General features: G+C 40.1%; 4 protein-coding genes across 9 annotated transcripts; 3 read left to right on the top strand and 1 right to left on the bottom strand.

The window, feature by feature from the left end:
* The first annotated feature begins 24,955 nt into the window (after positions 1-24,955).
* Positions 24,956-36,753, top strand: LRRC3C (leucine rich repeat containing 3C). Of its 2 annotated transcripts, XM_063300657.1 has the most exons (4): positions 24,956-25,007; positions 28,627-28,750; positions 33,666-34,598; positions 34,700-36,753. In XM_063300657.1, exons 3-4 carry the CDS (start codon positions 34,571-34,573, stop codon positions 35,389-35,391), a joined length of 720 nt encoding a protein of 239 aa, XP_063156727.1. In that variant the 5' UTR covers positions 24,956-25,007; positions 28,627-28,750; positions 33,666-34,570; the 3' UTR covers positions 35,392-36,753. The 2 variants fall into 2 exon arrangements, with proteins under 2 accessions (XP_063156727.1, XP_063156726.1); XM_063300656.1 differs by having other exon boundaries at positions 33,666-36,753.
* Positions 36,754-48,300: 11,547 nt separating this feature from the next.
* On the top strand, positions 48,301-59,309 carry GSDMD (gasdermin D). Its single transcript, XM_063301993.1, has 11 exons — positions 48,301-49,179; positions 49,806-49,980; positions 51,199-51,361; positions 52,632-52,731; positions 52,788-52,795; positions 52,863-52,899; positions 54,059-54,091; positions 54,322-54,458; positions 56,167-56,344; positions 57,484-57,557; positions 58,850-59,309. Exons 1-11 carry the CDS (start codon positions 48,963-48,965, stop codon positions 59,081-59,083), a joined length of 1,356 nt encoding a protein of 451 aa, XP_063158063.1. The 5' UTR covers positions 48,301-48,962; the 3' UTR covers positions 59,084-59,309.
* A 4,763-nt stretch (positions 59,310-64,072) lies between these two features.
* On the bottom strand, positions 64,073-106,798 carry ZPBP2 (zona pellucida binding protein 2). 5 transcript variants are annotated; one of them, XM_063300651.1, is made up of 10 exons: positions 106,463-106,798; positions 104,387-104,483; positions 78,105-78,185; positions 76,756-76,915; positions 73,037-73,198; positions 70,764-70,982; positions 69,665-69,750; positions 68,130-68,307; positions 65,304-65,419; positions 64,073-64,197 (listed from the first exon to the last, which is right to left on the bottom strand). In XM_063300651.1, the coding sequence occupies exons 3-10, from the start codon at positions 78,123-78,125 to the stop codon at positions 64,156-64,158; spliced, it is 984 nt and encodes a 327-aa protein (XP_063156721.1). In that variant the 5' UTR covers positions 78,126-78,185; positions 104,387-104,483; positions 106,463-106,798; the 3' UTR covers positions 64,073-64,155. The 5 variants fall into 5 exon arrangements, with proteins under 5 accessions (XP_063156721.1, XP_063156722.1, XP_063156725.1 ...); XM_063300652.1 differs by having other exon boundaries at positions 69,665-69,747; XM_063300655.1 differs by having other exon boundaries at positions 76,756-76,881.
* Positions 83,166-128,053, top strand: IKZF3 (IKAROS family zinc finger 3). The gene is made up of 8 exons (XM_063300650.1): positions 83,166-83,292; positions 88,935-88,988; positions 89,308-89,421; positions 101,118-101,381; positions 101,857-102,024; positions 104,298-104,414; positions 115,650-115,766; positions 126,646-128,053. Exons 1-8 carry the CDS (start codon positions 83,286-83,288, stop codon positions 127,356-127,358), a joined length of 1,554 nt encoding a protein of 517 aa, XP_063156720.1. The 5' UTR covers positions 83,166-83,285; the 3' UTR covers positions 127,359-128,053.
* The last annotated feature ends 16,126 nt before the right edge of the window (positions 128,054-144,179 follow it).

The following is a 144,179-nucleotide window of genomic DNA, read 5'->3' as shown; positions in this document are numbered from 1 at the left end:
CTACCAGATATGATGGGACCACAACTCTCAGTGTCCTTGCTGGCCGAGGATTCCTTAGAATTGTGCTTCTAATATATCTCCATGGTGGCAAAGCTGCGATGAAAAGAGATGGCACTGGAAGATATTGCCTATTCCTTAGTCTAGCCCAGTGTTTCCCAACCTTGGCAACTTCAAGCTGTGTGGACTTCAGCTCCCATGCTGGCTGGGGAATTCTGGGAGCTGAAGTCCACACTGCTTGAAGTTCCCAAGGTTGGGAAGCACTGGTCTAACCTCATCTAGAACCGTACTTTCAGTCTGCAGCTACACTTAAAAAATTGCTCATATCAAGCTAAGGTAAAGCCAAAGAGTAGTCATGGGAATAGTAGCTTAGCAGTGGAAAGCTCTGTGAAAGTAAGGCAGCCAAAGCATTCTCTGCTGTACCAATGAGACAAATGCAAAATGCTTTGGATGCTCTACACATGACGCTGTCCAGAGCTGATGCTGGCTGGGAATTCTGGAAGCCAAAAATCAATGCATACAGAAGACACCAGCTTAGAGAAGGTTGCTTGGCCTTAGCTTAAACATGGGGAAAATGGAGGCTTTTGCATCAAATGTACATTCTCCCCAATGTCAGGTTGGAGAGTGAAGTTAGCACAAAAAGGGGGGGGGGGTTCAATTGTGATAATACTGTTTTGTTTTGTTTATTTGTTTGTTTATTTATTTATTTTCTATCCCTTTATTATTTTGAAAAATAATTCAAGGTGGCTAACATACCTAATACTCCTTACTCCTCCTATTTTCCCCACAACAGCGACGATGTGAGGTGGGTTTGGCTGGGAGAGAGTGACTGGCCCAAGGTCACCCTGCCAGCTTTCATGCCTAAGGCAGGACTAGAACTCTCGGTCTCCTGGTTTCTAGCCCATTGCCTTAACCCCTAGACCAAACTGGCTCTTAATATTCTATAATTTTGTTATCATCTATTGGGATGGTTTTATACAACTATTACATGTCATCAGTGTGACAATTACCTCACTTATAGAATATACAATGCATACCCCTCTACCCATCTCCCTATTGCTATTTTAGGGGTTTTTAGGACAGTGATGGTTTCCATGTGTTACTAGAAGAAGGAGAAAACTACTTATATAAACAGGGAAAATTAAGTGTGGGAGTTTTCTCTTCCGATGTGAAACTAAGGGATTATAAAATTGATTCTATTGTGTTTCCAGATAAGATCCAGTGATCAACACAGAAAGAAAATCACCATCAGGAGGGGGCAGGGATTTGTTCCCCTCAAAATCTGCTTTAGATGCACGGCAGTGGAGGAATTATGATTCAAACCTGCACATTTGTAGGTAGAAAAGTGGATTTAAAAGTCCCCAAATATAGACAGTCAGAACAACAATGCTTTTGGTGACAAAGACACATAACCAGCATCTCCTAGTTTTGCCACAGTTATAAAGTGTGGGCCTTGTGATAACATTTTAAACACAATGACTATTGTATGCCATTACAGTATTTGTCATGTGCCTATGTTCAATTCCATTTGGGGAACATACTGCTGTTGCAGTATCTCATACAGCACATCCAGTGTTGATCCTGTTGTTGTTTATTCGTTTAGTCGCTTCCGACTCTTCGTGACTTCATGGACCAGCCCACGCCTGAGCTTCCTGTCGGTCGTCAACACCCCCAGCTCCCCCAGGGACGAGTCCGTCACCTCTAGAATATCAGTGTTGATCCTACCCTACCATTATAGTTTGACTGTAATATAGGAGTTCCTCTTTACTTTCTTTGGACAATTTGGTACTATCACTGTAAAAGACAGGATCTGGGTGGATGGAAATATCAGGCACACACTTCCTTGGTGGAGACTGTCCATTACAAAGCATATAAAATAGCAGGAAGGCAAGTCAGCTTGTTAGCTGCAGTATGTGGCCTAGCTTGCTTACAAGAGTCTGCAACATCATTTTGCATTCTGGATGGTATTGGCAGATGTGGTGGGAAACTGGGAGATGGATGGTGCTGAATCTTGGCCAAGGGACAGGCAACATGTTTTATCTATACCACAAACTTATACAAGTTTAATAATAATAGACCTGTCACCAGTGCAGCACACAGGGCCCAGATTGTATCAAATGGAGAAGTTCCCAGGCAAAAGCTGAAAGTAATTTGTATAGATCAGTGTTTCTCAACCTTGGAAGCTTTAAGATATGTGGTCTTCAACTCCCAGAATTCCCCAGCTAGCATGGCTGGCTAGGGAATTCTGGGGGTTGAAGTCCACACATCTTAAGGTTGCCAAGGTTGAGAAACACTGGTATAGACTATCAGGATCCATTATGCAGATCAGCAAACAATCCTTACCTGGGAACTTTTAGAAACAAAAACCCATGCCATGTAGGGCTTTATAGGTGATAATCAACACCTTGAATTGGACCCAGAAGCAAGCTGGCACCCAATGCAGCTTGTGCAGCAACGGTGTTACAGAATATGTGCCCTTCTAGGGGCTCCTAAGACTGCTCATGTGGCCACATTTTGCACCAGCTGTAGCTTCCTGATACTCTTCAAGGTTAGCCCCATATAGAGCACATTGCAGTAGTCTATATGGGAGATGACCAGGGCATGAGTGACCATTCGGAGGGACTCCCGATCCAGGAAAGGGCATAGCTGGCACACAACATGAAGTTGTGCAAAGGCTCTCCTGGCCACAACTGCCACCTGCTGTCATGAGTAAGGATGGCGAGCAGGGGGCTCCCATCCAGACTGTCAAGCGCATGCGTAGCACTGAGGAACTGTTCAGCCATTTAAAGAGACACAGATCGGGACCGCCTTAACCCTTGGGGGTTATATGTCTGGGTTTTTCCCACGCTTCTTCAGTTTGTTAGGATTCCTGTTAAGTACTAGCAATAAATATTAGAGACCAGTTCATTGTCTCAGTGTGTTTCCTGGTTGTTAGGACACCTGCTCTTCAAGCAAGAGTCGTGAGTCCAGGAGAACCCCCAGGTTCTGCACCAGATCGGTCTGGGGCAGTGCAACCCCATCTAGAGCCAAAGATGGCAAATTCCTGGATACTTGGGAGCCCCCAACCCACAGCCACTCTGTCTTACTAGGGTTCAGCTGAAGCCTGTTGTTCCCCATCCAGGCTCCCACAGCCCCCAGACACCTGGAGAGGGTGGTCACAGCCTCACTTATGTCACCTGGGATGGAGATGTATAGTTGAGTATAATCAGCATACTGATGATACCTCACCCATGGTGATGGATGATCTCACCCAGGGGTTTCATGCAGATGCTAAAAAGGAGCAGAGAGAGCACTGAACCCTGTGGCACCCCACAAAGGAGGGGCTGTGGGCCGGATCTCTTGCTCCCTGTCAACACTGATTGGGATTGGCCCTGGAGGAAGGAGGTGAACCAGCGCAAAACCACGCCATCCACCCCCAACTCCCTGAGCCACCCCAAAAAGGATACCATGGTCGATGGTATTGAAAACAACGGAGAGGTCAAAAAGGCCAGGATGGATGCACTGCCTCCATCCATTATCTTGCTCAGTCTAAGCTTACAATTTTCTAGTTCAACGAGACAACAAAAAATGGTAGAGAGCGAGCCTTGAACTCTCCATGATGACCTCTTTAAAGCTCCTTAAGGCCTGGTATAATATTACTCTGCACTTTTGCTCTTGTGGATAATCACAACTGCTATTCTAAATATTTTTGGAAACAGCATTCACATTATTACTTTAGAAGGAGAGGTGACTGTCATCCAAATCATCATTCAACCTTTTAAATAGGATTTTCCTTGTACTTTCCTTTCTCTATAACCAATGGCCCCCATTAATTTTTTTGCATCCTAGGAGTTGCTTAAAGCTATTTTTTTAAAAATGTTGAGCATCAATATTCTTAGAGGAAGTTTAAGCTGGTATCAGCTTAAGAGAATAATGGGATTTTCTCCTCCTCTTTCTTGGCATTCTACTTTTGGATCATAAATGTTTAGGAGAGACCTTTTCTCATGATTTCCAGATCCAGCTTGCTCTTTTCTTTTCCTCAGTTTCACAGCTGTGCCCAACATAGAAAGATCATTGTATTTTCATGAGAGTGGCAGACATATTTATAATCCTCTTGGAGAACTATTTCATGAGAGCAGGCTGACTCCTTACAAAAGGCAAATACTGAGAACATTCCAAGAGAGTATCAAGGGAGAGGTTGCTTCTTCCTCATCTTCATGAGAATAGGAAGTTTCCAGACCTGACTTATACAACCTATGACTCACCAGGCCAAGTTAGCCACATATAACCACAATGTCCACAAGGTCTTGCCATTGGCCTTGTTGCCTATGGTTGATTAGAGTTGAAGTCCAACCACGAGTTGCTTACTCTTTTATAGGCCCTAGTAGTGCCTTTGCCTGGCATAGCAGAAACTATGGCTGAGTTTCAGTATCATGCTAAGTCATGATTAGGTGAAGAGGCATAGAGCCTGTTTTCACAACAAGCTAAATCAAGTCTAGTGTTAAACATGGGTAAGCTCCTTGCCTATCTGTTGCATGGTAGATGACATAGCAAATGTGGCCAGCCTTGCATGTATCCCATCTCTCACTGTAGTGGCTGCCCAGGTGATAACTTAAAAAAAACCCTCTTAATAATTAAAAACAAACAAACATGACAGCCTCATCAGGAGCCAAGCTATTTGTTTTTAGATTTATATCCCACCTTTATTTTATACATCTCATGTTACCTCCTATTTTTCCACAGCAACTACTCTATGAGGTGGGCTGGACTGAGGGAGAATAACTGGCCCAAAGTCACCCAGCCAACTTTCATGCCTAAAGGAGGATTAGAAATCATGGTCTCTTGGTTTCTAGTCTAGCACACTGAACACCACACCAAACTGGCTCTCATGGATATGAGAGAAGTCACATGAAGCAATAATCTGAATAAGTAACAATAGAATACACCATGAGGACACATTGCACTGAAGGTTCTCTGCCTTAACCTCAATTTAACACGTGGCCTGGATTTGATTATTACATTAGACCTAACCACATTAGGGAGTAATGTGTTGTGCAAATCAGATCACAGTTGCTGGCACAAAGACATAAGGAATGGCCTACAACCACAATTCTCCAAATTCATATAACCACACTGAGATGAAACCAAACAAAGCACATTATGGTTGGCACAGTGTATGAATCTAGGACGTGTGGGGTGACTTCAGCTAGCAAACTTTTTGTAAGGGGTGGCTCTCCTTTTTTTCAGAAATTAACATTTTAAAATTAAAAATAAAACTGCTGAAAATCAGAACCTGAGGCTATCTCAGAGGCCTTTGTGGCCTCAGAAATGGGCCAGGGGCTGAATGCAAACCATGGTGCAACCATGCTCACCGCTGATGTAATGCTTTGGAAGCCATAAAGCAAAGGAAGAATAAGCAAGCACCAGCCAGCCCTGCCCACAAAGCCACTTGGGCCACCTGCTGCAGATGGAGCTGTTCAGTCAGTGTCACTGCAGGTCTTGCTGAAGCTTTGGTTTCACAGCTCTCAGTATTTTCTTCAACAAATGCCTCTTGATTTTAGCTCTGTCCTTAGAAACGTCTTCTTGGGATGTCCTGGAGGATGGTTTTCATGAAGGGAGGCCAGAACGTACTACACCACAGTTTAAAACCAGCATTAGTGTGGACCCTGCCATCGTGGCAAGTGCAGTCATCAATTCAAATGGATAATATTCTGCTTGCTTCATCATTAGATAGGGTGTATTTAATTGGTTTTAACAGGCCAGAGGCTGCTCACTTTATAAAGCTGCTGAACATAAAGTTACGCCATGATGAGAGAGCTATGACTTTTCTGTTCAAAAGCTGAAGAACTGGAATGCTCCAGGAATCTCTCAAGCTTCTTCCCATGTTGATATTGCACAAACACAACCGAAAAAACCCGAAACTCTCCCCATGACCTGAGTTCGATCCCAGCAGAAGCTGGATTCTCGGGTAGCCGGCTCAGGTCAACTCAGCCTTCTTCCATCCTTCCGAGGTCGGTAAAATGAGTACCCAGCTGGCTGGGGAAGGCGACGACTGGGGAAGGCAATGGCAAACCACCCCGCTATAGTCTGCCAAGAAAACATCACGACAGCAGCATCCCCCCAAAGGGTCAGACGTGACTCGGTGCTTGCACAGGGGACCTTTCACCTTTCACACCAATACAAAGTGAGGATTGTGCCTCCTCAATGACACATCAAGCAAAACTGGCCCCATCATTGCATAAGGAAGGCTTGGTGGGCTTTGTACTGAGGGGGTTACTGGTGGAGTGGGGATGTCTCCATCTGTCCTGCATCTTCCATTCCTTTCAATTGGACTTCCCATTACTCTATGTTCTCTCGTGGTTGCTGGAGAGTGGGAGCTGGGAGGGGACATTTGAAAGTTTGCCCTTCAAGCACAGAATTATCAGAGACTGGACCAGACTATGACAATGGTCTGATATCATTTCTTGTTTGAATTGAGCTGGCCACCTTCCCAGCTCCCTTTTCAAGCAAGCAACCTTTCTTTACCACCATGCCTCTTTCATGCCGCACCAACTCCATCTTCCGAGCCTTGGCTCTGCACAGAAACGTTTGAGCATCTCGGGAACCCCATGTGTTTCCCTGTTGCTTGGAAACCAGGGGTTTTTCAAGAGAGATGAAATGAGCTTTTCATCCTGCCCTCTCATAGTTTTGCTCCCTCCTTTGCCTCCACAAGCACAAGCACTCCCCTCCCTATGGATACTTGTATACACGCAAGCATGATGTCCTAACAGTCAGGAACCACGCTGAGACAAGGAATAGGTCTCTAGTGTTTTATTGCTGCTACATTAGACAGAAAATCCTAACAAACTGAAGAAGCGTGGGAAAAACCCAGACAGATAAACCCCGAAAGTTAAGGCGGGTCTGATCTGTGTCTCTTTGAAAGGCTGCTGAACTCCGCAGTACTACGCATGCGTTTTCCCCCCTGGATAGAGGCCCCCTCCTGCTCGCCATCAGTACTCATGACACATGCGCCTGCGCACACATGCACACACACGCACATACACACACCAGCAGCACCAGAAAGGGCAGCATGTTCTAAAAATAGCTCCTGGTGGGAAAGTGCTGAGTGCCTGAATGGAGGGAAATCCTAATGAGGTTCTGGAAAGGAAACACCTGGGGCTGCCATTGCTTCAAATGTAGTAGAAGCTAAAAATACATTGGCAATATATAATCTGTGCCCTCTGAGGCAGAGATGGTGCTGTTGGTGGGCAAAGAATAATGTGCCATAATTCTAGATGAGCCAGTTTCACTGCCTTTCCAAGGTTTAGAGCTATAAAATCCTGGGATTGCTGATCTCTGAACAAACCATCTGCTTGCATGTGAAGTTGCTCATTTTAGACGTTTGTTCAAGAGTCCCCATCTTCAAGGATAGGGGCAAGGTGACTAAGATCTACCTAGTGGACTGCATGCAACCCTGAACCCCACTTTAGGGCACCAGAGAGCCCCAGATCACATGGCTAAAATTCAGTGGGAGAACTACTGATTTGGAGGGGATGTCACTTTTCATGTTTTTAAACCTGGAAGGATAACATACTACCTATTTTGCACCTTAACCTGCCCTCAGAAACAAAAAAGGCCCCCATTGCTTCATCCCTACCTCCAGTGGTGTTACAAATCCACTGCCTTTGGAGGCAGAAAGAGAGGGAGAGAGTGGAAAGTGTCACTCCTGACCACAAAAACATTGGCCACGCTTGTCACAGGTGTCCTCACACTGGCTATTAACACTCACACTGCTACTACCTATTTATTTTTAGGGTACAGGAGACTATTCTGTTCCTCCAAGCTTTCATTCAATGACACAGTGATGCTGTTTTTAATCATGCTACTGGTAGTTTTGTTTCCAGATGGCTTTATAAACGAGTGTTATCTTTCTGGCATTTTGGCTGTTTTTACTGCTGCCTTCATTCAGAATTGCTGATTTTCCTCCATAAGCCAATGGATGTTTATTCAGAATTAAACCTTATTATGCCTGAAAGAGCTTACACCATATTTCATGCATTTAGAATGGAGACTGTAATTTCTATTTTGCACAAACCTCAGAAGATGTTTCTGGAAACACAGGATTGAGGCTGTTGCTTTAAAAAAGGTAAAATTATAGGCTTAGAAGGACAGCCCTCGCCCCCTAGTCTTCATCAATGTGATGCCCTCCAGATGTGTTAAATAACGATTTCCATTGTGAGAAAAGTAAGTTTTCAGATGCATGGTCCCGTTTAAACCAAACTGCCACATAATGTGGCAACAACCTTGGAAGCTATCTCACATCACCTTCTCCAGCTTTTGCTAACTTTTATCAGGACATAGCAAGAAGTTTGCTCTCTCCCTCCCTATTCAAGAAGTTTGCTCTCTCCCTTCTTCCCACTAAGACAACGGCTTTCTTCAGAGTAGATACGTAGGGCAGAAATTAATTTGAGATCCCTGCCTGCATCTTCATATGAATATATATGCTTACATCATTTCCTTTTCCTGTAATGTATAAATATCAGTTTGTAGGGGAGGCACCCACCATCTTGGTAAGAACCCCTCCAGTGTGCATCGTTTAATAAATACTGCAGTTCAAGCTTGATTATTTGCTTTGGGTCCTGCATTTGATTCCACACCATCACATCTAGAAGGCCACATCGTGGAAGATTACAGTCTGTCATCATGTCTCTGAGATTACTAACAATCTCCATCAATTTTGACAGGCATGGCAATAGTGGATTTACCATTGCACAAGTCTCCAGCAGCCCAGCAAAATCCCCCCAAAATCCACAGAAACAGACTTGTAACCATTCATAGGAAATTGGAAATCTCAATTTAACCCCTTCATATAACCATTTCCCTAGCATGCCCCCAGCCTATGCTTTATATGGTCTTATCCCTCGAACCACAAAACATCTGGATTTCCTTCCTTAAGACACCACAGTTCCATAGAGTGAACAGAAAGCTTCATTGTGATCCCATGCTTTTTTTTAAAGAACTGTCCTCCTAGGACCAGACCATCTTTGATCATCACTGGTAAATTCCTGCATCCACATAATGTTGACAGGGGAGAGGTGTCTATCTTTTAAGAGGAAAGGTGGGAAATAAATGCCATTGGTTATTCATCAGCCAATCATATTTACCACCCATGAAGACAACAGAGGTGAATAAGGCATTCTATTGTTCTGACAAAGAACAAGTAATAACAAGTGTACCTCAAAGTCTGGATTCCACTAAGGATCACAGGGGTAGAAAAGCTCACAACCACAACATTTTCTAGATTTGGAGCCATGCTCTCAACTGAAAGATAAACTCTCAGTGGCCTTTTAAAACTGTAAGCTTGAACGAGGATTCTGTAAGATAGCAACTAGAGGCTTTGGAAAACAGGTGCCAACCACAGCCTTTCTGCAGAGCTGACCTTCTCTTTTAATTCCCATTATTTATTTATTTAGGTGTCAAGTTCGGTTCTTCTTAATTGAGGCATGATCCCAGCCAGCTGCCCAGTAAATAGGTTAGTGTCTCAGTGCAGCCAAAGGGCAGACAAACATGCCAGGCTTGCCTTGCACTTTCAGAAACCCAGAGAAGAAATTGAATTGGCATGTTGCAGTGTGCTATGGTTGTGTAGCATTAGTTCCCAGTGTAAGGTTCAAGGAGGCCAAGATAGCTTCTTGCTGTGAAGCTTACCTTTCCCTCAGAATTTGAGGATCAGGGCTACCTAATGAATCGGGAATTATCTCTCAATTCTTTACACTGCATATGGTGAAACAGTGGCATTTGCTACTACAAGGAGTGGGAACAGCCACTAAGTCAGATGGTTTTTAAAAGGGATTAGAGAATTAATGGAAGATCAAACTTGCCATGGTAATCCCCCCTCTCTTCAAGGCATTCCTGTAAACATCATTGGCTCAAGAACAAGAGTGAACAGAGGCTACAGTCCTGGTGGACTGAATGTGGATTCCCCAGGAAACTTTCTGCATGTGCTCAGAGGCAGGCCATCTTTGTAATCAATTTATATTTTCTAGGACTGATTTCCTAGTCCCCAAAGGCTGAAGGGAAGACCATTGCCAGTGTTCTCTATTCTAATCAGGATACTCTAATTCTCTCAGTGATCTTGGATTTGTTGTTCTTGTTTCGTGAACATCTTACCGAACCTGCCTTGATTCATCAGTGGTTCCATAGCATGTCACTAAGTAGGGAGAAAGGTACAATTGGCCTTTCATGGCAGGATAATGGGAGGAAATAGTTTTTTGGGGTTAGCAAGCAACTGCTGCTTGAAGCATGCTGACCCCTGGAGGTCTTTCACAGACCCTACACTCTCCCTTCCCACTTTCTATAGCTCAAGTAAATAAGTGGACACTGAACTTGGAATGAAGGTTGGTTGATTGCCTTCCTTCCTCTCTTTAAAAAAATTACACTGGGAGGTACAATACATATCTGTTCCCCCAATGGCTAACTGTTATTTGGCTGAACTCTACAAAGAGTCTCTTTTCCTTACTCAGTGGTGGAACTGCTCAGCTGTATTGTCTGCTGCAATCTGTTTTGGCTCTTTCATCCAAACGTATTGCAAGTTGGGAAACAGCAAAGCCTTTTCCCCTTGCTTGCCACCTGTCCTAACAACCTTTAAGTTGCCTCTGACACCTGCCTATGTAAATGATTGTAACAATACCCACTTGACAGCACCTGGCAAGGTTTATTGTAGAAGGTCTTTGTTCAGCAAAGAATGAGCATTCCAGACTTGGTAAAATGATACTTGTCTATTGGAGTGGTTTATATTGATGAAATAGCATGTGAAATGCTGAGAACAGTGCTAGATAGTCAGTTCAGGGTCAGCTTCAGGTTCATAAAAGGTTATCTAATTAACTCCCTCAATGTTGATAGACTTCCATGTTGAAGGTGTGAGTCCAATGGCACCGACTCTTCTGCACTCATGACCTACTGATCAAAAGAGGACACTGGGGTGTATCTAGTTAAGGATTGACTCTGTGTCCCCTCTTTATCTATCCCTTTGCCTGCTTGTTGTCTAAGAATTGCTAATTTGAGGTCACTTCCTTCTGCCTTTCTTCCCTGGTCATGATCATAGTGATCTGTCACTCCCAGGTAACTGCACATTGATAAGCCCATGGCAAAATCTTCCCAGGCATACATGCAGAGAACATGTGCTCTTGAATGTTCTTCTTGGTAGAATGTAGGTACTAGGCTTTGCTTTTCCCTATAATGTATTTACTGAAAATGCATCTCCTTTCCATTATAATTATAAAACCTGTTTCACTAAACATTGCCAAGCTTACATTCCAGCTCTCAGGAATGCTCACACAAATTCTCTCATCTTCCAGTATCCCAGCTGTGAGCTTAAGATGGAAGTAGACATGCCTGGCTGCCATTTTAATTTCTTTAATTTGCTGGGCTACCTGACAGCATCATTCAGGTGCACTGTGGGCTCTTCTGGAAGGAAGCACAATATAAAAGTCATGATCATCACGATCATCATCACCTGTCATTCCCGCATTGATAAGCCCAGGGTAAAATCTATACTGATGGGCTTATCCTGAGCCCAGGGAGCTACCCATATATGTCAGTTTTTGATGCCAAGTCTGATGCAGTATAGAACTAAACTAGGGTTGATGTTAGATATGTCACTTCCTAAGGCAGAACAGTAAAAGATCCACATCAAGATGCACAGTATGCAAGGCGGGTCAAGCTGTTTTGGCACCCAAGGAGATAATATATACTGTAAGCACTTCTCTCTTTCTCTGGCACTAAAAACACATGATAATTATAAATGAAACAGCTAACAATTTGCTGCCCTTTCATGATATTCAAACTGGCTGAGGTCTGAGAAGACCTTCCTTAACAAGCTTTTTCAAATTATATGCTGACCCCTTCCAAAGCCATGGAAAGATGTTAATTCTTTCCCTTTCCCTGCCCTCTTGGCCTAGGGAGAACAATCAGCTCCTCCGGCCTGTCTTGCTGTGTTTCTTACTGCATGCATGGATGTTTTTCCTAATGGGAAAAATAGCTTGAGAGGAAGTAATTTCCATTTGTGAAATGGTGAAGGAGAGTGAGAAGGTTTAACTCAATTTGAATGGTCTCAATTTCATGGCCTCTGCAGCTTTGCACATGTTTAAGGAGGCCACATTTAGTTTGACATGTTCACACATTTACTCTTATTTTTTAAGCACCCTATTCAAAGATAAAAGGGACGCGGTGGCGCTGCGGGTTAAACCGCTGAGCTGTCGATCGGAAGGTCGGCGGTTCGAAACCGCGCGGCGGGGTGAGCTCCCGTTGCTAGTCCCAGCTCCTGCTCACCTAGCAGTTCGAAAACATGCAAATGTGAGTAGATCAATAGGTACCGCTTCGGCGGGAAGGTAACGGCGTTCCGAGTCGTCATGCTGGCCACATGACCCGGAAGTGTCTATGACAACGCCGGCTCCAAGGCTTAGAAACGGAGATGAGCACCGCCCCCTAGAGTCGAACACGACTGGACTTTACGTCAAGGGAAACCTTTACCTTTACCTATTCAAAGATGTTTTATTTTAAGTAACTTTTGTAAGCTTCTCTGGAAACTTATTGAAGGGTAAGGAGGAGACCAAGTAAATAAAATCAGACCAAGCCATGGTAAGAGAAGCTTAACTGATGACAGAATGAACAAACCATGATTTGCCAATTCACAGCCAACAGACTGGAATGAAAAGCCACAAAACACTCATTCACTTCCTACTTGTGTGGGAGGGGCTACACACTGGCTAGGTTTGTACAACATTCTAAGCAAGTTCAAAATGGATTGACTAGTTGATGGTTCTGCATACAATGGGAAACCCAGCCATTGTCTTTGTATGTTGTGTGAGTCATGCTATCATGTTAAGCTCTAATATGGTTTATTTATTTGAGCATAACTTGTTATGTGAATGCAGCATTTTTGTTTTATTGACTTAGTTTCAGAACTGAGGATGTCCTGCAATATTCTATTGCAGATCTCAGTAGTATGTAACTTACATGCCATTGTATGCTGTGGGCTGAAGTTATGTGATGAAGGATTTGTAGGAAATATTAAGTGTATGTGCCTTAGAGTGCTCTGTGCCTCAATATAAGGAAAAAGGGAACATGGCTTTATCATATAAACTGTACAGGTATCAGTTACTGATATAGCATTATTATATCCTGCTTTTTTGTGGCCTATTCAGCCGACTTGGGAATCATACCCAGTAGTCCCTGATTCAGGTTTATCATTAATGATGGCCAGCTTGCTGAAGAACTGTTGGCCTATATCTATAGTCTGTATGCTAATGAGACTAGTTCAGCAGAGAACTTTGATCTTGTTGTCTATGCAAATATAGCAGTGCAATTTAAGAAGACATGCTTTGCATTATAATAGAAGCTGCAGCTAGTAAGAGCCCTCATCTGTCTTTGTAATGCATCCACAGGAACATTAATCAAAAACCAGGTCCCCTTAGCAGGTGAATGCAAGCGAGTTTCATTTCATCTCTAGGGACCAGGTTATCAATGGTCTAGGTCAGCCTTTCTCAACCTTTTGACCCTGGAGGAACCCTTGAAATATTTTTCAGGCCTTGGGGAACCCCTGAACATTCAGGCTCAAATCTAGGCCACAAGTTACAAAATTATTATATTCATTTCACATGTAGGCCAGTATATATGCATTGACAGTGTTCTTAAACTAAAAATAAAGAATGAAACTTACCTCTTTAATGTGAAGTTGCCCGAATTTGAAATAATTTTTTAAATAGATCATGATCTCCCAGGGAACCCCTAGTGACCTCTTGCAGAACCCTAGGGGTCCATGGCGCCCTGGTTGAGAAACCTTGGTCTAGGTATTGTCCCCAAATAGCATAAGCCTGATGCTAAAGGTAAATCTGGGCTGTAGCTCATGTCTGGGATCACACAGGATTAATTCACATATTGCATTAAAATCAGGGGTGCGCATATGCATCAGTGTGTCCCCAAACTTCTCTCTTGGTATCTGAAGCCATTATTGGACAGCTAGGACCACTGAATGGAGCAGAGCTTAACATAGCAGAGAAGCTGCACACAGAAAAAGAATATTATCTTAAATAGCTTTAATGAGCACATTAGAGAAACATAGGTTATTGATCTTACACACTTAGCCCTTCCAAGCATAAAGAATTACATGCTTAGACAAAGCAGGTTTAAGATAAGTAAAAAGAGTCTTATTTTTGGTTCAATTACATCCATCTTTGGTGGAAAAATGAAGATTCTCCATTTCTTCTGTTCCCTAAACTTAATGAACTCTTAGCCCTATAGCTGCTAAGAGCTGCATGAAAGAAAGGGGCAAGCACATGGCTTTAGGCCCAAGATGGAGAGAGAAGCAAAGCATGCTTCTTCTCAGATGGTGAAGAAGGAGGAAGAGAGAGAGAGGAAGTGGGAGTGGCAACAAACAGCTTCCTCTAACAAGCATGGAGAGCTGCATCATGGGACAAACTCATTTACATGCTAATTGAGGCATGCTGATTTGTTAACATCTCCAACAGTATCCATGAGGCTCCTCACCTCTCCTGACTTTTAAATAAGAAAGGACTGAAAAAAAGGAAATAGCAGGATAGCCTCCAGCATCTTATTTATTCACAGGAATGCCTTTGGGCCCATGGCAATTGTTTTGGAGAAACAAGTCTCACCTGGCAGACATGTGCATGCACCCTGCCTGACATTTCCTGAGTGCATCACCTATTCCCAACATTCAAAATTACCCCGATGGAAAAATGGTTACGGTTTGCTGAATAACTCAAAATGACTAGGTTCTTCTATAACTCTAAGCCACAACAACTGGGTTCACCTGGGTAAAACTTGGTTTACAAACCACAAATGCAGCATTCATACATTGCACTAAGCCAGAATGAAACAAACCACATTATGGTTTAGTGCACTGTGGAACCCAGCCCATGCCTCTGAAATTTTTCATAGACAGCCTGGGAAACATAGGTTGAAATCTACAGGAAACCTCCTAGCTCTTCTGCTTCTTAGGGTGGCTATAAGTCCCACTTGACAACATTTTAAGGTGTTCTCCATTGGAAGGTGTTCTACTATCTTGTTTAACTTATGTCCATCAGGTGATGGCCTGGAGGATGCTGACCAACAGAAACCATCTAATCAGCAAGAACACAGGACATCTTATTAGCTTTCCCCACTATTCTAAATATGATACCTCTATTTACATTATAAATAAAATGGCATACGTACATATCCATTAGCATTTGTGCGTTGATGCAATCTGTGTCTTCTTCTCTATGATGCATTTTCTTTTGGGGAGGTGATGCGATTGATACCTATTTTCTACTTGCTCCTCAGCTGAGGTCCATGTTTATTTACCTCCTCATTTCCATGTGTCTCCCTTCATTAGGGAATGTGTCCCTATGAGCTAGCAGCAGAATGGGAATTCTTCTTCTTATTACAGACGATGGGACAGATGGTGCTAGATGTGTACTGTCATGGCAAGAGAGCAAGTAGCTCTTATTGCATTGGGTTTTGTTCCTAGCTGGGATGATGGGATCTATAATTCACCATATGTGGAAGACACATGCTTGAGGAAGGTTGATCTGGAATTACCTTCGAGTTCTGAAAATGGAATTTGAGAATTTTGCTCTTGTGGCCAATAGCTGCCAGTGAGCATATCATCTGTTTATTTAATCATTTTTAAAAAGCCATTTATGGGCTCCATAAATGGATTTGGTTTTCTTTGTGATGTTCTTAGAACCATCTGCTTATGAATTCCTACAAACCACAACAGGTTCTTTGAGGTGAATATCATGCTTGCTCTTTGTTCTCTCCAATTCAGTGGGGCATCTGAGAAAAAATGTAGAGTCTTTCCTAACCTGGTGCCCTCTATAAGCATTGGGACTACAGTGCCCAGAATTGCCTGTTAATGGGTTTGGTTTTTACTCATATTCAGCTTTTAGTTTTCCTTTCCCTGTTGTAAACATGTAACGTACATGGATTAATAGTCAAACTGTATTCATGTGAAAGGTGGAGCCTATATCTCTTTTCATAGGTAGGCAACAAACTTATCTTTTCCTTTTCCTTCTCTGTCTCTCTGCAATTATAACTTCTGTTGAGATCCTTAATGCTTTATTTTTACATATTCTTGCACCATTTTCTTTTATCATGTAAACTTTGTACTTAACATTTCAGACAGTTTATGTCTCTCCACGGTATTAAAGTAATGCAGTGCAACACATATATTGTATACTGTACAACCTAATAGGTCAACTGACTTGTTTATTTAAGGAAGTGATGATGGTCACCAGCCAAACTACTTCCTTATTTTATTTCTTTATTAGATTTATATCCTGCCTTCATTAAAGACCTCAAGATGGTATAAATAGCACTCCCTCCTTCCTACAATAATGATCCTGTGACATAAATGGGCTAAGAGAGAATGGCCTGCTCAAAGTCACCCAGAGAGATTCTGTGGCTGAGGTAGACTTGAACCAGGCTCTTCTGGTGCCTGTCCAACACCTTGATCACTCCACCATTCTGACTGGTTCCTACTATTTTGCTAACATGTAAACAGTTCTTCCCAAGGGATTCAGCCTCTGTGTAGGGCCATGGGTATCACATACAAGCAAACACTGCCTTTCTTGGGAGAGGCATTGACATGAAATTTTGAGCCATGCAGTGCAATTAAAAAACATATTACCAGATCATTATGGGAGCCAACCAAGGTGATGCAGGTTGGGCAGCAGGCAAACTGCAAATCATTTTGGTTTACTGGTGGGCCAAATCATTGTAGCTGAGGATTTTAATTTAGGTTTGGATCCTGCATGGATTGAAGAAACCCTAGTCCCCTGAGTTGAAAAGTTCTCTATGCACACATTCATGAATTAAATTTAGTGGACATATGCAGAACATTAAATTCAATTAAATAGAAAATTAAATTCAATTAAACAGAAAATTAAATTCAATTAAACAGGAGTATACTTTTTAATCAACTCTACATGGCCACATGTTCAGGATTTGACTATTTTTGGATCAATGGTTCAGTAGTTGAGAAATGTTATATTGGATCAATAAACAATTTCTGATCATGCATCTACTTGTAATGCTATTGGTGTTCTAGTTGGAGGCAGGTGGCATTTGAATTTGCGATTGTTAGGTGATCTTCAGTTTGTTGATCAACAAAAAACAGGTATGTTTTTTCAAAGAAATAAAGAATTGATTAATGTGAGAATAGTTTGGGATGCATTTAGGCGTGTGTGTGTTTAATAGCCTTTGCTGCTTGGAGGAAAAATGAGAGACTCACGATACAGATAGTGAGAAAAAGAAATAAAGGAAACTTTGAATGTAAAGTATATTCAAGAAACCAAACTTTGGAAGCATATTATGTCTTTAGATCAGTTAAATTGTCACTGGATGAAGTATATGCTGTGAAAACAAAGCAGCTGTTTTGTGAACAGGAAAAAAACTGATAAAACAATTGGCTTATTTAAAACGATTAAAACAAAGTTACATGATATCTACAATAAAATATACTTTTATTCATACTGATTATAATTGATTCCAAGTTAATGGAATTTTATATATAGGCCTAAATTCTACAGTTGTTGAGATACCCATTAAGCAGATGGATGTGATTTTTAAAAAATAAAATCAATCTTCCAAAAATTTAGATGTCCATTTAAGAGAGTTAGTCAAGGGTTTAACATTACAGGAAAAAAATGATGCTATTAAAACAATGAAATCTGGAAATTTCATTGGACTTTTATATTGGACTTTCATTGTAGTTTTATATAACCCATAAGGTAAAGGTAAAGGTTTCCCTTGACATTAAGTCCAGTCGTGTCCGACTCTAGGGGGCGGTGCTCATCTCTGTTTCAAAGCCAAAGAGCCGGTGTTTGTCCGTAGACACTTCCGTGGCCATCACCCCGTCACACAGTTTCGAACCGCCAACCTTCCGATCGGCAAGCTCAGCAGCTCAGTGGTTTAACCTGCAGCACCACTGCGTCCCTTTTATATAACCCATAGAGTGATATAAAATTAATTAAGGAAAGCTTGGCTCCTATTTTGTTATATGAGGAATCTTTTGATAAAGGGGCCCTACCAGAATCATACTATAAGGCTTACATCATGGTTACTTTGAAACTAGGAAAGGATCCTATGAATTCTGTGAACAATTGCCCAATATCTTTGTTAAAAGTTGATGCCAAGTTTTTAACAGCCACTTTGGCATGAAGATTACAGAAGGAATTAGCTTCAATAATTCATCCAGTACAATCTGATTTTATGAAAGGATGCCAAACCTCTGATAATATTAGATTACTGATAGATATATTACTATTGTATGCTTAAAAAAAAAGGAAGAAACAGCCATTTTGGCTTCATCAGAAGCAGAAAAAGGCTTTGATTTGCTGCAAATTACATTTTTGGAGCAAGTTATAAATAGATTTCCAGCAGAATTTATTTCTTGGTTTAAAAAATTACTAATCTCTTTGCTTGAATCATATCTAATTGATTATTTCCTTTGCAACTTGTTCTCTATTTAGTGTAAAATTTTTGTTGAGTTTAATAAGCTTGTACATTGTACTTTGTAAACCGCCCAGAGTCCCCCCTTTGGGGGGAGATGGGCAGTGGCAAAATATGATAAATAAATAAATAAATAATAAGACAATCTGATTTAGAGAGCTATTTGGCTCCTTTGACATCCTGGCAAGAGCTTGGTCCAGTATGGTAGGAATTCCATGACGTTTCCAAGTGGTTAGACATATGTGTTATTGGGTAAGAAATCAGTGTTTAAAAAGCTTGAAGAATATTAAGTAAGTCTTGTATGATTTTAAAGTGAGATTAATTCAAAGGTAATCTTCTATGTCTACTGGACTCCCCAGAAAATGTTTTAAAGGAGTTGGGTGTCAACTTCAGTTTGCTGAAATGTAGATTATTTTCCCCATGATTTTTCTAATGTCTATAGGCTTGTTAGAACAGTCTGTGGAAAGGTTTAAGATGTGAATGTGATTTTGAATTAAATTTTGGAATTTATGATTATATTAAGAATTATGGATGTACCAAGCATGGATTCTAGCAAAAAGTGGATCATATGATGGAAAGGTAGTGCTATCCCACATTTATGGTTGTGGATTGATGATATGCATTTGTTCTCTGCTTATGAACTGGCACTTTATGAATGCAATGGAAAGATTAGCTAATGTAATCAAGCTTCAGCAAAGGATCGTTACCTTGTCGTGGTGCTGGAGCTTGAGCACCTCAATGACACCATGAGCTAAACCGTGAAGGGCCACCCAAGATGGGACGGTCAAGACAGAGAGGTCAGACTAAATGTGATCCCTGGGGAAGGTAATGGCAACTCACCCCAGTATTCTTGCCATGTGTCATGAGTAAGGATGGTGAGCAGGGGGCTCCCATCCAGACTGTCAAGCGCATGCGTAGCACTGAGGAATTGGTCAGCCATTCAAAGAGACACAGATCGGGACCGCCTTAACCTTTGGGGTTTATATGTCTGGGTTTTCCCACGCTTCTTCAGTTTGTTAGGATTCCTGTTAAGTACTAGCAATAAATATTAGAGACCAGTTCCTTGTCTCAGCATGTTTCCTGGCTGTTAGGACATCATGAAAACTAAGGAGGAAAGTTCTGAGAGTGCCTTGGACTGCAAGAAGATCAAACCAGTCCATCCTCCAGGAAATAAAGCCAGACTGCTCACTTGAGGGAATGATATTAAAGGCAAAACTGAAATACTTTGGCCACATAATGAGAAGACAGGACAGCCTGGAGAAGATGCTGATGCTAGGGAGAGTGGAGGGTAAAAGGAAGAGGGGCTGGCCAAGGGCAAGGTGGATGGATGATATTCTAGAGGTGACGGACTCGTCCCTGGGGGAGCTGGGGGTGTTGACGACCGACAGGAAGCTCTGGTGTGGGCTGGTCCATGAAGTCACAAAGAGTCAGAAGCGACTGAACGAATAAACAACAATCAAGTTTCAATGCTATGTTTATGTGATTTGGTTCTTTTTTGCATCTTTTCTTTCTCTCTTTTTGGAAATAAATTGTGGAAATAAATGATAAAACTAATTAAAAAAACTTTCAGGTCTATCTTGTATTTTTCCATCAAGTAAATCTGCACAGGAACTCAGAATCTGACTTTTCTTTCTCTCATTCAGCCTCCATTGGGGACAGCTAAAGATAAAAAAGTGTTTGAAAACTCATTTCTGCCTGAGGCAAAGGACAAGATGGTGCCATTTTTCTATTCCACATATAGAAGCTAACCAGACAGGAAGCTGAATCTTCCTTCAAAACTGGTGATGTGGGACACCTCCTTGGCCACACTTGAAAGAAATAAGCAGACCATAAGGAATACACCTAATACCATTTTTTCAAGCTTCATTGTTACTCTCCAATCCCCACTATTTACTGCATGAGGCAGCTGCCTTGCTCTGCTAATGATACAGCCAAACCCAAGAAATGCTGGCGCTCTCTTGGCTCTGCTCCCCTTCTAATTTTTCTCTCTTAGGTGCCTTGTTGTGACACCCAGAATCATTTGCCTGGGATGATGGCTTCTTTTTGCCAAACAGCTTGCCCTATAATCCTGGTTGACATATGAGCACTATATAACAATGCTATACCTAAGTCATGTTTGGGACATTTTAAAAAAATTCTCTTCGTTTTAAAACTAACGTAACCCTGAGACACAGGGCAAAAACTGGTACAGCAAATGATATCTGAGAAATGACTTTTCTGGCCTGTAAACCTGTCTCCCATGATCAATGTATTTCAGTTTCTGAGGTTGCTGCCAAGACAGACTCCCCTCCATCACAAGTCACCGGAAGATGAGCTCAAGATGGCTCCCAGAGGTACAGTTAGCTAAGCTTCAAGTAGCTTCAAGGAAACAGGAGATGTGATCTGAATCTAGGACCTCTCAAAATGCAAATGGCCACAACCAGCTATTTTGAAATACTTTGAAGCTCTAAGTACCTATTTTGCTTTGGATCTACCTATCAAGTTGTCTCCTGGCTGATGCTAATGGCTGAACGAGGGACTAGCACTTTCTGCCATTGACTACTCATACTGAATGGGCGTGTATCAGGAACTGGCAACTTTGTCCTGCCAGGTGTTTTGTACCATGGGCCCCACATCCTGATTATTTATTTATTTAGAAGATTTTTAGCCACCCATCTTGCATAGTTGCAGCTGCAAGCAGTGTACATTGAATAACCCTCCCTAAAAATAATATGGTAAATAAAAAATCATGCAACATCAACAAAAAATTGAAATCCACAAACCAGCACATCAAACAACATACATCTGGGGCTCCCCAATTGTACACTCCACCACTCAGAAGACAGTACTGACTATTGGTCAGTGTAGCTGGGGATGACGGGGGATGTAGTTTTAACACATCTGGAAAGTACCAGTTTATGGAGGGCTTTCATAGAAAGCATTTCAAAACTTTCTAACTATTAAGTTGATAATTTCATTAATTAAGGAGAAAGTGGTTGCTTAACCGTACAACATATGCATTCCAAGCAGAAGAGACCAGGAACAATTTTTGACATCTGGAAAAAGTTACCTTGGGAACATAGATGTCCACAGGGGGGCAAGAGATGAAATGTGCATTGTGATATTGCAACACAAACTGCATGACTTATGTACTTGCATCAGATGTTGGGACAAAAGTACAAAAGGCTGGGGTTTGGTGTTGTGACATCATGACACAACACAAACCCCAGATTATATTAGACTCCTGTATCTGGAGAGCCACGGTCTATCACTGTACATTCTCTTTCCTAAGAACATAATTTCCAGAAATATTGGTTATATTGGTGATGATGGGAATTGTAGAACCAAACATCTAAATGGCACCAGGTTAGGGAAGGATGATGTAGGCAGTGTTGAACTAAATGGATCAACTATCTGACTCCATAAAAGGCATCCTTCTATATTCCTATTACATTTTCTTCACAATAAGACTAATTACATTTTCTTCACAATAAGTCTGCCGTGTTTACTCTGAAGAAGTCTCATTGAATGGAATGAGATTTCCACAAAGCTTATTGGAACCCAAAGCTCTATGATCTTGGGCTTTTGCAAAGGTTGAGCAGCAAGGAGGACATAAAGAATTTGCTTGATTTCCAAACTCTTGCCTCTTTCCCAAGATTAAGTTAAGGTTATATTTCCATATTGTGGTTTTGTCCCAGTCTTGTAAAACTCCCAGAGCTCATTCACAACATTTTCATCCACAGAGCGGTCCTGCAATGTAGAATGAATAGGTGATTAAAGGTCACCTTGAGTCCAGGTCTCCATCAACATACCATAACTAGCCCAGGGAGGAATATCAGGAGGTATGTTCTTCTGACAGCTAAAATGAAAGGGTATCTACACATAAGTTGCTTTGGGTTGGAAAGAAGATCTTTGAATAAGATTTTAGAAGTTTTTGCAGCCCAAACAGGTTTCAGTGGCCGGGTTCATACTTCACATGGTTAATTTAACCATAGCTAATTGAATAATCATGAGCTACATTCATAAAAGTCATGGTTTATAAATGACAATGGCTGGATTTATACATCATGCTAACTCATAACTAAACCAATCACCCTGTGGCTTTGCAGAATGTGAACCCAGAGAATTTCATGCCTATCCCTCAGAAAAGTAAAGTGGGCTCATTTGGAGCTTACAGATTAAGGGTATGTTTCTGGTGGCAAGAGAACAAGGATAAAGGAGAGACTGTACTCATTTCTTAATGCACTCTTCTAACTCAGTTCCTTTTGAACTTAGTGCAGTGCCATGCATATTTATGTCTGTTTGCCCACTGATCCTTCATTGTGAAATTTAGTGCAACTATCAGGCAAAATAGTGATGACTGTACTAATGTGGGCATTCATTACATTTTCTGTACAAGGAGTTGGCAACCGTGTGGTTTTGTATTAAAATGGATTTTACCAGTTGCTATGAAGTCTCCATCCCAGCAGTTATAACCATTTTAGGCTGAGAGAGGAGGGGGAGAATCCAAAATCTATTGCTGGGTGATTATCTAGGTCAATGTTTCTCAACATTAGCTACTTTAAGATGTGTGGACTTCAACTCCCAGAATTCCCCAGCCAGCATTGCTGGCTGTGAAATTCTGGGAGTTGAAGTCCACACATCTTAAAGTGGCCAAGGTTGGGAAACACTGATCTAGGAAAATGCATTAATTTCAAAACCACAATTTTTGGATTGTCCTTGAACTGCAGATGGCTCAAACATCAGGCCTAGTGTCTCAAATTGCTTGTTTCCTTCATATCCCCTGGGTTGTTTTGTTTTTTATTTCATCTGCTGAAGAATTTTGCAGAACTGGAAAACTCGCATATTATTTTGTGTCCTTTTGGGTGGTCCTTAAAAATACATAACCTAGCTATGGATTTTAATGCCTTTTGCTGGGCAATAATCTCACTCCAAGGGGTGGCAAGTAGAGACATGGTGTGATTGGGTATCAAGCTACAGTATACTGAAACTCTATGTGATTCTCTTGTGTTTCATACTGTTTCTTGTTAGATGTGTGTTTATTAAAACAAAAAAAGCAAGAAATTATGTCGGTCATCCATTTCAGCCCTTCCACTTGCTTTTAACTGATTTCATATTTTCTCACATTTTCAAATGTACCTCTGAGGACCAGAAACTTATAACTGGGAAGACAGGCCCAGTGGAATTCTTAAGGAGCTGGACTCAGCATCCCCTGCCATGTTTCATACTGCTCTCTTATATGTACACACACCCTTGAACATCAGAAGAGTCTAGTGGGGCTGGTGGGGCTCAAATTCTCCCCCTCTATTCTGTTTAAATGTTTGACGAATTGCAAGCATGGTTCAATTAGGCAAACAACCACAAACATGAAAGTTCCTCCTTATACAACCAAGATTGGTGTGGAATAGTCTGCTTTCTCTCTTTCAAACTGCCATCCCTGCCTCTCCCCCTCCCCCAAATCATTTGACCTGTATCTCTCTTGGGCCTGCCTTTCAAGAAAGGGGGAGAGTTTTTACACAGCCCCTTTTCTCTACTTCATTACCCATTGTGCAAAATGCATGTCAGGGATATGTCTTCTTCCTGGCCAGCTTGGGGTTGCCAGGTTCACATTCAGCCTGAATAATGCTGCTGAGCTCCAAAGCTTGCTGACTTGATGCTTTTATTTGGTGATGACTGTGTGTGTGTGTGTGGGGGGGGGCACTAGTCCCAAGAAGGCTAGGATTCCATTTGTCCCGCGGAGTGTTAGCTCTTACCCAACCGAGGAAATTCTAGGTTCGGGTGCTTGCTTGTTTCCGGGCGTGCGCGCGTTGAGGACTATGCCTTCCGGATGCCTTGGGTTGCCCTCTCTGCTCCTACCCCCCTCCCTACCTAAGCGGGAGGTTTCGCCGAGCTAAGGATAAAACTGTAGTTGCGCGGCGGTGTGTGTGTGTGTGTGTGTGAGTGTGAGTATAGGAGCGCGCGCTCTCTCTCTCGCTCTAGTGCCAGGCGGGGTTTTCAATCCCCAAAGGAGAGCGTCGCTCTCAGCGAAGGGGAAAACCCACCCTCGCTCAAACGCCCAGTGGCGGGAGGACGGGCACACACACACGCCGGTTCCACTGAGCAGCACACGTCTACCTTCCACCCCTCGGGAACCGCGACTTTCTCTCACTCCCTCCGACTGCGATTTCTCCTAAGCTGGCCAAATGCGGACAGAGGGGACCCGGTAGTGTCCGCCGCCCGCAGACATTCGCACAACGAGCCCATCCTTGACACGCGTGGCGGTGATCACCTGGCAAACTTCCCGCGGCTTGCCCGGGCGTGATGGGGGTCCTTGCGGAGGGCTGGGGTCGCCGGTTTCGGGTTCCGGGAGGCTCCAAAGCCTGCGGATTCAAGGGATAACAGAAAGAGAGGGGCGGGAGGGGGGAAGAAAGGGAGAAAAGCCGCAATGCCTGTTGCTTGGAAGGGGAGCGTGGCGGATTCTGAAGACGCCCCTTCCACCCATTCGACTTGTTTCTTCGCCCCTTGGGCTGCAGGTCTCCGGAGGACCGAGGAAGCCGGTGGCTGGAGGCAAGAGGCGACAGCAGGTGAGTCCCATCTACACACACCCCCGCCCCGCGCGTGTGGAGCAGACGAATGAGGCGGGCAAACAGGGCTCTCCGCCGTTGCTTTGCTGCCGGGCGGCCGAGGACGACCGAGGCCCCGTGCTTCCGAAAGCCCGAGACAGTTGCAGAAGGGCGGCGGAGGCGCTCGGCTGCAGCGAGAACGAGCTGGTGCAACTTTCCCGCATCGGTGAAAGTTGCATCTGAGGATGAACTCCTTTTTCTCCACTCCCCCAGCCCCCACCCAGGCAGACATGCACCTGATCTGGCATTTACTCAGGAGCAAGCAAGCAAGGACTCTGTTCCCTGGGAGCCGCTTGCTTCCGAGGAAATGCGTGGAAAATCGCAGTGACCTGGGCTGCACATCTTTGCTGGCTGGGAATCCTGCAGAGGAGCAATCGCGGGGCAATGGAGTCGCGCCGCAATCGGAGGCAGCTCTGGCTACTCAGACGGAACCCCCCGTGGGGCTTATGGCTCGATCGGCCGGCCCAGGATCGCAGCCTCGGCGATCATTAGAAGGGAGTGGGAAGCTCCGAGGGGGAAGACTTTTGAAGGGCCACGGTGGCTGGATTTTCCGGAGGGAGCGGGAAAGGGGTGTGTGATTTTTCGACTCTCCTTCAGAGACCCAGGTAAGACAGCCAGCTCCGGAATGGGATCCGAGGCCCGATCCAAGCAGGCTTCGTGTTTCCGCCTTTCTCTCGTCTGCTCCCTGGGCTTTCCTTATCGGAACTTCTAGGAACGACGTAGCGTATTGTGCTATTGTCAACTGAGGCTGGGGAATCTCCCACACTGAGCGAGCAGCGAGTGTGTGCGTGTGTGTCCGTACGCTCTCTGTTAGGAATGGAACTGCTCGGGTGCCCCCTGATGGCTTCCCTTCGTATAAAACATTTTATTTTCTTTTATAAATAAAAGATTATGGTTTTTTAACCTTAACTTGACGAAGGGCGGGCAGGGAAGAAATCAAGATTTTGGTCGTGAGCAAGCAGACTTGCACCTTCATAAGCACTTGGACTGATGGAAATCAGTGCTGCAACATAATTTAAGTCAGTGATTTTTCGTGGTAGGTTAAGACTTTTCAACCACTCTCCCTATTTTTGAGAACCTGGCTTTTCCATGTTCTGGCAAGCTTTGCTTATATTAAAAAGAAAAAAAAATATTACCTTGTGATCTATTTCATAGTAGCAAGTTAGAGGATAGACAGTTGTAGCCATTTCTTCTAGCTCTACATCAAAGTGTCAGGAGTGTGCGCGCACACAGACACACACACACATACCCCTTCTAAAATAATGAGACTGAATGGAATAGCAAGAATGAAATACAGTAACCTGAAATGCTACAGCAAGTTTTTTTAAAATGAAACATAGCATGCTTTTCTTCACTTCAGATTTGATTCTCCTCAGTGTAGCCTTCTCTAACCTGACTCTTCCCTCCCCAGATGTGTGGAGTCACATCCCCCAATATCCACTTCCTGCAAACCATAATGCTGGAGATAGGGGATATAGTCCAACATGTGGTGCGAGGTTGAAGAGGGATAGATTAGAATGATAGATTTGTAAATCATACGGCACAAACCTGATCCACATTTTTGCCATGCAGGTCTGCCAGACTTTCTCTATACATATACACGTACAGCATTAGTGTGCTGCTTCAGAAGATGGGCCGCTCTAATTTTTATACAGCCATCCTGGAGCAATATCCCTCTAGATTTTTTAGAAAAAGACCTCTTTATTTTATTGCATAGGACTTCGTTTCTGCTGATTAGGTCCACCCAGAAAGATGACATCAGAATAGCAGCAGCAGCAGCAGCAGGAAACTGAAAAGGGGGTGTGTAAAGATATGGTTCTGCTCTGCTACACCAAAATCTGCAGTTAGGTGTCTTCTGAAGTTAGGCTTAAAAAACAAACAAATCAGCAGAGGTGTGCATGCTGCAGTCTTAAGAAGTCTGGAATATCACACGACAAACATGCCAGGAAACATGGATGCTTTCCACTCTAGCTTCTCTGAGAGCTGTGAACAATGGCTACTTTGCGTGAAAAGTGCATACCTGTGCTGGGTCAGCTTCTTGATGACACTTGCAGAAATAAGGTTGTGCATGTTGTGTATATTAAGCAAAGAACCCCCCAAGCTCATGTTGCTGCTCAGGGCTTATTAAAGAGCTGGTTCGGACAGTAAGAATTTAGGGAAATTCTAAATGTTCAGTGCAGGTTATCGAAAACCTTTTTAAATGCCTCCCTTTTGTTTAAAAGGCTCCTGGGGTGATTTGCAACACTCATAAGGATACCAGGGCTAGCATTGGGTAGGACAAATGAAGTAATTTAGGCTGCAATGCTTTGCATTAACCTTTTCCTCCTTGGCTCCGGTCAGATCTGTTGGGACTGCAGCTCCCAGAATCCCAAACTAGCACAGCCCTGATGGCTCAGGAATTCTACAATTATAGTCCTATCACATCTAGAAGGCACCTGGTTGGGAAACAGTGGGATTTATTTTTGAATGGACTCACAGGGGCTTCTTTTCACTGTCATCACTTTAGTTAAATCATCAGTTCAGATGTATCTTACGTGAAATCCTGGAAAAAGCTTGGAAAAAAACAAAGGTCTTGACAGTGAAAGGACATTAATGTAGCAGCAGGCAAGGCCTTCCTGGGAAAGAATTACATGTATATTGCACCTTGAAAGGACCTTGTCTTGTCAGACCCACTTCACTTTGGGGGAGGGTGCTTAAAGACTGGCCTCATATTATTTGAGCAGGATCATGTGAGAAAAGATGGTCCTTTAAACATCAGGATCCTTGTCATCTCATGGGATTTAGAATACTGAGCAGCTGAAATTATTTGACACTCCTGTGATCACTCTACCTTGTGCCCATAATTTTCAGACTTTTGATTTTGTGTCCTCAAAAGGTTATGGTGCACACATAAGTCCCAGAGGCCCAGACTGAGGGGGAGAGTCTCTGTGTGTATAATCCAGAGCATACTTCAGAACGCTTCCATCTATTCCAGAGTGGGTAATCTCTGTGGTCCCAACAGTTGGGTTACGGCCATACATGGACATGCATGTAGTCCTTGAAACTCAGCATATAGACATTCATCTCCCCCCCTTCTTTTTCCCTCTTCCTCTCAGTAATTTTAGGCAAAATTCTGAGAGAAAGGAATGGAGCAGTAAGGTTACTTCTTCTGTAAACATTGCTTGCAGATTGAGGGGTTCCCATGATGAGAAGCCAAGAACTATTGCTTATCTACTGGTAGGAAGTGCCTACTGCCTTTAGCAGGTACAAGGTACTAATATCTTCCCTTGTGTCCCCAAGGAGAGATAGTAGGGTGAGGCACAGCATCACTGACATTATCATCTATGATGGATGGCAGTGTTACTGAGGACGCTCCACACGATCAGGTAGGATATCAATAGCTGTTGGAACAATTCTGCCACTCTCCTTCCTCTGTAAAAATGGGATATAGCTGGCGGGTCTGTACATCTGTCAAAAGTGAGTACCTACTGCTCTTCCCTTTTCATACATGGTGCTCTGTCTTAGCAGTTTTGTACTGTTCAGTTAGGATGCTTGTCTAGATTTGTATATGCTGTTCTGACTCTGCTGCTGCTATCTTCAGGGAACCTGGGCTCGAGCCTTCTCAGTGATGACCCTCCTCATTTGGAACAGCTCACCCCTGCATATCTGGACCACCCCCTCCTGCCCGTAAAAACATGGCTCTTCAGAAAGGCATTTGGAGATGAGTAAGATCATGCTACCCCCTATGGTGGCACATGGAATAGACTGATTATAATTGCACTACTTGCATTTTGCTTTTAATCTTATTCTATTAATATGGAAAGCCACTCAGTATGTCTGGAAATGCAGTGGCATACAAGCTGTTATAATAAATGTAGTAAATAAATATAGTTAAATGTTTAGAACTAAATTACTAGAGGATGTATACATTTAATATAATAGTATCAGCTGCTGAGGGGCCTAATACCCGAGTCACTGATGTTTGTCCTGAACCCCAGAAAATAAATCTACAGAGCTCTGTGTTAGAGAGTATTTTCCCTGAATGTCTGTTCACCTGACTCTACACAATGTAAATTAAATCCCAAATCCAATATTTTCAGGCAGCTATACAGGTACTTGCTTTCGGCTCACCCCTTTGAATATGTACACAAAAGCAATTAGTTAATTTTCTGTCTTCCCACAGTTTGTGGCACACTAAGGGTCTGAAATTTTTTTTAAAAAATGACCCAAATCCAGATCTGTCCCCCTCTTCACTAAAGAATATTACCTGATCACTTGAAAGCCATTCTGATTCATCACTGCTTATCAGATGAAGGCTACCAGATATGAGCTGCAAAAATGCAGATGATCCCTAGAGGGCAGCCAAGGGTTTGTTTTTATCTCCTGGTCCTCAGGGGTTTTGCAGCTCAGATCTGGTAGGCTTAGTCCAGCCTTTTTCAATCTTTTGACCCTGGAGGAGCCCTTGAAATATTTTTCAGGCCTCGGGGAACCCCTGCACATTCAGGCTCAAATATAGGCCACAGGTTACAAAATTATATTCCTTTCATGTGTAGGCCTATATATACAGTATTCATTAACAGTGTTCTTAAACTAAAAAAAAAAAATGAAACTTACCTCTTTAATGTGAAGTTGCCCGAATTTGACATAATTTTTTGAATAAATTGTGATCTCCCAGGGAACCCCTATTGACCTCTCACGGAACTCTAGGGTTCCACAGAACCCTGGTTGAAAAACCCTGGCCTAGTCATTAGAGGTTTTTCCACCGTTCCTATTTATGTATTCAGCTAAAAGTAAAGGGCCAGGCTAATACATTCTCTTTCTATTGTAGTTTAATTGTTGCTTTTAAATATAGAGGAAAAATGATTCTATTTTAATGAAGAGTTCTCATTTGGCCAATAGTCTTCTTCCATCAAAATGAGTAGAATCCATAGAATACTCTCAGTTTCTCCTTCGACGCTGGGAGCCACTCAGCTCCCACCTCAAGTCCAGCTCCTGTGCTCTTTTCTCCATGCAAGGTCCTGCTCACCCAGCTAGGCCCCAACTCTCCCCCTGACTCTATCAGTAGTTTCAGTTCCTTAGACCGAATCATATAAATGCTCTGCTGCAAATGGTTGTCCTGACTGGCTAAGGTCTCTTTAAACAAATATCTTGAAAAACAAGGAAGTACAATGGACAATATACTTTATGTGTGAAAACTGTAATTTCCTAGACCTGAAGCCCCCTAATGTATGACACTTGAATAATTTCAAAAGGGCTTGCTTTAAAGCAACCCTTGGTAATCAGACTCCCTAATTGGCCAGTCTACCATAGGCAGGAATCTCTCATCATTCTGGATGCTCTTAGGCACAACAACCCATCATTTATAAAGGCTGAAACACTCATTGAATCTCTTTCATCGTTTAATGGGATGGCCTTTTTGACAAAAGTTCCATTTTCATGAAAGGGAGGAAAGACCCAAACAACTTTGCTTGGTTCTTTTGATGGAATTCTAGACTCAAGACCTTTTATAGCTCTGCCATAAGATAATTCTTTGAAAGCCCACAGGACCTCTCCCTCTCTGGCCCATTGAGTAGATCTGGAAAGCCTGCTAGGCTGTTCCACTGATTGCATAGTTCTCATTAAGAAAGTATGGAGTATTATATATGCTGCAACATTTTGCTTCCTAACCATGTTGTACACATATTCTTTCCTTCCTTTTCTTAAAGAAAAGTTACTAATATTCTCAGCATCCTTAGAGGTAAAAAGATGAAGAAATATAAGCAGTGTCTGATGAAATTTTGGAAGCTGGTATTCAGTGAGGTGCATTGGGGGTGATCTTTAACCACTGATTCCTGATTACAAACTCTAATACATAGCACTAACTCTTAAGTCTGATTTATTTGGTTTTGGTGTAGTGTATTATATGGACCCAGACGTTGTGGTTGATAAATCATGCTTTCAGGCTTTGTATGTTATAAAAATACAACAGAAAAATGTGGCATATTTAACTATAATACTAAGGTCTGGCTTAGCACGGTATATGCACCAAGTATTAGAGAATTCAATGAAACAGACAAGGATTTCCCCCTTTTATATCTTCTCTGTCTAAGGCTAGAACTTATGGCAATCTTGGGGTGAGGTTGGATCAGTAGATATGACTTCGCACATTTTTTTTCAAATTAGGGGGAGGGAACAAATTCTGAAATGGGTATGTTAATTCCTCTGTTTATTATATATACTATTTTTATTTAAAAATAGTAAATATTTTTATTTAAAAGAGCCTTGTGTGGCACAGGGGGGTAGGTGGCAGTATTACAACCGAAACTCTCCCCACGACCTGAGTTCGATCCCAGTGGAAGCTGGATTCTTGGGTAGCCAGCTCAGGTCAACTCAGCCTTCTTCTATTCCTTCCAAGGTTGGTAAAATGAGTACCCAGTTTGCTGGGGATGGTGACGACTGGGGAAGGCAATGGCAAACCGCCCTGCTATAGTCTGCCAAGAAAACATCACAAAAGCGGCATCCCCCCAAAGGGTCAGACATGACTCGGTGCTTGCACAGGGGACCTTTCACCCTCTTTTTCCCCCACATTTTTATTTACTTGCTTATTGTAAAAGGTTTCTGGATGATGCACATGTGATAGATGTTTCAATCTGATTTACAGCTGTGTATCTGAGATTGTTCTGGACATAGTAGTGAGTGGTTTATGCTCAGAACTGGACAGCGAACATGTATCTCTGCTGGTTCTGCTGTTCTGTCTTATCTCCATGCAATTTAACATAGAGGTGAAACCACTTGGAGAGTTTGCAGCCACCCATATGGTGAGGATACCCAGTTATGCTTCCCTTTTCCACTGAAATCCAATAAAGTTGTTCCAAGTTCTGAACTGGTATCTGGTGTTTATAGTAGCTCAAATGAGGGCAAACACATTAAAGCTTAATTCAGACAAGAGAGATGCTCTTGGTTACTTGATAGGCAGTGACATTTCTGTGCAGGACAAAGGTTGAAACAGGCACGTGGGTATATTTCACAAACAGCTTATTTGATGCCAGTGGAGCTGGATCTTCCTCCTAGCAGGTTTCCTTTTTCTGCTAATGGTTGCCCTCCCCAACTCATCCACAAAACCAACTGATTGCTTTTTTCCCCTTAAGAATTTATTTTGGAATTTACAAAATATAGTGTGGATGATCTAAACTTTCTGATTCTACCTGTGTCTCTCTTAGAATTATTCAAAATACAGTCTCTCTTCATACAGAGATACTTGGATTATGTCATCCTTAGCTAGGAGGGAGGGGGCCTTGCCCCTATTTCTTTATTTAAAATATGTCAGAATGGCCCTGTATTCAGAAGCAATGGTCTAATCGTTTCTTCTTGTGTAAGCGTATCATCTGTAGGTTCCCCAAATAAATTATGCATCTTGCCCACAGATCTGGCAATTTTAGACAGAAGGCCTACTCAAGGGATGGTGCTTATGGACATCTTCCCCACCCATCAGGCTCCCTGTGCAGCTGATTTTTTAAAAGATTCTTTTACTTAAATAGAAGTTAAATGGGAATCTGACCTGTTGCAAAGCAAAGCGGCAGCCTCCAGCCTAATTTTATTTCCAAGAATGCCTCTTGGCCCCCTTGGCATTTTTAGAAAATAAAATTGATAGGTGACTGCCACCTGCCCAGAAAAAAAAGATGGAGGTAAGTTATGGTGGTAAACATTCTGTAGGGCAAGAGGAGTTGGCGGAAAATATAACCCTCTGTTGTGTAACTGATGTGGTCCATCATGGCAACCAGTTTGTGAAGAGTACCCATGACAGCCATTTGAAAAGAGTGCCCACAAAATGCTCTTGGGATTCCAAGTTTGTTTCTTTCTAACCCAATGTTTCTCAACCTTGGCAACTTTAAGATATGTGGACTTCAACCCCCAGAATTCCCCAGCCAGAATTCCAGAATTCCATGCAGAATTCCATGCTGGCTGGGGAATTCTGGGAGTTGAAGTCCACATATCTTAAAGTTGCCAAGGTTGAGAAACACTGTTCTAACCTGTTAAATGTCTCCTGCTTCATCTCAGAATGACACTTACGAGTATGCCCAGTCCCCTGTGCTCAACTGGAGAGTGGAATGGGTAACTGCAACTTCTCAACAAAACATGTTTTGGGTAGCATGGGGAGAATCTTCATACCACAGTGGATGTGCAGTGCTTTACATCCTGGTCATTATCACAATGGATTTATGTTACGGTTACATTCTGCTAACCTACAACATATCCTTTGGCTGTTCTAACAGGCTGCCTGTGCTATGCTTTCTTCAAGCCAGCTAATTCTTCTGTCAAAAAGAATAGAGGCCTCTGCTCTAGAGCCTCAATGACAGTTAAAGGCTGATTTGGGTCACGTTCTCAGTTCCCGGTTTAGTCATCTGAGCTGATGTAGATTTCATCTGCAACCAGGACAGGGTTTGTCATCTGCTAGGTGGTGGAATTCAATACCCTGGTGTGGAATTTAGTAGTCAGTGATCTCGCCAGAAGCTTGCATTTTAAAACATGGCATTGTTAATAGAATTACACTGTCCTTTATTTATTTATTTATTAATTTAGTTGATTTATATCCCACCTTTTGTAACAGGAGTTGAAGGCGGCATATGTAGTGTTATCTCCTTCTGTTTTTCCCCACAACAGGAACCCTGTGAAGTAGGTTGGGCTGGGAGAAAATGACTGGCCCAAAATCACCCGGTGAACTTCCATGGGCTGAAGGTGGATGAGAACAAGGAGGTCTTATTAAGATGTATTTGGGAACTTCACAGGTTCTCAAGCTAAGTTGGAAAATGTGGCATTAGGCATATTAAAAACAAAAGTGGTGTTCCATATCTGCATCTATAGTCACTCTGGGGTTTTTTTGCTGGAAAAATGTAACAGACGGATAACTGTCAATAAATTAATAGAGTACATGGAGGTGCATGCCATGCACCTGCACATATATTTTATTCATCTTACTTATTGAGTGCACATTACACTAAGTCATCCTACTCAGTGAATGGGGCTGTGCTCTTTACTATCTTAGACCTGTCCCACAAGGCCAATCAAGGTCCCAAGCTTGCCTAAAATTTCATGTGTCATACAAACTCTTCCTGGTTAGCAGAACTTAGAATTTGAACCAAAGTTTCAAATTCCAGTTCCTCTTAATAGAAAGTGACAGTCTGGGTTCACAGGACAGGCTCAAACTTAAGTAAGCCTTGGGGCTTGATTAAAGGGCCATATGGGATGGGATGAGCTCCAACTACCCAATTAATTATACAAGGTGACTTAACATTTGTGTAAATGCACAATCAAGTAATGAGAGGCACTCCATTTGGTGGTGGATACTTTCCACTTTTGCACTTCACTTTTGTCCAGTGTGAGTCAAGTGTTCATTAATATAGAAATATTCTCAAAACACATACCTTTGTTTGGATGGTGGAAGTTCTGATGATTAAGTGTTGGTTCATACCTAGCTTTCCCCCGCCTGTTCTGTCTTCCACAGATAGCACTCCTTAAGTCATATTCTCCAAGACTTCCTAAGAAACAGAAACTACCAGAAGGAACAGATGACAGAGTGGATACACAGTTACCCAGGTGCCCCAATATGCCTTTTCTGGACTGGTTCCTCTACCACTCAGTTGCCATGTGGTTGCTCCTCCAGAGTTTTGTTCTGATGGCCTTTTGTTTTCACTCAGCCACCACTTTTCCCAAGGGGTGCTACCCCTCCACTGAAGATGGCTTCAAAACTTTCCGCTGCAGTAAAGCTCAACTTACAGTTATCCCAAAAGATATACCCAATGATACCAACAAGTTATATTTGGATTATAACCAGATTTCTTTCCTGCCTAATGACGCCTTCCAACATTTGCCACTTCTGGTAGAACTAGACTTGTCCCACAATGTCATAAGTCGCATGGAAGTTGGAGTCTTTAGGGGCTTGTCAGAGAACCTGCATTCACTGGACTTGTCTTCTAACAAGTTAGTATCAGTCAATAAAGATGTCTTCAGTGCATTAAAAGCCAAAGCCAACTTATCCAACAATCCTTGGCTCTGTGACTGCACGCTCCAGCAGCTCATTGAGAGAGTAGAGCTGGTTGCTGGTACCTCTGATGGGATTGTGTGTGATGCCTCTGAGCGGAAGGAGCACATTGGCAAGCCTTTTCTACAGTTGATTGGAGACATAGATTTCTGCAACATCTATAAAAGGACCACAGACATCGCCATGCTAGTCACCATGTTCGGCTGGTTCGCCATGGTGATCTCATATTTAATCTACTATGTCCGGCAGAATCAAGAGGATGCCCGACGACACTTAGAGTATCTCAAGTCCTTGCCCAGCAAGCAGAAGAAGTCAGAAGAGTCATCTACCATTAGCACTGTAGTGTGACCAAAATTAAAAACCAAAACCGTCTCACTCTTCCACATCCCCAGTAAACTATTGTCCATTGGAGTAGATAGGTTTTACATCTACTTCAGGTGGATCATGTCTGCTAGATGCTTGAATGCACAATGGCTGAAGAGACTGTTATTTAAAAAGAATGAAATTTTTAAAAGACTTAAGGAGGTAAGGCCTTGCTTATATAAAAGGCCTCTCTTACTTTCATTCCTGAGCAATGAAAAACACAAATAATCATAAAGGCATAGCCATGGTTGAATTCATTGGCACAATTCAGTGTATGGAATAGTGCCATATTATGTATCAGTTATTTCTCAGTCCTGCGATGGAGGCACCATCACACCCAGACTTTGCAAAACCTGGCTCTCAACTTGTACTATTCCGTGCCAGGAAATCCTGGAGGAAGTTCCCATCATTCTAGGGATGCCAAGAATTGGGAGTGAGATGATTCTGTTGCTTTCTCTTGTTCTCACAAGGGTTTTACTGTAGCCCCAACTAGCTGGAGTCAAGAGCAAGCTTCCCCAACCTGGCACCCACTAATTGTGTTGGACTTTTAGGAGTTGGCCTACACAGTGGTAGGGCTCTAGGTTTGGCGAGGGCAGAAGAAGAGAAATTACTAACTGCTAGAAGACATGTGAGCCTGTTATTCAGGTGCAAATTCCCCCCTCATCTAAATGCTGAACCTTTTCTTTGAACACACGTTAATAGCCATTGCTGGTTCCCCTCTTCAGTGTTTCATATCAGAAATGTTTTTTTAAATAAATCTTTCTTATTTGCAGGAATCCATTAGGGAATCCATTAGCACCTTAAATACAGAATGGGAGGGACAGAAAGAAGGGTCAGTGCTCTGAAGTTTCAAGCCGTTCTCGCAATTTTTGCTGCTCTGTTAAGGTTCCTTATGGGGCCTGCTGAGAGATGGAAGATCTCAACTGAAATGATGTAGCAGAAATTCAGAAAAGGACACAGAAGTCCCCATACTGACTTTCAAGGAATACAAGGAAACATCCATAACCACCTTGATTCAGAGAACAGCAGGAATAGCAAAAGCTGCACACAAGATATCGGCTTCTGTAGCCAGGTCAGGCTGGTTCCGCAGGTGTGTACACAGCTACTTAGTGCTTAGGGGGAGAGGTCCTGACAGGTAGCACGTGATTTCACATGCATTGATCGCATGGCTTGGTGAAGTCTTATCCCAGGTAAGCAGCCTTGTTTGTAGCAATGAATTCTAAGAAAATGGTTTCTACTGTGCTGTGGCTTCACTGGATCAGTGTGACTGTGTTTTTTACTCCTTTTCTTTCTTGTTACAAATGGCTGCATCATGACACTAGTAATAGAGGACTTCAAAAAACCTCACAGTTGAGAGCTTTGATCATTCTGATGAAATAACTTATTAGAAAAATAACAATTATTACACAGAAATTATCAACCAATAGCCAACATTATTTATCTGGGCACCTATAAGCAAAATATGTCACATGACCAAGAAATGTATAACATATATCGTTTTTTTTTCTTCTCCCAAGGGGAACACTACACATTTTCTTTGGCTAAGTTTTTTTGGACTTAAGAAAACAAAACATTTGGAAATTCAAAGACATGTCAGTTTTTAAAATGGATCAGTTTTTAAAATATAATCTGTAGCAATAGCTGGATATCCATTTTGCTGGAATGCTTCACTTCTGCTCATGAATATGGACTTGTGGATCACTCATATAAATATTTGGATAAGTAGTCAAATATGAGCTGGAAGTTACATCTATATGTAAGGTATAGAATAGAATAGAATAATGAGGGTTATGTTCTTTGATACATTTTTTAAAAATGAAAACAGTTCCAGAACCAAATTTGAAAATAACTTAACTGGATTCCAAAAGGGCATTGTTTTCTTTCCATTGGTCAGAACCAGAAATATGAACCTGTGAAACAGGAAAGGAGGGGAAGCAATTCCCACCTTGAATTTTGTTACTTCTTCCCACCTGGAAATGGTCTGCTTGTGTGAATAAGAATCCAATGCTTGATCAGTGATTTTAAAAAAAAGTTTGTTTTTACAACAGCTTTCCTCAAACCAGCATCTTCCAGATGTGTCAGGCTACAACCCCCACCAGTCTCAACATGTAGCAGGGCTGGGGATATTAAGAAATGCAGTCTTACATACTTGGTGCCTGCCAGGACTCTGGATCACACTGGAACTCCAATACTGTTATGATGGAATTCATCCTCTGTGGTCAGCATTGTTGAAATGAGGCCACTAGCTGTATTGCTGGTCCTTGATGCCCATCTATTCTTCCTGCCTGTTTTCATGAATATAAGCCAGATATTCTTAGATCTCAGCTGTGATGCCCTCCATATCTCCAGTTATCTGAAATGTAGGAATTGACATGGGTGAGATCCCCACATTGTGCTACTCACATGAGTAGATTCTCCTTTTGAGGGAAACAAAATTACCCAGAGCTGATGCTTGCAGTGGGCCCAGCTAAGACATAATGTCCGTAGAAAGTGTAATCTGATGTCTCCTGCTACCCAACTTCGCACCACCTTTATATACACCAATGTGCCATTTTGAAGGGTTGTTTTGTCAAGACTTCCCCAAATACTGGAAGAAGCAAATGTGGAGGACTTCAGGGAAGTATGCCAGGCTTGGGAGACTGTTTCTACTTACTCCGGATCTTGAGGATCTTAATATTGGAGATGGAGCCGTAGGCAAAGGAACCATCTGTGTGGCATATCATTCAAGACTGCCGTTATGACCTGGAGGTCCACCTGTATTCCTCATGTGCCTACCTGGTTTGTACTTGAGGGAATTCTACCCTGCCAGATTACTAGACCATGTTACACTCTGCTCTGGCCCATGAGGGTAAGAGGTAGAGGTTGCATCCACCTGCCATACTCTCAAGTGCCCTTCATTGAGAGCTTGCCTCCTCAAGAGCTTTATGGTCTGGTTTTTCAGGGCAGAGCTTTCTGTGGGTGGGCATTTTTTATTTGCAAGTCCTACCTACTTTGTAACAAAATTCTTCCCTTGATCTTCAAGAGGCTCCGTCTTCTGTTTCTTTACCAATAAAAGCCGAAACGCCTTCGTTGGAAGAAAGAGATTGTGCTGCTGTTGTGTACCATCAAACAGAAGGGGCATTGGTCACCAAATGTTTTATGTGAGGATCCAGATAAGAGCTGACCTGCCACCATGACCAAGTATTGAGGAAACACAGGATGAGAAGAACGTACGCGCTCTCTTTCTCCGTTGATAAGCAGCCTTATGCCTTGAGCTTTTCAAACTTAGTACCTCTTCTCTACATTCCCAGTATACAGTTGGACTCCTCTAACAGGATGCTGGTAGTTTACAAAGAGCTGCGCACAAAGAAAATCTTGAGAAATCAGAATGCTCACTGAAACCTTTACACATGCACAAAAGGGGGAAAACAAAGAGTTATGTAATAATCAAAATATTTCCTGTTCTCCCTCCACCAACAATGTTACTTACTTAACTTTCTTTTCCCATGAAAAAAGATAAATAAACAACAATTAAGCAGGATGTATTGGATGGTGCCATGATGTTCTTGTGTCTCTGGAAGAGGTCCTTGTTTTCACACAGCTGATCTGATCAGGGATGAGCCCAGATATTTGGGTTCCTGCAGTGGGTAAGATAGATAGATGATAGATAGATGATATTTGATATAGATAGATGATGATAGAGAAAGAGAGATTTTGTAGTGCCCTTAGTTATAAGCACATACCAAATTCAAAATACTACTAAATATTGATATAAATGTCTCTTGTTTGTGCTCCTTAGCATGGGCTTCAATCTTAAGCAGAAATCTGTGGTCTGGGGGAACTCTTCCATTCATGGATAAGACTGAACTATTGGAGGACCTATTGGTGTCAGGGACACCTTTGTTCTCAAATTTTTTTTTTTTAAGATCCTATTTGTGGCACCTCATTCTGCGGAGTTGTGGCTATTCCATTTCATTCCCCACTTGTAGACCAGATTTATTAGAAAGGCAGGATAAAAGTGCCTTAAGAAAGCAAAGAAAATAATTTTAAGATTTATTCTGAATCTGAGTATGTAACTTTCCTGCTGGAAAGGCATGGATCTTCTGACTGCTCCAAAAAAGTCTACAAAGAGAAGAACATGTCAATTTCATAAATAGGAAAATCAAGTCAAGTACATTTGTATTGGCATTGTGAAACTGATTAAGTTAATACGAATTGTGCAGATTAGTTTTTCTCAAAAAATCAGGTTAAGAAATTGGATAAAGCACATGGTGGGTGGAGTGGGGGAGATGAGAAGAAAAAGGTAACCTGATCTTTGTTTCTACCAAGGAGCTGGTAGACAAGAAAGGCTTCCTATCTTAAAAAAAAAAATTGTTGAGTGATGGAAGAAAGATGGTGTGAAGCCGCATAGTTTCCAGACAGAAAATGAAAGAACGCTTTATAACATAGATGGCAGCAACAACTGGATCTTAAAATGCATAGCCCTCATTTACTAGATATATTAATCATCATACTGTCATGTGTATGCTAAACAATCGCATTTTGGAAAACTACTGCCATTGCTAGCATCCCACACACAATAGTGTAGACCTTGCCAGAGGCTCAAATCCCACTTGATATTACCCCAGTACCAATCAGGTGAGGGAACTACTTTGCTACAAAAAACAAAGACCTTCAACAGCCTCTTTCCTGGAGTTGTTGCCTTAGCACTGCGACTGGAAGTTTTTATAGAGGACCTGCTAACTCTACTTCTTCCTGGAGATGTTCAGGACCAGGATCTGATTCATTCATGGAGCTTGTTTAGTGAATAGTGCTGGTAGATGGGTGGCTTCAGTCAGCTAGTTGTAAGGGCATCGTAAGATCATAATTTTGGCCCTGACCCCTCATAGCCACAGCTCCTGGGGCCTCATGACTGTCTAGTGCTGGAATGAGTGTCCAGTCAGGGCAGAGGAATCCCTAAGACATCCCTTGTGTTTAGCTGGGCCTTAGCAGAGGCATGAGTGGTTAGGTCCTCATTTTTAGAAGTGGTCAGGCAAGATTAACTACTTCACTCAGCTCTTTCTTGGATAAAAATGCACTATGGCTGAGTTCCAACTCTTGGTGGGTCTGGAAAGATGTAGTCATATTCTGAGTTACTAAATGCCTCCCCAGCTTCCTTTTAAAAAAATAGAGTTCAAGGTTTAGAAACAAGATAATACTACCCTGCTTTCAGTCAAGAATGTGTAATACTACCTTATCCTTGAATGAATAAAACAGTAACAGCCATTGGGGGGTTGTGAATGGGAGAACAAGGTCATAATCAGAGCCCCTGTGATAAGGTTACCACTTTCTTCCTCATTGCTTGGGTCTGAGCCTGCAGAATTCCCAGTTAACATGGCATAAGTCATGCTGTCTTGAAAATCTAGGAACTGTAATTTCAACTCATTTGGAGACCAACAGGCCCAGGAAGGCTGTATTATGGCTTTGCTATCAGATTAATATGGTGCAATAAACTGAGTTGAATGTAGGGATATTAGGATCTACAAAAATGTGCTTCATTCTAATTATTACTTTGTCAGGAACTAGTTGTACAGTCTAGCTTTGTTTTTTAAGGATTTAAAAAATATTTTTTTTCCCAGACCAAATAGAGGTGGAAAGGGATGGAATTTGTATTTTACATTTTTGAGACAACCAAGGGGTGTCTTCCAGGATTAATTAGCCTTTAAAAATCTCACTCTAACACATCTTGAAATGTCATTCCAGGGAGTAATGTGAAGGCAGTTATCCTCTGGGCCAAGAGGCTGGTACCAAGCTGAGATTTTGAAAGCTGGAGGAGAACTCCCTGGCTGTTTTATTGATTGATTCTGTGCTATCAAGTTGGTGTTGATTCTTAGTGACTACATAGATAGGTTTTCTCCATGATGATATGTCCCTAACCTGGTCCTTCAGATCTTCCAAGGGTGCATCCATTGCCACTGTAACTGATCTAACCTTCTGCTGGTCATCCTCTGCTTCTCTTTCCTTCTACCTTTCCCAACATTAAAGCCTTTTCTAGACAGTGAGATCTTCACATAATGTGTCTGAAGTAGGATAATTTGGTTATTTGTGTCATGAGATCCTGAGTAAGAGCTCTGGGTTGATTTGTTTGATGATCCATTTGTTTGTTTTCTTGGTTGTTCATGGTATTCTCAGGAGTCTTCTCCAACACCAAATTCAAAAACATCAATACTCTTTTTATCTTGCTTATTATACTGTACACTTTAAAAAACTCAGTCCTTCTTTGAAGAATGAGTGACTAATATAGGATGGGAAAGATCAGCTGATGCTGTACAAGAATTGGGCTGTTGCAACAAGAGAAATTTGTACACCAAATTGTTGCACAAATATCATTTGAACTGTGCAACATCAGAGCAAGTTCAACTGTAGTTTAACACACTGTTTTAAGTATTATTTAAGGACAACTATGGATACTTGCAGCCACAAGTATCTATCTATCTATTAAACTATTAGGCTGCTCTGAAAAATAATGGGTGTAGGTTTGGAGCCTTCGGCATTGAATTTTTGGGGAATATGCTTATTACAGCTGGAATGGAAACAGCTATTACCATAATTTCCCCACAAATGAAGAATAGTTGGGTAAGTTAAGGGAAGTCAAGGAAACAATTACTTCAACTTTTTCTTCAAGAATATAAATATTTATTAGAAAAGATACAATTTCTGAACTGCCATGAGTGTAAATGTATTTGGTGAATTAATTGCCAGTACTTTTTTTAATGTTATAATTCTTAAGAGAGGAAGAGATGGAAATTATGATCTGTGCTTCTAAAGGAGTAACTACGGAAGTGAAACAAGGTTCTCTATAAATCCAGTCTAAGTAAAGAACAATACTTCCCAAATTATCTCTGCCTGGGATTCTCTTCTCCCAGTCAGACTTGTGTTCAGTGTTTTGGCATTAAATAGCCCTTCCCGGCTTGGCCCCTTCCAGATGTTGACTGCAGGTAAAAGGATTTTAGCCCAAATATTTGGAGGCCACTAAGATGGGGATGTATGTTATGTCATGAGCCAGATTCACAGACAATCATAATCATTCCACCAATCAAGTAATTAATGTGTGTATACTACTAAACAATCCTGAAACAGTCATTATACAATAATGATAAAATAGGATAAAACCAGGATAAATAAAAAGAAGGAAAAATATCCCATAAAAATACAGATGTTAGGAAGAGCTAATAGCAGATGGAAGGCCAACGTAAAATATTGGGCTGTACAGATCTTGTACATAAAATGTATCAGCATTGGAGTCTGCTTTATCACAAAGGGTGATATGATGAACCAAATGTATAACATGCTTTGTGGTTCCCACAATGCACAAAACTAATAATTATGGCTTAGGGTTATGTTATGTGTTAAGCAGGCCACTAAATTGTTCTGTATATCTTGGTTTAAAAGAATCCTAGCTTTACATTATAAGTGAATACTGGTATAGATTTAAATCCTATTTTATAGTTATCGTACAATGACTGTTTCAGGATTGTTTAATACACTGACTGTAGTGTGGCTGATTTAGAGAATCTGCTTTACAGAATGGTGACATCAGATGCCTTCAGAGAAATGATTTTTTCCAGGAACTGGCAGCATTGTTCCGAAGAGAGGTGAATTGAACTTCTATTCTGTTTATTGCAATAAATAAAAGATCAACAAAGGGTGTTTTCTTTTTCAATTAGAAAATTATAACAACACTGCATTTGACAAATGGCTCTCTGATGGAGAACTAATCATAACATTTCCTACCTCAGACCATTCTGTATCTCAGCTTTCCTCAACCTGGGGACCTGTCAGATATCTGTATTTCAACTCCCAGAATCCCCCAGCCACTATGGCCACTTCTGAGAATTCTGGGGGTTTAGTCCACACATCTGGAGAGCATTCAGACAGAAGAAGTCACTTCTTCCTCAGTCATGACATTCTTTTAACAATATCAGGGTTGCCATTCCATCAGCATTCCCTATTCCTTAAAGGATGGAATACTGATCCTGATGACTGTCATTATAAAACAACTCTGCAACTTTAATTAATATCTGAGCTTTCTGATTTTCCTCCTCTTACCTCTTCTCTTTTATCTTTTTGTGTTATTGTTTAGACTGTACTCCTGGGAACAGGAACTGTCTTACTTTTCTTATCTGTAGTTCAGCTGGTTTTAGGAGCCTTTTCAGCTGAAAAATAAAGTGTCAACTTTATTTGGATTTAAAATATTTATAGCCTATCTACTATCCAGTGGATCTTGTAATGGATGAAAATGCTCTAAAGAAATAATACACATTAATCAATTATAAACATGCACTCCACATTAACTAGGTACTCTAGGAGTTTCCGAAATAATGGATCCTGGGGCTTGACAAGTGTGATTAGTAACCGAGGAAGCCAACTGTGGAAGTTTCAAAACAAGCAGCCTTGCATCATGGAAGGATAAGCCTGCTTTCTAATTGCATGATTCCTTCCTGTAGGAAGGGTGACCAGTCAAATCATCACTGCAGACTTCAATTTTTGCACGATTTCTCTGACAGTTTGGAAGAGCCTTTTGCAAAGCTGGCTGGGGTTATTGGGGGTACACTGTACACACACAGAAAACAACAGCAACAACCAAAAACAAAGAAGCATAAAAGAGTGCCAGAGGGAGTTATTTTAAGATGGAGATGGAGGGGAAAATTTTCACATTAAATTGAGGGGTTCATAGATGGGAGGCAGTGAAGGGCCAAATTCTTGTCTGGGATTGTGCTCAGCCCCTTGTTTCGCTCTCTAGAGCTACACCTGGTTGCAGTTGTCATTTTATTTTATTTTATTTTTATTTTATTTTATTTTTATTTTATATTTTATATTTTATTTATCATATTTATATGGCCGCCCATCTCACAAAACATGACTCTGGGCAGTGTATGATAAAAAACTTTTATAAACAGTAATATAAAAACAGTCAACAATTTAAAATATTAATATTATGAGTAAAAGGCAAGGAGAGAGCAACGGATATTAACAACAATGGAGCCACCGCAGCAACTCACCATTCTCTTGGGACCCCCAGCCCTGTTAACATAACCAAGTTCTGAGGGACTTAAGGAAAGTTAACAAGGATGGATTCTGGCGTGTAAAATGACCCATTCGAGGGGAGGATGTGGTGTGTCTGTTTTATGTAAATAACGAGGCCCTCGCTTTGTGGTTGTCATAGCTATCCTGCTGTTGTGCTGCTGTGAGATTTGACTTACTGGTCTGTACATTCTAGTGATTAGTGTGCACAATCAACAGATGGAGCATTTCTAACTGGGTCTTCTTTAACACCTCTTCCTTACACTAGTTCACAATTGAATCTTTTTGCCAGCATTCACACATAATGATAAGCCTGCTATACGTGGGTGGAGACAGATAATTTGCTCCTGCTTCTCCTTTCTGTTTACAAGAACACGTAAGACCAGCCAGAAATGGAAAGCTGCCACACTCAGAAAAGGTAGGGTTTATAAGAACAAAACCCTTTTTCATTTCCGGCTTGCAATCCTGGATTATTTGAAAGCATCACCCCACATTTCAGCATCATTTGGGACTTTGGGAGGAAGGATTAGAAAATCCCTAAATGGGGAAGGGAAGGGAAGGGAATATCCTGGACATGGGCATGTCTGGCAGCCTATAATAATGAACAGGCCTCCAGCCTCTTCAGCCCTGTAGCCTTTTAAGAATCTGCCACCAAGCTCTGGCAGCCAACCACTGATTTACACAAGGGTGCAATTTTCACCCCCCACTTTAATATACAATAAAATGGAAATGTTAGATCTCTTAGTTTTAATACATCTATTTTATTTAATCCCCCGAACTAATATTCCCCCAAAGGACCAAGAATTCTGGGCTCTGCTCCCTTCATTGATATCACCATCATACTTATTCTCTCAATCCCCAGACAGAGGCTAAACAAACAAACAAACAAAAAAATCAATCTTTGATCATATAAAGTTGCAGTCCCAGCCCTTCAGGTACCCAGTGGGAATGGAAACCATGACAAAAAATTTCATTTTTTGAGTGCATGCAATTTTTTAATGTCCTCACTGAACCGTCTTCCTCTGCCCATTTGGTTGGCATGATTGTCAGGGAAAATCATTTTTAGGTCAAAGACTGTGATTTCAAGGTCAGTTTGGACCTTGGCATGCTTGAACTCCCTCACCTGAAGATAAGCAAACCACATTCAACCTCTCTTTAGCCTCCTGCATAGGCTAATACTAGTTTTTTGTGTGAGTCACAGGGGAAGGGGAAGAAACTGAATATGATTGCCGGAAGCTTTAACTTCCCTTTCTTACTAGACAATAAGAGGCCAGCATTTCATTTCATAATTCATTTCAACTTGTGGTTGCACCTGAAAGATTGATCCTGCACAGAGGCTGCTAAATTCAGCATCAGATTTATTTTTGTTAAACAAAGGACACTGATAATTTTTAGAAGAAACCTGAAGACATCAGAGTTTGGGTAAGTCAATAATTATTCTTAAAAGGCCATAAAGGGAGCCTCTTTCTATGCTCTCCACTATCTACAGTAAGACTGGAAAGAATGACTGAGATCACACATTGCTCTAAGCCATGGTTAGGTTAACCATGACTTCTTCCATAAACTACAACTGGTTTGATTTGCACAAACTGCCAAACTGTAAACTTTAACCTATATGCCTTTGACGTAGTTTGCCCAAAGGCAGAGCAGGGAGCATTTCTGGGAGCAGTTTTGACAACAATAAAAATGTGACCCTTTTTGGTGAAAATATCTAAATAAGGAAAATGTTTGAATTTATTAATGAGAGTGGAGCAGCACAGAACATATTGCCCATTTCTGGAATTGGCTTTACTGCCTTTCTTAGTTGCCTTTGGTGATCTTATAGCCAGATCAGAGCCACAATACAGTGGTATGATATTACTGCATTTACTATGTGTTCTTTGGGGAGAATTCTATGAAACCCTTTTAAAATAGCACCAAAGCAGGAGTAGAAACAGAGACTACAGTTACATCCATGAAAGGAGTAAATTTAAAGAGGCACACTTTGATCCCCTCCTATTACCACTTCTTTTACTCCAGAAAACGTAAGTGGTGATCACTTGGTGCAGTTGTTCAAATGCTACTTTCACCAGCATAAACTTTTGTTTTCACCACCTGGTGAAAATTCTTCACAAATGGTGCTTGAAACAGTTTCAATATTTCATACCGATGAAGTGAATGAAAAACTTGTTTTGAACTTGACTAGGATACTAGGAGAGGCTACAGTCTTGTGCACACCTATCAAGGACTAAGGTCTGTTGAATACAGTGAGGATTCCTTTTGTTTAAAAATAATATGCAAAGGATTATACAACAGGAATTAACTGTGACATCCCCAATTCAAGCTAGCACAAGTAGTTCACACTGTGTCTTTGGCTATTTCCCCACTTGTCACTTATACAGTAAGCATCTTCATAGCATCACTCAGCAATAGCTGAGGTAAGACAAAAAACTGTCTTCATTACAATGGCTGGATGACTTTAGATGCCACTAAGTCATTAGTAGGGAAATAACCTTTAGCTAAGAGATACACATCAAAACACTAAGTGTCTTGAGAAGCCTAGTGCCAAACAGGTTGGATCCAGATTTGAGATAGACTCATTGACATCATGACCATTTTCAGTAACATTAATCTCAAGGATCTATTCTAAATATGTTAAATCCAGATCCAATCCATATGAGTGGTAATGATAGTTATTAATTGGAGTCGACATTTGATTAATTGGTAAATGATGCTCCTTTGCTTTTCATCTTGCCTTAACAACAATGACAAGATATGCACACTTGACTAAGGAGTATCTTTGAAGTCAGTTCCTCAGATATCCTGCCTATCTCTCAAAGATAGGGAATACAGCCATTTTGGGAGAGTTAATGGGATGAACTGTGGTTTGGGGAAACTTTCAAAAGCCAGGAAACCCTTCTTTTTGTAAGGAACAAAGACCAGCCCAATAGCAGCCAACATCAGTTGAGGAGGAGGCTAACAACAAAACTGAATCTAGAACTAAGACATATTTATCTAGATCCAAAGATGCTGTGAAATGGGCAAGTCATCCTCCTTCATAGCTCTGGAACAAGGTAGCTTTTAAATATAGCTTGACAGATAGTGCTATACTTTATTCTTCCCCAGCCAGTAGGAAAATACTTTTCTCTAAAGTATGGTAAGACTCAGCATGGGCCTGTTGCAGGAGCTATCTCAAAGGCAGTGATCTAAGGGTGCTACTGAGGTTCATTCCCTCCACATTTCAAGAGCTGTGCAAAATCACAATGACCTCTGTAATGCTGCATGGAGATTTTGAAAGCCCAGCTTCCAAGTATATGCAAAATAACACATCTTACTTTCATAGTATACATTTCGCTTTCATATCTTACTCCAAAGGATCTAAAGGAGTATATTTGGAGACACCTATCAAAACTCAAAATTTCCTGTAGAACCATAATTTCAACAACCTTCCAAATATGTTGCGACTACAACATATTGGCCTCCTCCCAGCCATTGTGAATAACGGTTTATGAGTTTAATTCTATAGCATAGGCTCTTTGCTCTCGAAGTGTGTCATTTAGGACAGCTCTATATTTGAAACAAGGTCCTATCTGATGGGCCTCCAGATTACTAGCACAGATCAGCAGGTTTTACCACTGGCAGCAGGAGTTTGGGGAGCAACACTAGAGCCAACTGCTGTAAGATGCTTGTCATTTAAAATTTCCCATAATACCCTGAAGTAGCTTCAGTCAGGAAAACTTTAAATTTTAATTTTATTTAATTTGAGGATAAAGATCTGCAGTTTTGTGATACCTTTAGGTCACTGGATTGCATAACAAGGCATACAATGGGTTTGTTTCTGTTTTAGTAAGTGGATGTTACAGATATATAACAATAGTTAGTGCCATTAATTTTCTGAGCAGCGGCACAAATAGCTACTTGTCTACTTCTGCCAGAAAAGTCTGAAACCAAAGAAATAGGTAACAGTGAATGCGATGGTTAGGGCAAACCATGGCATGAGAGACCATGTCAGAGGCAGTTTTTTGAAGATGTCAGGTGCTTGCAGCTGTAGGGGAAAATGAAATGCCTTGTGTTTATCCTGATAAAACTAGAGTTTTCACTATCCCACCATGGCTAAGTTAATCTTTTGGGGAGATTTTTTTTTTTTAGAATTGGGGATAGGCTTGTTCACAACTGTATTGGAATTTATCTGTGTTTTCTTTTAACTGTCAAGCAGTCCTCTCCTCCTGAACTCTACTAATGTGATGGATTTGAAAACTTCTGTGTATGTGTATGTATCAGAAACTAGTTGGGTGACTTTGGGCCAGTCCTTCTTACTCAGCCCTAGAATGGGAAGTAAAATAAAATCTATCAACCAACTTGCACTGGGCCATGGATTACGGTCCATAACCTTCAACGAGGATGCTTCATCCTGCTGTGGATTGATTCAAGATGATGATGATGATGATGATTTATTTTGTTCCTTCTTTTAGGCTGTTCAAGGTCTTCTTGTCAATACCATTTCTATTCTGTTTTGTCCATTGGTGGAAACAAAAATGTTTAAGAAGCTGGCCAAACAGCTTATCCAAGAACTGGACTCAGATGGGAAACTGATTCCTGTGAGCAGCCTGGCCCAGAGTGATGGCTTTCAGCTTCTCTCTTTGGTGACTAAAAAACAGTATAAGTATAGGTGGCCTTGGAATAGTAGAAAGTATTCCCCGACCTCTTTCAGACTGGCAGACATACTCCAAGAAGAAGCAACAATGGAAATAGGTAGGCTTGTTCACATTAATTCATAGACATCTTTCTGGATAAGCTCTGTTTGGACAGTTTCTGGGAGGCGTAGGAACCAAGAAGAAACTGAGTGGTCTCTCGGGAACCATGCCCAGATTGTGCATCAGTCTCACAGATTTGGCAGAGACTGGGTGGCTTCCTCTTTTGATTTGAAGGCCAACCTTCTGCAGCAATTGCCCTGATTCAGATATAATCCCAATTGTCCTAAGCCATGGTGTACAAACCACAGTGGCAGGTTTCATACAACTTGCTAAGCCAAAACCAAACCAACCACTTTATACTTTAGCACAGTGTTTCTCAACCTTGGCAACTTTAAGATAGGTAGACTTTAACTTCCAGAATTCCCCAGACAGCTGTGCTGGCTGGAGAATTCTGGAAGTTGAAATACACCTATCTTAAAATTGCCAAGGTTGAGAAATGCTGCTTTAGCTTGATGTATGAATTCAGTGAGCTGTGGGTATTTCTTACTGGGAAGGAATCCAACCATACAAAAGAGAAGAAAAATGTGTAAGCCCATCTTAGGCTAGCTCCACTGGGTTTGGCCATGGTATAACAATTAGGCCGCTGTATTTTGAGCATGGATTTTGCTTGCTTTTAATTTTTAGAGCTGAAACATTCTGAGCCGCTTTTATTCTCTGCTAACACATGCTACAAATCTGGAGGACGGCTGAACTTTAAGATACGGTCTGCAGAAGTGGATGTTGGTGGGTTGGCCTTGGCTTGCTTGAATGCCTCTCCGGTACATCTCAGAAAAACCTACGTGGACCCAGGAGAGCTGTGGTGAGCATGGCCTCGCCTATGGTTACCCAAGGGTGGGACAAGAATGGAAGAATAGGAGCTAGCTAAGTAGCTTTCCTGAGAATTGCATGTGTGTGTGTGTGTGTGTGTGTATGTATATGTATATGTATAGTCTTAGACACATTCATAATCCACAAGGGGACAATCAGATTTTTGGTATTATCAAAAGCTGCAGAGAGGGATAACTAAATGGCTTTGACCTACCTGCTGCAATCTGTTTGGAGACTTTCTTTATGAGTTGCAATGAAATGAGAGGTAGTTATGGTGCTCTGGCAGAGCACCTATAAATCTCCTGAGACTTGTTCAGGGGAAAGTCCTAGTATATAGCATTCATGCTAATTTGTGAGAGGGCTTTCTCACCTGGATTTTCGTTTGAATAGCCTGTCTAGAACACATTAAACTCACCACTGTCTAGAGGAAACTCGGTAAAGATGAGTCAAGGCAGTTTACCACAGTCTCCCTTTGGACTTAGGTGATGGGAAGAATCAGAGAAGAAAATGGGGAATTTTGCCAACTCTCTGAGGTTTAAGCTACTAGCTCCCAGGACTTAATAATGCAGCTAGTTGAAAACAAACAAAATTGGGGATTCTGTTGTCTAGAACAATAAGCCTTTTAAAGCCTTTATACCTGGGGATGGGAATGGTAGAGAAGTGGCTTTGATTCTAACTTAGAGCCCTGCCATATCCATTGCTTTATGTTCTGCCTTTGCTAAGGAGGGCTGTACTCACCTCTCATCCTTCCCAGTCTCCTTCTTTCTGGGGGTGCCAGCATTTCTGTATTGATCTAAATCTGCTGAAAACTGTTTCTGCTGGCCAACAGGCTGTCCTCACCTGGTCTTGGTTACAGGAATTAGGAAATGGAGAGAAGCTGAGGAAAGGGTAGTTAAACACAGGGTAGTTTATGCTTCAGCCTGTTGCTTTTAGGGCCATCACCTAGTTTGTAACAGTTTGTTGGTAAAAAGGATGTCTTTCTTATCCTTCACTGTAAACAGAAGGCCACCATATCTGTTACTGCAGACAGTAAAAAGCTTGAGGCCAATCCTAGCCCAGAATGTGATCTCTCTGGGAAGATCTCATTCTGAAGCCTTGGATGGTCCCTCACCAGATAATAAAGAAGTTCTCAGCAATACCACAAGAAGCTCCAGGACTCTAACCTCATTATAGGAACTGCAGCTGTGACATTCTTGGATTTTGTTTTTAGGAATATGAATATCTCCCTCAGTGCTATCCAGCAAATCTACCCTAAACTCAATTTCTACATTGTGACAGAACTTTTGGAGATAACAGAGCCCTTTCTGATTGAAGAGACTGTCCAGACAGGTGGCAAGGGAGAGGTCTCTGCAATGGACATACTTAAGATCCAGGTGTGGTTATCATTTGACTTCATCTTTCTTCTGTTTCTTGCTTTTCAAATGAGCAGTTAATACCAAACTAAAACCACTGCAGAATTAGTCCTAAAGGAGGAGTTGATTAACAGTAGTGGGTTTCTTGATAGGGTTATCTGTCTGTTTCTTAGGAACAAGATGCACAAACTAAACTCCTCTGGCCAAAACATGAATTCAGCCCCTAGAGTGTCTCCAACAACTGTAATCAAATTTTAGTTTTAAAATGTGAGATTAAGGGGAAAAAATAGCTCAGTTAAGCAGTAACACTCAGTATAACTAGGCTGACCTTGAAAAGTTAAGCAAGGTTGGGCCTAGATTAGTAGTTGGATGAGAGTTCAGCAGGAAGTTCCAGGGCTGTAAGAAAGTAAAAAAGAAAAAAATCCAGACAAAGGCTATAGAAAACTACTTCCACGTGTGGCAAAAACCCACCCCACTCCACCCCTATATGGATGAATATCAAGCTTCATTTGAACAAAACTTTTTAAGGAAAAAGTGTTTAAATGCATTGGGAGTAAGCGTATGACCTGTTTCTTTTGGTCTTGGCCCTGCCTACTTTGTTGTGGAGGCCCCATCTACTTTTTGGAGCATGGCCCTGGTGTGCTACTGAAAGACCAAAAGTGGCCCCTGATACTAAATGTATTATACACGTCTGCCTTTGATTAACAGCTCTTGGGAGGGCACAGTGGTGTTGTGCCACTAAAGCACAATCGATAATGTGGCAGATTGAAGTGTGAGGAATAGGCAACTGGGAAGCATACAAACTCGCTGCAGAAAGATTAGTACATTTGTGCAAAAGTATAGCTTTATTTTTTTTATCGTGTGGCATAGAGTAGACTTGCAGGAAAGAGAGATTTTGGAAAAGTATATCTCATCATAAGCAGGTGCACTGAACAAAGAAAATGGAATGAACATGGAGTTTGTTTGCTCCAAAGTGAACATAATGAGGGATGCTGGAAGTGGAGTAGTATTCACTACTTACGTTTAGGTAAAGGGGCTCCTGACTGGCCATTGCTAGAAACAAGATGGGTGGGATGCATTCTGTAGAATCCTTTTGTCTCCATCTGGTAATCTTAGGGCCATGAGTTTCCAGTCAGGCAAACAGTGACTGGTCACTAGACTGTGGGCTCACCACTGCCTATGCTTTCTGTGAGATGACAAGGATGACTGTGGATTGCTAGCTTGCCTTCTTCACAATTAGTGACTTGGTCTACTGTAAGACATCCTTAACATCCTGTGCTCAAATCCCCAGGGCCAGCACAAGACAATGAAAAACAAGTCCATGCTAATTCCTCTGGGTACAGTGATGGCATATGGGGTTGAGAAACTCCAAACCTGTGAAGAAGACCTAGGTGAGTGAAAACAGTGAAAAATGTTGTGCTGATTTGTCTGCCATGCTAAGGTTCAGGCAACTCTGTTGTGTTTCTGTTCCTTCTAATTTCTTTGCATTTTTGTTTTCCCTGTAGTTTATCTCAATCAGAAGTTTCAAACAATGTTGGTTCCCTCACTCACTTACGATGGTATGTTTAATATTTCTGCTTTCAAAAATTTGTCTGTATGAATACTAGAAAAAAACATGACTGTTTGTGTAGCAATCTAAGCAAATAAAATAAATTAACAAGATAGATCTGTGAACCAAAGTTCACACAAGGTGAGTTTTAACAGTGGGTAAGACAAGGTGGTTAAGTTTGCAAAGGTGCTAGACTAAAATGTGGTTGGTGAGTTTGTGACTCAGTATATTGTATGAAGTCAACCAACACTGTTTCCTTATAGTTCAGTGAATTGTGTGTACCTAGAAAACTAGGTTAACTCTACAAACCATCGCTAAATAAAAAAGTTAATTTGCATGTTGCATGCTAAGAAGATGGAGGAAAGAGATGGGAAGATATCTGGGCTTCCATGTCAAGAAAAGGCCTCCTCTAATCTAGATACCAGAAGGAAATGTGGCACTGCAACTTCATAGTTGCCCATCAGTCCCCAGTTAGAGAGGGATAATGTGCAAGAGTCTATTTTAAGACTGAGAAAACTCTGGCCCTCCACATTGGTATCTGCAGCTAACCTAATGATGAAGGAAACTGTGTTGTGATGTCACGAGGCATGCTCCACCAATCTGTATTTGTGTCATGACTTCTCATACAAGAATGTAAGAGGTAGACTTTGTCTGGAATATTGCACTTTTTATCCCTTTCCCCTCTGGGACACTGATGGCTCTCCAACAGTTGCTGAACTATAATTCCCAGCATCTCTTGTTATTGTCCATGCTGGCTGGAATTGCTGGGGGTTGTAGTTCACCAACATTTGGAGAATCACAGGTTCTTCACCCTAATTTGAATCTCTTTATACAGGATAATTACTAGTATTATATCTGTCTCTGTTGAATTTCAAAATGTTGTGTGATAGTAGATTAATGAACCTTCTCCATACATGGGTTCAAGCTTGGAGAACCCTCCATTTTTTAATCTTTTTGGCTCTGGGTCAATAAAAAGGCAATGCAGGGTAAACAATATGTCCTAATATTCCTGTTCTTTCACCTCTTCCAAAGAGGGAATATTTCAGTTTCTTCTTCTGCTTGTTGTTGTTTATTCGTTCAGTCATTTCCGACTCTTTGTGACTTCATGGATTAGCCAAATTCTTCTGCTTAATTTCAAGCTAATATTTATCTTCTTCTTTTCATTTTAGTATTCCAGAATGAACTGGGCTCTTCACTCACAGGCAAGTAATCATTGACTTTTGATTCACCCTTGGGTTTGGTCTTCCCAGTAATGCAGATCTATAAGATCAGTATTGTCTCTCCAGTAGAAGTGCCATTCAGGTGGTAGACAGAGACCCAACAATATGGGCCACAGCAAATGTACAAAGTGTTCTTTAAAAACAACAACAACAACTAAAAGTACTATTGAAATGATGCTGCTAATAATCTTAACCAAGTCAATAATCTTTAGATGTTCAGCAAGTGAAAGACGCAGTTAAGGAAGCATATGAGCCACTGATACGCCAGACCCAGCCTTTGAAGAAGCCTCTTCTGGAATCCTTTGAGATTTTCCTGCAGAATAGAGACGTTTCCACTGTACGGTCCATGGTATGTTCCTTTTTTGGCTGCTTAAAGCTCTTCAATTGTGCTGTAGCCTCCTGTGCAAATTTCCTTGGTTTTATTGCTTTGTTTCTCCATCCCTTTGCCTGGCCTTGTCCTTATATAAATAATCCCCTCCACCCCCTTCCTAATTTCTCAAGCAGACTGCCCCAACCACATGCCTTCCAGATGTGTTGGGAGAAGAGGTCTCAGTATTCCCAGCTAGTATGTTGACTGGGAATTCTGGGAGTTGTAGATTCAGCACATTTGGAAGACTGTTTAGGTCATTTTTCCACTAGCATCTTCTATTCATCCAATCATTGGGTCAAAGTAACAATAGTAACAAAGTAACAATAACAACAACAACAACAAAAATGCTGCCCAGAGTCACTTGTTGAGATGGGTGGCTATAGAAATCAAATCAGATCAGATCAGATCAATCAAACAATCATGAGAAGGAGCTTTATATCAATTAATGATGGCTGGATGATGCTGTGAAAATACTTTAAGTCAGTAGTGGGGTAACATCCCTAGAGCTACACATGCAGCAGAATGAGGTGGTCATGTCTTGAAGTAACTATATGGCCTGTACTGCTTTAGGCACTGAGTAGGAGACATGTTTTTTGAAAATACAACCTTCTGTAGATGCAAATCAAGCCTTTAAAGGCTGGACACAGCTCTCCACAAGCGGGTTTTTTTTTCTTCTGAATATCTACTGCCAGCTTTAGTTGCTAATGTCAAGTAACTTGAATGTAGGCCGGAAAGTAGTGCATTTCCCAACAGTGTGGACCATTCTGCCCTGAGTGATAGGGCTGGCCCCTTTGCTCTTGGGGTTCTGGAATGCCCTAAAAACTCCTTTTTAAGTGAATTGATGGTGACTGGGAAACAGTTTTTTAAATTATATTATTCTGTTTTGAAGGGGTTGAGTTTTCATTTCATGGATCGTTTATGTATATTTTTATTGTTCACTACCCAGAGTTGATTGATTAGGGCGGTATTAAAATCAGGTACATAAACAAATAAATCCTGCATGCCAATACAAATTGTGAACTGGGGAGAAAGGATCTAGATAAAAAACTCTCCCTGCTAAGTTTACTTTTTTTTTTTAATTTGCAGGACCATTTTTACACAGGGAAGGACAGGATCCCTCCTCCTGCTGTTTGAAGTGTCACAGGTTAATTTCTGCTTGAATGTTTAGTTTCAGAATCTACCACCAGCTGAAGTAGCAGAACTCTGCTCTGACTTCCTGTTTAACTGCTTATCTTTTGCCTGTTTACTCCAGTCCTACTCCTATCCAAATGTATTTCCTCAGCTCCTCAATCTAGGCATACTGTCTATGTTCCAAGAGCCCCTTGACTGCTACACAGCAGGAAATAATTATTCTCAGATTTTGTGAACATTTTTTTTATTAGATTTACATCCCATTTTTTCTCTTGGAGCTCAAGGTGGCATACATAGCATACTTTCCTCCCTCTAATTCTTTTCCTGCAACAACCCTGTGAACAGGATTGAACTAAGACATGGTAACTGGCCCCAAATCATTCACTGAACATTTATGGCTGAGGTCAGGTCTGAACCTGGGTATCCCCTGGTCTTAGTCTAGTACTGTAACCACTGTACCATGTGGGCTTATATAACCATACTGTGTTTATTATGTGGCAACTCTCTATTTCACCCCTACTTGACTGACTCATTGATATAAATTTCCTCTAACCAGCTGGAGCTTTCCGTGGCAGATGACAATGCTGATCGTTCTATGTTGGATTTGTTGAATGGGGAACTCCGAGTTCCAGTGGAAATGCTGCTATCCTATTTAGGGATTTTCCAAGACACTAAAAGAGGAGAAAACCAAGATCTCTGGGGACCAATGCACTTCCTCTGCTCTTCTTTAGATGGTACAGTACAAGAAATTATCAGTTGGATGTTGTTGTAATTATATGGTCCTCTTTGCTGTTCCAAGCTTGGAAGGTATGCCTGTGCCTGGGTCAGAACTTAGTAGGTAATTCCCCACCTTCCACAAGGAGCAGGTAGAAAGAGATTGTGACTGAAGTGGAAGAAAATTGAGACCTGGAACCCTGGGAAAAGTGGCAGAAATCCAGATGAAGAGGAAGTGAAGCCAGGCCAAGACAAGAAGTATGGGCATAGTTGACCCAAACACAGGCAGTCCAGGCAACCATCTAGTTGCCAAAATTCTGAAGCAATGGTTTCTAAAAAATAAATCCTGGTTTGGTGAGACATCTGAGCGTTGTTGTTACTTCTGTAGCATTTGTACAATATGCTTTATAGTAATTTCTTTCAACATCTTTACATGTAGTGCAGTAGAATTCCTGTCTTTCAAATGGGAAGTCTGAAGCTGGAAGAAAGGCATTTTCAACAATAAAATAAAATACGGAAGAAATATGATTAGCCACACTCTCTTCTGCATATACTCTCCCATAAGACCAAGTCTGGCTAATGCAGTTTCTCCCCTTAAACTGCCCCCTCCCCACCAAATTTCACCAGAATCTTTTCTGCGTGGTGGAAGGAGTTGTGTTGTTTCTTTGCCACAACACTTCTTTAACTATTGCCGTTAGCTAAATATATATAAACTGGAGCAACAGTTCTTATAGATGATCTGGGCACTTACTTGCAGCACAGTGTTCTATTTGTATTGGCTCTCAGTACAAAGAAGAGGAAAGGAGGACATCCATAAATTCCTCACCTACAAATGCTTTCCCTTGTCCCAAGTCAAAAGTGAAGAGAAAGGAATGTTGCAAAGTTGGTTCTGCAACTTTGAAGACACCCCCAGTAGTAAGAGTTGTATTATACCATTTTGGGAGACTTATACCTCAGAAGAGCGCAGAAACTATAGTCAGTAGCAATGAAGTAAGAAAGGAGGTCTGGGGAAAATTTTATATTCTGAAGGCAATAGAAGACTGTGAGGCGAGGGGTGCAACTATATCAAGCAGAAAAAAATATGAGTGTAGATTGGAAGGTCTCACATGTGACCACATCATGGTATGAATTCTACCTGTCTCTGTTTTTGCATTAACAGATTTAGACTGTGCGATGATGCCCCTCTTAGAGAAAATATTGGAAAAGAGACAACTGGCCAGACCAGTGGAGATGGTGAGACCCTACTGTCTTAATTTTTGCTGTAGTCTTTTTCTAACCTGCTGTAATATACAATGTTCTTTCAGACCCATACCAAACATGTATGCCTAAGGAAGCAGGTTGCCAAAACTGATGCTCTTAATCAAAGGTCCATTGAGGTCATAGATAAGGGTGCATTTAGGCACAGGTGTGCCCACTCCCTGGAAGATAGCGACCCTCAGTTAAAAGGGAAGTGCTCTGTTTGTGAACTGGGCATCCTAGTGGCCTTGTGGTCATGGAGCCCTGCTGCCATATGCCGGACTGCCTTTTCAGGAGCGTTGTTTTCATTAACTGGCTTTTAAGGACCTCGGCCCCTGCTGGCTGAGCAATGAGGCAAAGGTATGGCTGGAAATTGGCAGCCCCAGTGAAGAAGCAAAGCATGGTGGGAAAAAGAAGCTGGTTTCCCCAGGCTCCAGTTTGTTGCGTGGAAATCCGAGTGGCACGTCCTGCTGCAGTCATAGGTTATTCTCCGTATCTGGCAGGACTTTGGATATTGTAGCTGGGACTGATTTGATGCTGAAAGTGGGAGTACTTGTGGTTTCTGTGCAGCACCTTGGGGGTGCTGGCAGGGAGACAGTTTTGAAGGCCAGGAAAAGAAGGAAGCCTATGCGAGTACTCTTCCTTCAATATAATTAGAGACAAAACTATGTGGGATAGTGCCAAGGGCCAAGGAGAACTGAAGAAGGGCTATTTGCCCTTGGCCTCAAGCTCAAAGGAAGCTTGAAATGTAGGTATTTGGTTTATTTTACTTAAAATAATCAGCTTATGCCTCTCTTGTTTTTTTTTTAATCATGTTGTCATTTGTTTTTTATTCTGGCTATAGCCCTCAAAAACTGGAAGTAGATTGGGCTTCTCTCCACAGCCTTTCCTCACCCATTGCCCTCTAGATATGTTGGACTGCAAGTTCTATAATTCTAGCTAGCATGACGCAGGGCAACTGGCTGGTGTATGACAGGAGTTGCAATCCAAAACATTTCTTTGGAAAAGGTTGTTGTATGAGAGATCCAAGGAAGAGGGTCTCCGTCGATCTCAGCATTTCTGAGTTGGAATCCAGGACTATAATAGGGGCCTGCCCTATTATTAGTGATAATTAGCAGCCCAACCCATCATTTAAAACTAGGAGCAGATCTCATATTATTGCTAGACTTTCTATTGGCTGTATCTCTGACTGCCCAGTTACTGGCATTTGTAAATTGGTCTTTTCACAATCTCTCTCTCCCACTCCCTCCCTTTTTTCTCTCACTCATTCTCCTGCTTGACCTCAAAAGATGGAATACACCTTGGACTGGATTCTTTCTGGTGAAGAAAGCAGCACTTTCACTCTTCCATCCTGTTCCCTGACAGAGGAGGAAGCTGATCTTGACTTTGAGATGCTGCAAATCTGCGGGCTGGATTTAGAAGTTGGGGAAAATTCTGTCACTTGTCAGTGGAACAATGATGCCTGCTCAGAACTGGCTGCTCTATACTCCAGCTTGTATGGTCTGCAGATCCTAAGTGGATGAAGGAGGAACTAAAACAGATCCCTAAAAAAAACAATGCTTTCTGTGACTGCAAGGGGTCAGCCAGACTGTAGACTAAGATTTATATTTCAAAAAAGCACTTAATAGTTCCATCTCTTCAGCACATCTCTTCAAGTTTAGATAGGCTGATGCTTCCCATTTCCTCAGAGGTGGAATGCCAGAAATAATGAGAACTAGGAAGTGGTGGACATGTAGCTGCCGAGGAGTTTCCCACCCCATTGCCTGCAGTTCTCAGTAATTTTCCTATGTTATGCTGGATCTATATGAATTGCATCCTTATGACCAAGAGGCCTGACTAGATTCCAAGTTAGATTCTAAAATAAATGCATGCCAGATTATTGCAAGAATCTTGGAAAAAAAGTTGAGGGAAAATCCTCACTTTCCTCTTTGTAGTTTTTAATTTCCTTTTTGTAGTTCATAGAAACATGGATATTTGTCCATGGGCTGCTTGAACTATAATTGATACTTGAAAGTTGTTTTTTTTTACTTTAACAAGGAATTCTGAGGAAACATGGAATACACAGTTTGGCTTCTTACTGAAGTGTAAGAAATATATACAGAGTGACATTTTTCTAAATGGGAAGGTTCATTTGCCCTCAGACAAATGAGGCTTCAGTTTGTCCCCTCTGTTTTCTCCCTCGAACCATCAGAGTTAGAAATAACTAGAATCCTATGACTGTTACCAAGGTATCCCATCCCCTGCTTCAAAGTGATGGGAACAGGAATCTATCTACTAAACACTAAGAAATATTTTAGAGGTGAAATCTAAGATGAAGTGACACTACTGTTAATATGGTTGCAGGTATTATTTGCCCATGCAACTAACTAAACTGAAATTATTAAACTGCAGTTCTTTACCATGGATAGATCCAAGTGGGAAGATATAAAAGCAATAAATATTTTCTGTATTCATAATCTCATAATTCAGTGTAGTTTAAATGTCTGTCTAAATGGATCATCAATCTAACAGGGAAGAGAACATTCTCCAAACTATGGTATTTGATTGGTCATTTCATTAATTTAATGTGATACAAGCTTGTGATATTCACTCAATAAGTTTTCATATATCATAGGAGGAGGAGGAGGTGGTGAGAAGAGTATATAAAGATTCTTGTTCTGTTTTACTTCTCAAATGGTATTGATTTCAAAGTATTATAACTGGGAGATGCTATTGTCCAGCAATGCAGATGTGTTTTGTGTACGTAACTAGCCAGGTTTATTCCTGACTTCATCTACTGTATTCATGAGTCCCAGATAAAAAGATAGAGAAAACCTTTTCTAACTAGCACTCTGTTAAATTTAAAAAATTCCAATAAAAGCCCAGATTGAAAAGGTATGTGGCCATAGTCAGAGGTTAGGTTCATCCATCATGCTCTATCATCCATCATGGTTTGCTGTAACCATGGTTTTTGAACAAGCCATAGTGGCCTCATTCACACAGAACACTAAGCTATCAACTAGAATTCTCAAATCACAATGGGTCAGTCTGAACATCAAAATGTATTATGGCTTAGAGCTGCGGTATTAAACTGAGCTCCCTGGAACCGCAGGGTTCTATGAGAATCATCCAGGGGTTCAACATGAAGTTGCTATTTACAGTGTATGAAATTTATTATTGCAACATTAATTGTAATATTTTGTTCAAATAAAATATATGAAAGGTATTTATTAATGGGTTCCACACTGATTCTTTACATTGAGAAGGGTTCTTCAGGCATCTCAGGTTTGAAGACCACTGGCTTAGAGTAATGTGTGAAATGAGGGAATTCCAAAACCAGGTTCCAGGGCTTTCCCTTGGTGCATCACCAAGGCACAGATCTGCCTTCAGAAATGATAATATCCAAAACTAGTGGTGAACACTTTATCTATCTTCTTTTTTGGATGATGGTAAGCAGCTGCCTTATAGGTGACCTAGGTAGTGAATACAGGTTTGACTGACTGTAGAAAGCTTCAGTCTGTGTGACTTCCAGCCTCAGCAGTGAAACTTGGAAAAAAATAGCTCCTTTCAGACCAAGAGGATGCTTTCCATTCAGCCTCAGCCTTGCTGCTACCTTTTACATCTGTTTGTAAACCATAAGCCCTGTCCCTACTTGCAGTTTCCTATGGTAACTTCCTGCCCTGACAAGCCTCATGATCCCTCTTGATTGCAAGACACCCTTAAATGGTTAGGTATACTGGTAGAAAAGTATTTCTCCCACTCAAGCTGGCGTGGTCTCTTCACAGATTCAGGGTTAGGTTCCGTAACACTTTGTCACCCATTATTTGGAAATGAGGTTAGTTCTTGTGGGTATAATCAGTGGAGCGGTTCTGGAGTGGCGGGGGGCATATCCCATCCCTCCAATCACTAGCAGGTGATTGGACAGCTTTTTCTCTTCTGGTGTTGGCCCTTTCCATTTGCATTGTGATTCCTGAGTTCCTTTCGCACTTGTCACCCCACTTTCTTTTTTGAAACCAACTTCTCTCTGGGTTTCCAATAAAGGAGAGGACAACAGACCTTTGCTCTGTTATTAGGGCAGAAGAGGGAGTGTATTTGCACAATTTGAATTTAAGAGGACAGTGAAATGAGCAGATAGCCATTATTTTAAGTAGGAAGAAAAGGGAGGCATATTTGTGCAATTCTATGCCGACAGTATTCTGAAATGGAGTGCATCAAAGGGGATCTTTATCCATCACTGCAGTGTCCAGAAAATAATAAGGAATGTTAAACTGAGCTTTTGTTGTCTCTTTGCCATTCTGCTATATTCGTCAGTTTTAGTCACTTCCCCTCCCTCTCCTTAAAATAAGAGAAGTGGATGCCAAGCAGCAGGTCAGGTTCAGTTCTCAGCTCTACAGGATCTATGAGTTGTCCAGTCTATCGTCGTCTTTCCTGGGTTATGGCTACCCTGGTGACTTCCCAAATCTTTATTTTGGAGGAGCCCAAATGGGGTGTGGGAGGAAGGACTGGTAAAGTAACCTAGAGAAGTCTGGGCAGAGTCCCGAAGTCTCACTCAATTTCTGTTGCAAATATCCCATAGCTAGATGTTTTCCCCATTGGCTGGTGACATGCTTTAGGGGAACAGCAGAAAATCCAGGGGACAAATCAATCACTTTGACTACAACAAGTAGCATACATACTTGGGAAAATACCCCCTGGGAGTGATATAGGACAGTCACAACAGACGCAGAATAGAAATTGGGATTGGTGACAATGTTATGCCAGATTTGTCTTGTGTGAACTCAGGGGTAGGTGGATAGTACTTTAACTCAACTGTGGTAAAATATTGTTTTGGCTTTCCAGGTTTCTGAATAGTGTCACATCTACATACTCTCTTGCTCCAGCTTCAAGATAGCTCACTTACTGTTTATTGAGGACATGGCTGTAAAACAGAGACTTCAGAGGCTGAAGCCAGATCAAGGTGATCTGGCAGAAAAGTGGTGTTTTCCATCAGAAAATGGAAGGAAACCACTTAGATGAAAACTATTTTCTACAGAAGAAGTGTCCTACTAGGCTCAGCTGGCACACTGTAAGAATGCCCTCTCCCATCTGCCGTGAGGCTCTATTCCTCTGTGCCAATTTATGTTTTGGCTGTAGGAGAGAAAAGAACCTCAGCCACGAAATCTCTCTCTCTCTTTTGGTCAAGGAAATAATGACCATATGGAAGACCAGCTGGGGGAATATTAGGACTAAAAGCCAGAGACAAGGGTTAGGCAGGAAGAAAACTACTGATTGCTGCTCTGGTGAGCAGAAGAAAATGAGATTCCTCTACCCACTTGGGCCTGATCTCTACAACTAGAATGACTCTGCTGACTTGGTGCAACATGGCCTTCATGTGGTTAGACCTTCAAACAGCTGGAAAGATACTGTTTTTTTGGAAGGGGAACTGCAGCAGCTAACTGCTGTTCCTGTGTGAGAGCAGTGACTTTACCAGCCTCACTCCTGATGTGTAGTAAGACTGTTATGGGGACAGAGGGTCCTCAAAGAGATGTTCTTCGCTCCTATCTCAAGGAAGGAGGAAAGCACATTGAAGATGTCTGTGGGTGTGGGGAAGTGTGTGTGGATGAGCCCCAACTCAGTGTGGCCTCTGTAGCAGAATGACTTGATGCTGTATATTTAATGTTACTGATACGGAGACTTTTTCCTGAGTAACAGCCAAAGGATATGTTGATAAGGGCTTCCAAATTCTCATTTTTGAGCACAGAATATTGTTTCTTAATGATAATTAAGGCTCCCAGACATGGGCTGCAATAAACTGCATGACCACTGGATGCCAGCAAAGAGATACAGAAAACTCTAATGCTTTTTTTTCCATCCAGCAGTCATCCAGATTTTTTCAGCCAGATGTTAGTCCTAATCCAATTGGCTCAAGTGAATTTTCCAGAAATATGGAAGACTCAAAAGTCAGTCCTGAATATTGCTAGAGGCAATGTTTTTTGCCTGAAGAGATGATCAAAAATCACAATTCACTAATCCTTGCTCAGGTTTGCTTTCCACTTTCCAGGAATACATATTCAGACTGCTTCCTCCAATATACAGTAGACTTTTTGCTTTCCTAGTATTGCCCTACCATATTATTTTGCAGATCCCTCAAAAATTATGCCACTGCATATTTGATAATGTTAAGAGATTTGCATAAGACAAGGTAATCTACTGATTAGTGCACAGAGAACTAGATCCCAGAGTTCAACTAGATGCTGTGTGAAGTGCATGGCTAATTAGCTGTTAGCCATGCAAGACACTTGTATTTCACTTCTTGTTCAATGATCATAGCAACTGATAGAATTTATGTTGTCCAGGTATTATGATATTTGGCATTTTTCACCCTGTGCTATCAGTTGCCGATAATATGGGACAAAGAGTCCTATAAATTCTATTAGATAGTAGACTAAATGCATAGCTACTGTTTTCAGGTTGGAATCTTGAATTTAGCACAACATCTAGTTTGACTCAATGACCCAAATTGAAATGATGAGATAACAAGATGCTTTGCAGCATTCTCCCTTTTCCTATTTTGATTTTATTTAGCAGGATTTTGCTCCATAGTGTTTAATCCGGATGCTTGTGCAAGGCTGGCAGGCTATGTCATTGTTGGGGCTGTAACTCCCAGGGTCACAGGCAACTGCAAACCAAATAAATAAACACTATGTCAGTTAGAAAAATGAAGCCATCTGCCCATTGCTGACATTTCTGCAATACCTGAATCTCATGGGACATACTGTATATCCACAGATGCAATATGCATGGGTTTGAATTATATAAAATGAATTAATAATATGAAACTAAATAAACAAATAATATGAGAAAGAAAAATATTGTGTTTCAGTGAAAGTTGAAGAGATGGGAAGGATGCAATAGATCTGAGTGAAGATGATGTGATCTTGTGGAGTATAATTGATCAATACATGGAGGGAAGTAAAGGTAAAGGTTTAATTTTGAATGAAAGGGCTAAAATATGTCAGAAGGTATGAATTGGTGTCATCTAGATTGTTATGAGTGCATATGAAAGTAGAAATTTATAAGAAGATGATAACTGAAGAACCAGAGATGAGTGGGGGGGGGGAATTTTGCAACATTCTGAATCAATGTGCTCGGGAGGGGGGAAAACATTCTGCTGGATGACATGACTGAATGGTGAGGATGAAACAAGAAGTACAAAACAAGTGATTGGGCCATTTGGAGACCCAAGAATAAACAAAAATGATGATTCTTTCATGAACATCTGCTTAGAAAAAGCTGTTTATTTTGAAAATGTGGTTCTAAGCATAAGTCTATTCACACATAGGCATGGCAAAGAAATTAATATAAATCTGAAAGCTTGATTTATTGGTTTATGATGAAAGACACAGAATTAATGAAGGATATGATGGTGATAAGAAGCTCTGACCATTTTTGGTAGTGTCAAGAGTGGATCTTGGGAGAAATTGACCTGGAAGAAAAGAAGTAAAAGAAACAAGAATGAAAATAGAATAATTTCAGGAAGAGAAAGTACAAGTCCTGAATGAAAAGGTATTAGAAGATAGAGTAATTTTCCAACAAATTGGAAGTAGATATAAAGAAACAAGATGCAGAAGCTGCTTGGAAATAGCACCACAGACATGCATGGAATTACTCTAATGGAAAGTATGAAAAAGGATGCTTGGTGGAATGATTAATTTTAGACATATATTTAAGAACTTTTATTCTTAGTATTAATAATTTTACAGACTATTTTATCACTTAGCTTACTTTTTTGTGTGTGTTTGCCTTTGAGTCATTGCTGATTCCCAGTGACTGCCTGGACAAGCCCCTGCAGTTTTCTTGGCAAGGTTTTTCAGAGGTGGTTTGCCATTGCTTTCTTATTCCTAGGGTTGAACGAGTGTGTCTGGCCCAAAGTCACCCAGCTGGCTTTCATGCCTAAGGTGGGACTAGAGCTCAGTCTCCTGGTTTCTAGCCTGATGCCTTAATCACTACACCAAATTGGCTCTCTTACTAGTAGCTTACTAGAATTTTACTTACAAAATTTAGAACTCTGATACTTCACATAATGTTACTAGCATAATAATGGCTAGAAACCGGAACTGTGAGTTCTAGTCCCACCTCAGGCATGAAAGCTGGCTGGGATTCCTTGGGCCAGTCACGCACTCTCAGCCCAACTCACCTCACAGGGTTGTTGTTGTGGGGAAAAGAGGAGGAGGAAGGAGTATTAGGTATGTTCGCCACCTTGAGTTATTTATAAAAATAATAAAGGCAGGATAGAAAATAAATAATAAAATAAAATAAAGGCTATGGATGAAGAATAGAATAGAATAAACTTTTATTGTCATTCCACTATACACCAAGGTGCACATTAAAATGAAATTCTGTTGTAATTGGCTCACAAAAAAATAATTACTATAATATGTAATATATATATTTACCATTCCACTCCCTAATCATTCTCCCTAATAAATATCACGGTCCTACATACAACATGTGTCACAATGAATGAGAGGGGCTTATTAAGAGTTCAGGAGTCTAATAGCCCAGGGGACAAAACTATTACCTAATCTAGCTGTTCTGCATCGAATGCAGTGGAACCTTTTCCCAGAAGGTAACAAGGAGAAAAAGCCACAATGAGGGTGGGAGGGGTAACTGACAATATTTTTGGCTCTAGACAAACATTGTGTATACACTATATATATATATATATATATATATAATAAACAAACAAGTATTAAAAATGCAGATATGAGAATGATGGCTGTTAAATGAGGAAGAGAGAATGATATTTATTTATTTATCAAATTTGTCACCACCCATCTCCTCCGACTGGAGGGACTCTGGGCAATTATATTGCTTAGGGCATAGGCAGAGAAAGAGGTGGATGCAAGAATTCAATAGAAGAGATTAAGCAATAATTAAGATTAAAAGAGAGAGAGAAAATAGAGTGATTTGATGGAAATAAGGAATTGTTTTGAAATTGAGTAGAGAGGGTCAAACAAAGAGAATCCCTCAATCAAAAGGTGCATGAGAGGTTGGAACTTGACAAAACAAAGATACTGGAAGTACAATTGCACACAATTCCAATAAGAAAAAAAATGAAGGGGTGTGTGTGTAGGGGGGAACAGCCTAGGAAGCCATTTGGGATATATAGGAAGCTTTCAAGGGACATGTACAGGACATGGGAGCTGGGTATAATCACCAAGGACAGCTACTCGGAAGTAGCTAATATTGGCAGAAGGATAGTTAGAAAGGCTAAAGCACACAAAGAACTTAAGCTCCCAGGGGAAGCTAAAGGCAACAAAAGGAAGAAAAAGGGAGAGCTGGGTCTACTACTAAGAGAAGATAGTAAGATAATAACAGGTGACCATGAGAGGTCAGAACTCAACTCCTACTTTGCTTTGGTCTTCTCCCAAAGAGGACCTGTGTTCAAATGGAAATAAGCAGAATGATTGACACAAGGAGGAAGCAACCCAAGTTAAGTAAATAGATGGTTAAGGAGCACCTGGTTACCATGAACAAATTGAAGACTCCAGGACCAGAACAATTATATTCAAGAGTCTTGAAGGAGCTTGTAGATGTCATCTCAGAGCCCCTTTTTGTGATTTTTCAGAAATCATGAAGGATAGGCATAGTATCAGAGGACTGGAGATGGGCAAATATTGTTCCTTTCTTCAAAAAGGGGAAAACAGAACCTGGCTAATTACAGATTGGTTTCACACTGATATTGGGAAAAGCTCTGGAACACCTTATTCCACGATCAGTTTGTGAGTATCTAAAAAAGTATGCATTACTTGACAGGAGCCCACATGGGTTTATGAAGAATAAAGTCAAACCAACCACCACGATCTCCTTTTTCAATAGAGAGACCAGTTAAGTTAACCATAGTATACCTTGACTTTAGCAAAGGATTTGACAAATATTTCATGAGAGTCTAGAAGAAAAGATAGGAAATATGAGCTGGACCAAGCTACTATTAGATGGTTGAATAATCATAGCCAATAAATGTAAGTTACTGACTCCATGGTAAGTGTTAAGTAGCACAGCACAGGGCTCCACTCTAGATCCAGAGCTGTTCAATATATTTATAAATTACTTGGATGAGGTATGATCATCAAATTTGCAGAGGACACAAAGATCACAGGGGCAGAGGTGGAGGGGAGAAACAGCACATAGCTTAGAGGCCAATGACAAGATTTAACAGAATCTTGATACAATGGAATAATCTTACTGACAACAGTGAATAAAATTCCAGAGAACCTCATTTTATCCCAGAACACTGACTGAAAACTACCTGTAGCAATTAAATATAATCTTTTTTGGAATACTCCATTGTGCAGCTACAGATCTTTTAGCAGCTGGCAGCATACTGAAAAGAAAGCTTGAACCCTATATCATATTTAGTAAAAAATATTTTTTCCTAGAAGTCTCTTGTCAAAATAAATGAATGCCCTTGCTTGGCTTAGACAACAAGCCAAAAGTATTTATCCACTGCTGGGTACTCTATGACCAATCACAAATGCTCAATCTGGTTGTGAGGATAAATCAGAAGCAAAGTCCTCAAGAAAATAAGCATGTGGATAAAATAAATACCACAGCAATTTGCACAGTCATTGTGGGTGAAGTCATTTTTCCCAAACCCTGGGCGACAGCTGTCCAGTCGAGTTACTTGGAAACTGTGATCTATGTAATGGATTGCAGGGATGTTCACAAACTCATGTTTCAGGATGTACTGTTGTTTGTGGAAAAACTCTTCGATGAGCCCTCGGGCCTAAAATATTAAAACAACAACAACAATACTTGAAATCACAGAAATAAACTTTGATCCCCAGTGGACAGAAATCTTGCTCACGTGATGCAAGGTGAATCAAAGGGTAAGCTGGCTGGGGATCTTTCAGTTCTCACTGTAGGCAAATAAAATTGAAGAAGTCATGTGGTCAAGTCCCCACCGCCCTTTGCAGACTTCCAGGAAGGTGGCCTCAAAAGGCTGTTTTCTATCCAGTCCACTTTATACATTGATTGATTGAAATGTATTAGCTGCCCAACTCCAGTGGACTCTGGGCAGACTCTGGTTGTGAGGATAAATCAGAAGCAAACTCCTCAAGAAAATAGCCATGTGGATAAAATAAATTCCACAGCAATTTGCACTGATGTCTCTATAAGCCTCTAGGACAAACCTGCCTGGTCTTCGTTCTCTCTGTCTGTGGGGCAGAGGTGCCACAGTGCAGAATGCTTGTGCTGCAGCTTTGTGTTTCAATAAAATTCCTGCATTGGTTTCCAATGGGTTCCCAGGGTTTTGGGGATTCAAGGGACTGATTTTAACCCCAAAGGGTCTAGTTGGCTTGGCCCCCAGCTACTCTCAGGTACCTCTTAAGTGGAACTGAATCATCTGATATATTCCTTATGTGAGAAACCATGAGCTGCCTCTCAGTTGGGTGAGATGGTGGGGGGCAGGGGTCCAGAAGCAGGGTTTCTGGGTGATGGCACCTGCTCTGTTATGGACTGTCTCAGAGGCCATGTTGGCATAAAACTTGATGGTATTCCGAAAGCTGATTAAAACAGTCAATAAGAGTGGACTTTTCCAATTTTGAGTTGGATATTATTGTTATTTATGAGTTTTTGTGGAAAAATGACCCACAACCTGGTCCCCAATCTACTTTAGTAACACTGAAGAAAGTGATTATGACACTTCATTGTGTGTTGAAGTATATAATTTTTAATTATCTATTTTGGCAGGGAAAAAACTTATTTGACTGAGGAAGACTTAATTTTACTTAAGTTTTTAGACTCTAAGGGATGCAGGGCAATTGTGCGGATGCATCAGTGATAGATTAAACTTTTTTCTCTTCTTTAATTGGTGGGATTTGAATATTTATTTATCTATCTTAATTGTTGAGATTTCAATGGTCTCTATGCTTTGGTACCCCAACCTCTCCTCCCCCCCCCAACTGTACCACTGAATTCTGCATTTTGCTGCTAAAGTTGGATAGTTGAAACTGCAGGGAGATTCCAGGGGGCCGAGGCAAGTTGTGGCAACCACAACATGCAGTTTGTCACCTTCTAAACTGTTTGGTATTTGGAGTGTCCAGAAATATGCCAGTTTGAAAAAGTCTGAAAAAATCTCTGACCTTTTGAACATGGTTGTTGGTAACGTCTTCACAGTCAGAGGTAATTTGGCGGCAAATAACTTCCCAGCCAGGGGCAAATGGATCTACTAAGTGACAAAAAGAGATAAACATTTGCAGATAAAAATATACTCTATGAATTGTGCCTAAATTTAGTAAATAATTAAATCCTGGGCATTGAAATGGGACTCACAATTGTATAAATTTATGATTTCAGCCACAAAGGCTTTCTCTTGGACTATAACAACTGTGCCTTATGTAGAGCTGTTCCCAGGAAAGAACAATTTAAATTCAAAAGAGATATAACCTGTGATGGAGCTCCATCTTTGAGTTAGCCAGGCCAAAACATATATAGTAAATTGTTAACAGTGAAAGCAGAAGGAAGCCAGAATAGAACAGATGTCTGACTCCAGTTTTATCTTAGTGGGTACCATGGACAGCAGCTTGAAGCATTTTTATCAGTGTCTGATCATAGTTACTGTCAAACCTTACTCATTGAGGAAATATTTTCCAATTTTCTGTGCCAAGAAATTGCCATGAATTCATGGTGCATACTCCACTCATGGTACAGTTTAGTCATACCATCATTTCATCTCAGCAGTGCAACAGACTCCATCTTTCAGCTGAACTTAATACTTCTAAGAATTTTTGCTGATGCTGAATAAAATCACGATTTAGCCTGTGAGAGCTCACCACCCAATATATAACAGAAGCCTTGATGATAATAATTAGTCTGCAATAATTTTCTGTTCTGAGCTCTCCAACGATTATCCATAGCAAACTCCTTGTGTATTGAATTCAGGAGAAGATATTTTGGGGCCAAACATGGAATTTGCAAGGGGGAGAACTAGTGCAGCTCATTTCAGAAACGAAAATGAGAGCAACTAGGACTGCATCAAATGGATAAAGTCTGATGTTTGCACAGAACTAAATTAAAGGGATTATGATTTGATGAGATTATACTATCAGTAAGAAAGGCACTGAAAACATAGTTATATTGATCAGGGACTCTTTTCACTCAGTCCAGCTCCACACAGGTTCCATTATCTTCTCCAAATAGATAAAGATCATGATGGCAAAAAGAACTATCATTTTATATTACCTTGAAAAACAACGAACAGTTCATCTACCAGTCCATGTTTGGGTCGCTTGACTGAAAAACACCTGTATGATGGATTGACAATGTGGCATTTCAGATAAGCAAGCAGATTATTCAAGATTTTCTTTAGTTCTTCAAAGAATTGTCCATTAGCTGTTAGTTTGCACTCTTTGGTTGTAAAGTGAACCGATATACGATAGGTATAGTCTGGTTCTCGATATGCTTCAGAAGGTGGAAAGAAGGAGGAAATATATGAGAATGTAAGTGGCAGGTAATGTAGCATATCGCTGTTATAAACTATAGTTCTTAGTTTATAAAATATCTACATGAATTAGGAATTCTGTATCAAATAAAAATCTGGAGCATTCTCCCTGAGAATGTGTGCTTTCAAAGTATCAGCAAGCTTTTTGACAAACTGATGAGTTGAAGTCCTTGAATATGCCACAGCTGGACTTCAGGATAGTCATTCCAATTAGTGTGGCCAGTATTTTCTCTTTCTCATACTTTATCAAGGTGGATTGTTAGCGGGTGGGTGGGGAGAGAATCCCTCCATAGTATCTGTGTAGGCGTGTATATTTCTGCTTGCTACTTGAATGTACATATTCCATAGGATATTTGGACTAGCATGTAGTTGTAGCAAAACAGAAAAGAAACCTAAAAATTGGCCCTTCACTGAAGATGTAATTGTTATCTAGCCTAGTGTTTCTCAATCTCAGTAACTTTAAGATGTGTGGACTTCAACTCCCAGAATTCCCCAGCACGCACATACATACATACATACATACATCCCAATATGAATTACAAAAACTGCCCACTGCTGTCTGCAGCTCAAGTTGCTTTAAAAGGTTCTGGGACCAACTAAAAACCTGTTGAAGGTATGAGTTAATGGAGGGACATGATTTTGGACTTTGGAACAACTGAAGACATTAGCATTGTTTTTAATACAACGTAAAATAGTATAAACTGCTTAGGGTCAGGCAAAATGCTAGACTACAGTAGATGAAAATGGGATTGATCCATTTTTTGGTTCACTGTACTGTTGGAAACGAAGTCATTTTCTTAGCATTGTGTTAATAAGGCTATCACATTTAATGGGATATAACATGTTATGGGGATCCAGCAACTGGGTTCTGTTAACCTGTTAACAGATTTAGGATGTAGTGTAAACACTGGCATCATGTAGGATGGAATCACAATCTTTTCCTGCAGAAGTCTCTCTCTTTCATGCACTGACACACTTTTTAAAATTAAAAATTAAGAAACCCAAAATAATACTGTTTCACAGGAAAAATATCATAGGATTGGGCTGTTCAGATTTTGGCCATTTTTATTTTGGAGGTTAGTGGGTGCCATCTAGTGGCATCATGGCTCCATGTTGTCCACCCCCCCCCCTCCCGACCCCGACTACTGTATGCATTTGAAGGGTAAACAAGACGTCCTAGAATTGTTTTTTGACCTTGGCAAGAAATAGGAGAGGGAGGTTTCTTAATTGGACTAGAACAATATGAGAAGGTTGGGATAGAGGAAGAAAGCTTTTCAATATTGTTCTAGTGGAATATTTGTTCTGTTAGAATCCCTTCAGCTATTTATTCACTATAATGGAAAAAATGCATAGGCATTCTAGAACAAATTTAGAGGGGAGGGATTCTTTTAATCGAAAAGTGGCCCACAGGGAAACAATTAAGCACCCTCTTTCTCTGATACAATTGTTCCAATCAAATTCAGACTCCTACATGGACATAATACAGTAAAAAGCAAGTATAAGAAAAACACTGGGAGATATTTCCATCTTGTTGAGTTGGCCCAGAAGTTTTATGAGTGGGCTGGAGGAAGTCCTTCCTACTGAATTCTTTGCCTGAAGTCTAAATTTTCGTAGCAACCAACCTCTTCATTTGCCCCCAAACTATTTTCCAACTCATAGCAGAAAAAATATTGCCCACAGATCTTTTCCAGTGCAGAAAGAGAGAGAACAACCAGTAAAGTTTTTATTAGAGCACTTGTGTGACTATTTGTGTTTTCATTGTGAATGTTTCATCTTCTAACATAATATTTACCAATTTTCTTACAATTAAAATTCTACTTCATGTCTAATGGAAATTGCTTCTTTTAGGAGACTAGAGGTGAAAGACGGACTAGATATTTTGAAAGTTCAAACTTTTTAAAATGTTTGTTTTTTACTTGGATCTGAAGCTCAGATTAGCCTAGTTAGCCAAATGAGAATCAACTAGGCACAGCCTAGAGTAGAAAAGAGTAAGCATAGAGTTTGCTACTCTTACCATAAACCATAAATTTATATGTCTTGAATCTTTCTTCTTCTGCTTGCATGTCATTTTGAAAAACTCTGTAAGAAAGTGTGCACGTATAAGATCCAGACATGTGCTCCTTAAAACCAAGCAACATCAGCTTTCCAGTTTCCGTGAGGTTCACATAGCTTTTTCCTGTAACAGAAATGAGAAGCCAGGTCAACAGAAGTCGAATGTGGGTCTAGAGACCTTGGGTTCTAAAGCAGCAGCCCCAGGAAGGTAAGGGTAAGTATCACATTAGTAGGAAGCACCCAAATTTTGTTTCCTGGTTTTAACAGTGGCATTCAAGGCCCTTAATAGTTTAGGACCCGGATATTGAGGGGTGTCTCTCCCAGTATGTACTTGTCCAGATATTAAGATCTGCAAGTGTTTGTGTGTTGGGAGGGGGAAGTAGTTTCAATGTCCTACAGTTCAGGGACAATGTGCGGGAGAGCCTTTTCTGCTGCGGCATCCCAACTGTGGGATGCCCTTCTCCTGCAAGCAAAGCAGCAATTTTTGTTCATTTCAGTTGGTTTTGTGCTCTATTTTGTGCATTGTAATCAGCCAAGAAATCCTCTAGTTAGTGGATGGGCTAGAAATGTTTTCAATAAATACAGGTAGTTCTCACTTAACAACAGAAACTGGGACTTGAATTTCGGTCAGTAAGTGATGCGGTCATAAAGCGTGACATCACATGACTATGCCGCTTAGCAACATAAATTCTGGCACTTCTGGTTGCTGTCATTAAGCAACCCACTGTGGGTCGTTAAGTGAGAATGTCATGTGGTCGCCATTTGCTTCCCATTGACTTTGCTTGTAGGAAGCTGGCAAAGAAGGTCACAAATGGCAACCTCGTGACTGCGGGATGCTGCAATGTCATACAGTAATTGCAAGCCAGATGCCAAGTGCCCAGATCGTGATTGCATGACTGTGGGAACACTGTGACTGACATAAGTTCAAGGATTAGTCATAAGTATCACTTGTTCACTTGTAAGTTTGAATGGTCGCTGAATGAGTGGTGGTGAAGTGAGGACCACCTGCAAACTATAAAACCCCTCCCCTTGGTTTTTATTTTCACAGACACATTGGACACTGATGGGATTCACGTTCCTGCAATTCCATCCATTGCCTGTGGATGTTTGTTTTGGAATTGGTCAGACTGCTGGACACTACCCTGCCCCCCCTCCTGATTCACATCTGTACCAGCTGAATTTGAGGAAAAGCCCTCATGATGGCAGGACAGTTTGCAAAACCCACAGGCATTGCTACATATATGCTTGGGAAGGGGCAGTAGAAGTGGTTTGGTTTTTTATATAATCTTAGGGGAGTAGCTGATTTAATAAATCATGGAGTACTGGAAATGGTGGGGGGGCAGAAGGAATGAAGTAGTGACTGACAAATTTCCATACTCAGCACTCAGCAAGCTCTGATTGGTTGAAAGTGCTACGCCTGGATACGCACAAGCTGCAGCAGCAGGTAGTGAGTTTGAAACAGAAGAACTGGGGGGTTGGTTTAGGGCATGTCAGGAATGAATTGCAAATTGGGCAGACTGTCATGTGGCAGAATTCCCTGTCACTGCAGGTATCAAAACATGGCTCTGAACAGAGTTTAAAAGAAGTCTGCCTTGGGCCAGAAACTTGGTGCATTCTGTAGCACAGATCTAGATAACTGCAAAGATCATCAGTGTTGCGCGATCTGCAGGTCTCACCTGAGCTACAGCTATCATCAAGCATAAATTCTCCTTTTTCTTTGAGGAGGCCTTCATTGTAGAACAAACTACTGCTGGAGTTGAGGTGAGCATTCTCCTCCTTATTGCAGTTCAGAAACAGGCTTAAAAGCAGGCTTTTCACCTAGACCAGTGTTTCTTAACCTTGGGAACTTTAAGATGTGTGGACTTCAACTCCCAGAATTCCCCAGCCAGCATGGGGAATGTCTGAATTCCTGTTTTCTCCAGGGTTCTCTGGAGCTGGTACATGACCACCTTCTCTACAGCTTTCCCTAAAATGGGAAGGTTGGGCGGTTGGGTCTAGCAATGGCTGTTTGGGGAGTGGGTGAACCACTGCCTCTTTAAGGGATGGCAGAACCACCTTCTCTCTCAAAGAAGAATTGCCCACTGCCAGAATCTGAACACATGTCATTTCCTGCCAGACTTTAGCCAACCAGGAGGGACATGGATCTATTATACAGGTGGCTGAGCTGGTAGTCTTGCCCACTTCATCAGGACCAACAAGATCAAACTCCTCCCAGATAATCAACCCAGATTAAGCCCCAGTCACCTTTATAGGAGCTGCTTCAAAGCTAGAGTCCAGCTTGGAGCGAATCTGAGCGACTTTATCTGAAAGATGCTTAGCTTATTCTTTACAGTGACCTTGCGATAAGCCTCCAAGCCAGCCTTTCCCAGGGAGGCCCAGTTTTCCTTAAACAAGGCCACTGGGTGGCTATCAGCAGATGCAATAAGGGCAGAGAAATACTGGTGTTTTGCTGCCCTTACAAAAAAAAGGGGGGCACAAATACATATGTGGTCAATAGAACTGTTAAGTTTATAGTTAGGGCTGTCCAATTGAGAACACAATTTATAGAACACATTGGGGTGGCATGTAAAGGTGATGAATTCATTTAAACATATACTGTTTTTGTGTTTTATTACTTGTTTTATTATATTTTACACTTTTATCTTACTTTTTTATCTCTTTTTTACCTTACTGTATTTTACTGTATTTTATCTCACCATAGTATATTTTATCTTACCTTATTGCGTTTTATCTGTTTTATGGTACTATATTTTATTGCGGCTGATGCCCAGTTTTTTGATATGGTCAATTGACTAATCAATAAAGTTATATTATTATTATTATTATTATTATTATTATTATTATTATTATTATTATTATTATTATTATTATTATTATTGCTGCCCTTACCACCATAAAGTAGGCTCTAAAGCAGCTCTAACTTGTGCTTCACTGGGTTCACTTCTTATTGCCCTCCAGCAACACTCTATGTGTTACTTCACCCATTTCAGCTCCTCTGTAGACCAAGGAGAGTTTCAGGATCCATGGCAGGAGAGAGGCCACATGGGCAAGATCCAATCCAAGGCCCCTGCTGCCCTCCTATTCTAGGTAGCAACCAGAGCTTTGGTCAGGCCATGCAGGAGACCATCAGGAACAACCCCAAGTTCCCCCTGGAAACCAATAGGATCCATTAGTTGCCTGGGGTAGATTGATTAGGTCCTGCCTCCCTGTGGCAGGGAGCAATACCAGAGAACTCCAGGGCTACCAGAGAGTGATCTGACCATCAGAAGGGAACAATAGAGGCCTCCCCCAATTCCAGATTATGATCCTATCCTCTCACAAGAAAACCAGATTAGGCATATGAGCACCATCATACATCAGGCCCTCAATGACGTGTGTCACGATGACAGTCATGATGGTCATGAACTCCCGAACAGCCTCAGTCTCTTCAGACCAGGAAGTTGAAACAAATTCCTTCATTTATGACTTCAAAACATAGTTATTTTCCCAAACACAATGTTTTGTGTATTGTTGCTATTATTATTATTATGGATATTGCTAATATACCTTGCATGCCACTCAGAGCTGTAACATTTTAAAAATAAATAAAGCTGCCAGGACCATTTGGATAGTAATGAGAGTAAAATTTCAAAACAGATGAATAGTTGAATAGTTTGATCTCTTGATAAAAATGTAACTTACTTTTTAGAGTCTGTCCATTTGGTCCAACCCATAGGTAGTTGGGGTCTATAACTTCACTTTGTGAAAGAGACAAATCCATGCAGACAAGATAGGGGCTGTTTCTGTGCACTCTGACATAGACATTGACTGTAGAAGAAGATGAAACAGGCATCTTCCATAGCTGTTGTGCAAAATGACAACACAGAGAAAATTAAAGCTTCCCTTAGCCTCCACTCAAGCACACATCCAGTGAAGAAGAACCCACATCTCTCTGAGTAAGACCAGTCTGATGGTGGAATCAATTGTTCAGAGAAACGATGGCCCCTACTTCACTGAAAATGTTAATGAGGACTAGTCAGCCATCTGTCAGGGATGCTTTAATCTGGATTTGTACTCTGATCTGGTGACAGAACTCAGACTAAATCAGTGTTTCTCAACCTCAGCCATTTTAAGATGTGCAGGCTTCAACTCCCAGAATTCCCCAGACAGCATGCTGCTGAAGTCTGCATATCTTAAAGTGGCTGAGGTTGAAAAACACTGGCCTAAATGACCTCTTCTATCAGGAATAAAAATTCTCAGCTGACTTGCCTCCACACCCACTATTGTTTAAAGGTTTTCCAAATGTTTTCTTCACAAAACCTCCTCTTTTGAGTGTGAAACTGCTGGTTTTGATTGTGAAATGGATTGCTTTGAGCAAGGGTTTTGAGAATAGGATTGTTTCACACTCAAAATAGTTGTTTTGAACACAAAACAGTTCCAGAGTGCTCACAGTCTATTTTCAGAAAATGTCATGCTTGAAACAGTTGGAAAGGATTGACCTGCATACCCACACTTACCTGCTTTACAGGCAATGGGTTTCTGTATGGCAGAGAACTCAAATCTTCTGGTCTCCCCTGTAGTCTGTAGTGATATAGCTCATATACAGATTTACCATTTTAGGGAAAAATAGGCTAAGAGACCATATGTTGGTATTTTGACAGGAAGGATTTACCTATTTCTTACTGGCTTCAGGCTCCAGATTCCTGCCATACTTTGCTATACTCTGAAATGGGCCATGGCATTCAGAATGTTGGCAGTTCATGGCACATGATTTTCAAAATTTATCAGAGTTTCCTCTGGGTCTGCTATAAATGCACAATATTTCCTTTTTTTCTGTATAAAATGAAGGTGTTTCCTATTTATAAGTGACCCCTGGGGTCTGCCCCAGTTACAGAACATAGAATGTCATTCTTGGTTTTAATTGACTCAAAGAGAATAAGCGTTGCTTTTTACAGGCTAATAATTTGATTATGTTTATTTCCTTGGTAAATCATAATACACACATATTCCTTGCATCATCTTACTGTTTAATTTAAAATATAAAATGTTACCTTTATGATTGATGTTGCCATATATATAATTCTTTTTAATTAACTTAACAGAATACTGTGTTTCATCCACTTCATTTTCTACTGCAGGGAAAATAAAAGTATTAAATGTTTATTGTTCAGATTAGACCTGGGAGATCAGGTGCAAATGCTTGCTTTCAAGAAGTTTGCCATTTAAAAATATATTTTTAGCATTTTTTTTAAAACACAAAGGTTTTAGTTACCACTTTCCCTAATGTATATAGTTAAATATAAATTTCCCAAAGACTTTTTAATGCAGATTTTCCTGACATTATTCTTTGTTAAATCAATTTCCCTGATGCAAAATTTTTAATTTTTACCGTAGTAATCTCTTTTCTTTGTAGATTTTTCCTTCTGTACAATGTTCAGAACATGTCTCACAAATGAATTATTTTGTGTGGACGTTTGACCCAAGAAGGAGGGACACACTAAGGCTTCATTTGGTACTGCTATCTATGTTGCACTAGAGTCCGTTTTGGCAGATTTCTCAAACTCACTTCCACACAAATCCATTTATTTCTTAATCTCTAGCTCCTAAGATTACCAATCAAATAAAACTATTTCCTCTTTTCCCTTCCTTCCTTCCCTCCCTCCCTTTTTAGATAAAGAAAGTAGATAGTAGATAGATAGATAAGGTAAGTAGAAAAACACAAGAGAATCCCTGGTGGGAAACAGTGGGAGTGACTCAGAATGAATGCAGAGCAAAGCCTTCACCATTGGCAGACAATGAAGGCCGTTTCCTTCCTCATGATTTATGGTGTCATCTAGCAACATCCAACCATCACTGTGAAGATAGATGTGTAATGAGAAAAGATTCATATCGCCTCAGCAATAGCTGGATGATTCTGGAAGAGACTATTACTGAGAAAACAGCCTGAGATAACTGTCTGTGAGGGAGAAGAAAGCAGAACAGACAAAGTTGCTGTGGCTGCTCCCTCACGGTACAAGGCTCAGTGAGTCACTGTGGGCGGTGTTAAGGACTAAACAGACACTGACTTGATCAGAAACATTTGAGTTCTGGGTGTTAACCTAAAGTTTGCATTCAAAGATTTTGAGAAAGGGTTTATTTAACAGTTTTTCTGCAGTAGCTAGGCCTGCAGAGTCCCAGCAACAAAACTGTAAGCACCAACTGGCTAGCCTAGTATCTGGACTCTGAGGATCAGAATAAGCAGCCATCAAAATAGTCAGGAGGAATATCAGCACCACTCAGAGGCTGTTTCCAGAAAAGGGCTGCATGTGACTAGTCAGTTCAGTCTCTTGCATGTCAAGTATCAATAAACTCCCAAATGTCTTCTTGGAATAAAGGCGCAGGGCTATTTTTCATTCCTTATTGATGCAAGCAGGTAGCTTTAAACTACAAACGTGATCTTGCAGAGATCATTATTGCTTAGATCAATGTTTCTCAACGTGGCAACTTTCAGATGGGTGGAGTTGAATTCCACCCATCTGAAAGTTGCCAAGGTTGAGAAACACTGGCTTAGATGTTGATGTGTCTAATCTTAATTTGTAAAGCATACAACTAACATTTCTGTCTCCACCTCCCACACCAGTTCCTGGGTTTATAACTCTCTCTACATTTTTGATATGCAGCAGGAGAAAGCCTGTTTCCAACTGATTTTTTAAAAAAAATACTCCAGTAATGAGATTTTCTTGGAAATAAGCATAGGTTTGCTATAGGAAAAGAGAATATATTTATCAACCTAGAATAACTTGAATATCCATAATCTTATTTTTATCATATAACGTGTGTGAGTGCATGTGTGTGTGCGTGTTTATTAAAAGGATTAAAATGGTATTTGGGCATTTTAATAAATATTTTTCAATTCATTCTAGGGTAGTCATTTGGTCCTCCATTACGTGTGGGGCCCTGGACTTTGCCTCATGAATCAAGCCCTCACCGTACCATGGCTTTTGACCTCCTATTTGTTGTCTTTGGACAAACCCAGTTTAAACAAAAGACATGCTACCAGGCATCATATATTATCTGCCAGCCATGTGCCCTGGGGTTACCAGGAAGGACTTTGCCTACTTCTAAAAAATCAATTATTTAAAGAATTGAAATTACTACTTGAAATCTTTTATTGCTCCATATTAATATTTAGAAATACGTTTTTTGGATAATGAATATATTAGCCTTTTCCTCAGAGACAGCAGCTGACTATGTAACCATACTGAGCAAAACCATTCACCAGTGTGCACTTTTAATAGTTATTTCTGCTGGATCATGTAATGCATCCCACTTTTCCAAACCTGGCATTCTTCATACGTGCTTGATTACTGCTGCTTGATTACTGCTTGATTACTAATCCATAGTCAGCAGGGCTAAACCTTCAGGTGGGGGGGTTCCTTGGTGGACAAATTAGTATTTTGAGTATTAAACTTTAAATCTAGCTCTTAGATTACTCAGTTGTGAAAAAAGAAAATATCCTTCGATGCTTTTGGCTCCTTGGTAGTGTATTTTGGAGATGAGGTCTAGTTCTCACGGATCAGCTCAGGGGAGTTAACATGCAAATTAATGTGATGAATTCTAGTATGGTAGCTTCAAAACATTCCATTGTCAAGGAATGGTTGAACATTTGTATCAAGAGTTCCTTTCCCATAAAACCCCTGGATGTTGCAGATAATTCTAGGGTGAAAATTCATAAGGGGCATTGCACAGGCCATTTGTGTCTCACCATTGCTCTACTCAAACTGAGGAAGCAAATAATATACACCAAGCAATTGTAGGTTGAGACAAAGACTTAACACTGATGAGCAAATTTTTTTTTCGTAGAAATGTAATTATATAGGAATCTTTTAACTGAGAAACTACTGATAAGCCTCCCAGGAGAACCATGTTTCCTAAAGCAAAATTTACCCTAAAAGTAAAGAGAACTGAATGTAGTTCAGGGAAATAAAGACCTAGTCTTCAATCTTTCGCACTGCTTTCTCAGATTACTCTCTTTATTTATTTTATATGTTGAATTTAAGCAGAGAAACTGTTGATCAGGATAAATTATTAGAGAAGTAAAAATACTAAACAAATAGAGGTGCCATATAGAATTCTTCTCCTCACAGACACAGACACAGACACAGAGACAGAGACAGAGACAGGACAGAGACAGAGACAGAGACAGAGACAGAGAGACAGACACACACACACACACACACACACTTGTCAGGTACAATGTATCCAGGAAATATACAACAATAAACTATATATAAAAAGACTTTAAAATAAAACAAACTATTAGTTCAAAAAATGGAATCTTAATCATAGGCTATAAATTTACAAAAGCACATTTGTAAATTCACAAATGGCCAGACAAATAAAACTGTAACAGATGGTGCATAATTATTTCTGAGGCTGGGGCTAGTCTAGAGAATTGGCACAAAATTAAACACAGTACATTAAAAATCAGGTTCTAATCAAGGATACTGCTCTATGAGACTTTAAAGACAAGTTTTCTCACAATTTGAAATTGACTAGGTTGGAGCCAGAAGTTACTTTGACCCAGGACCTTGTTTCCAATCACAAGAACATAGAAAGGAATAATGAAAGAGAGAGGAGATGGGGGGAAAAGAAAGTTAAGGGGCTGCAGCTTTCAGATCAACTTAAAATTCAGCACCTTTTGTTTCCAGAATTAAATACCGTCCTGGAATGGATACATGTCCTACTGAATCTATAGCATTTTGGAACATTTTTCACTGTGCAAATTGATCCGTTGATTTTTTGAGGTGTTTAAAGTGGGAACAGTAGTGACTCGCCCTCTGCTGTTGGCAAAAAAAATGGACACCCCCTAAAAAGTAAGCCATGTTCCTTCTGATGCCATCAACATTTTTAGATGAATATATAGGTCTTCTGCAGCCCTTCAGAAAATCAAGAGATAGAGTGAAAGCCAACTCCCCAGAAGATGTCCACCCCCACCCTATGCACACAGTTTATAAGATGCCATATACCTTGCTCTGGGGCCATGAAAGCGTTCAGCACAAACCTTGCAGGGAAGAGAAGGTGCAGGGCAATGCAGAGAGAAAGGGTTAACCAAGTGCTGCCACCTTGCATAGTGCAAGAGAGAGCCCATCCTTCCCTCCTACTCAGGCCTAGGCAGCCTTCTGTCCATACAGAAGAGAAAAAGATCAGGAGGTCCCCTTCCTCACTCACATGGCATTCCAACTGTCAACCCACTGTAACCATGGCTACCTTTCTCTCTTACTGGTTTTCAACTAGGTTCCAGAGAACCTTGGGATTGTTTGTGGACTTATCAACTTCAGTTCTTATCAACTTCAGTTTTGGTGGCCTGACTGTCTGGCTGTCTACTGCCAAGTGCCCCATGCAGTGTGCAGTTTTCAGGAGAAGAACAGATAGCTTCAAAACCCCTCAATTGACTGCTGGACTCAATAGGTCCAGCCAGGGCTTCATGGTAATGGCAGGTTCCTCCCTTAGGGGTGGTCCTCCCCTTTGGCAAGGTGGGACTGTCACCACAACCAGAGATTGTTTGGGGCAGAGAGTGGTGATGCATATTGGACAGCAGAACTGTATGTGATGTAGCTATAAAGTGGAATTTACTTCTGAGAAAACAGGCCTAGCTTTGCAATGTTTAGGTTTAAAATAGCAAAAACCTGTGGCAACCTTAAGATGAATAACAACCTGAGGAGTCTTGCTCTTTTTGTTATCAAATCCTAAGACAGCTCTCAAAAGAAAAAGGAGGGAGAAAGGAAGGAAGGACCTTTCCCTATTCCCTCTGACAAATATAGAGGATTTTCTGATTAGGAGGTAGTGTTTCCTGACTGAATCAAGCCCCTATCAAATTCAACGTCTTTTTTTTTTAAGCATAGCGAAAAAAGTGCTTTCAAGGGTAGAAGAATGATGTTTCCCTTTAACAATAGTTTGGAAAACCATGGTGGGTTTCCAGCCTGGAATGAATAATAACAACTCTATGATTATTGGGGTTTGGGAATATGATTTGCACCCACTGGGCCACCTTCCCCACCACTTGAGGGCACTCTGTTCCTATACAACTTCTAACCATTTCCTGTCCTTGTCATCTCATTATTGCAATGCAAGCCAGCTCCTTTCTGAATCTGAAACCTGCCTAGTTGGGAATCTTCCTTTCTTTCTGAAGTTCAGAGGAATCCTTGAACCCAGAAGAGAAGCTTTCTGATTAGGTGCTGCTGCCAAACAAGATGGAAGGTGAGAGATTTACTGGAATTCTACTGGTTTCATTTTAGAAAACTCAGTTTCTTTTATTTTTTAGCGAACATAGTAATCTGAGTTCCCCATTTCTAAAGGGTACTTTTGCTTTAAAATCTATTTCCTTTTCACCACCCACTTAAGCACCCCCCCCCCCCAAGATTCTAAGTCTACCAGGTTGTATATGGCAATATTGAATACCGAAAACAACTTGGCGGAATAATCGTGCCAACATTCTGTTGGAATGATGAGAAATTTCATTACTTTGCCTAGCTTTTCACAATTTACTTAGTTTTTTTCCCCCTTCTCCTGTGTCTCAGTTATTAGGATTTTCCATCGGTTTTATTTTTCTTAAATAATGTTGAACCCACCAATGTATTTCCTGCAGCATAAGATTCACAAAGATCTTACCAAGAGACCTTACCCCCACCCCCAGGCTGTATTTCTAAACTCACAAAGGACATTCTAAAACATCTCTTTAAAAAGTAGGAGAGAAAGTTTTCTTTTTTTTCTAGCTCTCATAGCTACTCAAAACATGAGTTATACATTTGCAGTATATGTTGTTTGTTGGCTATAAATTAGGAATTACTTTCAAAAGAAAATATTTGTCATAAATTAGAACTTTTAGAAGGAATTTTAAAGTTTCATTTATAGAGCAAGCTAAAATTGTTCTGTAAGTTAAACTCTATGAAAATCAGTAAAATCTCCTTCCACAAATAAGCATATATTGAATAGGATCTGACAGCTTGCGCACTTACGTTTCCCATTTCTCTGTTTATTTCTTATACCAGGATATAATTTCAGATGCAACATTGTAAAAATATTGCATGTTTTAAACATTTTAATCTGGCATCTTAAAATATTGCTGCAAGCCAAGATAATCAGCATGACAGTTACCTGTCATAAAATGTTACCTGTTACTGTTAAGAACTTTGGATTCCAGAGGAAAAAAAATAAATAGGTGGGTTCTGAATTTCCAAATTTCTTTATCCAGTTTAAGAGGTTGAACTCTTCACTGTAATCCCGTAAGTGATATAAAGAGATCCCATCTGTCAAGTGGATTTGTGCTCTAAAAAATTATCTGTCACACAGGTGAAATTTCATCTTCTTACTTAGAAGAAAGCATCTCTGAAATCAGTGGAGAATTCCTCTCAGTCAAAATGATTTGGTTCTAGCAGTAATGTTTGCATGGAGCCAGAGCACTTTTTAGAGTGTGCTACACCTTGATAAAGTCTCTGCATTTAGTGAGTTTGCAGCCTTAACACACCGAAACAGATATACCTTTTATGTTTATGTATTCCATTTGAGAGAGGAATTTGCAAACTTGTGAACTGCAGGATTTGATGTTTGCTATTTATATGGCTATGTATAAATGGAGAACACCACTATACTTCTTCTTTCAGATTACATTTAGTCTAAAATATACTTTCAGGCACCAACATAGTAAAAACAAGAATCTTTGTTTTTTTCCTAATGTCAGAAGCAAAAGTTTTTCTTTTCAAGTTGCATGCCTTCAATTTTATTTAACCCAGCATGGATTTTTAATTCTTTTTCTGAAACTTGAAGATTTAGGTTTACTCAAAAACTTGGCCCAACATTTTTAATGTTGCTTCATTGCCCTGTCCCAGCCCATTATGTTTCAGACTAGCAAAAATTCAGACAATCACTGCAGGGCAAGAAAATAGGCTAATACAAAATATTAATGCAAAGACTCAGATTTCTTGGCTTGAAAAGAAAGAAGAGAAAAAAGAGAAAAAGTTTTGAAAATATATATATATGAGCCTCTCGTGTAACTGTTGGACCTGTTGTTAGATAGGGATAATATCTATTTTAAAATATAATGCTTTGGGGAAAAGGTGATCAAAGGTATTTTTACAAGCTTCTAAGCCTTTCTATCAAACTCTTCCCCGTTTCTTTGTTACAGACTTATTTTAAATACATATTTTGCCCTAAGATTAGGTTCATCTTGTTATCCTGAGAAATGAGAAATTGTAATCCTGAGGTGATGAGAAATCGAAATATTCTACCATACAAATGTGAATAATAAAACCATCAACTGGTACTTCATTCCAAACAGAAAAGGGGGTTAAGTTTTGTTTATAGAAGACGCTGGAATGGTAGCATGAAGAAGGAGGGGTACTCAACGATTTCCTCGCTGGCAGCTTTCCAAATTCCATCTCCTGATTGCTTTTGGTTCCCCGGCCCCATTTGCTTTGTTACCCTTCATATATTTGTTCTGTGCAATTCGCAGAGTGGCTTTTGGCCTCTGCAGGTTGGGGAAGGGTTAAGCATAAGATCTGCCAGTTCTTCATTTTAAATACTGCTCTGGCCTTTTAGTTTTCTTCAGAGATTGCATGTCCTAAACAACCAATGTTTTTGATGTGCACCATGCAACTTGTCACTGAACAGAGATGCAATACTGTATTGGTCTTTCTCCAGTAGGGTTCTTGGCATTAGCAGCCCAAGGATATCGAGACATTTATGATTGGAAGATTTGACAGTCATCTATTTCATATCTAAAGCTAATCTATACTTTTTGAGAGTCTGTCCCAGGTTGTTACTATGGTCTTAAAGTGTAAAAAAAAAAAAGGACTTAGTTGACGCTGAAAAGTCTAACAGTTTGGTTGGGGTGCAGGGAAGCTACACAAAAAGGACTTTATTGGTGAATGCAGGCATTCTGTGGACACCTAAACCTGAACTATGTGTCATTAAAATATGACCTTTTTCTTGCACAGCCTACAAATGGGAGGGCTTAGGACTAAGTGATTTTTCTTAATGTGAAAGATTAGCAGACATTAGTAAAAACCCTAAATGTTGCCTTTTAGCTTGCTTATTTCTTGGGCAAGTTCCTCCAACTATTTTTTCTTACTGGGGATAATTCTTACTAGGATCTCTCCCTGCAGATCATGTCTCCCCTCCTTTTTTTCTCTTTGTCCCAGAGAAAGTTTGAGGTCACCAGTCCCTGTTTAAAAAGTCTGAGTGAAAGTTGCTAAAGCTGACAGTTTTCAGCATTCATTTTAGCCTCCCTCTCCAAGTCCCTATAATTTAAATCTCAGAAGTGAGTGGGATGGAGGAGCAATGCAAACTGATCCTTGGGTACACACATCCAAAAAGCATTGACCTAAAATGCAGGGCAGTTTTTCCCTTTCCTTCTATTACATCTCCCCACCCCCCACCCCAATAACTACTTATCCAGATAACTCAGTTTGCTGCATGTGTTTAAGATGCAGCTGTTCTATAATAAGTACAATCAGTTTCATTTCTGATATCAAACATTATTAGGTTTTTCCCCCCCTTTACTTTTTAAAGAAGAAAGCTATTGTGGTCAATTTACTAGCACTCCTTGCTTCAGAAAACACTGCAGGGCAGATTGTTGAAGTAGATTCTGCACCTGCTGTTTTTATTTATTCTTCAGGAATGTGCAATCTGGGGTGGAGATCCTCTCAAACAAAACCCGTGGGGAAGAACATAGATGAATGTTTTGCGTGAATGTTTAATATGAAAAGATGAATGGTATGTAATATTTTGACAGATAACAATGGATGTTCTTTTCCTGAAATCACCATGTTCCTGATCTTTGTGTGCATGATGGTCTTCAGCTTAATTCTCTCAAAGGTTAAAAGGAAAGGAAAAGGAAAATAAGAAATTATGCTGTGCATAATTTCAAAAGGATTCAAGCTTTCCTTGAAAGTGTACATTTTGAATCCCAGTATTCTCCCACATGGGATGAGAAACTCTCAATACAGTCCTATAATTGTGAGAAAAAAGAAATTGGTACACGTTTAGAGATATTCCCCATCTTTGTTGTTACGCTGCTGACCTGGACATTCACATTCAATAGTGCTTCAACAGAGACGTTCTCTGGGTTTCTCACTCAAATAAGTCTCCACATGGTGGTAATCTATCCACAGCTTACACATTAGAAAGCATCAGTTGATTAAGGTAGGGATGAGCAGCCATCAACTTCTGGATTATAGCTCAAGACCTGGTCGGCTCCACTTGACCTTCTGGTCTCAAACATTGTGTAAGATTAATTTATCCAGTGCTTTCCTGTTATTTGGCGAATAGTTTTGTGTGCTGGTATACACACCTATCCTGTTTGATTGAAGTGATGTGGAGAGGAAGAAAATGGTATCTCATTGATTTTTCTCCCCATCCCACAGTGTTAGGTACCTATTTTTTTAAAAAAATGATGCCTGGTGAAATACAGGTTGAGGCAATAATCTGGAAGGAGAAACAACTGTTTGTTAAAAATTAAGTTAGAGTTAATTTTTCTAGCAAGTGATGAAGAAGGCTGGGGGAAGAAACTGGGTTAGAGAGAGACTGTCTTTCCAGTGAGTCAATTCCCTTTACTCTCCGTCCATTTCATGCTGATAATGTGTTCTTAATTCTAGACAACCCCCCCCCCAAGTACTTGGTATTTAGGGGAAGAAAAGCAGTGTGTTGATGGTGGTTTGGAAAGGTCTTCAGTTATCAAAGTTTGTATACTCAGAGGTTGCAGAGGCCCCATGTATGTTCCATAAACCTTAGTGGTAAAGCGAGGGAAGCGGTTAACACTTTCCTGCTGCTTCAAGTGAGCTAAATTTTGCAATTATGTAACAGCCAGGACCAAGATTTTAAGATTTCAGATTCTTTGATAAGGAGATAAAAAGTGGAGAGAAAGGAAGAAACTAAATTTTAAAAGGAGGCTGTAGTATCAGCTTTAAGAGAGGAAAGTTTGATTAATCTTCCTCAAAGGCAGTTGTAGATCACTTTGCAGATGATCAGTTTTGTGATGAACAGACTAGCAATGCAGGCAAAGAAGCCTATAAAAACACCAGGCCATGTTACTGATTTTCCTCTGCAGAGGATAGATCATCATCATCATCATCATCATCATCATCATCATCCCATGTGGGGCCAATTATAAATCCATTTTTCATGCAGCAGTTCTTTTTTAGCTATCGCCCTATGTCATGGATGGGAAATGGTTGAGTGGTTGATGAGCTCTGGATGAGGTAAAAGCCTCCTTTTTCATGCCTGGGGGGGATTCAGAACTGGAATGGAAATGGTGCAGCTCTCAGACGTCTTTCATTTCCATTCCTACCTTTTTTGCTGGAAAGGAAAAAAAAGTGGTAATTGAGTATCTTGCCACAAAATTCTCAAGAAGGCCATGAACCTATCCTAGAATAAAGACAGGTGCCCAACCCTATCCTAGGTAAATATGAGGGGCATCTAAAGAGAAGGTAAAAAAAAAGTCACAATGTAGCTATGACCATCCAATAAATATGCAAATTTGCGCTAGGCTCAGCCTGCAGAGACATTCATTAAACTTTGCATCAGAATCTGCCTAGAAATTATAGGCATTACTGTAGTAGTGAGTTTGTTGTGTTCCATTCTGATATTTTCTTTGCACCAGAAGACTGGGAGGCCAAATATCCTCAGTTATCACATGAATTCCACTGCAGGTGTTACAAGACTTCACTGAGGATAGATTTCCTTCTGAGCTATAACTCTGGAAAGAGGCCCTGACTTGAAAGGGCAGTTTTCAAAATAAGAATATAGTTCTGAGCCCATTTAATCCCTACCCACTTGTGTTGTAGAACTGATACAGCACAGAGCTTCCAAAGGTTGAATTCTTTCTTTGTTTTGGCCCGTTCTAGATTCCCCAGCTGGCCTGGACCTCAGCCGTTGTCAGGAACAGATGGAACGTGCAGGTACTGGGCCATTAAGCCCTTTCTACTTCCTTCCTTAAAAGAGCTTCTTACCTATCTGTGAGGGGGTTCTTTTGGGAAATGTTACAGACCAGCAACAATTTTCCATGTGGGAGGCTTTTATTATAGAAAATTTAACAAACTTATTTTCCTAACTTCTACTTTACCACTTATTACTAAGCCTATGTTATATTATCTTATATTCAAAGCACCCAGTGCCTAAAGAATGGCTTAAATGTCTTAAACCTCATTAAAATTCCTGCTTCAATGATTCATCATCTTCCTCATCATTCAATTTTTTTTTTCATTAAAATTGTACCAGATTTTCAGGACGTTTCGACTGATGGCAATTCTAACACATCCCACGAAATGGAAAATATGGACAACAGTGAAGATGCAAAAGAATATAATTTGACTAATGGAAGAGGGAGAGAAGGTAAAGTGGAAGTTGTACAATTAAAATTAATAAATTAGTAAACAGAATGTAGCACAGAAAAGTATCTTTTTTAATTAAATAAATTGAATCAACTAATCAAAGACCTTCCATGTGATTTGAAAAAGTGCCCTTGATTTTATCAGGCACTGCAACAGAAGAGCTATTTCCTTCCTTTCTTTCTCTTTTTCTCATTTTGAGTTGGTGCTGATTATTTCCCTTCCAGCCATATGGGTGAAAGAAATGGGAGAAATGATTTAGACTTAAGCAATGCCAGTTCAGCGTTCTATCGTTTGTAATAGCATCATTCATGGAGACGTCAATACAACCATGTCTTCCATACCCTGAATGGCTCTGCTGGGCTTTTAGACATATAGGAGAAGGTTTGTGAAGAATCGGGGATGGGGGTGAGAATTGAGAAGACACTGTGGAGTAACAGACCTATGAAGACAAGACAAAGACTTGATGGTGGGAAACAGAAAGAACATGGGTGGCAAAAACAGAAGATGGTCAAATCTGATTCATGGGTTACAATCTAGCTTGTTCTTGCAAAATTGCCATTAACTGCAGCCTTAGATTGTAATGGTAGTGATAGCGAAATAGTATGACTGAAAAAGCTTCTCCATGTAGAAGAGATGCATGTTGGGAGAATTCTGAGGGCAAGCCAACTTGTTTCTTTCACCAACAGAATTTAGCTCGGAAATGTTGCCTTTATCTCTTATATCTATGGAGTTAGCAGAAGAGTAACTGTCTATACACCAAGAGAAGTGATAAACAACAAGGGAGATAAAAAGGAGAAGGCCATGAACTTCCTTTTTATGTCCCTGCACTGCAGAAACTGCAAAGTTTAAGCCAAAAAGCAAAAAAAAAAAAAGAAGAAGAAGGACCAATCCATGTGTTTAATATGTTCCAAATTGCACACTTCACAGTGAACAGAGGTTTCCTACTCACATGGAGAAAAAAAGACAGTTCTGAACTCACCTTGTTTGTGGCAAAGCCAATGCTTGTTATGCTTCTTTCCTAGAGAAAGGCAAATTCCTGGCTGCTACTGGAAATTTCTCCCTACCCCATTCTGAAGGTTTTTAAGTCACTGCCACATTCCTCTGTTCCACACTGGCTGTTGTGTGTTTGCATAAGATGCATCCCAAACATATAAAACATATTATGGCTTGAAGTGTGGCCTGGTTCCTACAATATGTCAAAGCACGAAGTACTGAACCCTATTTTTGTCTTGCCTGGCATGTTGTGCGAACCAGCTTACAAGTGTGATCATTTTCAAATAAATATTTTTCCAATTGCCACTTCAGTGGTCTTTTCCCCAGTCCAACCTTATTGGTTTTATTTATTTTACAAGACTTATAAGCCACTTCAATCAAAACTGATTCTGGAAGTCCCAAAATTCAACTTCCCTTCCCATCTGTCCTTTGTGTGCTGGCCAACCAAACTTCATATTCCAGAGTCTAGGAAAAGTAAGTAAAAATGTGTCATCTTTGCCACATTTTCACATCAGTCCTGAGTTTTCCATCCCACTGACTTTCATAGCCATTCCTACAACACAGGGGTAAGCAACAGATGGCCTAAGCTTAATTTTGTGCCTTCAGTTCAAAATTAAGAACTGTGGCCAGAGTCATCTGTAACTCCCTCAGCAGTGCATCCAGAGAGGAATGAAAAGGAAAAACTGAGAAAAGGGGATTGGCCGTGGCTATTGTGGGCACTGTCCAGTATAAGCTTCCAATGAGGCCATATCTAGTGTGCTGCCCATCTAATAATATACCTCCAATGAAATGCTGTCCTTAGAAAAATGCTGTCCACTCTTCCTGCAGTAAGAGGTTTGGTTCCATTTTCCATGCATCCCTCAAGCAAATGACCTTCCAACACGCACAGTCCTCCTTCAGTTTTTAACATGATCATACTATGTTCAGATGTCCTAATCCTTCTGAACAGAAGTACAGGTGAGAATCTTGTGTGCAAATCCTCCCCATATTAACACCTGTTCATATAAATAGACCATGTTTGTGCTCTGCTGGAAAATAAGAGAGCATCTTGTATCTACTGCCTGTAAGAGAAATGAGCATAGCTCCATGTTTGTATGGACTCCACTCCCATAAATAAAAGACCCATAGGGGTATCTTGCCTGTGCATAGAAATACATTTCTTTCTCCAACAGTACTGCACCTCTTGCTTCCCCAGCACTGAGTGACTTTGAAACCATGCCAAGGTTTGTGTCAATGAGTTTCTCAAGCACCATTTGACATTACATAGGGCTTCCACAGACCTTTGAAGGAAGTTTGGTGATAAGATCTGTATCTGGCATCAGAGACCTGGGCATCTGAAATTACTTCTTTAAAAAAGAACAGAGAAAGCTATGGGGTGGCGATGAACAACCAAAGGCCCAGAAGTCACTTACTATCATAAAGAGAAATGAAGAAGACAGCTTTTGTGTCTTCATTCAAAAAGGTCAAAATACTGCCTACTGAAGTTTCAAACAACTTCTTTAAAGACTCACCTTTTCTACATGGGAGTTTGAAATCATAGATTTGGTGTCTGCAAAAATGGAAAAATAAGTGCAATGTAAGTGTTCCTGCTTTGGGCTTTTAAGCTGACTGGTGTGGTGATGGTGGTGTTTTATGGGCAGGAAAGAGGAGCAAAGGAGGTGGGAAAATCAGCCCAAAGTACGTTCAGGCTTGTAGCTGAGGTTCCAGCCACCATTGCCTTAGAAGACATGTGGTTGTGCTAGGGAAGGAAATGCCGTGTTTTTTAAATCAGAAAATTAGATCTTGTGCATCGTCCTGCTGAGGCAGAAAGTGGGGTGCAGGTGGGGGGTGGAGAAGGTGATCTGGCAACCTCAGCTAATGTTTTTCTGCAGAGGTTCACTCAACAAGCAATTACAGAAAGGATTAGAAACCACAAAAAGACCGTGGAACTTGACTCGCTACAATGGCGTGGCCTTTCTTTGATTGGTTTGAAACTCATAGTCAGTTTTATAGTCTCTTTCTCTCCTATTTTAATAAAACACAATTCTACATCTAAGAAAGCAAAGGATGTGAAGTGCTCACTTAACACAAGCCTCACTACACCAAGGCACGTCTTCCTTTCTAAAGAGGTTTAACTTTTAAGCATATGTTCAATATATTTATTCGGTCAATGACCAGCAAAATATAAAAGGAGAAAAATAAAGTAAAACAAAGAAATACAATAATATACTACCAAGTAATAAAATAGATCACATAATAATATAGCATTCAATCCTCTATTACTACATTAAGTATACATTTGACCATAGGAGAGGGAAAGAAAGCGGGTACCCTGACACAGCGTTAGAGATAACATACAGAGATGCATACAGAGAGCAACATACACACATGTGCAAAAATTGTGCAAAAATCATATATATGAGTGCATACCTATATGATTTTGGACAATTGTGCAATTGTGCTTGTATATATAGACTATTTAGGCTCAAAGAGTATGAAGCATGTCAACTTATGGAATCTCTTCATATTGGCCCCTCAAACTTTTTATTGCTTAGCAGAGTGACATTAGATCTTCAGCCCCTCAAGCAGAAGACTTTCCTGTCTTGTATCTGGAGAGCTGTATACATGGAAATGGTGGAGACTAGATCCACAACCTTATGCACTAAAGGATATGCTCTCTTACTAAGCTGTGCCCCCTGTGTGCTCTACAGCAATTTTTATTATAGATTCGAAGCCTTCATTTGCATGCAGTTATGGTTTAATTATGCTTAAGCTTAATCAGAGGTTGCTCAGTGACCAACCCAGTATGGGGGACACATTTTTTTAAAAATATAATTTGCTCTTCAGCATTACTCTTCATTTATAAAGTGGCCAAATTGGGTTAATTTTGATTTTGTATGTCATAAATGGGTCCCAATGTGCTTAGGCAGCCCTGAAGATAAACTCAGTGTCTGCCCTAGAACTCTGCAATCCTCCAATCCTCTCCAAAGTTTATAAATTTGTGATGAGGCAAGTTTATCTGGAATGGGCTCTCTGAAACAGGAAAACAACAACCACCAATGTAATGTTTAGTTATACTTTCTGAGATAAAGTTGCTTCAAATACCTCCATGCCTTCTACAATGGAAGCACAAGTTCCAGTATTTAAAAATCTTAATAGTTTTCCATGACTTTGTTTCATAAGAATGGCTGGCTCCTCTTCTCTTCTCTTCTCTTCTCTTCTCTTCTCTTCTCTTCTCTTCTCTTCTCTTCTCTTCTCTTCTCTTCTCTTCTCTTCTCTTCTCTTCTCTTTTTCTCCTTGGAGGTAAACCAATTTGTACTCTACATTCATGCTTGATAGGGAATTCAGAAAGTTTTGTTGCTATTTTTAGCATGTGAAATTTCCACCAGGTGTTTACCGTTTGTTTGAGTTCATTGAGGCATCACCCCAAAACTGAGTTATTTAAATGAAAAACAAGACAAGTTCAGAAGCAATCCCTTTCTGCCCCAGTGTTTCAGTGGACTGAAAGAAGGAGAGCAAACAAAACAAGGCCCATGTCACCCTCTTTCATGAAACTATAAGAACCATATCTTTGCATTTTCTTCCTACTAGGTGTCAATCACAGCCATTTACCAGAACAGTAGTTTGAATGGGTGAATGACAGGGTTTGGAAATGTGGGCATTAGAATGGAATGGTGTAGCAAAAATCATGGAGAAATGGCTGTCCTCCTGCTATAGCAATGTGAACCATCCACAGAAGCCAGACTACATGTTACCCTCCTAAGCTGACAAGTTGTAAATTAGGCTTTTATTTCTACAAATTCTCCAGACAGACAGGAAACTGGGATCAACATCAACACCCTTTCTCCTTTCTTCTTTTGTGACCAGTTTTCCTCAATGGTTAGGAAGTAGGCAATACAGTATTAAAAAGTAGGCAAAAAGTATTAAAAAGTACACATTCTTCAAGCTTCTCTGCTGTCTCTAGGACAATATTCAGAATATCAACCATCAGTAGTGATTTGCATGTGGTTACTTTTTATGTAAGAAATATAATGTGTAGTCAACTATAGCACAAAACAATGATTGGATTATATTGGTATATTGACAATAAGCATGTAGCTTTAATTGTAGCATGTAGCTTTAATAGGGACTGCTAATTGAACATAATTCTTACACAACAACATATTAAAAAATGCAAGAAAAACAAATTCAGTAAACTTAGGACAGAAGATAAAAATAGGACAATTTAAAAAAATACAAGTAGCTTTATTAAAATAATTGAAATAGTCTTTTAAGTAGCTCATTTTAAAATGCCCTATAAGAAGCATAGGAATTGCATAGACTTAAATTTATTTCGGTGATTCCTTCTCTGTAGAGAATCGTGGATTTTGTATGAGGGCTAAGGTTCTGGGGTAACTGATAGCATATCATTTCCAGAATTCTTTGAAATGGGATCATGATGATAGAATTGGTATAAGATTGCAATCAATATTAGGGTTCCACATACTTCAAAAATATTTTGGAAGAATTGCTTCCATCCTCACATGAGCATAATACCTCTTTTCTATTCATCATAGCCAAACCTGAAAAAAGGGCAGCTGCTTTAAGGAGTCATTTTATTAAAGTTGATATGATTGTTTTTCATATGGATGTCTGAAAAAAGACAGGGTGCTTTAATTAATTGCAGAGGGGGACCGTTGTGCTTGTGTGAGGTCTGAAGCACTTCCAAATCATTTTCAAAGCATACAAATGTCTAATAAATGTGTAATGTGTACATAAGCTGATGTTGATACCAACATTTTCTATCAAGACTATTCATTTTTTAAAATAAGTTTTGTGATAAGAGATTGACCTTTCTAGTTCAGAATTTTTGGGCTTGCTTTGAAGGATCAGACGTAGTGCCTAATTTTAGGTCGGGGTGGAGCCCAGTTACTTAGACATCTCACCTTGTGACAGACCCTGCATGTGACTTCACTTCTCCGTTTGCTTATACACATAACAAGGATTGAATCATATATTGTACAAATTAAGGCCATTTTTTTGCCTCTAAAATGCAGGGTGGGCAAACCTTTATAGCAGCAATTTAGTGAAATATTCTGCATATGCAAGAATTTATTGAAGAATGAAGGATGCATAGTAGTTTAGTACCACAGTATAATAATGTTGGAAGTAACCTTAGTCATCCAGTCCAACCCCCAATGAGTACAGGATCCATTAGAACATCTGACAGATGACCATCCAGCCTCTGTTGGGGCAGACCTTCAGTGAAAGAGAATCGGGCTTCATGTGGCAGCATGTTCCACTGGCTGATAACTCATTTAGTCCAGAAGATCCTCTTGACCTTCTGGACATCTCACCTGAACCTACTTCCTTATGGTTTTAAACCTCTGTTCTGGTCTGCCCTTTGGAGTAAAATAACTCCTTCTTCTTTTCAATAACTGTAAGAGAAGCAGAATCCCTCTTAAACTGAATTTTCTTAGTATTCATGGGATCTGTTAATTGTATGTAACTAAAGTATGTGTGTGTGGGGGGTTGTTTTGTTTTGTTAGATGGGGTGGTGGGTGAAACAGCCATGATGTAATTTTAGCTTTCCTATCAGCTGTTCTGACAATTAGTGAAAAACAAATGAGCTGGGAAAATTGACCAGTTGCTGGCATTATAATATGAATCATCCTGATTCACACTTAATAAAATAGTAAAAAGTAGCTATCCTTTCATTTTTGCACTTTTCTTTTACAACACAGTTCAACCACAACACAAAAATGAGTACAAAATTGCATTAATTAGGAGTAAAAGCACAGAGAAAAATTACCTGGGAAAAAATAGGTATTAGAAGAAAATCAGATCTATTTATCTATCTACAGTACTTAAAAAATTTATACATACAGTACGTACATGCATACATGTATTAGATAAAATACATATTAAAAGGGGAATACATTTTCATGCATATTTTTTTTAAGTTATAAACTGAAGTTATAAACTGATGCAGAAATCAGATGAAATGAAGTTGTGAATGAAAAACTGTAGAAAATGGCAGATTTATCTTTCCATATACATGAATTGCTATCCTTGCCCAGTTCCTAATGAAGCTATATTTGATGCTGCAGTGGTGAGTTATGGAAAGAAAGATTTGCTTCTGACATTAAAAGCATGGCATTAATCCTGAGGTCTGTAAGAGAGTACTGATACTGAGTCGGGCAAGAATGTATATATAGCTGGGTGAACAACGGCTTATTTGTGACAACTTTGGGGAAGTTTGCAGCCTGGCAGGTGATCCTTCTCTTTAGTTTCGGTAGCTTTAAAATGCTGTTGTTAAGAGAGCCTGTTAACTTGCAGTACTCAACAGAATTTAAGAGATTTCTGTGCTGTTCAATGGAAATGTCAGGATTAGGTTAGCTAAAAAGTGACTTCAGAGTGATAATTTTAACCCACCTCCAGAAGCAAGCACTGAGATAGCCACTGTGTTACCTTCCCAATCAATTCTCAGTTAGTGCTACAAGCATCCTTCAGGTGGATTGTTAGAGGGCCACCTCTCATCAAGCATTCAGAAAACTATTCAAATCCTCTGTTATCTTGATTCACCTTTTGCTACTATCTCCTTCATGAGTATCTGGGAATGGCCCGAAAGAGTCTCAATGTGCTTTTATTGTAATCTGTATACATCCTAAATATCATTAAACCTCAAATGGTTTTTACCACTTTTGCCTAAAGGCAATGTAGTCTAATTTGTTATAGCTATGTAAGAGGTTTTGGGATGGGGGTGGGGGGTTGCAGTGTTTTACTGCATCAAACTCTTAAAACTAATTGGCTGCTGTCAAAACATTTCCAAGGCATTTTTAGTGGGATAGTCAGGAAATGATGGCATACACATGACTCTATATGCCATATATATTGGTAGAGGGGGCTGATATGCCAAACTGAACATCTGCAAGCATGAGGTCTCTTTATCTTGGAATTGTTATAATAAATCAGCTATGACATTAACTTGTCACATTACGATGACTGAATTCCTGCTATCTAGATGCATCCGTAATTTTATTATATGACTATGTTATAAGTGTCTACAACTTGGAAGTTGTTTCATTTGTAATCTTAGGGCCCTGCCAGCTAGTGTGGGCAAAGTAAGGCTTTTTTGGGCATGAAAACAAAGATTTCCTTTTTGAATGAACATAGGAGGGCAATATTGCTAGGTGGGCACAAAATGGTTGAACCCAGTGTGATTTCTGTGACTCTACAAATGCATGGAATAGACTCTCTGAGTTATTACTTCAGTATGTAAATAATGTGTAACCTGCATATGTTCAGAAACTGCCTTCTTTTTTCTAATCCACAATGTACTGATTTCTACTGTCTTACAAAAGTATTGTGATGATTGCTGGCATAGATAAATTTGAGTTTCCAAAGCAAGAGTTTATTTTTGAAATTAAAAAATTGAATTTAGATTCTAGAGGATTCCTTTCCATATTATATTGACTACACTGTGAAGCCCATTTTCACAATATGAATGATGAAGCCCGTTCTAGCTTAGGAAAGCTCATCTAGCTTTATTACAATTATATTTTATTTTCAATTTTTGTGGAGGTTATGCACCCTTCTGCTTCTTTACTGGAAAGCAGTTTTAGTTGTATATAGAGGTGAAGTGACAGAGACAGGCACTTTTCTTCCTAGAGGCTAATTTTCTATGGGAGGGAATATGAGAAGAAATAATAGATTAAGAATTTAAGAATTGATAGATTAGAAAAAGGCAGCCAGTAGTTCCTCCTTCACTGTCAGTATAAACATGGTAATTTCAAGGTAAAATCCTCTGTTTTCAGTAGTACTTCTTGTTGGCTAAGTATGCACAGAACGGCAAACTAAACTACAACATCCTCTGCAGGTCTGGTCAGATGTCTTTCAGAATTCAGTGAGATGTACTGAGACTTATCAGGTGACCATATAATACATTTCAGCCCAAATGTGTGAATTCTGACCTTTCCAGCCTTCTTCATCTTTTGATGAGTCTTTGCAATTTTCAATAGGCAGTAAGAACGCCACTGTTGTGTCATGGTTAAGGTGTTGGACTGGTATCAGGGAGACTCTGGTTCCAGTTCATCCTCAGCCATGGAAATTCCAGGGGTAACCTTGGGACAATCTCTCTCTCTTTCTCTCTCTCTCTCTCAGTCCAACTTACAGGGGTGTTGCGGTGAGGGAAAATAGGAGGAGATAGCACTACGTACCATGAACTGATATCCAAAGCAGAGTATAAATCTAATAAACTGTCATGGGTTGAATGTGGTGGGATGTAAGGAAAGCTTCCAGATGAGTCTTTTTTTTTTTTGTTTAACCAAACAGCATATTCCCATGAGCATGTTCTTTTTCCTCTAGAAGTAAAGTATCTGTCAATGCAAGACTATTTTCATTGCCCCCCGTCTCTCGCTGGTCAGGCTTTTGGGCTATTGCTTGTGATCAAGCAGCTATTTTCTCAGTTTGGTTTTCTGCCAGTCGGCACATGTTTTCCATCAGCTTTTTAAAAAAAGCACACTGAAAAACATAAGCTTTTCTTTGGAGGGGGGGCTTTTGACAGCTGGAGGACAGTGAAAAAGTCAGGAGGAAGATTCAGGTGCATCCTTTCAGTTTCCTATCAAAAGTTATCAAAGGCTGAGATGCATCATACAAAAGCAGGCGGTTTAGAAGAAAGGCAAACGGCAGGTATTTTTACCATGGAGGAACCTCCAAAAAGAAAAGAAAAGAAAATCAGAATGAGTTATATATACCCAGAGGAGTTCCCAGAAAAAAAATATATCCCAAAATAGGGGACTGGTATTCATTTAGGCAACAACAACAACAAACCCCCCCTGACTTTTTGGAACAGTGGCAATTTTTACATGAAAAGGATCACCATGATTTGTGGCATCTGATTGTTTCAGTATTCAACACTGAGAATAACAATTCTGTAAAAGCCATACCTCCTTTTCTAAGTCCCTCTTTCTCTGGCACAGCTTTTTCTTAGCATTGGGCTGCAAAAACTGAAGACCCCTTTTTTCTCTTTAACTGGTTATGTCCCACTGCCACAGTAATTCTTTACAGCCCCACCTGAGGAGACGTTCTTCAGGCAGGCATCTGCACACTCCCAAACTGTTGTACAAATGCTGTGAGAAATATCATAGTTCGTATCCACTTAGGATGGTTGAAATGGTAATACAGATTCACAGCTATCATTCTGAGAGTTTTAGAATCTTGAAATTATTACTCTCTTAGGGGACTTTCGTATACCCTTATTAATCCAGTAAGAGAATATATTAGCAATGCTTCTGAAAGGTCTCATCTAAGATGTCATTTATGTGCTTCCTCATAGTGTTTCTGAAAACAGAATGCCCAACCTTTTTCTTTGAATTGGGATTCATCAGCTTCTGTCAAGAAGCTTCTGCAGTCCATAGGGACAATCCGAGCTCATTAGCCAACAGGTGCAGTTCTATAGCTTGTATCTCCCACCCTACAATCCTCCATTGTCTAATCAGTGTTTCTCAACCTTGGCAACTTTAAGATGTGCGGACTTCAACTCCCAGAAGGTTTGCTGGCTGGGGATTTCTGGGAGTTGAAGTCCACACATCTTAAAGTTGCCAAGGTTGAGAAACACTGGATTAGGGTATGAACAATTTGAAAAATGACTATCAAGGAAAGAAGACACATACCTGGTTCAAGGAGAACCTCCTGATTGTGGCAGTTGACAGCCACTTCTTCCCCACCATAACTCGCAAGAGTTTCCCTTCACCTCTTCAGCCAACCCAAGAAACTCTTTCTTTCCCCCCTCCTGCTTGACTGGTAAGACTTCTGCCATCTAGTTAGAGACGGCTGGCTCAGGAATGGCAGTGGAAGAAGAGGTAGCAGCAGCAGCAGCAGCAGCAGCTTTTCTCTTACTCTTTCCTTCTGTGCTTCTCTCCTGCTATAGCTCCTCTTCCTCCTCCCCACATGGCTTGCCTATCATACCTGGTCTGTAAGACTCCAGGTGCCCACTAGGCATGACATTAGATATGGATGACCACTAGACATGGGAGTAAACTCAAACTCCTCGCTGCCATCTAATGGGGGTCCAGATTTTTGGAGCCCAGATACAATAGCTTTACTCTGTGCTTGCTGATTTCTCTGCCTTCACTTCCTCTGCCTTCACTTTATTCAGGCCACTAAAAATACATGTAAGCACATGCATTTTGTTAAAAAAAAAATAACAAAAAGCACAGAGACTTTGTTAAGTAAAACACAGTAAAGGAATACTTTGCTCCTATAAATTGAATGTTAAATATTTTTTAAAAAATCTACAATGCTATAGCACTTATGGATGTGTTTTTAATGTCCTTGTGTCTGAGGCAATAACAGATGCTAATTAAGATTTCTACTTTTATACTGTCTCCCAGTATTTCTTGAGCGTTTGTGTGTATTTGGTTCCAGGCTCTACCCTCTTCCCTTCCCTTCCCTTCTTGTCCTTTTCTTCCTCATAATACTAAAGGCAATTTTAGATTAGGGAAGACTGAGCTGGGGAAAGGTGAATGTGACAATAGGATTTTATTGGCCTACATTTCATTGTGCCTGTAATTGATTAATTTTATTAAAGAAAAGTTTAAAAATATGGAGGAATAAAATAAGAAAATGGAAAAAATACTATTCAGCATTATTTTTAATAATAATAATAATAATAATAAATGCCCTTCTTTCTGTGGATTTTTATATTTATATTTTATTTTGGGGCCATGTTGATGTTATGTCCAGAAGACAGTTTGCTGAAAGTCAAAGGTGAATATGATGAAAAAGAAGATGGCGCTTTGAATCCTGAGCCAGTGGAAATGCGAGAAGAACCTGGGGTCCTTTATAACTGCAGGCAGGAGTACGGAGAATATGACCACATTGAACTGGAGAGGAATTCTGAACCATATGACCTCGTCAAATCAAACACTGGAAAACTGAAGTGCGACATTTGTGGATTGGGCTGTGTCAGCCTCAACGTTCTGATGGTTCACAAACGCAGCCACACTGGTAATTACCATTCACTGAGAAGCAAGATCTCTGTTGAAAATACTTGACCTGAGGCTATTCCAGTAGCTGTTACAGTCCACTAAGTTGGGCAGTCCAGGTGGTGATCAGGCTAGGTAGGATGGCCTGGTATGTCCAACTTAGGAGGCATGCATGTGCATAGATGTTGGGGAGGGGGTACCTTGAAGGTAAGAGTTATTACTCTTACGCAGTCTGAAAGGAAATCGTTCTAGTGAAGAATGACACTTGTTCCGATCTGGGGAGAAATCATGCTATACAGTCAGAAACAGATTTTTCCCTCCTCATCTGACCCCTTATTCTATTAAGCCTTCTACTAGCTTAGGCCTTTGGTCAGAGCTGGGTGACAATTACCAGATGAATCAGCCTCATCCTTCTTATGGCAGAATAATTTGAATTTATGTTTTAGCAAAGACCATAGCACTCTAATAATCACTCCACTATGCATGCTGTTTTTAAGGTGAGCGCCCTTTCCACTGTAATCAGTGTGGAGCCTCATTTACTCAGAAGGGAAATCTTCTCCGCCATGTTAAGCTTCACACAGGAGAAAAGCCATTCAAATGTCACCTTTGTAGCTACGCCTGTCAAAGAAGAGATGCACTCACAGGTCACTTAAGGACACATTCTGGTAAGTGTTTATTTTTCTCAAGGTTGACTGACTTAGCTCCTTTATTTCTGTTTCTATTAGCTGTCTTTCAATTCTTTATTATTATTACCTGTATTATAACTGTAAATGGACAAGTAAGTCTTTACCTAATCCATATCATATATATCCAGTTTCATGGCTACTCCATCCAATTCTGTGACTTTTCATGCATAAAATTAATTTATTTTCATATTCTTTTTTTTTAATTGGAGGTAATTTTCCCCTTTCATTTGTGTGCATGCATACAGGCACAGACATGTGTGTGTGTGTGTGTGTGTTGTGTGCATGTATTTGTTTGTCCCTCTCAGATTAAAACATGGATCAGAAGATTGAGTTCCTTGAGATAATGTATTTCTCCGTATTTTGCAAAGCAGCTCTCAGCTCAAAACTACATACACTGCAAGCAAATATATACATTGCAATTCTGACCTGTATACATTTACTGCATTTTACACACTAGGCAGTTTTTATTTTTGAGCTAAGAACTGCAGGTCCATATTGTAATCTGAGAAGTGCAAATTAATTCAGTTTGCTTGGAAATGTGGGCCAGATCAAATTCTCCTTCATCTTAACCATGAATAATCATTTTGTAAGCACAGCCTCTATAAGAATCTACTCAATACATCGGATCAATTAATGAAGCCAATTGTTGCAAGTAAAGATTGTGGGAGAGGAGACTTCATTTTTTATTTAAGTGGCTATAGAAGCTAAGAAGGAAAGAATTCCAAAGCAAAGTATCCAGTAGCCTGAAGGAAGGCTGAGAATACTGGTGGCCCTTCTACACTACTATTGTTTTTGATTGCCAAATTCTCAGAAGCAGGCTAAAGATAATTTATCTTCAGGGTTGGTACTTTGCAATACTGAAAAGAAGTGAAAATCAGTGCCATAGCTTGTGCTGCTGCAGCTCCTCCAGGTACTGAGACCCTTGCAACCCTCCCCCACACATAGACACAGGAAGGAAGGAAGGAAGGAAGGAAGGAAGGAAGGAAGGAAGGAAGGAAGGAAGGAAGGAAGCTTTAAAAATTCAGTAGCCCATAGCTTTCACTGCTAGTTTATCCCATGGTGAGGCAAGGAGTCCTCTAACAAAACAACTAAACTAAACTAACAAAACAACTGTCAATTTCATCAACTACATTTCACTTTATGTCTGGACAGCTGAGATGTAACTGCAAAGGGGTCATGCTGGCATCTCCCTTATGGGACCTAAAACTCAGGAACCATGAGGAAGTATTAGGCAAGAGGTCTCATCAGCATGGAAACTGAGCTTCAGTGCACCCAAAAGCAAAGCAAAGCAAAACTCTAGCTTTGCAGTGGTTTCCACTACAGGTAGTACTCACTTAATGACCACAATTGGGACCAGAATTTAGATTGCTAAGTGATGGGATCATTAAGCGAATCCAGACCTGATTTTATGACCATTTTTGCTGTGGTCGTTAAGCAAACCATGTGGTCATTAAGCAAACCATGTGGTCATTAAGCAAATCATGCAGTTCCCTATTGGTTTTGCTTATCGGAAGCTGGCTGGGAAGGTCAAAAGTGGTGCTCACATGACTGCAGGACACTGCAAGCATCATAAATGCATGACATTTGCCAAGCACCCAAAATGTGATCACATGACTGCAAGGACGCTGCAATGGTCGTAAGTGCAAGGAACGTTCATATTTAGTTTTTTTCAGTGCTGTTGCAACTCCGGACAGTTGCTAAACTAACGGTCATTAAGCGAGGACCACTTGTACATCACTGGTGAATCTCATATAAATGAGCTGAGGTTTCCATAACTTCTGACAGCATGGGAACACAAAGGTTCAGACAGAGCCAACCACTTCAAGACAAAATGAGGTCTTGTATGTCATGATGTCATCATACAAATGTCAATTAAGTAAATGCATGTGATATCATTTCTCACCCCTGATCCCTCCACAGAAGTCCATGAGACCAGAGCTCTTTTTAGACTGAAATAGTCTTCTTGTGTAGAATCATTCAGAGAAAAGCAAAAGATAATGATTTTTGATCTGCCTCAGCTTCTTCCATCTGTTGATTAGATATATTTGGATGTGGAAAATAAATATTCCCAGTTTAGTGCAGCTTTTGCTATTTTAGGGCACTGAGCTGTTGGTTATTTAACCTGGCAAGACTGTTCCAGGGATGAACAGGTCATGATTTGAAGTACTTGTTATGTTAAAATGATATAATGTCTATTCACAATATCTATAAAACAAATACTTTAAAAGGTCTTTTCGTTCACTCATTTCTAGTGGAGAAACCATTCAAGTGTGAATTCTGTGGACGGAGTTATAAGCAGAGAAGTTCATTGGAGGAACACAAAGAAAGATGTCGGACATACCTGCAGAACGCTAGCCTCAGTGAAGCTGGTGAGCAGTTGGGAATTCTTAATTCAGTTGGTGTGTTGGAACAGTCTTGGCAATCTTATTTTCCTTTTGCTGTAAGGAAGGGTGATGATGCTATGTGATTAGTTGAATATATTATGGGAATTTAAATGTCATACAGATAGTCCTTGCTTAATGACCACAACTGGGACCAGCAACTCCATCGATAAGTGATGCAGTTGTTAAGTGAAACATCATGTGACCACGATGGATTTATGACCTCACTTCTGCCATGGTCATTAAACGAATCACCCATGGTCATTAAGCAAGACATCATGTGATTGCGACTTGCAATTTTACTGCTGACTTCTCTGTTGACTCTGCTGGTTGGAAGCTGGCTGTGAAGCACACAAACGGCGATCACATGACCACAGGACACTGTGATAGTAGTAAAGACCCACTGGTTGTGAAGTGCCCAAATCTCGATCATGTGAATGCAGGGGATGCTGTGATGGTTGTAAGTGCAAGAACTGGTTGTAAAGTTAATTTTTCAATGCTGTTGTAACTTCAAATGATTGCTAAAAAGGGCAGTTGTTAAATGAGATCTACCTATACATAAATAGAACTTCTTCCTTCATGGTGATCTTTATGACAGGTGACTTATTATAAATATATAAAAATTATATATTATAAATACACACACACACACATATATACATATTATCATTTTATTGCAATTTTAAAAAATACAACAGAAGTACAAAAACAAACTGAAAGAAAAATAGTAATATGTATCCAATAAATTAATTAGTAATAAAATTATAATACCAAAACAAAGGAAATAAAATAAGAAACAGAAAAAAATTAACCCTAAAAATTAACCTACTAAGTTAATATAAATTTTAAAGATATCACATATTCATATAATCATTTAGTAGCAATGTATCAACTTGTACATAAGATGTGCATTCTTGTAAAAGGTTATGAAATATATGCCAAAGAAAAATGTAATATGTCATTTTTTAATTAGAAAAATATCCTTTTCAAAAATGGATATCAATCCAGTCTTTAATACCAGTCCCAGGTAATGGTACTTTTTCAGTCTCTCTATATAATTCTCTTGGCTATTCTCCACAACCTCCTGTATATAACCAATATTCCTCAAGAACAGTCAATGCCCACAACTTTGGAATATAATTCAAGATAATATTAGCATATTATAAATGATGACAAATAGGAATGTAGCCAAACATCAGTTTAGCCTCAAACAAATTATCTAACCTTGGATTGCCATCACCTGATCTAGGTGATTGATCGATTATGTGCCATCCAATTGGTGCTGACGCTTGGCAACCACACAGATAGATTTTCTCCCTGACAATCTGTCCCTAAACTGATCCTTCCAATGGTGCACCCATCGCCACTATCACAGTCCATCCACCTTGCTGCTGGTCATCTTCTTCTTCCCTTTCCTTCCACCTTTCTCAGCATCAGAGCCTTCTCCAGAGAGCTAGGTCTTAGCATAATATGTCTGACGTAGGTATATAGCATCCCAGTTCAGATGGCTCTTATTGTACCAATCTGGCTTGCTGATTCTCCAGTGGGAAGTTTTGGCTGATAATATGTCCATGCTACTCTTTTTCAACGCTGGACTAAAAGTAATGGTTGACATACAATTGTATTTAGCATTTGATAATATTTAATAGTTTGTTGGTTTATGACAATATCTACCTACACTTTAAAAAAAAAAGGAAACATGGATTTAAAAAACACAGGCCCTTGATCAATTCTTCAAAATTCGTATTTGAAATTTGGCAAATAGGGTATTTTGAGGTAATTTGAAGTATTAATCAATATCTCAGGTAATACAGAAATCTCTGATTATAATATTTGTGGCAAAAAGAATGGGACAGTTGGAATTATCATTGTCACTAAAAAGAAACTCTACTCATTCTTTTGATCATAAATAACAGAGGTAAAAATAAAATGAGACTGCCCATATTCAGGGCAGTTGTCTGGCTATATCAGATTTAGCTTGTCTATTGGAGGGGAGAATATGGGGATTTTCCATATTACTTATGTACTTAGAAGACCTTTGTTTGACCACTCCTCTGGAATTTGTCACTGATGATAATGTTAACATTTGTGACCACAGTGCTGAGAACATTGGGGGAAGGTAGGGATGTGCATGTAACATCTAATTCAAATGTGGCTCCCATACTTGATTGGAGATTCATATCAGACCATTAACAGGTTCTCTTTTTCTGTGTTCCATTCCTTTGGTGACCACATCATTTGGTGTTACAGGAAACAGTGCTGTTCATTCAGGTCACACTTAGTACTTCTGAGGTTTTGTTAACCAGCTCTCTTGATCTGAAAAATGTGAAACTATAGACCAGGAATGACAGAAGTCACATGTTGGAACAGTGTGAACTGTCTCCCCAAAAGACACACCACTGTAATAATAATAGAATAAAGAATCAAAGGATATAGAGAGAAATGAAATGAAAGAAAAATATTAGTTATAAGATAGGGTTATGATGAAGTTTTAAGATATCATTTCTTAGTATTCCTTGATAGCTTTTTCCATTCCATAATTTAAATTTGAATATTAACATCACAGTAGTTCAATAGATGACATTTAAGTTAATGTCATATGCAAATAAGTATTAGAGATACTAGCTTTAATTGGGTTGATTGACTAATTAAATTTTAAAATATTAATAGAGCCTCTTTAACTGAGGATTTGAAAAAATTGGTTCACAATTTATTTTCTATAATACAGAAATATATTTTGTTATAACCAGTTTGTTAGCTGATTTATTTCTATCAAGTAACTAATTTTAATTACATTTTCTGTTAATGTGAAGTATTTATTCTTCACTTGCAAGTATATCTATTTTACATTTTTGAAGCAATACTTGAATTGAAATACTGTTTTGAATGTTTTGCTTTTCTGAATTGCAGAATGTAGTATTTCAATTTAAAATGCATTTGCAAAAATGTGTACAGTTGGGCAAAGTACATGCAAAATGCATCTGTTAGAAAAATACCTATAAAATGTATATCAAGTTTCATGTAGAGTCTTAAAATATTAAATATTCCATAAACAGTTTTATAATGACCTATTGATTGTGTGATAAATGTTATATGTGAAATTGGAACACGAACATTTGACTTGGAAAAATGGGAAACCAAGAATCCACAAGTGACAGACTTACTCAACTCTAGTTGTAGTTCAGCAAGAGGTATCTTTTGTATAGTTGCATTACATTAAGTCAGCTTAAGCAGACCTATTAGAGTAACTTGCATGTGTATTCTTTAGTGTGGAGCTTATTGAAGCTACAGTGCATGGAGACAGCTCCAGGTAGTAAATTAATACTTTCCATATGATCTGAGCATTTTTCCCCCATAGCATGCAAGCCACATGGAAAGGAGTATGTACGGCAAGATCACGTATCAGTGTTTCTCAACCTTGGCAACTTTAAGGCATGTGGACTTCAACTTCCAGAATTTCCCAGCCAGCACTGCCTGGGGAATTCTGGAAGTTGAAGTCCACACATCTTAAAGTTGCCAAGGTTGAGAAACACTATTGTACATTATTTAGAAATAATTGAGTAACCACTCCATGCAAGCATCCTGTAGGCTTCTCGAACTGTTTTGATGTTGTTGTGTTTCAAGTACAACGGAGCACACTTGTGTACTTAGTGAAATGGCATCCTATGTCTCATCTGCAGAGTGGTAGGATTTCACGTAACTACATGTGACACTATATACAAGAAACTTTTGCATGTTGAAAGCTAGAAGGCTTCTAGCCATTGCAATGCAGTCTGCAATTAAAAAAAACTGCATATAAAATGTGCATGAGATGAAAAGTGGGCACAAAAAATATAAGTATTTGGAAAATGTACCTACTGTTTGAGCGGACTGGAAAAGTACACAGAAAAGGTCATACTTAGGAGGAATGTGTGCATTTTGATGTTGATTTTTAAATGTTTTGAAATCACAAAACTAAGGAAATAAGCAAAAGCGAACATAAGATTGGGCCTTTCCTAAAAGTTATGTGGATTATTCTCTCCAACCCCCCATCCTTAAATTGAAAATAGGAATGAGGCATGTTTCTCACCTTTGGTGGGGGGGGGTGCCTTCAAGTCAGTCTTGACTCCTGATGACTGCCTGGATACGTCCCTGCAGTTTTCTTGGCAAGGTTTTTCAGAAGTGGTTTGCCATTGCTTCCTTCCAAGGGCTGAGAGAGAGTGACTGGCCCAAAGTCACCCAGCTGGTTTTGAACTAGAACTCACGGTTCCCCAGTTTCTCATCCAGTGCCTTAACCACTACACCAAGCCGGCTCTTTGCACATCTTTACAGCCCAGTTTTATAGAACAACTTTCCTTAAAGCTGACAGTGCTAAGGTGATTTACAGTGAGGCATAAAGTGGTTATTGCTTCTATCAGCAGGGTAATGTGACTGACTTTCTAATGACAATAAGACTATTACGATCAAAGATCAGCTTTACCCAGAGTAATAAAACAAATGAAGCAAAATGAATGCAGAACATTCAGACTACAGAATTGATTGCTTTTGTGTCAGTTGTTGCCTCATTTTCACTGCAGCCAAGCACAATTTGGACTTTTTAATGTAAATATAACATCTACATTGGTCAAAGGGTTCATTTTTATTACATATGTTTTGATTCTTCCACTTGCTTTTTTCCATTATCTAGGGCAATTGGAGTTTCATGTAAGTGGGAATGCTCTTAAAACATAAATTTTCTGAGAGATTTTGAAGTAATATTTCTGTTCATTGCAGGAAATATTTCTTTTGTAACTTCTATTGTGGATGTTCCTTCATTTCTTTAGCCCAGCCATATGGAACTTAAATCTCTTGCTCACAACCACCATCCTTGTTCAAAAGAGATAATCCTCATAAAAGAATATCCATCTATCCATCCATCCATCTATCCATATCTATATATACTATATGGAAATATAATTTATGTGTCTATAACTCCTGGCACAACTGGCATCAGAATATTCCAAACTTGCTTCCATATCTTATCATATAGGGATCTTCAAGTTCAGCCTTGCAGTTGTGTTCATCCTGGTTTGGTGGTGCATATGCATATGCAACTCCTATAGGATCGAAGACTAATATAGTTATGTATATGAATTTTGCACAAGCAACTAAATTCCTCACCCAGAAAAACTGCACCAAATGATCTCTATAAACCATATGACTTGAGCAAAATGTGTATTTATCTTGTTCTGACTGCTCATTATGGGATGGGCAATGTTTGCTGAAAACTTTATTCAGCCATTTCTCTAGATTCTGAGATTTCAGCAGATTGCCCACATGCTTTCAAGTGTATCATCACAACCATAAGGGCTCAAAAAATAAAGCCAAGATTCTGAAGAAGCTGGATTTTTCATTCATTGTCATATACTGTGTGTATTCCCTAGTTCCACAGAACTGCAGTGTATATAGTGTGCTGTGTAGTGGGGTCTGACTTTTTTGGTTGGGGTAATGTCCTAAGAAAGAAACAAAAAGTCACAGCAGTGGTTTATCATACCCTTCCCCCTCACCAGTTTTGACTAATTTCCAGAGCACAATTTCGGAAATGAGTGTTTTGATGGCCTTAGGCCTTCAGTATCACTTGCTGGGTAAAGTGCAAGTTGGCAAATTAAGTAATCTGCCTCGGGCCCATTTTTGTGACTAATATCAGAGCCAGTTCAAATACCTCTGAGTTTAAAATTGAGTTGTCAAAACAAGCCAAGGGAGAACTTACAGAGCAACAGGCTTCATATGTGGTACAATATTATGTCTGTGTGGTTGAGGCTGTATAATGCTTTTTAAGTACTGTTTTCCTTCATGATGAACCCCTTCCAGTGGGGCAAGTCATAGTCTGTCTCTCTTGGCATAGACAGCAATGAGTCTTTAAGTCATCAGGTTGGCCTTTGTGAAGGACAGAAACTCTGGTTAGACAGACCTTTGGGCTCCTCCCAATGGGCTCTTCTTACTTGCTTAACCTGAAGAGCTGAAATTCTAAATGGATTGTATTGGCACTAGTGGCTTAAAAATAAATCTAAACTATTAAATAGATTATTTGGGGGAGGGGGCTTGTAGAGTTATATTAATACTTCATTTAAATCAAAACTGATCAAACTATAGCTAAAGACAGAATGGCGAAAGCACTATAGCCTAAGATGTTGTCAACCAGAGTGGATTGTAGTCCTGCAAAAAGCACTAAGTTCTGTACAGTCAATCTTCAAGGTATCCCAAGCTTTTCTGTGTTTTATTTGGGGATACATACTATTTATTAGTTTTATTTGGGGATACATAATAGAACAAATTGTTTGTGTGAGGCTGGGTATGAGACTCTGGGCCTGTTCTTGCAATGGGCTGAGTGACCTAGAGCATGCTCAGCATTTGCTTGTAGCCTTTCAGTTAAAGGAAAAATATGTTAAGCACGAACGGCCTTTTAGGCAAGATTGTCTGCTTTTATAAGTCTTCTCACTAAGAAACTACTGATAAACTTCCAAGAAGTCTTGGGCTCAGAGGTACATATTTTGAAAACCACTATTCCAGATTACATTACTACTGCATTAAATATAATTGATAAGCCTTATTTGATATAAGACCCTATCTGCTGATAGAATGTTAAGAATATCAACTGTCATTTAAATCATTAAGCAAAACAGCCTCTCATCAGATTCTTTCCAGCATTGTTATTTATTGCTATTATTTGTGCTTCTATTTTGCAACTTGTGTTCTTCTTGTTTTATTAATTTAATTTAATAAGGGACACTGGACTGAAATGCACAATTATTTTATATTATAAAGTGATCATAGAGTTTGGGCACTGACTCCAACCCCTGTCTACTGCAGGGGTGCAAATAAACTTCATATCCACACAAAGGGGAAACCGCCACCTCTTTGAGTAATTGGTTCAATGGACAAACTGCTCTTAGGTTTAGATCTTTTTTTCTAATGTAAATCAGAATCTGTCTTCCTGTAACTTACATCCATTAGTCGATATCCTGCACTCTAGAACGGGAGAGAACAGGTCAGGACCTTCTTCTGTGTAACATTTGTTTAGATTTTTAATGGCGCTATTTTAGCCATACCCAGTTTTTATTTCTCAAGGCTAAATGTTCCCAATTCTTTCAATCTCTCTGAATAGGAGGTAGTTTTTAATTCCCAGATCATCCTCACTGTCTTTCTCTGAACCTGCTCTGGTTTGTTTCAATCCTTTTAAAGTGCAACGGTACACTCAGAACTGGATGCAGTTCGTGAAATGGGGGCTGCCAGATGTGGAATAAAGTGGAAGTACTACTTCTGAGATTTGGAAACTATACCTTTGTTGGTGCAGCCTAAAATTGCACTTAATGTTTCTGCAGCCACATGCTATTGACTCATTTTCAGTTTGTAATGAATGGATTTTTTTTCATCAATACTGTTGCTAAACCAGTCGTCATATACGAGATGGGCGGTGGAGAAATACAACAAACAAACAAACAAACAAATTTCTCAGTCTATATGGTGCACTTGATGCTTGTTCCCTAATAAACCTTTGCATTTGCTCTGTTATATTTAGCCCATTTTTAAACATATCAAGATCATTTAAACATTTTATTTCAGTCTTCTAGGGCAGGGGTTCTCAAACACTGTGATCCTGCATGATGAATGAATTTGCATAGTCCACTCCATGAATAAAACTAATGATTTCATTTGGGTTGGGATTGGGCAAGAAATAAAAATACTACTTACTTTAAACAATTAAATTTATATATCAAAACGATGCTAGAACCTCACAACTTTATAAAATAAATCTGTTTCATTGGAAATTTAAAACCATATTTTTTTAATCGGCAGGATAAGCTTGCTTACTTTTACAGCCAGAAGCCAAGCAATGTTTGCTTAGATATTGTTACTGTATTTTCAAGTAAAACACATTTTAATGTAATTATCATGAGAGAAAATGCAAATGTAGGCAAAAACCTAATTCCTGTTCTGATTTTAGATAGGTATGTGGATAAATGATCTCGATGATTATTGATTTTGTTATTACTTTCCCCCATCCCACTTCTTTATTGTGGATGTTATTTTTACTCAAGAAAGTCCAGAAAAATAGTAGAAATGGATGGGTTCTTTTGCCTGGGCTACTACGGGCATAAGAAAGTGCTTCTTGCCTTAAATCAGCTTCTCTTTAACTGTTCTTAAAATATTGCAGCTTGCAAACCATTGACAGCCTTTAAATTGGGGTTGGCACTCTTTCCCCATGCAGTTGCACTGGCATAAAGTCACAGCCTGATCATCTGTTTCCCTTCCAGTTTGGTGCTTGTAAATCCCCCCCACCCCCTGCTTGCAGCTCCCTCTTCCCTGTAGTCTCACAGCATCCCCTCTTCCTCATTCATAATTCCAACTGGAGAATGAAGGTTGGGTTTGATGGTCAGTGTTCAAGGCATGATCAGTCTTCCTTTGAAAGTCAAATGTAGTGTTGTTGTTGTTGTTTTGAAAAAAAGTGAAACCACAGACAAAATGAAACAAAAAACCTCAGGCTTCATAAAGGCTCTGGAAATAATAGTGCTGCTTTGCGTTTAGCATAGTTTTGCACTGAAGTGGTAAGCCTGCTCAAGAGAACCTGCTAAGAAGACACTCTCTCACGACCCTCTCGATCCATGGTCTCGCAACTCCCCAGGGGCTGTGACTCATATTTTGAGAAGCTGTTGCAGGGCTTTGTATCATCTGCATATTTGATAAGCATTACCTTTACTTCCTCATCCAAGCGACTAACAAAAATCATTAAAGCCCAGGACTGAACCTTGTCGCACTCCACTCATACCTGAGTTCAGCTTGATGCAGAGCTGTTGATGAGCACTGTTAGAGCATGATTGTTGATTGAGTTATATATCCACTTATTTGTCATGGCTATACTTTACTAGTTGCTAATCAGAATAGCATGAGGTACTTGACCTACTGCATTGCTAAAATCAAAATATAGTACATATACAGCATTCCTATAATCAACTGATGAAAAATAAGATACGATTAGTCTGGCAGGAGCAGTTCTTGATAAATCCAATGTACTTACCCCAGATTGATTGTCTGCTGTGCAGATGTTTACAAACCATTTCATCAAAACACACTGTGGTAAAAGAAGGGATAAGGAAATTTACTTAGGCTTTTCCTCCTCCAAGATGCATCGTTATATTTAGGGGACTTTTATTTAATTTTAAGAAGGAATGTAAAGTGGAGGGAGAGGAGGCTTTTTATTCAGATCCTTTAAGGAACTATTAGATAAATTAAAGGACTATAATGAGTTTTGCTTCAAAAAAGGGCAAATGGGAATATTTTTGAAAGCCCAGTCTGAAAACAGTTGTTTGTTTGTTTGTTTGTTTATTTTTATTTTTATTTTTCCCCACCTTTATTATTTTTATAAATAACTCAAGGTGGCGAACATACCTAATACTCCTTCCACCTCCTATTTTCCCCACAACAACAACCCTGTGAGGTGAGTTGGGCTGAGAGAGAGTGACTGGCCCACGGTCACCCAGCCGGCTTTCATGCCTAAGGCAGGACTAGAACACACAGTCTCCTGGTTTCTAGCCCAGCACCTTAACCACTAGACCAAACTGGCTCTGTTATTGGGAAAATTACGTATATCCAATCAGGACCAAAATGAGAATATTTCACCTAAAATGTATGCAAATTCTAGAATCTGAGAAATGGTTTGGGACTGAAGCCAGTCCCAGAGACTGGAAACCTATTTGGACAATTCTGCTCTTCAGAGTTATAATCAGTTCAGATTATGAAATTCTTGCTAATGTTAGTATACTATATTTCATGTCTCAGAACAATAGATTGGAATTAGGTCCTGTTTATAAAGCTAATGAAGGAGCAAATTCTATGTGGTATGGGTATATACTTTGGGGGGTGGCAGCGTGGCACCTGTTCTCCAGGATTCCCAAGAGGAGTCAAGCCCACCAGGCCAATCCCTCATTCTAGACTGAATTGTCACAACAATTAGTGTCAAGAACCAATTTTCCATGCAGGAAGGCTAGAAATGACTGAAACATCATTTTAATTGTTTTATATTTTCACCTACATATGGAAGTCACCTCTTACATAACTGCAGCCTGCCCCTATGCCTACCCAAGCAAATTGACATGTTTATGCCCATTCTACAAAGCTTCAATTTTATACACTTTGTGTAAGAAGATATATACAACCAATACTATTGCATAGAAAAATGATTTTACTGTTATCTGAGGTGGAGGTTATCATGTGGTCCTGCATGGAAAGGAATTGGAATATAGCTGCAATGGAAAAACTCACTAATACTCACTTAATACTATTAAGAAAATGGAAAAACGGGGCAGCTTTGTTGAATTATGGCATTTATTCCATTTACAAATTTACTTCCTTGGTTATGCTTTGGGGTTAATCATTGTAATTTCTGGAAGAACATTTCCTAACCAAGAAAACCCTTACATTCTGTTGTTTTGTCTTCATAGTGGTCTAAACTCTAATAAAACAAAATATGATTATACTATTCCATTGAAACTGAGAAAAAAATGCATTTGCAGATAGAATTTAGCATGTAGTGTGAACCCAGTCACTGTGAAATTTTGTTGTACAATTTTACTTCTTGCTTATATTACTACTATAATAATAATCCTATCTTGTATTCAGAAGTAGTTTTATAGAAGGAGTCTATTCTTATTAAGTAATCCTGGATTCAGCCTAGTGGTAATGCTCCTGCTACCATGAGTATTACTATCTCTGCTAATAACAGTAGTGTTTCATGGGGTGGAGAGAGTAAGATTTCATCTCAGTGGATCAGTGTTTCAAAGGTTTGAATATTCCCCATGCGCTCTTCAGGGGCCATTCTGCAGGTGTCTTGCTATCATACTCAAAATCAGATGGAAAGTTGGGCGGGACGAGATCTCCTTCTGTGTTTCATAAACTACCAGGTCAAGCTTGTTCATTAACAAGAGGAAGCGTATAATCAAGATGTTAATTCTGTGAGGCTTTGTGAATCTGAGAATTGCAAGATTTGGATGTGTGTTCTGTTTTGCTCCAGCTCTGCTGATCACAGTAGTGAAACAGAGGTATGTGAATAAGAGACAGGCAGAAGAAAAAAAAAATTACCACCCAGTCAATCCCATGCAGCTCTGCTAAATGAACGGTTCTAGCAAGTGCATGCTCTTTTTCAATTCCTTTTAAAATTTTCTTTCAAGTACTTTATTCTAATTTTTCTGTTTGCTTTTCCCAATCTAGAAACTGCAGAGAGAAGGCACATCAGAACTGAAATGGGGACTGAGCGGGCCCTTGTCCTGGATCGCTTAGCAAGCAATGTTGCCAAACGAAAAAGTTCCATGCCACAGAAGTTTATTGGTAAGGATTTTTTTAAATGGACTCTCTTTCGGGTATGGCCATTAAAAGGGATGGAAATATGACATGATTCTTCTGTTTGAACGAATTCAGAAACTGGCACTTGTTAGACAATAATAATATATCAAATAAGGAAGAGCCGTTACTGCGTTTCCTTCTTCCCTCTTTTCAATGACATGGATGGACTTACAGTATATGTATCCTCGGCTTGTGCAGACCGGCCCCTGAAATATACAGTACAGAAGTTTCTGGATGAGGGACGAGTCTTTCAAACCACAAAGCCTTCAAGAGAGCATTAGATTGAGAATTGTCACTGATTTCAAAATATGTCAACCAAATCAAGAAAGCTGCAGTACAAAAGGTGTATAAAGAGCAGATGATGTTACCGAGATACATGCAGATAACTCCAGGCAAATAATTCTGTCTCCTTTATCTTGCATTGGGAAGCATTCTTTCTTTCTCCACGAAATAGACTTTATAATAAATATTCTTTAGCAAAATTGGTTTTAGCTGACTGCCTTTAATTGATTAATTTCAAATATTAGTGTATTTTCAAAATCTCAGTAATAAGTCAGTCCTTTTCGAAATATTGAAGAAACTGCTAGAAGGGTAGACCATCTCATCCCTTATTACAACCAGAAAGCAGGATCAAGCAGTGTTAAAAATAATGTTAATGTAGAGACATTTTGCCTGTTGATTAAAAATCATTCTCTACTATTTACTAATTAGACTAATGGAACATTGAATCAACAGTGGATTTTTTTGGAAATATGTATGATTACTAGACCATATCAGTTGTTTGTAGAATGAAAAGTTTAGGTGCCTGCATCCATTTCAGTGTACCTACAATCCCGTGATATAAAGCACTTCCTTTTAGTTCCTATTGTCTCGTCATACACCATTGTGATTGTAAGTATTATGGAGAACAAAAGAACAGTTTATAAAACCAGTGGGTCAATCTACCTTGTTAATCTTCATAGTAAATACCTTCCCCAGTTTTCCCATAAATTCTTACTAATTAGAATGATTATTTCTAATGAAATAATACTATCGTTAGTATTAATATTGGCTTTTTAAAAATAATGTTTATTTTAATGCAGTATTATATTTTGGGTATCGCATAACTATATTAGGATAATTTTAATGAAGGCTTGATTTGTTAACTTAAATAATATATTAACTTAAATAACTTAAATAATATATTGTAAAAGAGAAAAAAGGCAAAAGAAAAAATAGCTAATTGAAGAAATCATAGATTGTTTTTTCTGCTTTTTATTTACTAAGATGTATAATATTGACTACAATTTTTATATTATCAAATATGAAATACATTGAAGAAATAGTTGATCAATACAAACCACACTATGAGAAGGAAAAAATATTTTTAATTGTGCAGACCATTTGAAATCAAATAGGTTTCTCCAACTGGAAAATTTAGGTGGTGGCTTAACTGCCAGTTACTGGTAAACTTCTCAGCTTTCTACCTAGACTGCTGTATCTCTAACAGGTGCCTGACTATTAAATGATCTCATGGATTTCAGTACAATAGTTGTTAAAGGGTTTAGCCACTGGTTTGTGTGTTTTTTGGTAGCAACTGTCCTGACTAAGCAAGAACCACACCGAGACGAGGAAGAAGTTTCTAGTGCTTTATTATTGCTACAGTAGACAGAAAATCCTACCAAACTGAAGAAGCGTGGGAAAACCCAGATAGATAAACCCCGCAAAGCCAAGGCGGGTCTGTTCTGTGTCTCTTTGAACGACAGCTCAAACTCTCTAAACTACGCATGCGTTTTTGCCCCTGAATAGGGGCCCCCTCCTGTTCACCATCAGTACTCATGGTGCTCTATTTAAATCTTGAAGATTAAAAAAACCTACTAGACAACTCTGTGACTGTTGAGTCATCCTTTGAGAGATAGTGCAATCTGATGTGACCAGCATGAACATTAAATTTTAGGCTGACCATGTTTTTTTTACCCCAATGCTGCATGGTCCCATGATCATCTAAGAAGAAAATACTGTATATCATAAATAAAAAAAATAATTGTAGTGGCAAATGAACTTCAATAATAAGTTCATATAGGACCAGGTTACCTAAGGGACCGCCTCTTCCCCGTTTCATCAGCCCGCCCCACCTGATCATGCAGAGAGGGCATGCTACAGACCCCGTCAATAAGAGAATTCCATCTGGCGGGGTCCAGGAGGCGGGTCTTCTCGGCAGTAGAACCTGCCCTCTGGAACCTCTTGCCCCCGGAGGTGAGATTAGCCCCATTGCTTCTAACCTTCCAGAGGAAGTATTCTCCTCTCTGCCACCAGGCTTGGGGCAGGGAGGAAAATAGTCATACTTGGGGCTGGCTAGTGCCTTGAAGTGCCCCTCCTATACAATGACTGAATGAGACCATAGCCATCTAGATTTTATAATATTTGGTAGTTCTGTGAAATTGTTTTATAGTGGGTTTTATATTGAAATATTATTTATTTATTGTTTTATTGTTTTATATTGTAAACCACCCAGAGTTCCTCCGCTCAGAGGAGATGGGCAGTGACAAATTTGATAAATAAAATAAATAAATAAAATAAATAAAATAAGTCAGTATTTACTTACCTAAACAGATAAACAGAATGACTACATGTGGGCAAAAAATCAGTGGGAGTGAGAGTGACTTTTGACTTCCTGCTGGCTTCCCCATTGACTTTGCTTGTGGGAAGCTGGCAGGGAGCATTGGAAATCATGATCATGTGCCCATGGGGATGCCGCAATGGCCACAACTTTGCAAATAAAACTGGTCTGAACATCATGGAAATTTCAATTCCACAGGAGTCATGGGTCCCAGAGTTTTTACACATTCTTTAAGTTAGCGGATTTTAGGTACCTTAGTTCAAAAGCTATTGTGGTATAATGCACCGTTTGGGCTAACTTGAGGGTACAAACAGACAAACAGATAAACACAACAAGAGTTTTAGTAGTACATAGATTGAATCACTGGCATACATCCTCCAGAGTTTAATCTAAATGACACAATATAAATCTTGAAGCACTGGCCCATAGAATGGGCTAAATTTTTCTATCTCTAACCTCTTTGTATATCACTTCTTTTAAAATACGTATTTCAGTTCAGAATAGAAGGAAACTTTGATGTTTTCTTCAGATACAAAAATGTCCAAGCCAGCATGAACATCCTTTTCTTCCCTACTCCCCGCACCCAAATTAAACAGACACCTACCACAATTGTATTAGCAGATCTACAATACTGTGTGTTTATCTAATCTTGACTGACGATCTTATGACTAACTATCATTCCTTCTTGTTCGCTGTTTTTTTCTGCTTCTTTCTGTCCTTGTCATTGAACAAAAATAAAGTTGACCTTATTTTTTTCCTCCGACTTTGCAAAAGTGGAGGGGGAACAATTGTTCACCTTAACCGCAAAGACCTCCCTCAGTCATTTACAACAAAAGCGGTCAATCATGTATGCAAAATGTCTGATAGTGCCATATATTAACTTCAGAAATAGTTCTGTCTAAGCATGTTGTCAATCAGGCTGTATTTGCAGCGACAGCTTGCACTGTTCTACTGTGCATGCTCCTTTGTGAATACTGGAGATGAATCCAAAACGTTATGGTTGCAGAAGCAGCAGGTTATTCTTGCTTGGGCCTGGGGACTGGCAAGTTTCAAAGTTTGACTCAACATTTCAGGTTTTAATGCTCTATACTTAATCAATAGCTCCTCCTCCAGCAGTACTCAATAAACCAAAACATTTGGAGGTAGAATACTAGAGGTCTGTCAGGAGAACCCAGGTATAAATCCCTGCTCTGCTATGAAGCTCAAGTTGTGAGAATAAAATGGGGAGAACCATGCATCCCACCCTAACTTCCTTGAAGAATGGCAAGATAAAAATGCTGTATTTTAAACCAAAGATAGAGTGTGTTTTATTGTGGCAGGCTACAAGTACAGAACTCGTAAGATACTACTGTGGTACCTCTCTACCTGGCCTGCTGCCTCATGAATGCTGAAGCAAGATGATACCTGTCTTTTTATTGGATGCATTTCAATTTTCATCTGATTGCATCATTTTTCTTTTATTGCATCATTTTCTTTTATTTTTATAAGTGCAAATTTAATGACATAACTGTTATGTTGAGATACAATAAAGAAAAACATATGCTTACCTAGACATTGTCAGTGTAAAGACTACCAAGCAAACTTCCAAATGTGATTAATTATGTGCCATCAAGTTGGTGTCGCCTCCTAGAGACCACATGGGCTTTCTCCAAGACCATCTGTCTCTAATCTGGTCTTTCCGGTCTTCCATCAATGCAACCACTGCTCCTGTAACTGAGTTAGTCCATCTTGCTGCTAGTAATTCTCTTTCCTTCCACCTTTCCTAGCACTATGGACTTCTCCAGAGATCTAAGTCTTTGTATAATCTTTCCAAAGTATGCTTGTTTGAGCCTTGCCATTTGTGCCTTGAGTGAGAACTCTGGGTTGATTTGTTCAATGGTGCATTTGTTTGTTTTCTTGGCTATCCATGGTATTCTCAGGAGTCTTCTCCAAAACCAGAGTTCAAAAGTATCAGTACTCTTTCTATCAGTACTCTTTCTATCAGTACTCCTACTTCTTCAAAGTCCAACCTTCACTTCCCTAGAATGTCACAGGAAAAACCATTTCCTGCTTGATTCTGATCTTTATAGGTATAGACACATCACTGTGAGTTTTTTTTAAAAAAACTTAACTGTTCTGCTGATTCCACCTTCAGAGTCCCTACTGTTGAAGCTGCAGTTTCACCCTCTCACTCCACTCCACCCTTTATCTGTTCTTCTCATGACAACTTGGGTGCCTAGACCTGTTGCTGTCCAGTGGGAGTGCTTTATTCATTTTTGTACTAGTACTTTGTATCTTTATTATTTGGTACTTGTATCTTTTTTGGGACTTTTCTTTGGGCTGGTCCACACATGCATGTCTATCACCTGATTTGCTGTAATACTTTGCTGAATGTACAAGCTGATTCTGTTGAAAAAAAGTCACATTGTCAGGTGATATGGAACATACAAGCTATTTTAATGTCTGTATTGGGTAAGATACTAGAAGAGACTATAAAGAAGTATGTCTCTGGGCATTTAGAAAAAAAGTGCTGTCATTATTAGGAGTCAGAATTGGCTTGTCGAGAACAAGTGTCTCTTTTTTTATGACAGAGTAACCCCTCTGTTTGGTAGAAGATGGGAATATTGAGGGGAAAACTCACATTGTCAGGTGATATGAAACACTAAACATTGACTGTAGTAAAGGGTTTGACAAAATCTTTCATTATATTCTTGTGCACAAGATAGATAAATGCGAGTTAGACAGTACTGCAGTGCAGAGGATTTGGAACTAGCTGAAAAGCTGCCCACAAAGGATACTAATAAATGGTTCTTCATCAGCTTGAAGGGAGATACTGAGTGAGGTCTCCTAGAGCTCTGACCTTGGCTGCCTGCTATTCAACATTATTATAAATGACCTGTTGGGTGGAATGGAAGGGATGCTTTTTAAGTTTGTAGATGACACTATGTGGTGATTGGCTAACAATTTTAGAGGGAAAAAAAATCACAATTCAAAACAACGCTGACAGGCTTCACCATTCAGCTGTATCTGACAAGATGATATTCAACAAAACAAGTATAAGGCATTGCATCTGGGAAGGAAAAATCAAATGTATAGGGCCATTATTGGGGAGATCTGGCTTGGCCACAGTACGCATGAGAATGATCTAAGGTTTTTAGTGTACTGCGAGTTGAACAAGCAGTATGATGCAATAGCTAATAGGACCAATGCCATTTTGGGTTGAATTAACAGAAGTATTGCATCTGTATGAGGGGAAATAATCATTCCTTCTATGTACTCCACGCTGGTCAGCATGGAGTACAGTTTCAGTTCTGGGCATCAGACATTAAACAGGACACAGAGAAACTAGAGTGAGTTCAGAGGACAGTTCACATGATGAGGGATCTAGAAGCGATGGCATATGAAAAACAATTAAAGAAGCTGTGCATATAGCTTGTAGAAGAGAAGATTAATGAGAGATATGATAGCAGCTTACAAACAATCTAAAAAGAAGTGGACCTGTTGTATATTGAAATGAAAAGAAAGGTAGTTCAGGCTGAATATTATGAGGGATTTTCTGATGGTAAATTATTATGATATTTTTATCCTGCCTTTTTAAATAAATAACTCAAGGCAGCAAACATACCTAATATCCCTTCCTCCTCCTATTTTCCCCACAACAACAACCCTGTGAGGTGGGTTGGGCTGAGAAAGAGTGACTGGCCCAAGATCACCCAGCTGGCTTTCATGCCTCAGGCAGGACTAGAATTCACAGCCTCCTGGTTTCTAGGCCAGCACTACACCAAAGTGGCTCTTTATAGTATTGTTAAACAGTGGAGAACACACTGTTAAATAATGTATAACAGTGGAGAACACTAGTGGACTACCCCTTAAAGGAGGTTTTCAGATGGGAGCTGGATGACTACTTGATAGAGATCCTTTAATGCCTTTTTGCACTGGGTAGTGGATGGACTAGATTATCTATAAGAGTCCTGCCAAGTCTTACTTTTTATGACCCTGTGATTATTCTGTTGTGGTCCAGTCAGATTTATATTCATGCTCAAGACATTTAATCAAACCATAAACATGCGTATATGGAACAGCCATTTTAGGAGATTTACAAGTAAGCCATCCATGTTAGCTATTAGCTCATCAGATAACATCCCATCAGGAGATTCTGGAAGAGCCAAAAGATAGATGTGTTTGCAAGACATGCTTAACTAGCTTCGAGTGGCCCTAAAAATGGGGCTGCTACATTTTTTTTTCTTCATATCCTACCTCAACCCACTGCCACTCCCCCAAAGATTGTGTGTGACATGGGATGGGATTAACAACCATAGAAAGAAGATAAGCTTCTCTACATCCTCTTCCCAGTAGTTCCAACCTTGGTTAGGCCTTTGTGGATCTAAAAAAAAAAGGCATTTCACACATCAGAGAATCCAGAATAATTAAATGCATTTCAGACTGGTTGTTCTGCAGTATAGATGCATACTGAGTCACCCAGAAACCCTGAATTTCAGCAGAAAGTTTTGGATGACTTGGGAGCACGCAGCTGGGTTGACAGAAGTGATCCCACCCTGCCCATGGCCCACAGATTGGCTGGGTTCACACAACATGCTGACACTAAGCCCAGGCTAACAAAACACAGTTGCCACATTAACAACACATACCATGCCGAAACAAATAAAACCATATTATGGCTAAACATGGTGGTCTAATTCATTCAACCTGCTGAAGCACAAACTACGCAACTCTATTTTAACATAGGTTAATCTTGTTCAAACCCACCCACTGCCAAGGAACACACTGAATGGGTTGAAATATCAGATGGTTCACCAACTAACAGTTCATACAACTGAGTTTCTTCAACAATCATGGAATTCTTTTTAGCAGCCATGAGAGTGGACATGGATCTTGTCCTTACTCTTCATATTCTGCTTGCTCTTGTACAAGAGTGTATGGAAAAACTAGCAGCACAAACTGAATTGGAACGAGAGTGTTTGCAATACTGTTCAGCTTTGTACAGTAACTATTTTCAGTGGTATAGCCTGACAAAATATTTTTTGCAGACCAGGTAAGAAAGGAGGAAATACAGAGGTGTCTTGATGCTATAGGTTTTTTACACTATTTTTTGTTGTTTTAAAACATCATTGTTTGTGTTCGTGTTCTATTAAAAAAAATCAAAACAATTGACTCATCTTTTTTCCTCTAAATCACACTCTTATTAGCCTCTCCATTTTTAAGTGCAACGTAAAAAGTTGTTTGAGGAAAAGGCAGATATGACAATCAGAGACTTTGACTAGTGACTAAATATCTCCAGTTATTGTAGAGATATTGAATGGGCCAATTTTATATCCTTTTCCATCGGCTCCATCTTTGGCCCCAGTGATCCATCACTCACAGTGCTGCAACCTGCTTCCCAGGCTGAGATTTAGCTCTGAGGTCCATGTCAGGGAGTGAAATTAAATATTGATCAGTATAAGCCCCTTCTCCAAAAAGGCCAGAAACATCTTACCAATTGCCTTGATCAGCATTCATCTTCTTTGGATTGGTTGCAATAAAAGGTGGCAAATATATAGTACTAGCACCAGATTTTTCACTTTATTTAGCACATTCTTATCTTAGCAGGAACTCACACTTACATGATTTCAACTGTTCTTGATTCTGTTCATACTACAAGGGACAGTTGGGAAATGAATTGTATCAAAACCAATATCTGCAGGATCAATATCATTATCAAGCTCAATGGAGCTGAATTCTACATAGCTTTCATTAAAAACATAACCATCATTCTTCCAATTGGAGATGCAGGCTTCACCTGTGCAATAAACAAGTCACACAGCTTTTCCACAAGCAAACCACATCCACACTTTTAACATGTTTTCTGTTACACCATCTACACCTGCAGCTTTTACCATTTTTCAACACTCTTCCAGCATTTATGATTACATTCATATACACAACTATTTATAACATTCATTTCAATTCTACTCTTCAACCTATAGCGGTCATTTATATAAAAATCTCTAAGACTGCCCTTCCATCATTCTTTCCCTCATTTCAGTTTCATCTCAAATAATTGCATTACTTTTATGTTTAATTCCATTCATTCTGCTGAAGGTTCCTTGTTTAGAACTTTTCACTCACTTCCAAAACAGGTTTTATTTTTATCAACGTCAGTTTCTCTGTTCATTTAAATTTTAACACTTCCTTATGCTTTTTGACTAGTCTTTGCAACTATCTTTTTCTCTATATACTTACTACGCACTATCTTTCTTTCATCCTCATTTTTGCAATATTCTGTTATATGCATTTCCCCCTCATCCACAACCTTTTTCACTTCATCATTCCACCTTTTTTCATAGTGACCATTAGAGTAACTCTACACATTTCTGTGGCACTCTGTAGCATAATTCTTATCACTTGGTTCTAAGCAGTATTCATATTCTTTTTCCTTGTCAACTTCTATTCATTCTGTTGGGAGTTTAATCTGTCTTCTGAGATTTTTTTTTTCTTACAGGATTTGTATTTTCTTTTCCCATAATTTTTTACTTCAATTCTAGGGTCTTTCACTTCTTTCCTTTCCATGTCTTTTTTTTCAAAGATCCATTTATGAAACTAACAAAAAAAATGGTCTGTTCCTTATTTGGAGTCTCTCATTACTCTTCTATCCTTCATTAATTTTCTCAATCCCTCATTATAAACAGTTAAATCAATTATGCTTTTAGACTGATATTAATTCTTTTGCCACATGTACTGTATATATGAATAAATTTATGTTTAATTATGTATTAGAAACAAACAGAACTTCATCTAAGCAGACACTAACCAGATAGTCATTATTCTCATTCATTTTTGGGTCTTCAAGTAACCCAATCTCTTTTCTGTACTCTTTCCTCATTTTTTTCCCACCCATTCAATCATATCACCTTGAAGAATAATATTTTCCTCTAGATCACATTCATTCTGAAGGTTGCACAGTTGTCCCTAAAACTCCTCTGTAGTTTTTCAGTTATCACCACTCAGTGGAGCATAGGATACAACTTCCACCAATATATGAATTTCTATTATTTTCATGCACACTCGTAGCAACCTAAATGACTCCAATTCATACATTTCTGACATACACTGTAGCTCTTTTATTCATAATTAAATGTACATCTTTACTTCCCTGCAAGTATTTATCAATTCTACTCCACAGACTACCTTTATATTATATATAAATATTATATTATATCCTTTCCCTTTCTCTTATTTTCACAGAAATTTAATAAATTATTATTATTCATTTCTTTTGACGATTCATGTTCTTTATCATGTATTCTTTTTACCTTCTAAATCAGATATCCTAATCTTTCATATATCATTGCTATCACAGAGGGGTCCATAAAGATTGAACTCCACTGCCCATCATGGCTTTGGTCATTCAAGGATTTTGCATAATGCTTTTTTAGCAAGGACAGTGTAGACTATACTATCATCCTTTGTGTGCCATATGCGGCATTTAGATAATACTGGTAAATTCTGTCACATTTCGACCAATATTCAACAAGAGCAACCAAGGCCCAGTTTTACTCCAGACATGCTTACCCTATTCCAAGCAAGCTAATATGCCAGCACACTTTTGCCCACATCCCAGCAACATGGAGGTATGGCAAAGGTACTGACATATATTCAGGATGCCCCTTGAGAACCTAGCCTAAGAATATTATTTGATTCATCTTTTCTAGAACAGCCATTATGAGTCATAGAGAAATGTCATGTTGTGGGGATTTTTTAAATTCCTTTGAACTATCAGATGGATCTTGAGATTGGCAATGAGCTGTCAGCACTCTCATGCACATTGTTAAAGAAACGTGAGTGTTTGGTTTCACACCCATCCGCAGAACTTTAGAGGTTCTTGAGTCATAGTTCTGCCAGTGATAAATATCTCAAGATTTTGTTCTAGTTTTTATTATTTGGCTTAGAAAGTTTTAATATGAAAGACTCTATTGTCTGCTGCATGTTAAAAAGTTGGTTGTATCAGCAGTTTTGATTAAAACTGCTGATTCCATGATTTGATTTCTCAAATACAGGGTCTATATTGTGTAGCATTTAGTAGCTGAAGAATTTCTCCTTTCCTATCTTACTTTAAATGTAATTTTCCAGTACTTGAATCAGGCTAGAAAGTATGCAGGGAATGCTGGAGAAAATAGGATGCTGAGTATGATTTCCAAGGTTCAGAGGTGTGGCCTCCTTCATCCATCACAAATATTGCAGTTTTGGAAATTTGTCTTCCAACTCCTCAAGTATTGTTCTCTTTTGTAGGTGAAAAACGCCCCAACTTTGAAGTGAATTACAGCCCTGGCTTTTTATATGAAAAGGAGAGAGATGCCATGCTGCAAGGATGCATGATGGACCAAACCATTAACAATGCCATTGGTTACCTTGGGGCAGAAGCACTGCGCCCACTTGTACAGACCTCAGCTGCTCCAACTTCAGAGATGGTGCCTGTGATCAGCAGCCTGTATCCCCTTTCACTCACTCGCACTGATATGCCCAATAGTAACCCACAGAATATGGAAAAGAGTAGCACCCAACTGAGAGACAAGACTATACCTACTGACCAAGGTCTTTCTCCAAACAATAGTGGTCAAGATTCTACAGATTCAGACAGCAATCAAGAAGAGAACCAGAATCATGCCTACCTTCATAATCAAATGGCTCCTCCTCCTCTGCAGGCCAGGAATGGACTCTTGACTTTCAAGGAACACCCTAGAGCATATGACATCTTCCGACAACCAACCATTTGCCCTCGTGATGTCTTGAAAGTCTTCAACAAAGAAGGCGAACCCATTGGAGTTTATCGATGTGATCACTGTCGTGTCCTTTTCCTGGATTATGTTATGTTCACTATCCACATGGGATGTCATGGTTTCCGTGACCCTTTTGAATGTAACATGTGTGGCCACAGGAGCCATGATAAATATGAGTTCTCCTCCCACATAGTTCGGGGTGAGCACAGAATGGGGCTGAAATGAGAGCAAAATTACTCCATTATTATCTGAGATACTCAGTGTGCATCTATTGTATACTGCAAGATCATCCAATCTGAAGTATATTTAATTATTGAGGTTTCTCAAAAAAAAGAACAAAACAGAACAAATCTGGACATTGTCATTTTCTGAAGATGCAATCTTCAGAATGTTTTTTTGGAATTCATTTATAGAACTAAAGTGTTCAGCATTCTTTGACCACAAGTCAATAAGTTTAAACTGATTGTAATTTCTAATATAGACCGCATAATCAGATTTTTTAAAAGAAGAATCTTCTTAAATTCTAAACATTTCTGAAACTGGTTCAGTTGTCAATGATATTCTGCTTTTCAACAATTTACTAGCTATGTGCTAACATTTGGCCCAGTCATTTTTTGTCTAGTTAAACATATTTCGGATGTCTTTGGGCAACGATTTTACTGCATTATGCTGCTGTCTAAACTCCAGCAAACTTTACTATATCATTGCACTGTATCTTTTTAAAGGAAAACGAAGATTGCTCCCAGACTAGACTTCTATTAAGCAGTCAAGCTACCTTATTCACAGATTTCTAGTGAAATATCCAAATGACATCATTTTCTATTTCTAACCTTCTTGTCTCAGAATTCCAATATAGAAAGAAAACTGAAATAGCTCCACAGTGCCTTTTAGCAGCACTCTGGAAGCACATAATGATACTATATACAGACAGACAGACAGACAGACAGGTATAATGATGAAACCAAAGAGAGGCTTCATTTTCTTACAGAAAGAAATTACAACATATCAAACTTCTGGAACTCACAGCATTAGAACTTAAAAATGCCAATAAGAAGTGAGTTTTTGAAATGTGGAAACCTGTTGTTGGATTGGAGTCTAAGCCATTACAAAGCCAAAGTTTTGAAGATGTGACCCATTGCCATCTTTCGTATTAAAGACAGGTTTAAGGACAGTGCTATAGAAATGGTTGAAGTAATCATTTCTATCATGAGCCAGTTTGGTCTAGTGGTTAAGGCAATGGACTAGAAACCAGGAGGCTGTGAGTTCTAGTCCCGCCTCAGGCACAAAAGCCAGCTGGGTGACCTTGGGCCGGTCACTCTCTCTCAGCCCAACTCACCTCACAGGGTTGTTGTTGTGGGGAAAATAGGAGGAGGAAGGAGTATTGGGTATGTTCGCTGCCTTGAGTTATTTATAAAAATAATAAAGGCGGGATAGAAAATAAATAATCATGGTTTTGGATATCCATGAAAAAATGAGGGTATATGAGCATATGGACATGTTTTGTAAGGGAAACATTTAAGAATTCTTTATATGTGCCATTCTTTGATACATGCACTGTAGTATTTACTGAATGGCAGATAGATATTTGAGTAGTCATGTATCATAAGGATATTTGTCCAATTTGCTAGGACTGTCTTCAGCTTTTGTTGAATACTGAGTATGCAAGATGGGTACCCAGGATTTGTTGTTGTGCCATGAATGAAGTCACTCTATAGTAGTATCACAATCCTTAATCACCATTGCACAAGGCAAAGGTAGTCTATCAGCTATAAAATCCCACCAAATATTTTCAGGTAATAGCTAAGACATTCTGGTATCTGGAAATATTGTGCATGAATACTGCTCCTTGGTGTTGGCTGATCAGAACTCTTTTCTAGAGAAACTCAGTGGCATGTTTTGGCTTTAAACATAAATGTTTTTGAGTTAGATAGTGATAAAAATTTGGTATCTAGGTTGTTGGGGTTGTTGTGTAAATTGTTCATCTTAAAGCCTTTTCTTCAATGTAAAGTAGTAGATATATTTTTAATACATTGTGATTTTCAGTATCCATGGCTCTGATTATTTCACTTTATTATTATTTTTGGTCTTGATAAGAAATCATTAGGCACAGCCTTCTTCTTAAACCAGTAAAAACAGTCCATTCATCTCTGAATCAAGGCATAGAAGTTGAGAAGTGAGAAACATAGTAACAGTGGAATCAAAATACACATTCAGGTTATTACCTCCATTAAGTATCTCGGCTGCTATTTTAAAACACTTACAGGATTCTTCTCTCTGGATCAACCCTTTGGGAGTGTACATTTATCTCTTTCTTTCCAAGTCTCATATCAAAATTGTCCTATGTCACCCCCTCCACCCACCATACCCCAGAAAAACCTTTCAGGAGCAAAACAACAACCTGGACAGTAAAGACATAAGAGGTTTTTAACTGCAAAGGAAATAGGAGGCCAAATTCTCTCTCTAGAAGATCATCCACTACCACATTCATTTTCCATGAAAAAACTTAATTCCATCCTTATTTGACAAGTACTGATTCCCCACTTGCAATAATTCCTTATCTGAAGGATATCTTGCATAGGAGAAAGACATTACATGGGAACAGCAAATTCAGAAGGCCATTTCAGGAGTCTTTCCTATATTATCCCTGGTATAAGACACATTATACTTAAGGGCACAATTTCTCCACATAGGAACTGTTGGGCCAATTTAGTCTATGATTCTGTTTCAAGTAGAGGCCAATCAAGCCTTAGCGGATTGGCTGAATGTACAGAGGGAAGGCTGAAGGCTTCAAATCTTCTCTACTAGAAGACCTCTGGTTTTCAAACCCTGGCCCCAACTTCTTTGATCATTTCTGCTACCACCATCTATCTTCCAGGGGGCATTTTATCTGTTGTCCATCCCATAACTAGCATGTGGGAGAGCTAGGTCTTTAATTGCCTATGGCTATTAAAGGTAAAAAGAATTTGAAATAATAATGTTCGGGTATGGTATATAGAGGATTCAGCCCTCCTTTTGGGAGGGGCAAACCAATCTCATAAGGGATGAACAAAATTTACTTTTATTTTAAAAAAACATAAAATGTAAAACTCCCTTATTAACTTTATTGAAATTCAAACATTCAGTATGAAGAGATTCTGGTACAAAGCTAACCAGCTCAGGTCAGCCACTTCCTGAGGGATTAAAAAAAGGAAAATAGATAATAAAATAGCAGGCAAACCACATGATGGCACCAGTCTTCTACAAATGGAGATTTTCACTACTCCAACACTGGAGGTGTTTTTAAAATATTCTACAGAAATATTATAGCTTCATGAACAATCCTGAGAATTGAATAAAAGGTTAAAGTTCCATACATTTTGCTTGATTTTTACAGAGAAATAAAAAATCTTAGATTTAGCACAGAGCACAGATAGAAATTAAAAATCTTAGTGCTATCTCCTAGCTAGAACTTTACCTATTTCCATAGAAATAGAAGATTTTCCTGAAGCAAAAACGTACTCTGCTTTCTTTCCTGGACTTCCTCAGCTTCTCATAAATTTCAGCTGTTATTCAGAGGTCACTGAGCAGGATGACTGAAACCTCTGTTGCCTTCCCAGACTTGCTCCCAGGCCTCTCCCAAGTTTGGTTGCTCTTTCTTATTTAAACAAACAAACACAAACCCTTTCTGATTCCCATATAGGGAGGGGCTGGAAATAATCTGTCCCTGTATGGGACCAAGAGCAATGCCTCATTTAAGTGAATGTGGACTGAGCATCTATCTGCAGGCTAGCAGTCTTGTGAATGTCTGAGCCTGCACATTCACAACACAAACTTCAAGAAATGATAGATAAGCAGAGAATAAAAGTAATGCCCCCCCACTTTGTCTCCAGCAGGTAGCATGCAGAAACATGCTTCTTTTATATATGGAGTTTACACTTGCAACTCACTTCTGATACACTAAACTTCCATGGATGCCATTTATCCCCATCTTGGAGGAATTGTAGTTAGCACATTAAGAAGGTGTGTGGTTGGAGACAAACTGCTCAGATACTGAAACCCCTCTAAGCCAATGACTATTGCATAATTTATGGTAGGAAAAATACAAATTTAAAGAACTAGATTAAGTCTGACTTGAATCTATTGCCAAGCCATTTTTTAAAATAACCTCAAATCCTAGTCTTATGACAGCAGCACATTAATGCTTTAACCTCTTCAGTAGTAACCTAGGGCACTTCCCCAAGTGTCCTACTTGTGAGAAAATATTCCACATTGTTATTTGTGGGGCCCTCTGGTTCTGGAAATCCCAGAGGCTGCAATAGGCATGCTGCTGAGAATTATCATGGAGACTTTCCTCAAGTCTGTTACACTACACCTCAAGTCTACTACTACTACACCTCAAACAGAACAATTAAAAAGATGGAAATCTCAAGTAAAACATCTTCATAATTGGATAGAACCACTTGAGGAGTTGCCTGGAGGTTTGGAGGAGGAGTGGACAGTTTGGAGATGTTTAAACAGATTGTGCACTGGTTTGACCGGAACTAAAGATTATATGGAAAAATGGGGGTTCCTCCCTGAGGGCAAGGATATTTGCTGCGAATGCAGCAATATTCAAACAACTACCCATCTTTTACAGTGCCCTTTGGGACCAACATGCACACAGAGTGACTTACTGGTCAGAAACACCTCTGCCATCAATGTGGCCCGACATTGGGCTAGAGTTATATAAATTTTATATTTTTATTAAATGTTTTTAACTTTTTAACTTTTAATTAATATTTTCCCCCTTTCTATTTCCTGCACTTCTGACACGAAATGAGACAAGATGGAGCCTTTCAAATCCCAGCTGAAATTAAATATTTTAAACCTAGCTTGAGCCTGACGCCTTCCACATGTGTGGGTCCACAGAATTTCACTCTAATCATCAGCTATATAGGTACCTGCAGTAAGCTGAAGTCTCATCAAAACAGGGAAACATCTTACTGGTGATCAATTTCAGCCAACCTATAAGAATATGTTATCCTTCAGAGCATTGAACTAATGAACACCCAAGACGGTAGGGCTTTGATGAGAAACGTCAAGTATCTGAGAATGGTTCTTTCTTAACTGGAGTACAGTTAGGTAAGTTGCCTCTCCCACTTCTGTTATGGTAGCTGCTACATCTCAGAATGGGGATGCCCCCCATTGCAGAAAGCTGGGGGACACAACCCACAAATCAGAGGAAAAAGCTGGAAATACCACAGTGAGGCTTTACCCACAGGACAACTTGAAGCAGCAGACTTGTTAGAAGGCCATCGAGATTTTGTGACAGGCTCATGAAGTATTTAGGTGGGGTTTTCTTCATGTTTGTCAGTCTGCTTAATCTTTGGAACTGTGATATTCTCTAATATTAGAAAAGTTGGTTTATTAGTGTTTGCTTATATCTAAAAAAGGGAAGGATGCAAAAATAACACTACAAATCCTAGGAGAAACTGCAGCAAGAAAAAGGGACGGTTTAGGAGAGCAGAGAGCAGTGGAGAGACAGTGTAGGCTGGAAAGCAGAGAGAAAGACAAAATAGAGAAGGGTGAGTGCCACGTATAAAACCTGTGTAATAAAGAATTTTGAATTACAAACATTTAAAAATTAAAAAAAAACAAAGTGTGTCCTGATGTCATGATGCATATACCCACGGGGTGGATATAGTGATGCATATTTCATCATTTGCCCCCCTTTCTTCTGTGGGACACCCATGATTGGTTGGGAATTCTGGGTTATAGTCTTTATATGCCTGGTGGATAAAAGTTTAGGGAAGAACATTCTAGAGCACTCTCTATATGGAGAAGTCCCCCAGAGACTGGAACTAGATCCAGGGGCAGAAGCCAATCATCATTAATGGTTCCAGTGTATGAGACCAGCAGAAACATTATTTGTCTGCAATGAAGCACAAAACAACCCCCAAACAAATGTTTTGTTTTGTTTTTTTATTGTTGGGCAAGGGTTGTTGTTGCTTTTTCACCAGACACTTGGCAGTTCTTATAGCAACAACTGACTCCATAGAGAGGCCAAGATATATTATTTTTGACACCCCAGTCCACTCATGCAGAGATTTTAATTAGCCAAACCTTTGTGGCACTGTGTTTCTCCAATGCTACCATGTTATCCATGAGAATTTATCTTGCACCCTTTTTTCTCTCCCCTCGCATAAGCCACCTTGACCCAAACAAGGCTTTAAACCACCCACATATATTTTCCCACCCCAAATTAGCAAGCAACCACTGCAAAGGTGAGAAGTTTGATTTGTATCTTCTAAAATTCTTTTGAGAGGTTTTTCACAACTCTTAGAAAACATTTTCCTATTATTGGGAGGTGTGGGTGAGGAGGAGAAATGATTCAAGAGCTCTCACAAAATTCTTTGTCTTCCAGCAGCAGTTGAAGCCTCATAAGTCTTACTTGGCAACAAAAGGAAATGACGTTTTAAGTGGAAGGCCTATGTTGCTGCAGATGATTAAACCCAGGGGGGTTGAGATCTCCTGTATTCCTAGCTTCAAAGCGTCTGGAGGAAATTCCATGCCTGACATATTGAGAGCTCTCCAAGAGCCTTTCCAGACTGGCACCTAATCATGGCACAGACATGCCACAGCAACTTCCTTTTTCTGCCTATCCCCATGATAATACCTTTGTTTGGTCTTCAGCTCATACCTGGGGCAGTTTATAGACATCCTTTGCTGTTCTGTTGTTAAAATAATGTTTTCTCCCTTGCACAGCCAACAAGGCAGTTATCAGGGCTATGTGGTGAAGCACAATGAGAAAAGAGACGTTCCCTTTTCTCCCTCTCCCTCTCCCTCTCCCCCTCTCTGCTGTTTTACAGCTTCATACCCACCCCATACACACCCTGAGCCTATCAACAGCTGTTTCAGCAGCCTTTGAGCTTCTGGAAGGGATCTAAACCCATGTCAAAAGCAGTCCAAATAACAGCTGACAGGCCTGGTTGGGTTACATAGTGAAGCAGAAAGAGGGAGTGGGCTCACGCAGCCCTCTTCCTGTCAGTCTTCATGGGGACTTCAGCTATTTGGGTTGTCCAGGTGTCCAAACCAGGGATTACCTCAGAAATGAAGGAACCTCCTTGTCCTTTGCCCACCACCTCCCTCAGCCTGGGCAGCTGATTCTGAGGTGGGGAGAGGTCTCAGGTGAAGCTGGGGGCATGTTCTGACCAATTGCTAAGCCTAGAGACTTCACTATCTGTCAAAACCAGTGCTGTGATTAGTGGAGGGTTTTTTCCCCACTGGGCAAAGGTGTGGGGAACACTGCCTTCCCTGCTTAGACCATGAGGATACAATTTTTTGCCTGCAGGTTAGGGTTAGTGGAAATTGGGATGGCAATGGAGACAGTAAAATCTATACTGATAGAGTTTTCTGCTGACTCACAATCAGGAATGGAATATTTTGACTCAGTTGTGAGGAAGAGATCCATTTAGCAGTTTTCTCTTATCTGCTGGGCTACAGTTCTAGTTTCAGCATACACATATGCTGAAAATACTTTGATTCATTTTGGCATTTGATATTTCTTGTAACCCACTCATGGTCAATAGTTATATTTTGTTTATGTTTCTTATCATTGTATTGCATATTTTATTGTATTTCATAGTATATTAAAAGATGATGATGATGATGATAATAATAATAATAATAATAATATAACTCCCAAGGGCATTTTGGCTGGGGATGATGGGAATTGTACTTTCATACACTTCTAAGAAATTCCAGGTTTGGAAAGCTGGTGTCTGCAATGTACAATGGCAAATGGGTGATTTTAAACTTAAAAAATCTCATCTCCGTACCACCATAATATCTCCCCACCTAGATATTACAACTGCTTCTACATTCTTACTCTGTTAGAATACATTTTAAAAGTTATTTGATAATTCTGATATAAAACAGAAATGCTGAAAAGCAGGTGCAGTTTTGACTTTCAAACTCACTTCAATCATAGCCTCATCACAACAGGAATAAAAAGGAGTTTGCTTCTACTGCCTCCATGATAAACATTTTTATTGGGAAATAAAATAGTTATTGTTTTAGAAAAATATAATTTCAAGGTAAAAAATAATGAAGATACTTATCCACACATATGCCCAGCTGACTCTAAAATGTTTTTACAAATAGAAGAATGCTGCGAGGACCACACTGGAAATGGCTGGCTTTGAAACTATCTTCATTCCCCACTGTGCTCTGTTCAGTCACAAAGTCTTTGCTCTGGGTCTTCAGGTGATTGCTGAGATCTACCAAGAACCTAGTATGGATGGCCTGGAAGGGAGGAGGCCTTGTACAGCCCATATTGCAGGCCTGTGGCTCAAAAGTTCAGGGAGAGTCATGAAAAGGAATACACATACATAACCTTATTTAAAATTTAGAGGAAGGCAGAGAAAATTTAAGGGGGCAACTGCCATGCTGCTGCCCACCCTGATTAGATCTAGCCAGCTGGTGATCTAGGCAGAATGTCTCTGAATTTTCTCCCTCTCTCTTGGTTTGTTTTACAATATTTATAACCTACCCCAATTCTGATAAACTCTGATAGGGTGGGACATAACAAAATTAAAACAAAAAAAGGAAACTAAACAAGGAATAAAAATTATATATTAAAATATTTAAAAACCATCAGTAAACATAATGCCCTTCATCTCATCTCATCTCATCTCATCTCATCTCATCTCATCTCATCTCATCTCATCTCATCTCATCTCATCATCTGGAACAAAAGTGCTTGGCTTGTTCACAAAATGCCAGCAGCATCAAGGCCACCCCTACATCTGGGGGAAGGCCTTCCATAAAGACTTTAGGGTTGTGAGCAGAGGACCAGTGGCCCCATCTGTCTGGTTGCGCAGGTGGAAGAAAGATCTGGAATAGATTCTCAGCCAGAGGAGACTGCAACTCCAGAAGAGAACATATTAATACACATGTGTGTTAAATAGACTGCCTCCTTTTATACCAGTCAGAAGATATTTTGGTGGGTGGCCAGGGGGTTGGGGCTGTTGGAAGGAAAGTAAAATAGTCCCTCATATAATGGATATGTACCAGGATAGCTGTTTGTTCCTGCTCAAGCAGACAGCGTCACTGTGCTCCTTGGGAATTCTTATGACTGTGGTCTTTTCCATGGCATGGTTCACCCCCTACTCTAAGTCATAATGTAGGTTCTTTGGTCTTGACAGAATGAGGTGTGAACCTGGCCACTGCATTTATAAAATGTAGGCTACGATTTATGAATCCAATCCATCCTTGTATGAATCCAAGGCAACTGCAACTTACTCAACAAATCATAATTAAATAAATGTCTTAGTGCAATGTATGAATCCAGAGTAAGTTTTTTGTTTTAGTATTGGCAATATAGTGACACAATGAATGTATTATCAGTCAGCATGGAATGCATGAGTGTTATTTCCAACACAGATTTGGCTGGAGAGTATTTGCAGCTTTATACTTTTTAAATTTTCTAAGCCATGTATTCTCCCACCCCAGTATATATGTATGGCATTTTTTCCTAATCTAGTATTTTCCAGATAGTTGGAAAAAACATTGACTATATGCCAGCAAGTCAATGTCCACTGTTAGTGACCACATAGATAGATCTTCTCCAGGATGATCTATTCCCAGCCTGGTCCTTCAGTTCATTTTCCCATGATTGGAAAATCACTGCTGTAATTGAGTCCATCCACCTTGCTGCTGGTTGTCCTCTTCTTCTCTTTCTTTCCACTGTTTCTAGTATTATGGACTTCTCAAGCGAAGTCTTTGTCTTTGCATAATGTGTCCAAAATATGATAATTTAAGCCTGGCTATTTGTGCCTTGAGTGAGAACTCTGGGTTGATTTGTTCTTGTTCGTTTTCTCGGCTGTCATGGTATTCTCAGTTTTCTCCAACACCAAAGTTCAAAAGCATCAATACTCTTTCTGTCCTGCTTTTTAGAGTCCCTGATCAGACTACACGTTGTGTTCTTTAAGATTCAAGGTTGAAAGGACGAGTTAGAAAATATGGAATAGAAATGCTGAGGCCATTTCACCGCATCCCAGGTGACCTCTGACTTCTTTTGTGCAAAAGAGAATTAAGCGTCTCTTTCTCTGTGTGTCAAGCAGATGGCGAGTAGAAGAAAAACTAGTCTGTTGCCCGTTTTCCATGAACTTTTACCACAGTAACAATAATTAATAATATCATCTGACTATACTGTGCAGCTTCAACAAAGGATCATTACCTTGTGGTGCTGGAGCTTGAGCACCTCAATGATGCCATGAGCTAAACCGTGAAGGGCCACCCAAGACGGGAAGGCCATGACAGAGAGGTCAGACTAAATGCGATCCCTGGGGAAGGTAATGGCAACCCACCCCAGTATTCTTGCCGTGAAAACTAAATGGATCAGTACAACCAGAGATATGTCGGTATACCATCGGAAGATGAGACCCCCAGGTCGGAAGATGGTCAAAATGCTACTGGGGAGGAACAGAGGATGAGTTCAACTAGCCCCAGACGTGATGATGCAGCTAGCTCAAAGCCGAAAGGACGGCTAGCGGCCGACGGTGCTGGTGGTGAACGGCGAATCCGATGTTCTAAGGATCAACACACCACTGGAACCTGGAATGTAAGATCTATGAGCCAGGGCAAATTGGATGTGGTTATTGGTGAGATGTCAAGATTAACGATAGACATTTTGGGTGTCAGTGAACTGAAATGGACTGGAATGGGCCACTTCACATCAGATGACCACCAGATCTGCTACTGTGGACAAGAGGACCACAGAAGAAATGGAGTAGCCTTCATAATTAATAGTCAAGTGGCTAAAGCAGTGCTTGGATACAATCCAAAAAACGATAGAATGATCTCAATTCGAATTCAGGGCAAGCCATCTAACATCACAGTGATCCAAATATACGCCCCAACCACAGATGCTGAAAAAGCTGAAGTAGAGCAGTTCTATGAGGATCTGCAGCACCTACTGGACAACACGTCTAAAAGAGATGTTATTTTCATCACAGGAGACTGGAATGCTAAGGTGGGCAGTCAAATGACACCTGGAATTACAGGTAAGCATGGCCTGGGAGAACAAAATGAAGCAGGACATAGGCTGATAGAATTTTGCCAAGACAACTCACTCTGCATAACAAACACTCTCTTCTGACAACCTAATAGATGGCATTATACATGGACTTCACCAGATGGACAACACCGAAATCAGATTGACTACATCCTTTCCGGCCAAAGGTGGTGGACATCTATACAGTCGGTAAAAACAAGACCTGGAGCTGACTGTAGTTCTGATCACGAACTTCTTCTTGCACAATTTAGGATCAGACTAAAGAGATTAGGGAAGACCTACAGATCAGCTAGATATGAGCTCACTAATATTCCTAAGGAATATGCAGTGGAGGTGAAGAATAGATTTAAGGGACTGGACTTAGTAGATAGGGTCCCAGAAGAACTATGGACAGAAGTTCGCAACATTGTTCAGGAGGTGGCAACAAAATACATCCAAAGAAAGAGAAAACCAAGAAGGCAAAACGGCTGTCTGCTGAGACACTAGAAGTAGCCCAAGAAAGAAGGAAAGCAAAAGGCAACAGTGATAGGGGGAGATATGCCCAATTAAATGCAAAATTCCAGAGGTTAGCCAGAAGAGATAAGGAATTATTTTTAAACAAGCAATGCGTGGAAGTGGAAGAAGACAATACAATAGGAAGGACAAGAGACCTCTTCCAGAAAATTAGAATCATTGGAGGTAAATTCCAGGCAAAAATGGGTATGATCAAAAACAGAGATGGCAAGGACCTAACAGAAGAAGAAGAGATCAAGAAAAGGTGGCAAGAATATACAGAAGACCTGTATAGGAAGGATAACAATATCGGGGATAGCTTTGATGGTGTGGTCAGGGAGCTAGAGCCAGACATCCTGAAGAGTGAGGTTGAGTGGGCGTTAAGAAGCATTGCTAATAACAAGGCAGCAGGAGACAACGGCATCCCAGCTGAACTGTTCAAAATCTTGCAAGATGATCCTGTCAAGGTAATGCATGCTTTATGCCAGCGAATTTGGAAAACACAAGAATGGCCATCAGATTGGAAAAAAATCAACTTATATCCCCATACCAAAAAAGGGAAACACTAAAGAATGTTCAAACTATCGAACAGTGGCACTCATTTCACATGCCAGTAAGGTAATGCTCAAGATCCTGCAAGGTAGACTTCAGCAGTTCATGGAGCAAGAATTGCCAGATGTACAAGCTGGGTTTAGAAAAGGCAGAGGAACTAGGGACCAAATTGCCAATATCCGCTGGATAATGGAAAAAGCCAGAGAGTTTCAGAAAAACATCTATTTCTGTTTTATTGACTAAAGCCTCTGACTGTGTGGACCATAACAAATTGTGGCAAGTTCTTAGTGGTATGGGGATACCAAGTCATCTTGTATGCCTCATGAAGAATCTGTATAACAGCCAAGTAGCAACAGTAAGAACAGACCATGGAACAACGGACTGGTTTAAGGTTGGGAAAGGAGTACGGCAGGGCTGTATACTCTCACCCTACCTATTCAACTTGTACACAGAACACATCATGCAACAAGCTGGCCTTGAGGAATCCAAGGCTGGAGTTAAAATTGCTGGAAGAAACATTAACAATCTCAGATATGCAGATGATACCACTTTGAAGGCTGAAAGCAAAAAGAAACTGAGGAGCCTTATGATGAAGGTGAAAGAAGAAAGTGCAAAAGCTGGCTTGCAGCTAAACCTCAAAAAAACCAAGATTATGGCAACCAGCTTGATTGATAACTGGCAAATAGAGGGAGAAAATGTAGAAGCAGTGAAAGACTTTGTATTTCTAGGTGCGAAGATTACTGCAGATGCTGACTGCAGTCAGGAAATCAGAAGACGCTTAATCCTTGGGAGAAGAGCAATGACCAATCTCGATAAAATAGTTAAGAGCAGAGACATCACACTGACAACAAAGGTCCGCATAGTTAAAGCAGTGGTGTTCCCTGTAGTAACATATGGCTGCGAGAGCTGGACCATAAGGAAGGCTGAGAGAAGGAAGATCGATGCTTTTGAACTGTGGTGTTGGAGGAAAATTCTGAGAGTGCCTTGGACTGCAAGAAGATCCAACCAGTCCATCCTCCAGGAAATAAAGCCAGACTGCTCACTTGAGGGAACGATATTAAAGGCAAAACTGAAATACTTTGGCCACATAATGAGAAGACAGGACACCCTGGAGAAGGTGCTGATGCTAGGGAGAGTGGAAGGCGAAAGGAAGAGGGGCCGACCAAGGGCAAGGTGGATAGATGACATTCTAGAGGTGACGGACTTGTCCCTGGGGGAGCTGGGGGTGTTGACGACCAACAGGAAGCTCTGGCGTGGGCTGGTCCATGAAGTCACAAAGAGTCGGAAGTGACTAGATGAATAAACAACAACATACTGTGCAGACTTTTCATAATTTCTAAAACTGAGCCCTCCCACAGAATCCATTTTTTTTCCTTCAATTACATTTGTACAGGAGAGTTTTTTATTTCTTGTTACAGATTATCATGGCTGCTTGCTGAATCTCACTTGAAAAAATAAAAAGAAAGAAATAGAGAACCAGAAGCCAAGGAGCTGCCAACTCTGCAGCCAGCTACCGCCTCCTCCTCTGCCGCAGTAACAGGAAGAGCACCTGCCGGATCCACAGTTCACATGTGTTCCCATCAAAGACCCTAAAAGATGCAGCCACCCCTGACTCTGTGGTTTCTGCAGATTTGAATAAAACTTTCCTCTGTACAGAAATGTAGGGAGTGCGGGAGACAATGTGTGTGAAAAAAGGCCAAAAAGAAAAAAGAAAAAGGGGTGTGCAGGGGACAATCCCTGCTGATGTTAATCACTTCCAATTTCAGTGGAAGAGATTTAAGAACATGCTTAAATTTCCAGTCAAAACCAGCACTTTCTTGGGTTGGGTCCTGCCTACAGACAGGTAAGCAAAGATCAGACCCTTTGCTCCAGCCACTGCCACTGTTAGCCAAATATGCATGAACATTTTTGCCTCAGGGCCACAGCTCAGGTGCAGAGAGTGAGCATGCTCTCCCTACTCACACCATGCCCCTAGAGGATAAGTCAGATGGGCTGCAGTCTACGCTCTCGGGCCTCACAAGGGCAGGGGAAGCTGAGCATTGGCCGTGCACTCGGGCAGCACCACTCCCCTATCCTGCCACTTTCTCTCACCAATTTACTTGCATCGGGTTTAGGGGCCACATGTTGCAGCTGCTGCAGACTGTTGCCTGTGTCTTCCCCTCCCCTCAGCCACTCTCTCACAGCTGCCAAACCCATCCGTATCCTGCCCACAAGGGAGGCCTGGCCCTGACAAGCAGAGGGAGCAGGATGGAGACAGATGCTCCTTGGTGCCCCTGCTAACCTATTTCTTTCAAATAGCTTCTTAGACCCTTGCAGCCAGAATGGGATGAATCACAGCCATGGTTTGTTTACTCATTGTTTGTTGAATAAATCACAATTAGCTGGAATTCTAGGACTTGTCAAATTATGTAAAATATATGGCGTAAAACTCCTCCCCCCAATTTTCTGTGTTTGCACAATACTCTAAGCCCAAGTGAAATAAAACACATAATAACTCAAAGCATTGTGTGAAACAAGCCATTAAAAGACAACAAGTGAGGGAATCCACAAGAAATACTTCATTTGCATGCCTTTTATCAAACTGCTACCTGAGGCAGGGAAATATGGCTGGAGTTACTGTTGGCAACCGCACATGTCCTTCTCTCCCTCCCACCCCCAACTCCAGGTTTATTTATTTGATTTTTATCCTGCCTTTGTTTTTTGTAAACTCAAGGCAGCATACATACCTAATGCTCCTGCCTCCTATTTTTCCAACAACAACCTTGAGAGGTGGGTTAGGCTGAGAAAGAATGATTGGCCCAAAGTCACCCAGCTGGCTTTCATGCCTAAGGTGGGACTAAAACTCTCGGTCTCCTGGTTTCTAGCCCAGCGCCTTAGCACCACACCAAACTGATTTAGGTTCATCCTCTCCCAGCCCAGAAGCTTTCAGTGAGGACCATAGCTTTGTCACATCTTTGTTCATAGGCCAGCTGGCTTTAGCAGTTGGGAGGGGCTGGGAGGTGGGTGGACTCTGGGGTAGCAGACCCTTCACTTGGTCCTCATCAAGGAACTTGGAATGCAAGGAAGGTCTCCAGTGGGATGGATGGCGCTCTTCAAGTGCCCTACATAGTCAAGTAGCAGAAGCAAGAAGCAGGACTGATGAAGAGGGACTGATGCAGTGGGCCCTACTGGATACATTGTAGCAGGGGTGGGATGGCTAAATTGTTGGCTTGCCTTCTCATTAGTTTAAATGGGACAAGTCCCACTCCTAGGTTCGCCTGGCCCCTGTGCTGTTGGATTTCCTGCTGAGATGCTGAGCCCAGGAGCAGGAAGGAAGAGGAAGACTGCATGAAGGGTCTCTATGGTTGAGAAGTTAAGGAACCATTCAATGGAGGCTACAATGTGGATTTAATTCAGGTTATTCTCTGTGGGACTGAAATGACTCTGAGACCTCTTCCAAGTCTGAAATCCTCACATTTCCTTTGTCCTCTAAGGGGGGGGGGGGTTGTCCCTTCTTCTTAAGCACATTCAAGCCTGTTGTCAAGTGCAGCCTGTTCCTGTTGTCAAGTGCAGTGAGCCACTGAGGTTTGCACCCACTCACATCCTGATCCTCCCCTTGGCTCCCCCCCCCGCTTTTCCCCCCTATACTGGGCAGTGTTGAACCATTGTCCCAAAGGGGACTAGGGGTACTCCCTGCAGATTTCTTGCTTAAGAAACTACATAATTGTTTCATTTTGTGGACTTTCCTCTCTCCCCTTAATGTTTATGGGGCCGAGATTTGAACCTTCCTAGTGGGGAATGTCTGCAGACTGATTCTAGCAGAGACGTTACAATGTGTCATTGGAGGTGATGTTATAATGATCCTATAGCGTCTTGCATTTTTATGCATGTGGTGATGCATGAAACAGGCAGCACATTATTGCCAATTTCTGGTGGGAAGTGACCATTGGATTGCTCTGCCCCTGTTAATATTTTCTAAGAACTTTACTAGGAATGGGTGCCAAGAAGCAAAGTGGTTCCTGGTGAAGCTGTGTGCAAAAGGCCTCTCAAAATTCTACACCCTATTTATACAAAAACATTGCAGAGGATTGTTTCATCACAAGAGAAATTCTCCAACACTTTATTATGACTACCAATCATTGTCAGAGGGCAGTAAATCATCCCCCTTCCTTCCTTCCTTCCTTCCTTCCAATGCTTTTTCTCCCCCATCCTGCTAGCAATTGTGTCGGCATGTTGGCAGTCTGGCCACCATTTTGCCTCTCTATTCCAGGTGTTACATTCTGCTGGGATGGAGTGGAGGGAGCATATATATGGCTAAAATTGTACAAAGTGTTTTTTTCTTTCTTGGTGGGGAGAGATTTGTTAGTAAAAATAGATAATTGAACGTAAAGGTGACACTTAGATGAGCTTCTTTATTTTCCTTTCAACATCTACTGTGGCAAAATAGGCTGAGCTTCATGCCCTCATGAGAATTTGGGGAAAGAGCTGTGTTGTCCTCAAAAAAATCATTTCAAAGAAGACTTTTTTCAAAAACCCCATCACTATTGTCATCCTGTAGATACAGTATCTCATAAAGCATCTATTTGACTTATGATCCCTCCGCCTTGCAAGCCACAAGCCTTGATCTGGCATCTGTTTTTTTCAGTCCAAGCAGTCACACAAAGGAAATTTGGTGCTTCTCAGTCATTTCTTTAGCGCTCAGGCCTCATAGTGGCTAAAAATATCGTGTCATGGTCTAATGAGTACCTCTCACTGGAGATATTTCGGTCTGGGACTGGGAACTGAAACCCCCATGGCTGGTCATGGGCTATCTACCTCAGGATCATGTGAGCTGTTCAACCCAATGCAAGCCCCCCCCTTTAGTCCACACACAAAAGAGATGGCCGCCACCTCCACTATCTCCCCCACCCCCGGTGAAACAACTACAGGAATAGTTGGAGCATAATGATTGCAGACTTAAAGTTATAAGCACTATGGGAAGGAGAGCT

This window comes from Candoia aspera, chromosome 4 (assembly GCF_035149785.1).
Source record: "Candoia aspera isolate rCanAsp1 chromosome 4, rCanAsp1.hap2, whole genome shotgun sequence".
In the NCBI taxonomy this organism is placed as follows: domain Eukaryota; kingdom Metazoa; phylum Chordata; class Lepidosauria; order Squamata; family Boidae; genus Candoia; species Candoia aspera.
The sequence above is the reverse complement of the archived record's forward strand: the minus strand, read 5'-3'. Positions and strand labels throughout refer to the sequence as shown.

Coding starts and splice junctions, on each gene's coding strand:
- ZPBP2 (XM_063300651.1), bottom strand. CDS start 78,125: ATGGCAACATCAATCATAAAG. Junction 76,916..78,104: donor TGGCAACATCAATCATAAAG/GTAACATTTTAT, acceptor TTTGCACAACAG/CTATGGAAGATGCCTGTTTC. Junction 65,420..68,129: donor TGACTGTGCAAATTGCTGTG/GTATTTATTTTA, acceptor GTTCAACCCTAG/GAATAAGAAAGCAATGGCAA.
- LRRC3C (XM_063300656.1), top strand. CDS start 34,609: ATGCCTTTTCTGGACTGGTTCCTCTACCACTCAGTTGCCATGTGGTTG.
- IKZF3 (XM_063300650.1), top strand. Junction 102,025..104,297: donor TCACTTAAGGACACATTCTG/GTAAGTGTTTAT, acceptor ACTCATTTCTAG/TGGAGAAACCATTCAAGTGT. Junction 115,767..126,645: donor CATGCCACAGAAGTTTATTG/GTAAGGATTTTT, acceptor TCTCTTTTGTAG/GTGAAAAACGCCCCAACTTT.
- GSDMD (XM_063301993.1), top strand. CDS start 48,963: ATGTTTAAGAAGCTGGCCAAACAGCTTATCCAAGAACTGGACTCAGAT. Junction 52,900..54,058: donor TCCCTCACTCACTTACGATG/GTATGTTTAATA, acceptor TTTTCATTTTAG/TATTCCAGAATGAACTGGGC. Junction 54,459..56,166: donor TTTCCACTGTACGGTCCATG/GTATGTTCCTTT, acceptor TCCTCTAACCAG/CTGGAGCTTTCCGTGGCAGA.